Source organism: Megascapheus bottae, chromosome 10 (assembly GCF_031878675.1).
Source record: "Megascapheus bottae isolate mThoBot1 chromosome 10, mThoBot2.hap1, whole genome shotgun sequence".
Taxonomy (NCBI): domain Eukaryota; kingdom Metazoa; phylum Chordata; class Mammalia; order Rodentia; family Geomyidae; genus Megascapheus; species Megascapheus bottae.
Window position 1 is genome coordinate 10,325,182 of NC_143518.1, and position 144,179 is coordinate 10,469,360.

The 144,179-nt window shown below is 36.8% G+C and overlaps 8 protein-coding genes and 1 pseudogene across 10 annotated transcripts; 3 read left to right on the forward strand and 6 right to left on the reverse strand.

The window, feature by feature from the left end:
• Positions 1 to 632: 632 nt before the first annotated feature.
• Positions 633 to 1,607, reverse strand: LOC150057576 (olfactory receptor 14A16-like). Its single transcript, XM_090341593.1, has one exon. The coding sequence runs from the start codon at positions 1,605 to 1,607 to the stop codon at positions 633 to 635; it is 975 nt and encodes a 324-aa protein (XP_090197719.1).
• A 10,387-nt stretch (positions 1,608 to 11,994) lies between these two features.
• Positions 11,995 to 12,822, reverse strand: LOC150057577 (olfactory receptor 14K1-like). Its single transcript, XM_090341594.1, has one exon. The coding sequence runs from the start codon at positions 12,820 to 12,822 to the stop codon at positions 11,995 to 11,997; it is 828 nt and encodes a 275-aa protein (XP_090197720.1).
• A 7,653-nt stretch (positions 12,823 to 20,475) lies between these two features.
• LOC150057578 (olfactory receptor 2G6-like) lies at positions 20,476 to 21,432 on the reverse strand. Its single transcript, XM_090341595.1, is given in 3 exon segments — positions 20,476 to 20,838; positions 20,840 to 21,337; positions 21,340 to 21,432. Coding segments are annotated over 3 exon segments (954 nt in total).
• A 9,167-nt stretch (positions 21,433 to 30,599) lies between these two features.
• LOC150057579 (olfactory receptor 14C36-like) lies at positions 30,600 to 31,538 on the reverse strand. Its single transcript, XM_090339752.1, has one exon. The coding sequence runs from the start codon at positions 31,536 to 31,538 to the stop codon at positions 30,600 to 30,602; it is 939 nt and encodes a 312-aa protein (XP_090195878.1).
• An 11,268-nt stretch (positions 31,539 to 42,806) lies between these two features.
• LOC150057580 (olfactory receptor 14C36-like) lies at positions 42,807 to 43,745 on the forward strand. The gene has a single exon (XM_090339753.1). The coding sequence runs from the start codon at positions 42,807 to 42,809 to the stop codon at positions 43,743 to 43,745; it is 939 nt and encodes a 312-aa protein (XP_090195879.1).
• Positions 43,746 to 51,308: 7,563 nt separating this feature from the next.
• On the forward strand, positions 51,309 to 75,805 carry LOC150057581 (olfactory receptor 14L1-like). Of its 3 annotated transcripts, XM_090339755.1 has the most exons (6): positions 51,309 to 51,798; positions 69,023 to 69,074; positions 71,501 to 71,549; positions 71,800 to 71,919; positions 74,101 to 74,173; positions 75,547 to 75,805. In XM_090339755.1, the coding sequence occupies exons 1-2, from the start codon at positions 51,309 to 51,311 to the stop codon at positions 69,040 to 69,042; spliced, it is 510 nt and encodes a 169-aa protein (XP_090195881.1). In that variant the 3' UTR covers positions 69,043 to 69,074; positions 71,501 to 71,549; positions 71,800 to 71,919; positions 74,101 to 74,173; positions 75,547 to 75,805. The 3 variants fall into 3 exon arrangements, with proteins under 3 accessions (XP_090195881.1, XP_090195882.1, XP_090195883.1); XM_090339756.1 differs by lacking the exon at positions 71,800 to 71,919; XM_090339757.1 differs by lacking the exon at positions 71,501 to 71,549.
• Positions 75,806 to 76,882: 1,077 nt separating this feature from the next.
• Positions 76,883 to 77,854, forward strand: LOC150057582 (olfactory receptor 14A2-like). Its single transcript, XM_090341596.1, has one exon. It carries the CDS (start codon positions 76,883 to 76,885, stop codon positions 77,852 to 77,854), a length of 972 nt encoding a protein of 323 aa, XP_090197722.1.
• A 24,310-nt stretch (positions 77,855 to 102,164) lies between these two features.
• Positions 102,165 to 103,091, reverse strand: LOC150057583 (olfactory receptor OR9H1). The gene has a single exon (XM_090339758.1). It carries the CDS (start codon positions 103,089 to 103,091, stop codon positions 102,165 to 102,167), a length of 927 nt encoding a protein of 308 aa, XP_090195884.1.
• Positions 103,092 to 119,444: 16,353 nt separating this feature from the next.
• LOC150057584 (pre-mRNA-splicing regulator WTAP-like) lies at positions 119,445 to 120,199 on the reverse strand (annotated as a pseudogene).
• Positions 120,200 to 144,179: the final 23,980 nt, after the last annotated feature.

Below are 144,179 nucleotides of genomic sequence, written 5' to 3' on the forward strand. Positions count from 1 at the left end.
CAATTATTCTCCTTTCAATATCACCAATATTGAACTGTCCTCTTATAGACACCTCTCCCTCTCTCTCTCTCTTTCTTTCTCTCTCTCTCTCTCTCTCTCTCTCTCTCTTTCTCTCTCTCTCTCTCTCTCTTTCTCTCTTTCTCTGCATGGTCTTTGGTCTTAAACTTTTTTCAACTTTTAACAGCTACTTTGATTGCATTTTGATTACTTGCAATCACAAATGTAACCTTTTAAAATATTAAGTAATGTGTTCCCAGGTTTTAATGATCATGACATGGTTTCCCTCTGGTTAAGCCTGTCATAAAGCCTGTGAAGAGATTATATAGGTCCTGAGATGACAATTGTTTCAATCTAGCCTTATTCTCAAAATTTTAAAAGTTTTATTGTTATCATAAAGATAATATATTGAATAATTACAGTTATATAAGTCAGAAAATATTTCCTCATTGACAAATTCCTCCTTTCCTTCACTCATTTTATTCTTAGAACATTTTTCCCTCCCATCCCCCTTTCCCCAATCATATAGTTCATTTTCAAATAGTTGCTTTAAGTAACACATTGAACTATTTATATCATAACACAAAGGACCTATGAGTATATAAACAAGTGCCTAAAATAATAAAATAAACATATCAGTCATCGTTTCTGTATATTAGTCTATTGTTTTCCCCATAACACTCACAAAGATTCAGCTTCTGCAGAACTTTCCACACTGATGCTTTGATTTCCTTATTTTTCAGACTGTATATTATTGGGTTCAAAGATGGAGGCATCACAGAGTAGAAAACAGACACTACAAAGTCTACAATATGTGGAGAATCAGGGACTGGCTTCAAATAGGCAGTGACACTTGTCACCAAAAATGTAATCACAACTATGAGATGGGGCACGCAGGTAGAGAAGGCTTTGGACCGGCCTTGTAATGATGGCATTCTTATCACTGCCCTGAAGACATAAACATATGAAATACCAATGCACAGCCAACAGAGAAATCCCCATATAAGACCCATGGTCACAGTAACATCAATAGTGACATGATTCTTAGAACAAGAGATTTTTAGTAGAGAGGGGACATCACAGAAAAACTGCGGGACTTTTCTGGAGCCACAGAAAGATAAAGAGAAAGTTCCAGCTGAGTATAAAACCCCAAAGAGATTCCCAAACATCCAAGATACAGCTACCATCTGAACACAGACTCCCCTGTTCATAATGACATCATAGTGTAGGGGGTGACAGATGGCCACATAGCGGTCATAGGACATGGCTGTCAAGGTGCAAAATTCACAACTAGCAAAATGAATCACCAAAAAAAACTGACACATGCATCCTGGAAAAGAGATGATGCTCCTGTGTGTGAAAGAGTTCAGAATGAGGTTTGGGACAGTGGCTGAAATGAGACCTGCATCAAACAAGGACAAGTTCTTCAGGAAGAAGTACATGGGGGTGTGAAGACACCTGTCCACAGTGACAAGAACGAAGATGAGAAGATTCCCCATGAGAGCCTCCAGGTAGATCAGCAGGAAGAAAAAACCATGGAAGACCTGGAGCTGCTGGCTGTCAGAGAACTGGGTGAGGAAGAAGTCCATCTCCATGGTGAAGTTGTCCATGGTGTCCACTGCATTTATCTCACATGACACCAAGCAAGTGCAGACAAATTCTTCCTGTCTATCAGAACATCTTCACTCCTGTAAGAACTCAACTATGTTCTATTTATTTATTTATTTATTTATTTATTTATTTATTTATTTATTTGCTAGTCGTGGGCTTTAGCTCAGGGCCTGAGCACTGTCCTTGGACTTTCTCAAGGTTACAGCTCTACCACTTCAGCCTCAGCACCACTTCCAGCTTTTTTCTATGCATGTGATAGCAAGGAATCGAACCCGGGTCTTCATGCATGCTAAGCAAGCACTCTACCACTAGGCCAAACTCCCGGCCTACTATGTTCTATTTATAAAACACAATTGCTTTTACTTTCGTAAATTCATTTTCAGATTCTGTGACAATGAAGTGTCATTGTCAATATGTGTTAGAACAATATATGGTGGGAGAATCAATTAGACACAGTTCACGTGAAAAAATAGTTTTTCATTGATCCTGGTAATAATTATGTCTGCATATCAACTTTACCCTAAATTATTAACTAATTTTTTTCAAAAATAAAATAATGACTGTAGCATACTGAATTTATAAATCAAGTTCAGTCTTTTTTTACCAAGAAGAAAAGTATTGTCTTTCATACTTAGTTATTGGTGGTGAGACCTACAGTCCAGCCACTATCATTGTTAATAGGGAGGTCCCTTAAAGGAATGTGGGACCCCCGTATGATCTATCCATACCCATTCTGGATGTATACACAAACTCATCAGAGTCAGCATACTATAGATACTCTTTTTTATATTATTGTAGAGTTTATATTGTGCATTGTATATATATATATTATTTTATTGTTAGGGGGATGTATATAGTAGTTACAGTTACATACATCAGGTAGTGGGTACATTACTTCTTCCACACTGATACTCTTCCTTCCCATGTTTTTCTCACACTTTCCGTCCTACTCTCCCTACCCCTCTAGATATTTGTATATATCCATGTATATTACACGAGCATCACAATGGAAAGTTTATATAATCAGTCTAGGTCTACAAATAGGAATATGATGAACAGATAAGGGAAATGTGAGATATACCCATATATATTCCCAGATACAATAGTTTTACATATATATGAATAAATATGAGCATATATTCATATATTTATGCGTATATACGAATATTCATATATATAATCATAAGAATTAATCTTCATATGAATATTATATAATTTTCAGGAGACTATTATGAACTTGAAATCAACATGTTAATGAAACAAGACATTCCGACAAAGACAGGCATCACTTATTTTCTCTCCTCTATATAACCTGGGGTAACAATCACTCGATATATGGCTTTTGTTTCTATATCCTGGTGGTCCTGAAATTTAGTATCATAGTATATGGCCTTATGTATCTCAGATTTCTCTCATCTCTTTTTCTGTCCCTTGGTTATCTCATATTTTTACAGTGTTTCACCTTGTTATCTGATATATTGGATATATGCATATTTGGTTATTTGAATTCAGATAGGGAAGGGGGAAAACAAGATGAGGGGAGGGGTCGGAGGAGGGAAATGGGGACCAAGACATAAGAAATGGTATCAACGTATGTGAAGTAATGCACCTTCTATCTGATGAATATAATGTAACCCTTCTATTAATTATAATAATAATACATGAATAAAAGAAAACTGAAGAGAATTAATCTATTGGGTAATCAGAAAACATACTCAGTTTTTGTTGGAGAAATAGTATTGAATTTCCCATTTAGATGTCCAAATTTCATTTTTCCCATCATGCTTATATCTGTGCTCATATATAATAACCTTGAGAAAGTTCAAGGACAGTGATCAACCCTGAGCTCAAACCCAGGACTGGCAAAAAAAAGGTTTTTTAAAAGCTAATATATAAAAATTCTTAAAATGAGATTTATGGTTATGTGGATATTGGTGTAATAACATTTATGGATGATGAGCAGTATATAAATATGCACCCAATATGCACCATACTAACTATTCCCCACCAGAAGTTTGTTTATAAATGTATTAATGTACATTCTCTATTCTTTTCTCTGTCTCTCTCTGTCTCTTTGTGTTTCTGTTTCTCTTTTCCTCTGGCCCCTCTCCCTCCTTCATAATCACAACATTGGTATCACTTATTATTAGTATTAACATGAAATCACATAATATAAAATCCTAACTGCTAAAACAATGTTACCGATAGTCAACAAAATTCCCAATTATTTATACAAAGTAGAATTACAAAACTAAAGAGCTGCTTCCCTGACGAAACCTTCAGCCTTGAATAGGGATGAATAATTTAATGAGAAAAAATGGCATATAAGAATTCTTTCATGTAGATAATAAAGGATAATTTTAGTTGAAAAAGTTTTTCAAATAATAAATTAGACTTAAAAATGTTTTTTGCTACTTACCTCATCTGATATCTATTGAAGTTGCCAAGCTTTATTAGATGTGGGAGAGAGGAATTCACAGTGGCCTGGGTGAAATAGCAGAATTTTCAGAAGACTTGAAGGAGTGGGGCCCATATATTAAGGTGAGAAAATTACTTTAACCAGAAGTAGAATCCAGCAAGAAAATTAATAGCATATGTAATAATTGAAAGGCTCATCAAGTGGACATCTTGAATAGATGATTTTCTGAAGGATAACATAGTGTAACTGTGTGCTTATGGATCACACTGGAAATTGTAGCTATTCATAGGGTTGAGAACTGAGGATCACGATTCAAATGCAGCCCTGGCAGGAAACTCCATGAGACTCTTATCTACAATAAACAATCAAACCTGAAAGTGGATCTGTAGCTCAAGTGTTCTAGCATTAGCCTTGAGCAAAACAAAATGAAAAGAAAAAAAAAAGCAAAACAAAAAAAAAAAAAAAGAAAGGAAAAAAACACCTCAAGGGCAGTGCATAGGCAGTGAGTTCCAGCTGAAGGATCAGCATACACACACACACACACACACACACACACACACACACACACACACACACAGAGTTAAATGTGAAAGGCCATTCCCTTAGAGGAGCCCTGGTCCAAACAGTTAAGAAGTCCTGACATTCCTACAGATTGTACAGTAAGTTATAATGCATTATCATAAAAAAGGATCACTACTACACTGTTGGTGGGAGTGCAAACTCATTCAACCACTATGGAAAGCAGTGCCTCAAAAGGCTAAACATAGAACTCCCCTATGACCCAGCAATTCCACTACTTGGCATTTACCCAACCATCCAGAAACTAGGGCATACTAAATCCACTAGCACAACAATGTTCATTGCAGCACTATTCACCATAGCAAAGATATGGAACCAACCTAGATGTCCCTCAGTTGATGAATGGATCAACAAGATGTGGTATTTGTACACAATGGAATTCTATGCTGCTGTCAGAAAAAAAACGACATGGTCCCATTTGTTAGGAAATGGAAAGACTTAGAAAAACCCATATTAATTAAAGTAAGCCAGACTCAAAGGAACTTAGGCTCAATGGTTTCCCTCATTTGTCATAATCAGTAGAAACCTTGGGCTCTACTAGCAGAGATTTGCAATACAGCAAAACCTTGATACATAAGGCCATATAGTATGAAGCTAATTGAAAGGACCTCTAGGATATTGAAACAAAAGCCATATAAAGAATGATTGTTGTCCTTAATGTACTGTTACCTCTCATCTCTTTTGCTGTCCCTTGGTTATCTCACATTTTAACAGTATCTCACTTTGTTATCTGATATATTGGATATATTTGTATTCGGTTATTTGAAATTGGATAGGGAAGGGGGGAAACCAAGAAGGGGGTTGTGGGGGGGCCGGTAATGGGTACCAAGACATGTGAAAGGATATCAATGTATGTGAATTAATGCACCTTCTATCTGGCAAATATCATGTAAACCTTTTATTAATTACAACATAAAAATATTAAACAATAAAAATAAAAAACATGTTAGTATATATTAGGTGTATTAGGTGAATTCAGTATTATTTTCAAACTTAATACATGACCCAATCAACTCATCTCCTCTACCTCTCTCCTTTATCCCCTATCCTCTGTGTGTGTGTGTGTGTGTGTGTGTGTGTGTGTGTGTGTGTGCGCGCGCGTGTGTGTGTGTGTATGTGTGTGTGTGTTGGTCCTGGGGTTTGAACTCACAATCTAAGCTCGATCCCTGAGATTTTTGTTCAGGACAAGTGTAGCAGCACCATTCCTGGCTGTTCCTGAGTAGTTAATTAGAGGTAGTCGAATAAATAACTCTTACACACTTGACTACTAGGGATGGTTTCAAATGGCAATCCTCAGATCTCAGCCTCCTGAGTAGGATTACAGGAGTGAGCCACCAGCACCTGGCTTCTCTACATTAATAAAGAAAAACTTTCATCAGGTTTATTAATGTACTGAAATGATTTTGATCATATTCACTTTCTTTCACCCTCTCCTTTGGCTCTCCTCGCTTCACAGGTACCTGAATCCTAATTGAACCTGTTATTCTGTATTTATTCAATTCTTGCTTAATTTACCAAGTTCAGTGTCTATAAAAGACACTTTCATACGTAATTTTTATATTGTATTTCATTTCCTTTAAAACCTCATAACAATCATATCACAAATACTGGAATTATCCCTATATCATGCATGGTGAATGTGGTTTAGTCATCTTAAAAGTAACCTTTCGGCACACAGGTAAACAGTGAGTAAAGACAGCTCTCAGCTATCTTCAATTATTTTTTGTATAAAGTTATTCTCTGTGAAAGCAAACTGATTAATATTAAATCTAATTTTAGTAAAGAATTATGATGTGCAAGTGACTTTTATTTTCCTTCTTTTAAATATAAATTTAGGTTCAGGTCATATTAAAACACAACATACACCAACATTCCTACAGAATTAATCTTCCATCATGGCTACCAGTTTCAGTGTGGCAAACTCCAGAAAGGAGTCTGAGTAGTTCTTACACAAAGAAATGACAGGGCTGGGAATGTGGTTAGTGGTAGAGTGTTGGCCTAGCATTCATGAAGCCCTGGGCTCAATTCCTGAGTACCATATACACAGAAAAAGCCAGCAGTGGCATTGTGGCTGAAGTGGTAGAGTGCTAGCTCCCGGGCACTGAGTTCAAGCACCAGGACTGTCAGAAAAAAAGAAAAAAGAAAAAAGAAAGTGGGGCAGGAAGGAAGGAAGGAAAGAAGGAAGGAAAACACCTATTTTCTAAGTAGCAATGCCAGATATCCCGAAATCATCATTCAACCTTTTATAAATACATAAATTGTCTACATAATACACAATATATACTGATGTAATGCATAAGAAAAGTATATATATATATATATATATTATTTTTTTGCCTGTCCTGGGGCTTGAAATCAGGGCCTGAGCACTGTCCTTGGGCTTTCCTCAAGACCAGCTTGAATAAGTGAATAATAAACTCAGCTAAGCTATATAAAATATATGTGTTTGTGTTTATATATTAGGTACAGAGTTTATATGTATTATATATTATAGATGTACAAATATGTTTGCATATTTGTAAAACCATATTTATTACATATTTGTACATATTTACTACATAATAATAATGAATTAAGTTATCTAGATAGATATAGTTGTTCATTTATGGGAGACAGAGACAATTATGTATTCTTTTTACAAAGAAATACAAAGTACAAGGCAATATGATTTCTCCAAAATATTCACCAATTATTAAATGTCAAGTAATCCAAGACTACTGCGTTTAGCAATTTCTTAGATTATTTACATATAGCACCTATGCTATGTTTTACATGATATAAAAATTAAGCAAAATAATACTGAAATAACTTTTTAAACAAATAAAAGAAACATTAAAAGAAGTATTTACCAAATTTTATTAATATTGTACTTTACTCACAGTTCTTACTATAGCTATTTTGGGAGGGGCAGTAATGGGTTAGAACTCGGGCTTTGCATATGTTAGATAAAGTGCTCTATCACTTGAGCCATGGTTCTTTGTTTTTTAATCTGATTATTTTGGTGATGAGGCTTAGGCTTATGCCAAGACTTGCATGGACTGTGATTTCCTATTAAGAGTTTCTGTATAGCTGATGTCACAAGCTTATACCATCATTCCCAGTTGTTTTCATTGAGTCTCATGATCTTTCGTGTTTGTGCTTACCTGTAAGAACAATTCTTCCAATCATATCCTCCCATGTAATTCTGGGATAACTAGCATGTACCATGTCATCCAGCAAGTGAAATTATACCATACTCCACAGGACATTTGAAATTCAGTAAACTCTATACAAGAAGTAATGTGATTTTCTGTAATTTGCTATTTTCCTTCAAGTAATTATTAGTTTTTGTCTGAATTATTCTTTTTACAAAACAACTGATTTCACATACATAAACATATGGACTTCTGAATTGATAGTCTTGTTAGTTTGACTATAGTTTCCTTTCTATTAAAAAAAATCATAGATCATTGTGAAATTCTAATGTGAATAAGAAGGAGGACAAAAACACAGGAGTTATCACTGCATACTCACAGTTAAGGATTCATCTTAACCTAAAGAAGAGAGCAAAGCTTTCTCATTAATTTTTCCAAATAAAAGCCTAAAGATGACATAACTTCAGGTAGATAAAATCCTCCATATATTTTTTAAATGGCTCATTTGTATTCTCTTGTCTACAGTGTGGGCCTTTTCTTGCATCACAAGCAAAGTCTCTGGGAACTCATTTCTTTATGGCCCAGGGGAAATTTCTGTCAGGTAATAATCTATAGAGGACAGGAAACAGGACCCAATTAAAATCCAAAAATTCACACAGCATTGAAGAATAGAATTAGTGTTAGCTATTAATGCTTAGAGTTGATAACTCATTTATAGGACTGGTAAGCTTAGGGAACATAAGTAAATCTTAATAATTTGAAGACTGTTTTGGAATCATCTGTGCAAACCTACCTTAAGACAACATTCTGTATTTTAATCATTCCAGATAAATTGACCTCAGTCATCCTCTATATAGAATACAGGCACTCAAAACATACACACACACACACACAGACATACACACCCTCACAGAGAGAGCAACAGAGAGAGAGAGAGAAAGACATACAGATACAAAGAAATTATAGAGTGATTTAGTCATGAGAAAAATTTGAAGAATGAAATGGAAACTATTTAATTTACAATGTCAAAATAGGGTTTGGCCTAGTTGATTAGTGGAAATGTACCTGTGTAGTAAGTCCAAGGTCCTGGAGAAAATGCAAAGTTTAACTCCTCCAAAAATGTCAAAATATTTATGAAAATACAGGATTTGGGAAGTGGTGCTGTGGCTCAAGTGGTAGGGCAGTAGCCTTGAGCAGAAGAGCTCAGGGACAGCAACCGGGCCCCAGAGTTCAACTCCACAACAGAAAAAGGACTTTTCTGCCTAGGCTGGCTTTCAGCCACAATCCTCAAATCTCAGTCCTCCTGAGTAATTAGGATTAGAAGCATGAGCCACTGATGCCCAGCTAATTTTCAGGGTTTTTTTCCCCCTTTTCTTTTCTTCTTTTTTTTTTTTCAGTTATAGGACTTGAACTCTTCGCTTGGGCTTTTCAGGTCAAGGATACTGCCCTAGCCCTTGAGCCACAGCACCACATCCAGTTTACTAGTGGTTAACTGGAGTTAAGGGTCTCATGGACTTCAGTGCCCGGGCTGGCTTTGAATTGCAATCATCACATTTCAGCTTCCTGAATAGCTAGGATTACAGGTATGAGGCACTTCTCCCAATATCCCACTTTCTAAAACAACTTACTCGATTTTTTTTCACCAGCATTTCCCCGCCATCCCCATTTCCCCATTGAATTCTTTTTTGGGGCGACCTGCAAAGTCCTTCATTTTTTTCATATGTTTTATTGTAATTACTAGAAAGGTTACATTACATTCACCAGATAGAAGGTGCATTACTTCACATACATTGATACCCTTTCTCATGTCTTGGCCCCAATTTCCCTCTGCCCATGCCTGCTGCTGAACTAGTTTTCCTCCTTTCCCTAACCCACTTCAAATTACCAAATATACATACATACAATATATCAGATAACCAGGTGAAATGCTGTAAAAATATGAAATAAACAAGGGATAGCAAAAGAGAGGAGAGATAACATAGTACATTAAAGACAACAATCACTCATTATATGGCTTTTTTTTCTATATCCTGATGTCCTTGCATTTAGCGTCATACTACATAGCCTTATGCATCTAGATTTTGTTCTATTGTGAATCTCTGCTAGGAGAGCCCAAGGTTTCTATTGCTTATGACAAATCAGGAAAACCATTGAGCTTATGTTTCTTTGAGTCTGGCTTACTTCACTTAATATGATGTTTTTCCTAAGTCTTTCATTTCCTTACAAACGGGGCAATTTTATTCTTTGTGACAGCAGCATAGAATTCCATTGTGTATAAATACATCCTGTTGATCCACTCATCAACTGAGGGACATCTGAGTTGGTTCCATATCTCTGCTATGGTAAATAGTGCTGCAATGAACTAGTGCCAGTGGATTTAGTATGTCCTTGTTTCTGCACGAGTGGGTAATTGCCAAGTAGTGGAATTGCTGGGTCATAGGGGAGCTCTATGTTTAGTCTTTTGAGGAACTGCCATACTGCTTTCCAAAGTGGTTGAAAGAGTTTGCACTCCTACCAACAGTGTAGTAGTGATGCCTCCTGGCCACATACCCTCCAGCATCTGTTGTTATTAGATTTCTTGATCCTGGCCATTCTAACTGGAGTGACATGGAATGTTACAGTTGTTTTGATTTGCATTTCTTTTCTGGCCAGGATAAGTCGAGCATTTCTTCCTGTGTCTATAGGCCAATCTTATTTCTTCCTCAGTGAAGATTCTCTTTATGTCTTTGGCCCATCCTTTAATGGGATGGTATTTTCTTTGGAGATTAGTTTGGGAGTGATTCAATTTTTTGAGCTGTTGATATATTTAGATATGAGGCCTTTGTCCATTGTATGGTTAGTGAAGATCTTCTCCCACTCTGTAGGCTTTCTAGTTAATTTGCTAGCTATGACCTTTGTCATTCAGAAACTCTGCAGTTTAGTGCAGTCCCACTTATCCAGCCTTTCTCTGATTTGTTGTGTTTCTTGGTCCATATTAAGAAAGTTTTTACCTGTGCCAAGGAGACATAATGTATCTCCTATTCGTTCTTATAAATTTTTTGGTGTATCTTCTTTTACCTCCATATCTTTGATCCATTTGGAGGTAAACCAGTTCTGCCAGCACCACTTGTTGAAGATGCTGCCTTTCTGCCATTTTATATTTTTGCTCCTTTATCAAAGATTAGGTGGCCATAGGTCTGGGTCCTTAGTTCTATTCCATTGGTCTTCAGGCCTGTTCTTGTACCAGTACCAAGCTGTTTTGGTCACTATAACTTGGATAATAGAGTCTAAAGTTTGTTATTGAAATTCCTCCTGCGCTGTTCTTTCTGCTGAGAATTGTTTTTGCTATACAGGGTCTTTTATTATTCATTATAAAATGTTAGATTGCCTCTTATATTTCCTTAAAGAATGACACTGGGGTATGGATGGGTATTGCATTGAATTTTTAGATAGCCCTCGACAGGATTGCCATTTTCACAATGTTAATTCTTCTGATCCAGGAGCATGGGAGGTTTTTCCATTTCCTTAGTTCTGTTTTAATTTCCTTTTTCAGGGTTTTAAAGTTTTCCTCAAAAATGTCCCTTACATTCCTAGTTAAGTTAATACCTAGATACTTTATTTTCTTTGAGGCTATTGCAAAAGGAGTTGCTTTACTGATTGTTGCCTCATTCCTCTAAGAAGGCAGATGTTTTTTGAGGGTTAGTTTTATACTCTGCTTCCTTGACAAAGTTTTGAATCAGCTCACGAAGCTTGAGATTGAAGTCTACAGTGGTCTTTAAATACAGAATCATGTCATTTGCAAAGAAGGAAAGTTTCCCTTCCCTATTTGGATCCCCTGTATGCTTGCTTTTTGCCTCATTGCTTGGGCTAGGAATTCTAATACTATGTTAAAGAGGAATGGAGACAGTGGGCATCCTGAGTTTAGAGAGAATGGCTTTAGCTTTTCACCATTAAGTATAATGCTAACTGTGGTTTTGTCATACACAGCCTTTATTATACTGTACTCTCCCCAGTTATGTAGTTCTTTTTCAAATAGTTGCATTAAATAACACATTCAACTATTTACATCATAACACAAAGATCCTATGAGTGTTTAAACCCGTGTCTAGCAATAATGAACTAAACATATCAGTCAGGCTTTCTGTATATTAGTCTATTTTTTTCCCCATAACAATTGTAAAGTATTAGCTTCTGCAGAACTTTCCATGCAGATGCTTTGATTTCCTTATTTTTCAGACTGTATATTATCGGGTTCAAAGATGGAGGCATCACAGATTAGAAAACAGACAGTAAAAAATCTACAATATGTGGAGAATCAGGGACTGGCCTCAAATAGGCAGCAGCACCTGTCACCAAAAATGTAATCACAGCTATGAGATGGGGCACGCAGGTAGAGAAGGCTTTGGACCGGCTTTGAAATGATGACAATCTCACCACTGTCTTGAAGACATAAACATATGAAATACCAATGCCCACCAAGCAGAGAAATCCCCATATAAGCCCTATGGTCACACTAACATCGATAGTGACATGAGTCTTAGAACAAGAGATCTTCAGTAGGGAGGGGACATCACAGAAAAACTGTGGAACTTTTTTGGAGCCACAGAAAGATGAAGAGAAAGTTCCAGCTGAGTATAAAACCGCTAAGAGGCTCCCAAACATCCAAGATATAGCTACCATCTGAACACAGACTCCCCTGTTTATGATGACATCATAGCGTAGGGGGTGACAGATGGCCACATAACGGTCATAGGACATGATTGTCAAGGTGCAATACTCAGAACTAGCAAAATGAATCACCAAAAAAACCTGACATACACATCCTGGGAAAGAGATGATGCTCCTGTGTGTGAAAGAGTTCAGAATGAGGTTTGGGACTGTGGCTGAAATGAGACCTGCATCAAACAAGGACAAGTTCTTCAGGAAGAAGTACATGGGGGTGTGAAGACACCTGTCCACAGTGACAAGGACGAAGATGAGAAGATTCCCCATGAGAGCCTCCAGGTAGATCAGCAGGAAGAGAAAGCCATGGAAGACCTGGAGCAGCTGGCTGTCAGAGAACTGGGTGAGGAAGAAGTCCATGTCCACAGTGAAGTTGTCCATGGCGTCCACTGCATTTATCTCACATGAGACCAAGCAAGTGCAGACAACTTCTTCCTGTCTATCAGAACATCTTCACTCCTGTACGAAATCAACTACGTTGTACTTATAAAACTCAATCATTTTTTCTTGTGTAAATGCATGTTTAGGTTCTGTCATACAGAAGTATCATTGTCAATATGTGTTTGAGCAACATATGGTGGGAGCGTCAATTACACAGAGTACAAATATGCAGCTCATATGAACCATACTAACTATTCCCCACCAGAAGTTTGTTTATAAATGTATTAATGTACATTCTCTATTCTCTGCTCTGTCTCTCTCTGTCTCTGTGTCTCTGTTTCCTCTTCCTCCTCTCCCTTCTTCATAATCACAACATGGTTATCACATGCTAGTATTATTGAGGTGAAATCAGATAATATAAAATCCTAAGTGCAAAAACAATGTTACTAATAGTCAACAAAATTACAAATTATTTATGCAAAGTAGAATTATAGAACTGATGAGCTACTTCCTTGACTAAACATTCATCCTTAGGTAGAGATGAATAATTTAGTGGAAAAAATGGCATATAGGAATTCTTTCATGCAGATAATAAAGGATAATTTTAGTTTTTAAAATAATAAAAATTCTTTACTTCTTACCTCATCTAGTATCTATTAAGTGGCCAAGCCTTCTCAAATGTGGAAGAGAGGAATTCACAGTGGCCTGGGTAACATAGCAGAAGTTTCAGAAGACTTTAAAGGGCAGGGCACATATATTAAGGTGAGAAAAATAGCTTTTAACCATAAATAGAATCCAGCAAGGAAATTGATAGCATATCTCATTATTGAAAGGCTCAGGAAGTGGACATCTTGAAAAGATGATTTTTCTGAAGGATAAAATTGTGTAGCTGTTTGCTCATGAATCTCATGTGTAATTTTAACTATTCATTAAGTTGAGAACTGAGGGTCAGGATTCAAATGCAGCCCTGACAGGAAACTCCATGAGACTCTTATCTACAATAAACAATCAAACCCGAAAGTGGATCTATAGCTCAAGTGTTAGAACTTTAGCCGTGAGCAAAACAAAATGAAACAAAACAAATGCAAAACAAAACAAAACAAAATTCCAGGATATATGAATTGAGTTCAAGCTGAAGGATCAGCATACACACACACACACACACACACACACACACACACACTCACACTTGAATTTGAGAGGCCTGAGGGAATTAATTGCTGAACCAACCTTCTCTTAGAGGAGCAACCCTGGTCCAGACAGTTAAGAAATCCTGATATTTCTATAGAATGTACAGTAACATATGATGCATTGTATTAAAAAACATATTAGTATATATTACTTATATTAGGGGAATTTAGTGTTAGTTTCATATTTAATACACAACCCAGTCAACTCATCTCCATCTCTCTCCTTTATCCCCTGTGTGTGTGTGTGTGTGTGTGTGTGCGTGTGTGTGTGTGTGTGTTGGTCCTGGGGCTTGAACCCATAATCTAAGCTCAGTCCCTGAGCTTTTTTATTCAGGGCAACTGGAGCAGCACCACTTCTGGCTGTCTGATAGACTTGACTACTAGGGATGGTTTCAAATGGCAATCCTCAGATCTCAGCCTCCTGAGTAGGATTACAGGAGTGAGCCACCAGCACCTGGCTTCGCTACATTAATAAAGAAAAACTTTCATCAGGTTTATTTATGTACTGAAATGATTTTGATCATATTCACTTTCTTTCACCCTCTCATTTGGCTCTCCTCGCTTCACAGGTACCTGAATCCTAATTGAACCTGTTATTCTGTATTTATTCAATTCGCTTTTAATTTACCAAGTTCAGTGTCTATAAAAGACACTTTCATATGTGATTTTTATATTGCATTTCATTTCCTTTAAAACCTCATAACAATCATATCACAAATACTGGAATTACCATTATATTATGCATGGAGAATGAGGTTTAGTTGTCTTAAAAGTAACCTTCCTGCACACAAGTAAACAGTGAGTAAGACAGCTCTCAGCTATCTTCAATTATTTTTTGTATAAAGTTATTCTCTGTGAAATCAAATTGATTAATATTAAATCTAATTTTAGTAAGAATTAAGATGTGCAAGTGGCTTTTATTTTCCTTCTTTTAAATACAAATTTAGCTTCAGGTCATATTAAAACACAACATACACCAACATTCCTACAGAATTAATCTTCCATCATGGCTACCAGTTTTAGTGTGGCAAACTCCAGGAAAAACAAAGGAGTCTGAGTAGCTTCTTGCACAAAGAAATGACAGGGCTGGGAATGTGGCTTAGTGGTACAGTGTTTGCCTAGCATTCTTGAAGGCCTGGGTTCAATTCCTGAGTACCATATACTTAGAAAAAGCCAGAAGTGGCATTGTGGCTCAAGTGGTAGGCCCTGAGTTCAAGCTCCAGGACTGTCAAAAAAATGGAAATAATGAAAAAAGAAAGAAAGTGAGGAAGGAAGGAAGGAAGGAAGGAAGGACGGAAGGAAGGAAGGAAGAAAGGAAGAAAAACAACTATTTTTCTAAGTAGCAATGCCAGATGTCTTGAAATCATAATTAAATATTTTATAAAGGCATAAATTGTCCTCATGATACCTCATGATATACTGATGTATAAGAAAAGTTTATATATATTTTTTTATTTTTTTGTCAGTCCTTGGGCTTGAGCTCAGAGCCTGAGCACTGTCCTTGGTTTTCCTCAAGTACAGCACTCTGCTGCTCAAGCCATAGCACTGCTTCCAGCTTTTTTTTCAGTGTATGTGGTACAGAGGAATCAAATCCAGAGTATCATGCATCCTAGGCAAGCACTCTTCCATTAGGCCAAACTCTTGGCCCCAAGAAAATGTTTTTTAAGTTTCTTAAAATGAACACTGGAAAGAAATTCAGATTTTACCTGGATTAACTTCATGCTGCAATGCTCTTACATGTAAAACAGAATTTTTTGCATGTTCATAAGATCATAATGTCCTACAATCTTATGAAGTATCAGTATTCAAATACATCCAACAATTCTAAATGCTAAGATGTCCCTTTTTTGTAGAGATCTTGTATTACCCATTAGGTGGAAGAGAAAGTCAGGGAGTTTTAAGTGGACTGAAGTCATTTCACTCTTTCTAATGAGGTTGAAGAAGCTTTCACTTCACTCTGCATCATCCTCTGGGAAACAATGGACTGAATAGAGAGTTCTTCTGGGACCATGATGCAGTTATTCATGTAACCTCCAGGGTTCCACTAGAGGAAGTTGTGTGTGCCCAGGAGCCCTGACCCTCTCACCTCCCACTTTATTAGCTCTTACTATGGCTTTGCCCATAGGGTCACTGAGTGTTCAACTGACTCCAGATGAGAAAAACACCATGCAGTGCCAGTATATTCTGATTTCTACTGTATGTTTTAACTTTGTTCATTTATATTTGATATATCAAGAAATTTTGATAGAGCCCTGTGCCAATGGCTCACCACTGTAATGATAGCTATTCGGGAGGCTGAGAAATGGGCATGAAAGTCAATGAGACTCTTATCTCCAGTTTACCACTAGAAAACTGGAAGTGGAATGCTATGTCCCAGATGGTAAAGAGTTAGCCTTGAGCTGAAGAGCATAGGGAAAGAACCCAGGCTTTGAATTCAAGCACCATGACCAACAATCAACAAAAAAAAAGGAAAGAAAGAAAGAGGAAAAAGAAAGAGTGAGAGAAAACGAAAGGAAAGGAAGAAAGAAAGAAAAAAGAAAGAAGCAAAGAAAGGAAAGGAAAGAATAGAGAAAGAAGGAAAGAAAATAAAACCAGGATGAAGTTTATACTGTTAAAAAAATAACTACTAATGTTGTAGAGAGTAAAACTTAGGGACAGTGCCCATGTGCAGAATTCAAGCTCCATGACCAACAAAGAAGAGGACGAGGAGGAGGAGAAGGGAGGGGGGGAAGAGGAGAAAAAGTGATCAGATTAGACATCAATATTTACAGCCAACTTTACAAATATATTTATTTCCATATTTGTTAATGTATAATTACATATAACATATATAATATGATCTCGATTAATTTATAACACATATAATGCAAACTTTAATACATTATCCAAAGAAAGAAGTAGGAAATGGATATACACAGGAGTCAAGTTTCTGTCTTGCGCTTGAATTAAGCTAGTGCAGATATGAAGAATATCATGATAGATAATTTTTTATAATACATGAGTTTAATAACCTCCTTAGCAAATTTGGGGTAGGAGGAATGCACATTATAGAAGTGAAGAATTCCATTGCTAACTTAACAGTTAATGTCAGAAATTCGATTATTATCCTAAAAGTACCACATACAGAGAAAAAAAACTTGGAACTGGTGCTGAGGTTGAAATGCTAGAGCTCTAGCCTTGAAAAAGCCCAAGTACAGTGCCCACAATCTGGGCTCAAACCCAGGACTGGCAAAAAAAAAAAAAGAATGTGGTTCTGTGGCTCAAAGGGGTACAGTGTTAGCCTTGAGCTGAAGAGCTCAAGGACAGTGCCCAGGACCAGAATTCAAGCCCCACAACCAACAAAAAATGATTATAGTAAACTATAAAGACATATATTTGATATACAGATGTCAACTATTTTTCAAGTTAAAATGAAAATAAAAATAAGATATTAGTGCACAGACTGAAAAATGCTAATCACATAAAGAACACACTTAAAAATTAGGAAAATATTAAAATTTCTTCAACTAGATAACAAATATCTGTGAAAGTTCCATTGTGTGCCATACCAGAAATGAACACATAGATGGGGATTATAGTGCTGTAATATGCAAATAAGTCTAGATATCAGTATATGTAATTATTGAAAGTCTTTAAGATATATACTGACAAGGGACATGGCCAGGAGCGATCGCTACTACATTGTTGGTGAGAGTGTAAACTCCTTCTGTCACTCTGGAAAATAGTATGGCATTTTCTCAAAAGACTAAACATAGAACTCCCCTATGACCCAGCAATTCCACTACTTGGCATTTACCCAATCCTCCAGAAACAAAGACATACTAAAGCCACTAGCACAGTAATGTTCATTGCAGCACTATTTGCCATAGCAAAGATATGGAACCAACCCAAATGCCCCTCAGTAGATGATTGGATCAAGAAAATGTGATACTTATACACAATGGAATTCTTTGCTGCCATCAGAAAGAATGACATTGCCCCATTTGTTAGGAAATGGAAAGACTTGGAAAAAATCATATTAAGTGAAGAAAGCTAGACCCAAAGGAACATAGGCTCAATGGTTTTCCTCATTTGTAATAATTAGTACATATCTAGGACTCTCCTAACAAAGGATTATAATAGAACAAAACCTAGATACATAAGGCCATGTGAGATGAGACTAAATGAAGGAATCTCTAGAATATGGAAACAACAGCTTTATCTTGAATGATTGTTATTCTTAATGTACTGTTATTTTTCTTCTCTTTTGTTGCCCTTTGGTTAATCTCATATTGTTATTGTATCTGACTTTGTTATCTAGTATATTGTATATATGTTTATTTTATTATTTTAAGTAGGAAAGGGATGGGAGGAAAACAAGATGACTGGGAGGGGGTGAAGGAGGGAACTGGTGACAAAAACAGAAGGGGTATCACTGTGTGAGAAATAATACACCTACTATCTGGCTAATGTAACTGTAATGCCTCTATTCATTACCTCAATAATAAAAAATGAAATGAGAAAAACATAAGATAAAATAAAGAATACACATACATTTTAAAAAAAGGTATATATTTATAAGTATATATACTCACTTACAATAACATATATGGACCTAGAGTATATTATACAGAGTGACATGTCCATACCTCAAACACATAGTAGAACATATATCCATTTATATGAGGAATACCACTATTTAATTTACTGAAATAAATGGAAAAGAGACATTTACTAAAGGCTATGCTTTGGGGGCCAATGGAAGAATGTTCATCAGGGAAATTTTACAATAAAAAATTAAATACAGGCCTGCGAGTTTGGACTGTTGGTAGAGTGTTTGCCTAGCATGCACGAAGACCTCGATTTGATTCCTCAGTAACACATACATAGAAAAAAAAGGCAGAAATGGTGCTGAGGCTCAAGTGGTAGAGCTCTAGCCTTGAGAAAGTCCAAGGACAGTGCTCAAGAACTGATCTCAAGCCCAGGACTATATAAAAAACATTAGCTACAATTTAAATAAAAAATTAAAATAGAAATCAATTACAAAATGATTTCTATAGTATTGTGTATGTTACAAATGTATACACTTATATACACATTGCTGTATACCTATACACATTGTTATATACATATAGAATATACATATTTACATGAATATACAATTACATGTAATTCCATAGTATTCAATAATCATATATACAAAATATATAAAATTAAATTCACTTATTTTTATTTTTTAAGAGATAAACACATTAACTTTATTACTGATAAAGTTGATATCAGGGAATGTGGCTTAGGTATACGGGACAATAATACGTTTTCTAATACTAAACCTTCAAAATAGATACTCAATTTAAGGTAGATTCACATAAATTCAGTTATTTTTAATTGCATATGTACATCAAAAGTTCAACATATACCTCATAAATATTTAAATTATGAGTTAAATATAGAAAACCCAACTTGACAAAATTTAATGTACAATTATTCATGTGTGAAGTTGTTGGGGGCTGACTGTGAGGTCAGTGACTTTGACTGTGGAGTCAGTGACCTTGAACCTGCACAATTGTGTACACAAGGAAGTGGCTCTTATCAGGATAACTTTAAGCAATGTTAATCACTTATTATCAGGATAACTTTAGGCAATGTCAGTCACTTCTTATTAGGATAACTTTAGGCAATGTCAATCACTTCTTATCAGGATGACTGGGCAATGTCAATGCTTCTTATCAAGATGACTTTGGGCAATGTTAATCCCTTCTCATTTATCCTATTTACGACTTGATTACAGTAGCCCCTGGCAGTTCCCTAATTTTAAGAAGAGTATTTAAAGTTGGAACTTGAAATAAACTGGGCTACAGTCCTAAGCGACAATCTTAAGCTCATGGCCCTACTGTCTTAGGCTAGAGTCTTGGGCTGTTGATTTAGGCTGTAGTCCTCCAGAACCCCATCTGTTTGTCTGTTTTCTATTTTCTTAGTCCCTACCCCCTATTTCAGGAATCCCGATTCACTGCTGGCTGGCTTTGGCATGATGTATATGATATTTAAATATAAATATAAACGAACACAATTTAAAAGAATAATTTAAAATATTCTAGTATATAATGTGTCTATTAATATATTTAACTTGTAGCAAAATATTGAACCAAAACAGACAAATCTAGCATCATAAATATATTAACAATGTATTTTGAAAAATACATACTTCTCCAGTAATTGACGGGAAGTTTTTCAAATGGGCCAATGCATCAATAGTAATACCAGAACATAAAAGTCAATGGCTTTGTTGAGAAAGAGAAAAAGGATATCTGTAGGTACAGAATAAATTCTAGAGAATGAAGAGAAGAATGTTTGGGAACAAAGAAACATCATTTTCCTTCAGTGGTTTAGAAAACACAGTTCTTTTTAACAAACAATACTATTGTACAAAATAAGCAGACAGTGCACATAACCCAAGATTGCTGTTAAAAGGTACAGCAACAGCTTACAAATTTTGGGGCCCCCAAACATTTCCTTTTACTATTGCCCTTAAAGCTCCTTTCACGTCTTTGTTTCTCAGAGTATAAATAAGAGGGTTTAAAAGTGGAGTGACTACGGTGTAGAAAAGAGAAACAAACTTTCCCTGGTTTTTAGACCTACTGTTGGCTGGTTGAAGGTACATGAAGATGATGGTCCCATAGAAAATAATGACAACCACCAGATGAGACGAGCACATGCCAAAGGCCTTTTTGTGCCCTGCAGCTGATTTGATCCCCAGCACAGCTAGAGTTATGAAGCCATAGGAGGCAAGGATGAGTGACACCCTGACAATCAGGAAGACCACACTGGCCACAAAGAGCTCTGCCTCAATTGAAAATCGTGTCCACACAGGCCAGTTTGATGAGCACTGGCACATCACAGAAAATATGACCCAGTTGGCAGTGACCACAAAGAGGCAGCTGCACTGTGAGGGAGCATTGAATCAGGGAGGTTACCAGGCCACTGAGCCAGGCTGTGCCTGCCAGGGATGTACAGAGCTTGGGGTGCATAATGGCTGTGTAGCGCAATGGTTGACAAACTGCAGCATAGCAGTCAAAAGCCATCACTGCCAAGAGAACACATTCAGGTGAACCCAATCTCCTAGCTACATAGAGCTGGGCTCCACAGCCACCATAACTCATGGTCTTGTCTTTTCTGTTCATGGAAACCAGCAGCTGGGGAGCCACACTAGTGGTAAAATAGATGTCAAAAGGGGAGAGATTACTGAGAAAGAAATACATACGAATGTGAAGCTTAGGGTCCAGGAGAGACATTAATATCATGGCAGAATTTCCCAGGATGTTCAGGATGTAAAAATGCAAAATGATTTAAAAAAAAAAAAAAGGAAACTCTCAAGCAGAGGCTGATTTGAAAATCCCAGGAGAAGAAATCCTTTCTCGGAGTTGTTATTGCCTTCTTCCATTTTCTGCAGCTTTGTTCACCATACAACTAATATTTCTGACAAAGAAGGTAATGAGCGAAACATTGATAATCTGCGATATTGTCTACTGAGGCTCTTCTAATTAAATATCCCATTGGTAGTATTAAATGATCTATAATACCTTCCATATTCATGAACTCCTCCCCATCTATTTTACCTAATAAGATCTCAAAACTGAAATCTTTAACTTCTCTCCCTCCCCTCCCCCCACCAAGTCTTAGGACTTGAACTCAGCCTGGGCACTGTTGCTGAGCCTCTTTGTGCTGGAGACTAGTACCCTCCCACTTGACCCACAGTGCCACTTCTGGCTTTTTGGATTTATATATTGGAGCTAAGAAGTTCACGGACTACTCTGCCTATGCTGGTTTAAAACCAGGATCCTCAGATCTCAGCCTCTTGAGAAGCTAGGATTATAGGCATGAGGCACTGGCACCAGGCTTTTTAAATCTTTTAAAATATCTATTATATTTAGTTATTCTTCACCTATTTTTGTATGTTTTTCATTTATGTATTTATACATAAATGTTATGCATTTGTGTATTAAAGCAGTAGATGAGTGTTCTTTGTGATGCAAAAGTTTTATTTTATAATTATAAAAATTTTTACCAAGATGACTTGAACAAAACATTTCTTACCAAATTAAAATATGATGCAATCTGTGTATAATGGAAAGTAACCATATATGTATAAAAGAAAATTCTATGAAAAGCCAAATATAAATTAAATTAGATAATTATAATGTATACTACTAGAAATATATAATATGTAGTACAATTTTGTTAAGTACATATAAGACATATTGTTAAATGAGGTGGACAAGGACAATTACACATACAGAGCCTTTATTCAATGTGAGTCAGGAGTATGGCACATATTAAATGCTTCCTTAGCCTGAAAGAAAAGATGATAGAAGGAACAGTACTGAATAAGATGCATTGTTCTCATAAGCTGACATGTCAAATTGAAACTCCTTTTTATAACTACTAAAAGGTAGATACAAGGATAAAAAGAAAAGACTATTAAACTGATGTAAACATTACAATTTGTTATAGCCAATGTTACTGTTTAAAAAAATCTCAAATGCTTCCTGGGTACTGGTGATTCCTACCTATAATTCTAGGGATTCATGAAGCTAACATCTCAGGGTTGTGGGTTTCTTTTATGTGTTTGCCAGTCCTGGGCTTGAGCTCAGGACCTGAGCACTGTCCTTGGACTTTCTCAAGGCTAGACAGAGCTCTAACACTTGACCCTCAGCACCACTTCCAGCTTTTTTCTGTATATATGGTACCAAAGAATCGAACCCAGGGTTTCATGCATGCTAGGCAAGCACTCTACTATTAGGCTATATTCCTGGCCTTTGTGTAGTTGCTACAAGAAATATACTTTTATAAATAAAAAAAAATCCATCATGGTTAGGTGCTTGTGGCGAATGTCTACAATCCTAGCTACTCTGGAGACTCAGATCAGAAACTGAGATCTGAGGATCCCAGTTCCAACCCACCCTAGGTGGGAAAGCCTATGAGAAATTTATCTCCAATTAACCCCAAAAGACCAGTAGTGGAGTTATGGCACAATTGGTATAGTACAAGCCTTGAGCACAAAAGCAGAGAGAGAGAGAGAGAGAGAGAGAGAGAGAGAGAGAGAGAGAGAGAGAGAGAGAGAGAGAGAGAGAGAGAGTGCCAGCCCAGAAAATGAGGTCTAACCAGAAATGGCAAAAAAATCTAAATCTCTCATGACCTACTGAAATAAGTAGTATTATATACTACTTATTATATAAATTATTAAAAATGAGAAAATCCTGGGAACTGGCTGCTCAGATCAGCAAATCCTAGCTATTCAGAAATCTGAGATCTGAGGTGATTCAAAGCCATCAGGGGAAGAAAAGTCTTTGAGACTCTCCAACTAACCACCAAAGAACCTGAAATGGTGCTGTGGATCAATGTAGTAAAGGACTAGTCTTGAGCAAAAGAGCTCATGAACAGGGCCTATGTCCTGAGTTCAAGCCCCAGAACAAGCATCAACGACAGGAACATAAGGACAAAAGAGCCAGTGAAATTAAAAAGTGTTTCATTATATCTTGTAATTAGATAATATGTGAAACCTGCCTTTACCATATAAAAGCAAGTTAAGGTTCGTGTTTCCTTCCTTGTCATTTTGAGACTACAACTAGTGAAATCCATCAGTTCAACAAAAGCACGTTCATTTCTGCCATCAGTGACAAAGATTCAGTTAATCCTATTTGACATAACCACAGTTATTCAGGTCACCTAACTAATATTTGAAAAAGCAGAATGTGACTTTGTTCTTCCCAAATCTATATAATGAGGGTTGTGGAAATTTTTTAGATTACAGATGGATCAAGTCTGGGGACATGCTTAAATTTTTGGTTGTAAACTATCAGTACATTTACTATTATAGTCCTCACAGAATTTAATGTAACTATGTATATTTCCATGACTAGAACTTGTGTTTTCAATTTTAAATACACTAAAATTCAAATCAAAATGTTTGAGAGTACCAGATAGTATTGATGAGGTGAGTTTTTGTTCTCTGTCTGATTAAGCACTTTTGGGGGAAATCGGTGATAAATCTTAGACAATGTAAATTTAAAAACTTAATAATACTACAAAATCCAGTCAAACTTCTAATGAGGGAGAAAAGGAAGCAGATACTTGCTTAGTGAATGAAGTTCAGGAGGCAGGGTGAATGGCCAGATCCTTGATTATGGGAAATTAGAAAAGCAAAATCCACTGAAAATCCATATGCACATTTTTTAGACTCTGTCACAGAGAAAGTTTAAAATAATTAGTTCTGAGAACAGACGGAGAACAAATCCTTCATACAGAGGTAAAAGTCCTACATTTAGAGTGTGATTTACTTATAATCCTCAGGGATTATAATCCCAACTCACCAATTAAACTTTTAAAGATACAATAGAGATTTATGGTCCTAGAATACGTATTTTTTGGAAATAAGTCTTCTAATTGACTTGATGGCTCACAGAAGAAATAGAATAAATATAAAATATGTTGTTAAATATAATATGTAATATATGCCTAATAATTGGCACATTGTTAATCATTTTTAAACAAGTTTGACATGGGAAATTAAAAAATTGAAATATTTTTACAGATAAATTAAAATGTAAATGGAGAGGAAGTGTGAAAACTAAAATGAGTATAAAGAAGAAAGAAGAACTATTAAAAAAAACTGATGCCAGGTCAGAATTTAAAAAATAATTAATTTACCAAGAATTGAAATGTATTGTAATTTTTTCCCAAGTCAACAAAATATCTAAAAGCCATCTATATCTTTACTGAATTCCTATGCACTCACAATAATAGTTCTATTGTGACTTTATATAATGTAAAACATTTAATGTCCAATCATGGAGATCTTTATTCAAGATTACCATGGATTCCGACCACCTGTATTGTGATCTTATTTTAATATGAGACTATAAAAGTCAAACTTCTGTGAGTAGGAAAAGTATATGCCACATTCATACTGACTATATCTCAGCCTATATTATACTCTAGAGATTAAGATTTATATTTCTGTTTCATACCATTCATATGCAAAGCTAAGTTGCTAATAAACAAAGAAAAATGCACAAATAAATAGTGTGGCTATGTGAGAAAACAGTGAAATTTAGAGCAATTTAGAGCTTGCCTAGCATGCATGAAGACTCGGGTTCAATTCCTCGGTACCACATATATAGAAAAAAGCCAGTAGTGGTGCTTAGGCTCAAGTGGTAGAGCTCTAGCCTTGAGAAAGTCCAAGGACAGGGCTCAGGCCCTGAGATCAAGCCCAGGACTGGCAAAAAAAAGCATGCCCTTATTAAATGATATTAAGGTAGGATGCATAGTATTATACTAATTAGATTTAATCCAAAGTGCATCTTCAATTTATTTCTAATTTTCACTAACAAATTATCTTCTTTTATACCATAATTATATATTCATAATATCTGAAAATGTTTGGTAAAGTCATTATTTGTTGTTATCAAATAACATTAATTTTCAACAATATATATGATTTCATAGCTAAATTCAATATGTAAATATATTAAGTATTTTGTTCAGTATTTAGCATTGCTATAGGTTAGAGCTGGTATATCTAGGACCATCCATATGTGATTTGATCCTGATTTCATGTTATTGGATATAATGGAATCTTTTATTTTCTTTTTCTGAACTAAAGGCTTGGGTCATTTTGTTTTTCCTCACTGAAAGCTAATAGTCTGCCACTTAAGCCATGCCTCTGCCTCTGGCTTCTGCTGGTTAATCGGAAATAAGAATCTCATGGACTCTCCTGCTGACTTCAGATATGATCTTCCCATCTCAGCCTCTCCAGTAGCTAGAATTTATAGGTATAAACCACTGCCTCCCAGCAGTAAGACTTAGTGTGACATTCTAAGTAACTGAAGGTATGTCTTTAAAGGGAATTGTGGGATCTGGCCTCATCCATTTTTTTTCTTCAACCAGATACAAGTATCATAGGATTCCCATGTTATGTTCTTCATAATAATGTACTGGGCCACAACTGGCCCTAAGCAATAAAGGCATTTCCTTATAGATTAAAATCTCTAAAGCTGTGATCCAAATGAATCCTTTTTCCTTGACTAATTGATTTATCTCTATTTCAGCTACAACCAGGAACATCACAGGGAAGGGAATACAGAATCCTTTGGAATGATGGTGTTGTGTTGGATGCTATATGATTTCATGTTTGCTGCACTGGGTCCAATATTGCTCTGGTCTGAAACTTGGTTATTTTCCTGTTCCTCTTTTTTAGAGTAGAAATATTTAACTCATGACATTATATCTTGAAAATATATAACTTTACCTTATTTTCTTTTTTTATACTTTTTACTGTGATTAATAGAAGGGTTACATTATATTTACCAGATAGAAGGTACATTACTTCACAAACATTGATACCCTTTCTCATGACATGGTCCCCATTTCCCTCCCACCCTCCACCCGTGCATTTTGTTTTCCCCCCTTTCGTATCCAATTTCAAATAGCCAATTAAGCACATATAAGGTATATCAGATAACAAGGTGAAATATTATAACAATATGAGATAACCAAGGGACGGCAAAAGAGATGAGAGATAACATAATACACTAAAGACAACAGTCACTCATCATATGGCCTTTGGCCTTACATTCAGTGTCATACTATTTGGTCTAATGTCTCTGGATTTTGTTCTATTGTAAATCTCTGCTAGGAGAGCCCAAGGTTTCCACTGATTATGACAAATGAAGGAAACCATTGAGCCTATGTTCCTTTGAGTCTGGCTCACTCCACTTAATATGATTTTTTTTTCTAAGTCCTTTCCTTACAAATAGGGCGATGTCATTCTTTCTGACAGCAGCATAGAATTCCATTGTGTGTAAATACCACATATTGTTGATCTACTCATCAACTGAGGGACATCTGGGTTGGTTCCATATCTTTGCTATGGTAAATAGTGCTGCAAGGAACAACATTGTTCTAGTGGATTTAGTATGCCCTTGTTTCTGGATGGTTGGGTAAATGCCAAGTAGTGGAATTGCTGGGTCATAGGGGAGTTCTATATTTAGTCTTTTGAGGAACTGCTATACTGCTTTCCATAGTGGTTGAACGAGTTTGCACTTCCACCAACAGTGTAGTAGTGATCCCTCCTGGCCACATCCCCTCCAGCATCTGTTGTAGATGCTTGATCAAAGATCTAGAGGTAAAAGCAGATACAATGTAAACTTTACAAGAAGGAATAGGAGATACACTAGGCCTCCTTTGCACAAGTCGAAACTTTCTCAATAAGGACCAAGACACACAACAAATCAGAGAAAGGCTGGATAAGTGGGACTGCATTAAACTGCAGAGCTTCTGTATGGCAAAGGACATAGCTAGTAAATTAAATAGGAAGACTACAGAATGGGAGATTTTTCACTAACCATACAACGGACAAAGGCCTCATATCTAAAATATATCAACAGTTCAAAAAATTGAATCACTCCAAAACTACTCTCCAAAGTAACAACCAAAGACTTAAAGAGAGTCTTCTCTGAAGAAGAAATAAAAATGGCCTATAGACACATGAAGAAATGCTCGACATCTCTGGTCATAAAAGAAATGCAAATCAAAACAACTCTAAGATTCCACCTCACTCCAGTTAGAATGGCCAGGATCAAGAAAACTAATACTTTGTTTTCTATAGAGGCTCACAGCTGATATTCTCAAGTCTTAATGAAAACATTATATTTGATCTCTTAATTTATCCTGTAAGAACTTAGAAACAATGGAGATAGATTTATTATTCTGAGATGAACGTAAGATTTTCGAGGCCCATGGCAGAATACCATAGTTTGGATATGAAACACCTACTTTTTTTCCATCTTTGTGCTCCTGAGAGTTGGTGGAACTTTTAGAAATAAAGTCTCATAGAGGACCTTAGGTCATTCAAGGGAGTATGCTAGAAGGTAGTTTGTGAGACCATGCAATGAATGAGCTATCTCTATCATGTCAATTTCTCATGATATATTGTGATATCACAGACCATAAAGTGATGGCAATTGAACATGGACTGAAACTGTAAGGTAAGGTTAAGGAGTTGAATTTTCTCAGGTATTTTAATTAACTGAAAGCTAACTAACACAGCACCCTACCAATTCTTCCAGTCTCCAAAGGCACCCAGTGAGAAGAGAGGAGTAATGGGCCCTGCTAGAAGTTACATAGAGGGCAGGAAAGAGATGAAACCTGTCCACAGTTATTCACACCACAAACACACCACTGTTAATTTCTTGCCCCCATAGATACATAGCTAATTAATAAGATTTAAAATTTGTAAACTACATGTTTCCTCACCCATCTTTCAAGACTTTTTCTTTTTGTCCATGTTTGGGCTTCAACTATAGGCTTGGGTGCTATCCCTGAGCTTTTTTGTTTGAGGCTAGAGCTCTATATCTATGAGACACAGTTCTACTTACAGTTTTTTCATGGTTAATTGGAGATAAGAATCTTACTGACTTTCCTACGCAGGCTAGTTTTGAATCCTGATCCTCAAGTCTCAGCCTCCTGTGTAGCTAGGATTACAGAAATGAGCCACCAGCACTCGGCCAGCCAATAGAAGAAGCCAACTTGAAAATGAGTGCCCCTGAAATTTTCCTCAAGAAAAAGGTGGAAATGCAGAAAAAATTGTAAATGAAATACGTATGCATTCTATTATATGTCAGACATATGTTTTTCAAACTATATATATAATTATGAGAATATATATGATGTATGCTTATATCTAAGGAATTATCTATATTTGTATATAACACATGTAAACATGTGTGTGATGTATATATGCATATATAAGTTCAATAAGCATCACAGTTTATTGTTTTTTGTCAGGGAGAATGGGATCTGGCTTCAAAATTGTGATCTACTTTTTCAGCTTCTAGAATTCTAGGATTACAAACATGTACCACTATACCTGGCACTTTATTATCTTTAAGCATTCTTCCTGAAAAGGACTCTAGGTTGTTGACACATTTGTTGTATATGTTGACTACTGTGAATAATGAGACAATGAACTAGGACTGGAAATATCTTTTTATTTATTTATCTTTTTTGCTTTAGGTACATATACCTGAATCAGGATTGTGAATAATAGTTTAGAATTTCTGACCTTGTGGGGAGATCAAAGAATGGTAAAGTTTCAAGGTTTGATCTATGAAAATTATATAACTAAATACATATAACTAAAACAATGACTTGTTTTAATAAATCTTTATTCTGTTCTTTTATGACAAACGGAAATGTTGATAGAAAATAATCATAGGATTGATTACTTAAAACCCTATGAACTATTTCTGGGAATGAAAATCTGTTCAACCACTCTGGAAAGCAATTAAACATAGAACTTCCCTATTATCCAGTAATCCACTCCTGGAATTTACCCAAATGACTACAAGCAAGCTCACACTAAAGCCACCAACATAACCACATCCATTGCAAATTTACCATAGCTAAGATATGGAATCCATTCAGATGTCCCTCAGTAGATGACTGAATCAAGAAAACGTGATATATATATATACAATGGAATACTATGCTTTCGTCAGAAAGCATAAGGAAATGGAAATGGAAAGACTCGGAAAAAACATATTAAGTGAAATAAGCCAAAGCCAATGAAACGTAGGTTGCATGGTTTCCCTCATTTGTAATAACTAGGATATGTTTAGTATATTCTTAGGAGAGAACCACAATAGCTATAGCTATGTGTATATGGCCATATAAAATGACACATATTGAAATGAACTCCAAGAACTGGAAATGATTTTTTATTGTACTGTCTGAAGTTATTTCTTATTTCTTTTTCGCCCTTGGGTTTTATTCCATGTGTCACTGTTTTTTATTTCTATACCCTTTGTCTTGTATATAAGTTTGTCTGTTTTAGGGAGGAAAAAAGAGTATCACAGAAATGGTAGAAAAAGGGGTAAATCAATTCAGCAGTGATACTCACTAGATACCATTTTGGAAATGAACTTTCCATCTTAGGGAGGAGGCATTGGTAGGAGGAGAAAAAGTGAGAGCAAATAAGGGAGGCAGTAACACTGTTCAAAAGAAAATGTATCATTACCTTACTTACATAACTGTAACCCCTCTATGCAACACCTTTACAATAGAATTATACCTAAGAAAAACAAAAATGCACCAGGTGCGGTAGCTCAAGCCTGTAATCCTAGCTACTCAAGAGGCTGAGATCTGAGGATCAAGGTTCAAAGCCAGCCTGGGCACAAAAGGACCTTAGACTCTTATCTCCAATTAACCTCTAGAAAACTGGATGTGGAGCTGTGGCTCAAGAATAGGGTGGTACCCTTGAGCTGAAGAGCTCAGGGACAGTGCTAAGGCTGAGTTCAAGCCCCATGCCCCACACAAAAATAAAATAAAATATAAAAGGAAAAGGAAAATGCATACAAGATTTGAATGGGGGAGGAGGTCTTATACATAGACTTACGTTCTATAATAAAATAGTCATCCCCATCACCCCAAAAAAAGAACAATCTGTAGAGTGATTTACATGTGGACTGTAATACATACAGCCCAGAGAGAGGAAATATTTTTTATTTGAATCTCATTCAGTTGCAGCACAGGATAAATGTAAAGTAGATTTTAAAATTTTCCTAAATAAAATTTTCTTAAAACTATTTTCCTTGTAGCTTCCTTCACTTGTTTGTTCCTAAGACTATAGATAATAGGATTTAAGAATGGTGGAACAAATGTATACAATATGGAAAAAATCAAGTCCTCAATTGTTGCAGAAACTTTGGAAGGTCTTAAGTAAACAATAGAACCAGACCCCAAAAACACAACCACCACAATTATGTGAGGGATACAGGTGGAAAAGGCCTTTCCTCTCTCTTCTTGGACTGGAAACTTCAGCACAGTTGAAAATATGCGAACATATGATGTAAATATGAAGATAAGTGAGCCCCCACCTACCACCATGGATAAAACAAGAATTAAGAGTTGGTTGCTAAAGGTGTCTGAGCAGGACAGCCTCAGGAGAGAAGGGACATCACAGAAGAACTGAGGCACCACGTTAGACTGACAGAAGGACAGCCGGAATGTGTTGCCAGTGTGAACAGCTGCATAGAGGAGACCACTGAGTAAGGAAGCCAGTGTGGTCCGGACACAAAATGTGTGGTTTATTATGACAGGGTAGTGGAGAGGCTGGCAGATGGCCACATAGCGGTCCTGAGCCATTATGCTAAGGAATATGAACTCGACATATGCAAAATAAAGGACCAAGAATATCTGAGTTGCACAGCCAGCCACAGAAATGACCTGGTTGTCAATGAGAGAATTGATACAAGCATTAGGGACAGTAACAGAAATGTAGCCCATGTCCACAAAGGACAGGTTCCTGAGGAAGAAGTACATGGGCGTGTGCAGGTTCTGATCAAGGGTGGTGACAGTGACGATGATCAGATTCCCTAGCAGAGTGGCCAGGTACATGAGCAGGAGCAGCATGGAGAGCAGGAGCCTGAGCTTCCCCAAATCAGTGAATCCCTGGAGGAAAAACACAGTTACCATGCTGGCATTGGCCATCTTCTGAAAAAACTGGCTCACCTGGTGAATGAAAGAATGGAAGAGCAATGATGAGTAAAATGACCTTGCACTGTTTTCTCTAATGGCATTTACTTCTATTTCATAAAATCAATTTCTATGTATCCAAATTGATTTTATTCTTCTGATATGTATGGTGCAGTGCATTCTAATTTTATTATGTGAAGCCTGATGAATATTTACGGAAAACATATCCAGCTCATGAATTTTATTAAGATATTGGAGACTAAACTTATTATTAAGTTCCTTTTATGTCTCCTACATCTTGAATTAGCTGTTTCAATTTAGAGTATCTAGAGAAATGATTTAGTAGAAAATGTAAAAAGCAGGACTGGAAGTTTGGCCTCGTGGTGTAGGTACAGTGCTTGCCTAACATGCACGAAGACCGGGGTTGATTTCCTCGATACCACATACATAGAAAAAAAAGCTGGAAAGTGGCCCTGTGGCTCAAGTGGTAGAGCACTAGACTTGAGATAGTCCAAAGATAGTGCCCAGGACCTGAGTTCAAGGCCCAGGATTGGCAAAATAAGCATGTAATCATACTAATATATACATATCACAGTATATATGCATTCATATTTATATAAATATATACATTTTACAATGCCAATATTATACAAACATGGATACATATGCATATATATAAACCTCATATATATATATATATATATATATATATATATATATATATATGAGAGAAATGAAGATGGAAGATGGTACGACACCTGGAAAGAGCTCAGGAATAAATTCCAAGCCTTGAATTCAAGTCCAAGGACTAGCAAATTAATTAAGTAAGTAATTAGAAAATAGTCTACTCATATGTAAACTCCTACACCCACATTCATCTCATTTTTTACACAGGAGCCAAAAATAGAGGAAAAACCTTAACACTGGCCTTATGACAACCATCTGTAGAAGAGTGAAATTCAATCCCTAGCTCTCATCCTACATGAAAACTGGATCTAAAATTTTAGTGTAAAAACTTAACCTTTGTATTTGGATGCTAGTGACTCACACCTATAATCCTGAAACTTGGCATCTGTGAGACATTTTTCTCCAATTAACCAAAAAAAAAAAAAAAGCAAGAAGTGGAGCTGGGCACAAGTAGTAGAGAGCTAGCTTTGAACAAAATAGCTCCGAGATAGTGTCTAGGCCCCGAGTTCAAACCCCAGGAAAAACATACATATACTTACTCATACACACACACACACACACACACACACACACTGACACAATTCTTAATCTTTGAAACCAATACTATAAATTTGCCTTAAATACTGCGTGTAAATGCATAGGCAAGAAAATCCAGAGTAGGACTCCAGCTATCCAAAAACTAAATACAGGATAACAAAAATGACTTGGACCAAATTAAAAAACCTCTACACATTACAGGAAATACTTTTCAGAAGAAAGGTACAACTCTAAAAATTGGAGAAAAGTCTTATGTACTTGGGGATAAAAGAGTAGTGTCCAGCTAGGCACAGGTGGAGCACACCTATAATCCAGCTACTTAGGAGGCTGAAATCGGGGACTGTGGTTTACAGTCAGCCTAGGAACGAATGTCTGTGAGATTCTTGTCTTAAAATAACTACCAACGTGGTAGAACTCTAGCCTTGAATAAAGTTCAGATTTAGTGTCCTGGCACTAATTTCAGGTTCCAGGCACACACACACACACACACACACACACACACACAGGAGAGAGAGAGAGAGAGAGAGAGAGAGAGAGAGAGAGAGAGAGAGAGAGAGAGAGAGAGAGAGAGAGAGAGAGAGAGAGAGAGAGAGAAGGGGGAAGGGAGAGAGACAGAGACAGAGAGACAGAGAGAGACAATAACATGCCAAAAATTAAACACCAAAAAGGTAGAGGTAGGAAAGTGGGAGAAAAATATGAGTGGGAAGGGGTAACAGTGTTCAAGAAGTAATGCATCCACTACATTACGGATGAATGTAACTGTAACCCCTCTGTATATCCCTACAATAAAATAAGAAAAGTAAGGGAAGGGGTGGGTAGTGTCAGGAAAAGATGGAAAGGTTGAAAGGGGTAGTGACACTGACCAAAATGGATTCTATTCATAAACTGCTTTATAAAATATCAATGCCCTCATAGAACTATTTAAAGATAATTTAAAAAATCATCGAAATAGGGCCGGGAGTTTGGTCTAGTGGTAGAGTGTTTGCCTAGCATGCACGAAGACCCAGGTTCGATTCCTCGGTACCACATACATAGAAAAAAAGCTGGAAGTGGTGTTGAGGCTCAAGTGGTAGAGCTCTAGTCTTGAGAAAATCCAAGGACAGTGCTCAGGCCCTGAGCTTAAGCCCAGGACTGGCAAAAAAAAAAATCATCGAAATAATAGGCAACTAGATTAAACAGTTTTCAGACAAAAACTAAGAACATATGATTTAAAAGTGCATGAAGTGTTCAACATCCTTTTTTCCCATTTATTTGCTTTGTTCTTGTTTGGTTTCTTTGTTCAACATCCTAATCTACCAAAAATGTATATGAAAACAGCACTAATTCCATTTTATCCAAGCAAGAATGACAATTATCAAGGAGAAATGAACAAATATTAGCAAAGAAGAAAAAAAGAACTTTCATATGTTGTTAATAGAACTGTAAATCAGTCCTATTAATATCAGTATGAAGTTTCACTAAAAATTTAAAGTAGACCTACTTTATTACCGTGCTTTGAACATAGATAAAATGGAATGTGAGTCTGATTCAAGCCAGTAATCCTAGCTACTCAGGAGGCTAAGATCTGAGGATCACAGTTCAAAGCCAGCCTGGACACACAAGTCTGTGAGACTTTTGTCTCCAATTAACCCCAGAGACCCAGAAGTGGTGCTGTGGCTCAAGTGGTAGAGTGATAGCCTCAAGCTCTGGGATGGCACCCAAGCCCAGAGTTCAAGACCCACAACCAGCAACTACAACAAAAACAGAGTAATACTTTCAACTGGTTGTAAATGGTTTGCTTATTAATCCTAGGTATTCAGAAGACTGAAACTGAAAGATCATAATTCAAAGCCACCCTGGGCAGAAAAAAGCCCATTAGACCTTTATCTCTCATACACCTCTAAAAATCTGTAAGTGGAGCTCTGGCTCAAGTGATAGAGCATTAACTTGGAATATAAAATCTCAAGGGCAGTGCCCAGGCCCTGACTTAGAAGTGAACAACAAAAACAAAAATAAAAGCAAGCAAGAAACACTTGCATATGCATAATTACCAAAGCAATATTCCTGATAGGCAAGCATTTGAAATAGCTTAGGTACTCAATAAATTATGAATAAGGAAAATATGACATATGCACACACTTACGGTCCTGCAGAGTACTATAATACTGCATTATAGACATTAATTTCTTGTCACATAAGTAGTTTGCAAAGATTATCTCCCATTTTGGAGACCCTTTCAGCACTCTAATATTTTTATTGTACTGCAGTCACTTAATTTGATGTTTTCATCTGCCCATCCTTTTGAGCTTTGAAGTCCTCTCCAAAAGTCATTTCACAAACCTATATCTTCATGTATTTCCCCAATGTTTTCTTCTAATAGTTTCAAACTTCTTTACACATTCCAATATTAACAAAATACTAGAAGAATATTTAGCAACAAATGGACATCCAAATTTGTGTAGTCAGGAAGCACAGTGGCAATGATTTGCTTTCCATTCATTTATCATGTTGGGTTTGGAGTTGTGTCTATTGAAAAGGTTGACATTTTCATGGACATTTAAAAATCACTGAAACTACCCTATACTGATTTTTAACAATTCAATTTGATGAATTTTTCCTTGAAATTAGTTAACTAATATATGACTGTCTTCATTTATTCTATTAATAACTGTTTTACAAGCAAAAAGAAATCTTTTGCACTGATAGTCCCTATTTTTACCTGAAATTCCTTCCCCATTTCAAGCCTGTATTCCTAAAATCACTGAAAAGCCTATTATGACAGAGAGGAAGGCCTAGAGAGTAAAAGTAATCACAGTATACTCACTGTTCTTAACCCAGAAATGATGACACAGATTTTACTTCTAATTTCCTCTACATAAGGACTTAAAAGATATTTTAACCTAATGTTCTATGCTTGCATTCACAAAAACAAAACACCATTCATACATTTGACAAATGGGTCGATCATGTTCTCTATCTCTGACATATATACCTGCTCATAAGTTACTTGCAAATACTCTGGGAAAAAAGTCCCAGTTAAAGCAGGTCGCCCAAGGGTATTTTCATCCAGGTAGAAATCCCTAGAGTATAGCAGAAAAAGGACTCAATTAAAATTCAGGAATGGACAGAGATGATGTTTGACTTAGTAAATTAATGAGATGATAGTCATGAGTAACAAACATTTGCAGACACCATGAAGCCTCTGCTTGGATCTGCAATATAGCATCATTTACCTATGTGTGTGTATGTATGTATATATGTTCATATGTATGTACTATGTATCTATCTATCTATGTATCTGCTTGTCTGTCAATTTATCAATCATATGTCTCTATCTATCTATCTATCCATGAATCACCTATGATGTGTGCCAGTCCTGGGACTTGAACTCAGGGCCTCGAGATTGTCCCTGATCTCATTTGTTCAAGGCTAATTCTCCACTACTTGGGCCACAACTGCACTTCCAGCTTTCTGGTAGTTTATTCTAGAAATGGGTCTCACAGACTCCAGCTGGTTTCGAACCTTGATCCTCAGATATCAACATCCTGAGTAGCTAGGATTACAGGCATGAGTCACCAGTGCCCACTTTCACAGCATTTATTTTGGTTAGCATCTTTTATTTTTAACAGCTCAAATCATATTACCCCAATTGTTCTATTAATAGAACACATACATATTGCTCTCTGCAGTTCTTGGACAAATTGAGAGAATTGAATGGCAATAATCCTCCTTAAAACCTTCAAATGTGGGGGAAATACCTATGATATTTAATGCTTACAGTTGAACAGATGATCTTGCATAGGTAACGCAAGAGTTCTATCAACAAGTTCCATCCCAGGCCCAAAACAAAGAGTTATGATCGTTGATATAATTAAATGCCATTAAATTTCAAAGGCCAGCCTAGTACAGAGATGAATAGTAGCAAACTTTGTGCCCTGTGACCATTATCTGTTGCAGCTGCAGACCTAGAATTTTTTTGTCTTTGCGGGTGATTGCTATTGTTATTATTATTTCTATGCCTTCTCTTTTATTTTTTTTAAGTCAAAGACTAGACTTCAACTCAATAGCTGCTGCTTTTGCTCATTGCCTAGTACTCTACCAACTGAGTCATGCCTCACCTTACTTTACACATCACTTTTGCCAGTTTTAGTGTTGAACTCAGAGTTTAGGCACTGTCTTTGATCTTTCTCAAGACTAGCACTCTACTACTTGAGCCACAGCACCACTTTTGTCTTTTTCTGTGTATGTGGTAACCAAGGAATCGTACCTAGAGCTTCGTGAATGCTAGGTAAGCACTCTACCACTAGGCCACGCTCCTGGACTCCTACTCTTATTTGCTATAGGTGTTAGGAAAATTATGCAGGTATATTTACATATAACTTACATATGTATATATTATGAATCACAATCATGTTTAAAGTGAATTGCATTTACTATTATGTATTGTAATGCAACCACAATTTTACAAGGTGGGTGTATTTGGGAACTGAAGATAAACACACAAAGCCAGAAATGGAGCTGTGCTCAATGGTAGAGTATAGCCTGAGCAAAATAGCTAAAAGACAAGTTCAAGCCCCAGGACTCAGAATTCTCCCTCTCTCTCTCTCTCCCTCTCTCTCTCTCCCTCCCTCTCTCTCTCTCTCTCTCTCTCTCTCTCTCTCTCTCTCTCTCTCTCTCTCTCTCTCTCTCTCTCTCTCTCTCTCTCTCTCTCTCTTCCTCTCCCTCTCTCTCTCTCTCTTCCTCTCTCTCTTCCTCTCTCTCTTCTCTCTCTCTCTCTCTCCTTCTCTCCCCACCTACATTTCCATTTACTTCAAGTCAGAACCAAACAAAACCAAGAAATTCTGCTGAGTAAATAGTTAAAAGGAACTTCCATATACTTATAGTGGATAATAAACTAATTCAATCACTGTGGAAATATCACATTCTTCAACTGACTAAATGGAGATCTTACAACTATCTGCAATACCATTATTGGGCACATATCCAAAGGAGAGTATATTAATATGCCAGAAATACAATTATTTAACTCTGCTTACTGTAGCTAAATGATAGAATCAATCCAGTTATTCAACAGAAGATGAATGGATAAAAAAGCAACAGCATTTGACAATACTTGTAAATTGGGAAATAACTAGAAGCTAGTCTATAGTCAATCTGAAAGTGTGTCTCAGCAAATGTATGCAGAATCCCATGCTGCAGGGATTTTGTGCTCTTATTGAATTATAGGACTGTCCTTTTTACAAATAACTGTATGTATGACCCTTGTTGTACATGAGAATATAAATCTGTCATTCCTTTTCTCAAACTAAAACACATGTTTTATTTATGAATTGGCACTGAGTCCTGTAAACCAAATTTCTGATATCATATACCACAAGAGAATACAATTCAAATACAAAAATAATAAAATTCTGTACATGGCTCAACAGGAATGAATTTTGGGAAAATTATAAAATTGAAGTTAGTCACAAAAAAACTATTATTTCAATGGCTTGAAATACCTAAAATTGGGAAATTCTTATACAAATTATATACTTGCCATTTTCAAGAAGCAAGTTTGGAGTTATGGACTAATGATTACACTTTCTTTGTGGATGTTAATTTTTAAACTCTACTATTGATGGAATAAAATTATGAAGACCAGGAGTGGGCCAAGTGGTTAGAGTGCTTGCATAGCATGCATGAAGACTTGGTTCAATTACTTGGTACCACAAACACAGAAAAAGCCTAAAGTGGTGCTGTGGCTCAAGTGGTATAGGTCTAGCCTCAAAAAAAGCCCAAGGGGCAGGGAGTTTGGTCTAGTGGTAGAGTGCTTGCCTAGCATGCACTAAGACCCGGGTTCAATTCCTTGGTACCACATACATATAAAAAAGCCAGAAATGGTGCTGAGGCTCAAGTGGTAGAGCTTCTAGCCTTGAGAAAGTCCAAGGATAGTGCTCAGGCCCTGAGCTCAAGCCCAGGACTGGCAAAAAAATAAAAAAAAAGCCCAAGGACAGTGCTCAGACCATGAGTTCAAGCCCCAAGACTGGCAAAAAATATGAAGACCATAAATATTTATACTCTGAATTATTAAAATCAGATTTTATTATAGAGTACTGTAAAAGTTTTAAAGTAATATTAATATTATATCTAATTTTTGGAGCAATAAAATTTTGTTTGGTTAAAATTAAGTTGACTTTTCAACTCTACAATTCTACCTCACTCCAGTTAGAATAGCCATGATCAAGAAACCTAATAACAACAGATGCTGGAGGGGATGGGCCAGGAGGGATCACTACTACACTCTTGGTGGGAGTGCAAATTTGTTCAACCACTATGGAAAGCAGTATGGCAGTTCCTCAAAGGACTAAACATAGAGCTCTCCTATGACCCAGCAATTTCACTACCTGGCATTTACCCAATCGTTCAAAAACAAGGACATATTAAATCCTCTAGCACAATGATGTTCATTGCAGCACTACTTACCATAATAAAGATATGGAACCAACCCAGATGTCCCTCAGTTGATGATACTTAGGAAAAAAAATTATATTAAGTGAAGTAAGCCAGACTCAAAGGAACACAGGCTCAATGGTTTCCCTCATTTGTCATAATCAGTAGAAACCATGGGCTCTCCTAGCAGAGATTTACAATAGAACAAAACCTAGATACATAGGGCCATATAGTATGATGCTAAATGAAAGGACCTCTGGATATAGAAACAAAAGCCATACAATGAGTGGCTGTAGCCCTTAAGGTACTATGTTATCTCTCATCCCTTTTGCTGTCCCTTTGTTATCTCATATTGCTACAGTATTTCACCTTGTTATCTGATATATTGCACATATTCTTATTTGGTTATTTGAAATTGGATAGGGAAGGGGGGAAAACAAGATGAGAGGCTGGTTGTGGGGAGGGAAATGGGGACCAAGACATAAGAAAGGGTATCAATGTTTGTGAAGTAATGCACCTTCTATCTGATGAATATAATGTAACCCTTCTATTAATTACAATAAAAATAAATGGAAAAAATTAAGTTGATTTCTAAGAATTATGTAAAACATAGTATAGACGTTGCTATTGTATATTTTGGTATCAGAAAGATGGGCTTTTTAAGTCTATCATTTCTCTTTCTCCAATCTCTGCTCTTTAACTAGATAGTTCTTCACTTCATAGAACATAAAAGAAATAAATACCCCTGTATAATTTTATATGCTTCACTAGAGTGGACTATATATATATATATATATATATATATATATATATATATATATCTCCAAACAATTTTTTCATGGTATTTTTGTGAGTGCATATGAGTGACAGTAGAATTTAATTGGATGGACTGAGTAAAGCACATCAACTGCTTACTGTGTGTCCTACACGGCAAGGCCTATGTAACACAAAATTCTCATCCTTCCCTCTGGTGACTGGCAGATTCAGTCATGCAATAACTGCTCTTCATGACTGTAGAGTATCCTCTCTGTTTCAGATACAGAGGTGACATCAAGTCTGCAGATTTTAGATATGCCAAACACCAGAGGGCATGAATCAATAGATAGACATATGTTACTTGGAGAATCTTAATATGCCCATCTGTTAAAATTTTATTTGTGTTAAAAGCACAATAAGTGAAAATAATTCATTTATTCAGGGAAATCACTTATTAGATGAAAGTAACTGAGTGTTACTCATAAAATGTGCATACAGCAATTATACCTATACATATAATATATATGGGAAAAGATTAAAATATAGATTTATTTAAAACTCTACGTCAAATGGCACATTATTTATTCATCTGTGTGATAGCCTAACCTATGTTATGTAATGATTGTTTATAACTCTGTCCCTTGGGATAGGATTGTACCTCGATGGTAAAACTTTTGTATTGCTTATGCAAGTTCCTGGGTTCAACTCCAACGACCATACAAGAAACATATATCAATATGCTTTCAAAGGAATTGTTGCCATTTAGTTCTGTCATTTTTAAAGAGCTAAATATATCAGCATGTACTATTTTATTCAGAGGTTGAATGAGGTTATCTGATCTGAGCTGCTTAAAATATAAGATGCTGTATTTGAGGTCCAAATAGACGCCCTTGTAGTCTATAAATAAAGTTCACCCATGCCCCCGATATCACTCATTCACTAAGTTAATCATTATCTGTACTCCCATAGTTGATATTGTTTCTACTTTTATGAACCCTGTCCATTCTGGATTTTAATTGGGCACTTTTCTACTGTACTCTAGAGATCATTATCTGTATAGAAACATCCCATGGGCAACCTGTTATTACTGAGTTAAAAGGATTTTGTTTCCAGAGTATTTGCTGATGATTCATGAGGAGACATATATTTCAGATAAAATGAATGACTACTTGAAAAATTCAGCAATGGACTTTTATGTTTCTAAGGGCCATTTTAAATCTTGTATGCATAGGAAATTAGGTTAAAATGTCTTTAGATCCTTAATGGAAGTTGGAAGAAAATACTGTGTTCTTACCTTAGAATCAAGAACAGTGTTTAAGAGTGAGTACACTTTCAGTTTCTCCCTGACCTGTGGTTTACATCAGGATTTAATGGTGATATTTTAGTTGACATTGAAATCTTGTTAGGAAATGGAAAAATAATTCTAGTCAAAATATACATGGAGATTATCAGAAGAAAATATAATATTTTTTGTAATGCCACTAGGAGAGTATGTGAAGAGAGTAACAGTATTGTAAGGAAAAAATCATCAGAGAATTTTAAAAATATTTTACAGTAGTTTTGGAATTTCAAATGTCCCACAATAACATAAAAATTGTCATAGAAAGTCTGGGAGTTTGGCCTAATAGTGGAGTACTTGCTTAGAATACATAAAGCCCTCGGTTCAAATCCTTTATACCTCATACACAGAAGAAGTCAGAAGTGATGCTGTGGCTCAAGTGGTAGAGCTCTAGCCTTGAGAAACTTAAAGGACACTGCCCAAGCCCTGAGTCCAAACTCCAGGACTGACAAACAAAGTTGTCATAGACTCATCTTCAATGTATAAAACTAAAGTTGATCATTATCTCTTTAACTGATCTGGAATGTTTATACTGTATGTATATAATATAACTTTCCTCAGCTATCATCATTTTCTTAGTTTTTTTTTTTTTTTGCCTGTCCTGGGCTTGAACTCAGGGCCTGAACACTGTCCTTGGACATTCTCAAGGCTAGAGCTCTACCACTTGAGCCTCAGCACCACTTCTGTCTTTTTTCTATGTATGTGGTACTGAGGAATTGAACCCGGGTCTTCATGCATGCTACGCAAGCACTCTACCACTAGACTAAATTCGAAATCATACAGGATGAGACTAAATGAAATGAATTCTAGGTTACAGAAACACAAGGTCGATTTTTGTGATTGTTGTTCCTTATGTATTGGGTGAAGTTATTTTTTTCCCACTTATGGTTAATCTCAGTGGCTACTATATCTGACTTTGTTACCTAGTATATTGGATATATGTTTATTTGTTTATTTTAAATAGGGGAAAATAAGGTGATTGGGAGGGGATAGGGAGAGGGAAAAGGGGACAAAAACATGAGGTTTATTAAGGTTCAAGAAGTAATGAAGCCATTGCAGGATAATATTCATTATCCTGAAAATAAAATACAATAATAAAGAAATAAAGTAATTAATCTAGGTAAACTAGAAAAAATGCTTTTAACCCTAGTATATATAAAGAAACATAGACAAGTCGAAATGGTTCATCTGTATAATTTGAATTACTCGAGTGCTAAGATTTGGAGCATTGTAGTTGGAGGCTAATCTGGGCAGAACAGTCCTCTACACTGTATCCTTAAAATAATTAGCCAAATTCAGGCTGCAAGTATAGCTCAAGTGGTAGAACCCTAGCTGAACATGCAAGCAGAGTAAGCACAAGGCCTTGAGTTCAAACCCTGATGTCACTGAAGCAATAAATAAAAGTCTAGATCAACTCTATCAGCTTAAATCTGAACTAAAACTATATTAGATGTAAGGTAGTAAATAATGGAAAGGACCATTTTCAGTCCATTAGCACATGTTTTATTTTTCTCCATCCTTCTGTCTTACAGATGACACAGAATTTTCAGAGCATGGTCAATGTCAGCACCGTGACTGAGTTTCTCCTGGAGGGCTTTGCTGAGGCGTGGGAGCTCAGGCTCCTGCTCTCCACGCTGTTTCTGCTCATGTACCTGGCCACCCTGCTAGGGAATCTCATCATCGTTACTATCACCACCCTTGACCAGAACCTGCACACACCCATGTACTTCTTCCTCAGGAATCTATCCATCACAGACATGTGCTACATTTCTATCACTGCCCCCAGTGCCTGTGTGAATACTCTCACTGACAACAGGGCCATTTCTATGGTGGGCTGTGCAACTCAGATCTTTCTGGTCATATTTTGTGCATGTGTGGAGACTCTGTTCCTCACTATCATGGCTCATGACCGCTGTGTAGCCATCTGTCAGCCTCTCCGCTACCCTGTCATCCTGAGTCACAAATTTTGTGTTAAATCCACACTGGTTTCTCTAGTCTGCAGTGTCATATATGCGACTCTTCACACTGGAATCACATTCCGGCTGTCCTTCTGTGGATCTAATGTGGTTCACCAATATTTCTGTGATATTCCCTCCCTGCTGAAACTGTCCTGCTCAGACACCTTTAGCAACAAACTTTTCAATCTCCTGTGTGCCATGGGGGTGGGTGGAAGTAATTTTGTCTTCATTGTCACATCGTATGTTCGCATATTTTCAACTGTGTTGAAGTTCCCAGTTAAAGAAGAGCATGGGAAAGCCTTTTCCACCTGTGTGCCTCACATTCTTGTGGTGTCTGTTTTCTTTAGTTCTGGTGCTATTGTGTACCTAAGACCGCCAGTAAAATCTGGAATGATTCAGGACAAGATTTTCTCTGTATTTTATACAATTGTTCCACCCTTTTTAAATCCTGTTATCTACAGCTTAAGAAACAAACAAGTAAAGGAAGCTGCAAGAAAAGTCATATTAGGAAAGCTGTATTTAGGAAAATTATAATGATCTATTTTAGATTTATCTTGCGATGTAATTGAGTAAGGTATATTTTAATATACTTTTTTTTCCCTCTGAATGTCTTCTACTCCTCATCCCCAAATTACTATAATAATTTCTGTACTATCAACCATATGATTATTTTCTACCAAGCTTTCCACAAAGGAACAAAAGGTGCATGGTATCCTTAATATGTAGATATTAGTTACAAACAATACAAAAGTGATGACTCAATGTTTGGGTACCCAAGGCTCTGGAAATGGTCTTGGAGATATAAACATAACTACATAAAAGTCTATGATGGGCTACATACTCTATAGACATAATATCTTATTACATGGATTAATATGTATTTTAATTTTAATTATGCTCTAAAATCTATGTGCCAGTGATTGTATATAGAAATTCCTTTCTTGAATATTTGTTTGTTGACCATGACATTTGAAATAAAATGTAAAAATACAATGAAAAAGAATTATTTGTGTGTTTTAAGTCATCTAATATAACAATTTGATACATTATATATTGTAATGGTACAATTAAATGAATTCAGTTTCTATTTGATAAACTAAAAACTAAGTTTTAAGGATTTTACCCTATTTACATCCTTTCATGAAAGGGAATGACTATATGACATTTAAATAATTATGTGATAAATATGCTTATGATTCATCCCATATTTAACTATTGAATTCATAGACATTCAAAGATCATTCCCTGAAACTTTATGTTATTTTTTTGTCTAGTTAGAAATTGTCATTATGGGGCCGGGAGTTTGGCCTAGTGGTTAAAGTGCTTGCCTAGCATGCATGGAGACCCGGGTTCGATTCCTCAGTACCACATACATAGAAAAAAGCTGGAAGTGGTGCTGAGGCTCAAGTGGCAGAGCTCTAGCCTTGAGAAAGTCCAAGGACAGTGCTCAGGCCCTGAGCTCAAGCCCAGGACTGGCAAAAAAAAAAAAATTGTCATTATGTGTAGCGATCACTGCAGGTACTTCTAGACAAAAGATACATTAATCTACCTACATTGCTTTGTTTTCTATTTGCTAGCTGACAATTCTTAGATATAAAAACGATACACTTAGATATGCTCCCTCAATGTGGCTTATGAACACAACATACATTATTGTTTCAGAAAAATGACTAAAAATCAATTCAAATTATGTTCCTTGTCCGAAAACACTTGGAGTTGGAACAATTGGGATGGGGGCAGCCTGAACAAAGCTTAGTATTTGACCCTGTTTATGATTGCTTCATTCTATTTGAAATCATATATTGCAAACAGTGTATGATCGTTGGCCTGCATTATAACAAACAGGTTTCCAAAATTAGTTTGAACCAGTAATAATAACACTTGCAATTATTGAGGAACCATTCTCAAAATTACATTTCAAGCAGAAACTTCTTCCTAATGCTTCATACATATAAACAGCATATGATGTATCTATTTTAAACCCTGGGAAATGAGGCCAGGAGTTTGGCCTAGTGGTAGAGTGCTTGCCTAGCATGCATGAAGACCCGGGTTTGATTCCTTGGTACCATATACATAGAAAAAGCTAGAAGTGGTGCTGTGGCTCAAGTGGTAGAGCTCTAGCCTTGAGAAAAGCCCAAGAACAGGACTCAGGCTCTGAGTTCAAATTTCAGGACTGGCAAAAAAAACACACATGGGAAATGGCATTTAGTTCAAACACCAATATCAGAAAAGAGTCTTCATGTAAATCGAGTCACTCCGAATTCTGGTTTGCCTCACCTATCCACATATACCTAATTTTTGCCTAAATATAGCCCTCATCAAAGGCAACATCAAAATTTATTCAGTCATTTAAGACATCAAATCATCTTGCTCAGGAAATCTCTTGCTTTGATGCAATGTATCCTACTTTCATTTCGATAAACTCATATACTTTGCCACTAGCCTTTTGTGTCCTTCTCAGTCTTTTGTATGACACATAAAGAGCCCAGACCCATCTCACGGAAAAGATAGCTTTCATTTCTTGAAACCACTACTCTGCCCATATCACCAAATCTCATAAGTACTTGACCCATATTTATTACTTTCATAATTTCATGAACTTTCAACCAGTCAAAACTCCAAAAGTAACATGTTTATCTCTCTTTTCTACCAAAATATACTCCTCCATCTATATGTTAAGACAAAAATGTGAAAAATACATTGAAGGCAAGGCTAATAGGAAATATTTGGAGGTGCAAATTAATGAGCTGTAGCAGTCCCATTAGATATTATTAGCCCCATGGATTAAATAATCTATGCTTGCTAAGTCTGTTTATCTTGTACAATGTCATGAAATTTAGCACAAAGTGGATATTTGCGAGAAGTTGGGGTCAAGAAAAGAGATGTAGAAGAATGAAGGAGGAAAGAGGGAGAATGCGAGCAAAAATATCATTATATATTATACCACAGAATTGAGAAATACAAGGGATAAGGTGGGCTGGAGGGGGAGGGTGAAGATGATGAAATAATGACTCAGATCAAGATGCATTGTGCGCATAAACTGCCTTGTCAAAAGACGATAATAATCCAAAATTTGGGGCTGAGAGTTTGGCCTAGTGGTAGCGTGCTTGCCTAGCATGCATGAAAGCCTGGGTTCAATTCCTGGGTACCACATACATAGAGAAAAGCCAGAGGTGGTGCTGAGGCTCAAGTGGTAGAGCTCTAGCCTTGAGAAAGTCCAAGGACAGCGCTCAGGCCCTGAGCTCAAGCCTAGGACTGGCAAAAAAAATAAAATAATAATAATAATCCAAAATTAGGATAAGTAAAAGAAGGCTTTAGTTGGGAAGGGTGGGTAAGAATGTTGAAAGGATGACAGTGATCAAGATATACTGCTTTCATAAACTTGTTCAATTAGTGGCAACTCCTTTATATAATTACTTATATAAAATATTTTTAAAATTGTATAATCTAAACTACTGAAGTCATAATGATGTTGCCTTGTTCCCAGAATTTAGATGCATCTCAAGATTCTATGTTCTATCTACAGAAATCTTGCTGCTTTATTCTCAACAATGGCATTAATATTGTTGTCCCTGTTGTTTCTGTAGAATGTTCTGGTCCCCTTGATAAACTTCTGCTTATTCTTATAAGTGTAGATGAAAGGTTGCCTGCATCGCTTTCTAAGTTGAACATAGATTCATCTCCACAGAGGGAACTTGAGGATGTTTGTATCTCAATTCCATATGGCAAGCTAAAGTCACAACTGGGGGAAAATATAAAACATTGGTGCAAGGAGGGGTACTGGGACAGAAAGTACATGGTCAAAGCACACATGGTTGCTTGGTGCTACATGCTTTGAACTATTCACGCCTATGAGTTGTTCTCATTGTTTGCTAAATTGCTGGAGGGACAAAGAAGATTGGTGAATGATTCCTTTCAATTTTCAACAGAAAATCCTCTGACAAAATGCCTTTGGTGCCAGGGACTACCCAGCTGGGAGCACTCAGATTCAGCCATTGGGGAAACCACAATAATACCGACTCTTGCAAACTTGAATACTGAAAAACAAGTAGGTATTCAACCCAACAACAGGAGCAGTACATATACACAATTTGCCCAATGACAGGAAAAGAAAGGCTGGGATGAGCCTTCAACTATCAATATAATCCTATCAAATATCCATTTGGGATGTAACTTACTGAGGCTGTAAACAAAAACAATTCAATTCACTAATCTTCCTTCCCCCAAACACACACAAAACCCAAACTGCAACAGAGCAGTAGGATTAGCTGATGGGGACTGAGTATAAGGTATCTCCAGCCACAGTCCTTTTAGCAATGACACTACTTTTTTTATTGGTTGATCTTTCTCTGTATTTGTTTATTACTAATTACACCATAGTGATTTATAATATAATTAACACATTGAATCTCATGTATTTTTTCTTCCAAATTGTACCTCTTTTTGAACTTCTCCCAATTTTCATCATTGTATGCTTTATCCTTCATTTTATCATTTGATGTTTTAATTACTAGTGACTTTAGTGTATATGTACATATATATGTATATGTATATGTATATGTATATGTATTTTTTTTGCCAGTACTGGCGTATGAACTCAGGGCCTCAGCAGTGTCCTTGGGTCTTCTCAAGGCTAGAACTACCACTTGAGCCACAGCGCCACTTCTGGCTTTTTCTATGTATGTAGTATTGAGGAATCAAAAACAGAGCTTTGTGCATGCTAGGCAAGCACTCTACCATTAGGCCAAATTCCCAGTGCCAGTTTTAATATTTTTATAAAATGTATTATGTAATTATTTTATAACTAATTTGGAAACCTAAATTCTACAAAAATATTGATAAAAAAGCATTGCATTTCTAGATTCACTTTCTTTACCAAAAATTCATTTAAGAGGGTATAAATGGATCACTAATAATAGTGACATTGAAATAATAATAGCATTCCCAAACAAAAAAATTCAGGAACAGACAATTTCACAATAAAATTTTCCCGCCTCTTTAAAGAAGCTTGAATATAAATGCTTATCAAACTATTCCATGAAACAGAAAGGAAATCACGTTTTAGTTGTTTGTGTTTATATTAGTTATTATCTGGGGCTTGTACGCAGGGCCTGGGCAATGCAACCCTGAGCCTTTTGGGGCTCAAGGCTAGAGCTCTGCCACTTGAGCCACAGCACCACTTCTGGTTTTTGAATGGTTAATTGGGGGTAAGAGTCTCATGGGAACTTTTCTGTACTGTCTGGTTTCAAACTTCAATCCTCATATCTCAGCTTCCTGAGTTGCTAGGATTTCTAGCATGAGATACCTGCCCCCAATACATACATTTATCATTGCACATCATTTTGATGGTATTAACAATAATTTGCTTGATCAACTGTTTACCTTCACAGATTTTTTTAGGTGTGTCATGGGGCTTGAAATCTTGGCCTGGGTGCTGTCCCTGAGCTCTTTAGCCTCAAGACTACCACCCTACCCTGGAACCACAGCCCTACTTCCCATTTTCTAGTGATTAACTGGTGATAAGAATCTCACATTCTTTAGTGCCCAGACTGGCTTTGAACAGAGATCCTCAGATCTCAGCCTCCTGAGTAGCTAAGATTACAGGCATGAGCCATCATGCCTGGCTCTTCACATATTTTTTGAAAGAATATTTACACATACATAAAATTGTGTGCATAATTTTGTTATTCACAGTTTGGGTGCAATATTAATATGTGCTTTCATTATTCTTATCTATATTCTGAAACATATAAATATTAAATCCTCAGGCAAAACATTTGTATCTTTTTTTAAGTTTTTGTAGAACATCTTAAAATAAACAGGGAAGATAAATGACAAGGTTTCAGTCATGTTGGCATATACTTTCTTGCATTTGCATATTAAAATTTTACAGACTAATATAAAAATTAAATTCAGTAATCCTTTTAGTAGTTTACCCCTGTTAAAAATACATTCAAAACCAGAAAAAATACTGTTTTTCTCCTTTCTCATACCTTGGATATATTGTCTGCTAGGAGGAATTATATGTTCCTCATGATCATATGTCAGAATATTAAAATAAACTTAAAATGGTAATAATTTTGCCCAAGTGTGAGATCATAAATTTCAGTTATTCAGAAAGAATGACATCGCCCCATTTGTTAGGAAATGGAAAGACTTAGAAAAAAATCATATTAAGTGAAATAAGCCAGACTAAAGGAACTTAGGCTCAATGGTTTCCCTCATTTGTCATAATCAGTAGAAACCTTGGGCTCTCCTAGCAGAGATTTGCAATAGAGCAAAACCTTGATACAAAAGGCCATATAGTATGAAGCTAAATGAAAGGACATCTAGGATATAGAAACAAAAGTCATATAAAGAACAATGTTGTCCTTAATGTACTATGTTATCTCTCATCTCTTTTGCTGTCCCTTGGTTATCTCATATTGTTACAGTATCTCACTTTGTTATCTGATATATCGGATATATTTGTATTTGGTTATTAGAAATTGGATAGATAGGGAAGGGGGGAAAACAAGATGAGGGGTGGGGGTGGGGGGGAGGGAAATGGGGACCAAGACATGCGAAAGGATATCAATGTATGTGAATTAATGCACCGTCTATCTGGCAAATATCATGTAACCCTTCTATTAATTAAATAAAAACTATATGAAAAAACAATTATAAAGTTTCACAATTTCTACTAACTCTAGCACTATAATTAATCAACTAAGTCTCAGGACAAGAAGTCCATTGGGTATAATATCTCTCTAAAGTTAAATCGAAATATTTGCACTTCTACATCTGTGTCTGATAACAATACTATTTTTTCCATATTCAATATACTTAATTCGAACCCATACTAATTAGGTAATTGCTTCAATCCTCATAAATATGTGGCCTATATAAGTAGCTGTTGAAATTTTACTTGTTAGTACAGGGAATATTGGAACTCAGTAAATTCAGAAAAAAAAGACTAATACACATTCCTTTTTATGATAGAGAAATAGGTCAGTGGGTGTTCTAACAAGCAGAACCCCAGAGACATTCAAACAAGCATGTAAACCCAGCTGGATAAGCACTTGAGGAAATTTCCTTTACCACCTTCATTCTTGTCTTTCAAATTCACATTATTTCAAAGAATGAAGTCCAGACATTGGACATAGTATAGGTAAGTATATTCCCTCTTATTTATGTGCATCTAGGATAAACCTCTTGGTATCATTTTAACTCTGCTCATATCTTAAGTAGTTTCTTACTTAAAATGATGGTAAGCATAACAGTAAACCTTAGCTATATGAAAGATGTAGATAATTCTCAATAAATTCTGTGATTGTTTCAGATAAATGCAATAAACAATCATTTAACTTTTACTTCATATCTATGGTAGAATAAGGTGGGGAAAAGTAGAAAAGGGAATGCCTGAAATCCTTTATTCTATCTCTTCAGCTGTGAAACATATGTCAGGAATTAAAGCAGATTGCCAGTATCATTAATAAGTAATTATTTATCCTACTGAAACATTTTACACTACTTTTAGCTTATTATGGCAGTCATAGGAAATCTTCATTACTGGTGTCACATTTTTAATATTCACAAGACCCCTATTCTCTTAGTAGACTCACCAGAGTCCTAGCTCTTAGTTCTAAGTTATTAAGGACTGAAGTCAATGTACATATGTGAAAATTAAATGGATGGGAGAATTGAGATAGTTGGGTGATGGAGAAGTGATAATGGAAGGTATGGTATTTATTAAGATGCACTGAATCCATAAATTGGCATGTTAAATTGATACCCACTTGTAAAACTACTTAAAGATAATAAGAAATAATTGAATAAAGTTTAAATAAAATGAAAAAAAGAAAATCTTCATTGGTGGAAACCTTAGCCAACCTGTTTATTTCATAAAGTGAATGCTATCAGTTCATAAGAGTCTAGAGTGCTTTAAATGACTCACAATTATATTAAAATATAATTTGAAAGATGTGGTATAATCTCTTATTTCATAGAGATATACTTGATATGTCCTTAGAATAAATCAATAGTACCAAGAAAAAAACTCACGCTTTAAATGAAACAATGCTAATTTTCCTTGTATTCTCACAGGCAAGAATCATAATGATGGAGACATCAACCAACATGACCACCATAACTGAATTCCTGCTCATGGGATTCCCAGATGATCAAGTACTGCAGAGACTCTGTGCCACACTCTTCTGCCTTGTTTACCTGGTTGCCCTATCGGGAAACCTACTCATCATCACCCTCGTGTCCATAGACCAGCATCTCCAATCCCCCATGTACTTCTTCTTGAAGAACTTGTCCTTGATCGACATCTGCTATATCTCTGTCACTGTCCCTAAGTTTATTACAAACTCTCTGTTCAATACTCATTCAATTTCCTTTGGGGGATGTGCCTTACAAATCTTCCTTGTTATATTTTTGGCGGGTACTGAGTTTGCCCTTCTCCTAGTGATGTCCTATGACCGTTATGCTGCCATCTGTCACCCCCTGCACTATGAGGTCATCATGAACAGAGGCTCCTGCATGCAAATGCTAATGGCTGCCTGGCTCAGTGGGTTTCTGTATGGATCCCTTCATACTGCAGGTACTTTCTCTGTCCACTTCTGTGGTCCCAACGTAGTGCATCAGTTTTTCTGTGATATTCCTTCACTACTTATACTTTCTTGTCCTAGGGAGCAAATTCTAGAATACATATTTATCATTGTTAGCTGTTGTTTCGCTTTCATATGCTTTGTTTTAATGGTTTTTTCCTATAGCCACATTTTTGCCATCATTTTAAAAATTCCTTCTGCCCAAGGTAAGCTCAAAACTTTTTCCACCTGTGTTCCCCATCTCACTGTGGTAACATTGTTTCTTTCTTCTGGGTTTATTTCATATTTAGGTTCAACCTCTCAATCCTCGTCATCATTGAACCTCTTCATTTCTGTCTTCTATTCTCTGTTACCTCCTGCCCTCAATCCGGTCATTTACAGTCTGAGAAACCAGGACATGAAGGTGGCTTTGGACAATATTCTTGGTGGCAAAAAGACCACAAGCATGTAAATGTACAGTAAATACATGACATTGTTACTTAAAGTATGTCAAATCATTTGGGTTACAGGATTATTCTTACAAGTATCAGATGCCTGCTATTCCATTTTGTTGCTCATAAACAACCAGAAATAATTGTGTGAAAGTAAATGTAAATGGGATCCTGGAAGTTTCCAAATTAATAAAAATGCTATAGCTTTATATCTATATTTAAATTTAGAAAATTATTTTTCATTTTCTAGTCAAGTTGACTAATGACAGATGCAATTTGTTCAATAGTTGTAGTGTAATTTAATATTTCTAATTTTAATGCAACTTAATATTTCATTCCAATTTTGCTAAGTCATGCCATTTTTGAGGGAAGAGAGACAATATGTACCATTTAATGTTAATAAAATAATCCATCAGCATATTTTCATTTTTATTTTCTTTAAATAGTTTTACCAAGCTGTTACCATTCAACAATGGATCAGAATAATTTTTATAAAATCCTTTTTTATATTTTCTTGCTTGAATTCCTTTATTTCCAGAAACACTATACAAAATTTTCTTATTTTAAAGGCTGATTTGATTTTAAAAATCATATTGATGAAGCCGGGTGTGGTGGCTCACGCCTATAATCTTACGTACTCAGGAGGCTGAGATCTGAGGATCAGCGTTCAAAGCCAGCCTGGACACAAAATGACCTGAAACTCTTATCTCCAATTAACATCTAGAAAATGGGAAGTGGGGCTTGGCTCAAGGGTAGGGTGGTAGCCTTGAGCAGAGGAGCTCAGGGACAGCATCCAGGCCAAGTTCAAGCCCATAACCCACCAAAAATCTTTTATATATATATATATATATATATATATATATATATATATATTTATTTATTTACGCGCGCGCGCGTGTGTGTGTGTGTGTGTGTGTGTGTGTGTGTGTTTGATACAAGAAAAATTTGGCTCTATTCTCGCTATATATAATGTTTCCCCATTTAAATATCCATTATTATTATTCCCATTTAGTATTTAGCTTGGATTATTCTTAAGAAGTTACAAATATTTAAAATTGCATTGATGTGTTTTGCTTGATTGTTTCTTTATTTTTGTGGGTCATCGGGCTTGAACTCAGCCTGCTGGCTGTCCCTGAGGTCTTCAGATCAAGGCTACTGTCCTACCCCTGAGTTCTTCAGCTCAAGGCAAACGACCTAAACTTGAGCCAAGGCCCATTTCTTGTTTTTTACAGGTTAATTGGAGATAAAAGTCTCAGATCCCTTTTGTGCCAAGCTGGTTTTGAACCTTGATCCTCAGATCTCAGCCTGTTGAGTAGCTAGGATTACAGGCGTGAGCCACCGCACCCTGCTGCCTTCTACGTCAGTAATTACCTGGATCCTGTATTTGAGTATGCTTCCTTTCACTCCAGAACAATGCATATTATTTTTTGTGATATCTTTTTGAGTGCTTGGTTTATAGAAAAAGTACTTCAATTCTACTGAAGACAGATGATAGATATATATGAATATGTACATACATGATGCATATATACATACATAAATATATATATATATATATATATATACAAGTTCATGCCTACATAATGCCTTTATTAGTTTGATTTCCCTAAATTATTATAGGTGCTCCTAAGAGTAGGATGAAGAGTACTCAGTAAAGTAAATGTAGAACATCAATAATATTCATGCCCTCACTTTTTGGTGTATAGCTAAGCAATATTATTTTGACACATCAAAATGAAGCCTGAATTGCACATTTATTGTAGTGTTCTCTTAAACAGCTCATATATATATCATCATCTTGATAACCAGCAAGATGTGAATAGACAAAGAAAATGGAATTTGAGTGTGTCCTTAGAAGAATGGCTTCCTAACATTCTACAGAAAACAGATGGAATTAGAGAACAATAGTTGTGTTTAGTGAAATAAGCCAAAGAAAGAAAGAGAAATCCAGGCACCAGGGGCTCACATCTGGAATCCTACCAGCTTAGAATACTGATATCTGAGGATTGTGGTTTGAAGAAGTCAGCCCAGCAGGAAACTCCCATGAGACTCTTCTCTCCATTTAACCACTGAATAACACGAAATGGTGTTGTGGTTCAGCATGGCAGAACATTAGCCATGGTTTGAAAGCCCCACAAGTGACAAGAAAAAAAAAAGAAAGAAAGAACATATTTTCTTTAACATTCCAATTATTTTCTTGCCAGTCCTGGGGCTTGAACTCAGGGCTGGAGCACAATCCTTGAGCTTTCTCAAGGCTAACACTCTACCACTTAGCCACAGAACCACTTTTGACTTTTCTGTGTATGTGGTACAGAGGAATTGCACCCAGGGCTTCATGTATGCTAGGCTAGCTCTCTAATACTGGGCCATACTCCCAGCACACCATTTTCTATGTCTATCTAAATTTATTTCTGTGACCACTAGGATTTAAGAAGGATGTCGACTAACATAGTACAGGAGCTTGCACCCTATGTATAAGAACGTAGCTATAGTTATATAGATGTAGAAATTTTGATAGAATAAGGATGTGACTATAGCTCAAGATCATCGAATACATACACACATACATACACACACACAAACCAAACATATGAAATAACTTAAATATTAGAAATCTCCAATGGTAAAGTAATAAGTGGAAACCTCAATTATCTTGACAAATACATACGGCATACACATAGTGAAATAAATCATATTTTATATGGTACATATGTAGTAATTACATATATAAGGACACATTTAAGTCCATAAATATATATATATATAGTTATCAGGCTATCCAATAATAAAATAAAAGTATTTAGGAGATGGAAATGTTATATAACTTGACATGACCATTACATTCTGCAAGATTGTAATCAATTTATTACATGGCACTCCATAATTTTGTATAATTTGAAAAATGTAAATGATTAAATGTTTCATTGCTTAAATTTTGTTTGTATTTTTCAGGCAGTGAATAAATTGGGAACTTGGGGACAGTTAAATTCATTTTAGGAGACATTGTGGGAAAGTATATTGATCTACTAATATTTAGATTTTTGTTCTGTTAAACTTTAACTTAATGAGAATTAGAGTTCTGTGTCCAGTTTTCTAACCCTGTTATTGCACATATGTGTATATATGTTTATACTCAAGTGGTTAATTTTTCTAACTTCTTCAAATCATATATATGAGTTTTTATAACAATGTTGGTTAAGAAAAACCTTTGGCTCAAATTTGGATAAAATCGTTAACCAAAGAAGCATTTTTCCCAGTAATGATTTTTTTTCCCATTCTCTTTGGAAAAGTTTTAAGTACACTTGCTATTTCAATAATTTTGTTTAAGATGAATACTGAATTTATACTAGAGGAATTTTTATTTCATTGCAATGATAATTTCTCTTAAAATAAGTTATTTCGCAGGGGGTTTGGCCTAGTTGGTAGAGTGCTTGCCTAGCATGCACAAAGACCCAGGTTTGATTCCTCAGTCCCACATACCTAGGAAAAAGCCGGAAGTGGTACTGAGGCTCAAGTGGTAGAGCTCTAGCCTTGAGGAAGTCCAAGGACAGTGTTCAAACCCTGAGCTCAATCCCAGGACTGGGAAAAAAAAAAAAAAAAAAAAAGAACCTTCAGGGAAATGGGTACTAAGACATGTGAAAGGGTATCAATGTACGTGAATTAATGCATCTTCTATCTGGCAAATATCATGTAACCCTTTTACTAATTACAATAAAAAAGGCAAAAAAAATTAAAAAGTTATTTCATAGAATTTCATTATTTGCCTGTTGTAATGCAGAACAATCCCAGCTCATTCTGTATAAAGTAGACATACGGATTTATGACCTTTTTATTTGCACTTTTTATTTTTTGTGTATATGCTCATTAGCTAGTTTGTCTTAATTCAGTAAATGCATGTACACACGCATGTGTACATGCACATACATATATAGAATTTTCTCATTCTGAAACAAGGATGTAAGCATATTGATATACTGAATATGAATATGGAAAGTAGCACTTACTGAAGTTTAACAGATTGCATTACAGGAGATAATCACTTAAAAACTTGCACCAAGTTTTAGACACATTATTTAAGGAAGCAAAAGTATTGTGGCCAGTAGCATAGGCTAGTGGTAAAGTACTTGCCTAGCATGAATAAAGTCCTGGGTTTGATTCGTTCGTACCATATACTCAGAAAAATCTAGAAGAGGTGCTGTGGCTCAAGTAGCAGAGTGCTAGCCTTGATCAAAAAGTGTCCAAGGACAAAACTCAGTCCCTGAGTTCAAGCCCCAGCACTACCAAAAATAAAAATTGAAACCCTATCATATTCTTATATCCAAATCTACATAGCTTTTTCTTAAATTTGGATAGTCAACATATATATATGTACATATATTACTATTATATATGACATTTGTCATTCTGTTGTTTGCTTAAAATTTAAGTAACATTTGACTAAATGTCTCTAAATGTTTTGTTGATTTAGATAACTTTAACTATTTCCATATTGTACTTAGTAGCTTAACACATAGTTTACAGGGATTATATATTTATTTTATGAACTTGAGTTTGTTTTATAATACATATCAAGCATAATAAATGCAGATAACCTATATGCATAGTACCACTTCATAATTTTAGTATCTCAGATTATTATTTAGAAAATCCCAAGAATTCCTCCACTTACCAAGCATATTTAACTATTTTTTTCTCATAAATATGAAATTCTGACTGTTTTTACAAATTTCTAAAATTTCTTTACTATAATAAAGTACCATAGACTTGGCAATTTAAAGAACAAAAATTTATTTTGTCAAAGTTCTAAAGATCATGGAAAGCTGCTATCAGAGCATAATAGGAAGATTTCTGCTGACAGCATTCTTCTTCCTTGTTCATCATGAACACTTTCTGTGTCGTCACATCACACGAAGAGAGGGACCAACCTATTTCCTCTTGTTAGTACATAGTCTTCTTACTAAAGACTCCACTCTTGCAACCTTTTTTATACTTACTTTCTAAACATTTTTATGGACAAACACAGGAGTAGTTGTTTTAGGATGTGTTATGCAAATTTGGAAGACTTTTCTATAAGAACCTTTCCTACTTGGCTTCATATTGTGTTTACAAGAAATATTCTTCAAGCCATTTACAGCTTTCTATACATTTTAGTTCATTTTAAAGTAACTCCTTTCCTAACATTAATTATTCACTGGTGGCTATTGTAATTATCAAATTTAAGTTATTTCAGATTTTTACAATGATATATAGAATTTAAATTACAGTTCTTAAAGTTATAACTGAAAGTCATGCATTCATGAATTTTTTCTCTAGGTTTCATAAGGAGAAATGAGATTCTTACACTATAGCACAGAGATTCTTATACTATAACGCTAACATTTGTTCTAAAAGAAACCATGATAATATACATGATATTATTTTTTTAATGTAATTGAAATATGTCAAACACCCAGAAATGCAAATAAGCTAAAACTTGGTGAAAGAATTCAGAACATGAGACTAGACCCCTGGGACTGCAGTAATGCCCTGGGCACCATCTAATGAGTCTCTGGTCAGGATTCAGGCCAGGTTCTTTGGCCCTAGCAGAACAGCCACAGAAGGATTCCAAAATGAGAGTCACGTGGGCCAGGGCCAGGCTCTCTACACTGATCTTGGTAGAGAATGAGGCTCCACCAGCCCCGTATTGCCCCTGAGGACTGTCTTCAGGACTTTGTGCTTCCAGATGGTGATGCAATTAAAAAGGGACACCATAAAGCTCACTGACATTCTCCGCCACACCATGGATAATGGAAGAACTCTAATATTGGTGCTCTGAATCTTACTGGGTGAGTCTGAATAGTAGGGCTGCATATGTTTATTGAAAAGCAAGTGGGAAGAGATATCTCCTGGTCAATGTGTAACCAAGCACATGGAAAAAACAAATAAGCTTCTTTCTGTATGTACAAACTGTCAATCAAGGAACTGGTCTATGTAAAAACCTAAATATCCTTTGATATTAGTTTCATTTAGATAATACAAGGTTTTTAAATTAAATGTGCGCATTATAGTTCATACATGTGGGTATAGTTTGATAATTTCATGATTATATAATGTGAAACAAAGTGTCATAGAACATTAATCACTTCTTTATATTATGAATTTTTCAAACTCCTATTTCCCCTGTGTTCTCCTAAGGCTCAATGCCATGTTATTAAATATGTCTACTTTTAATATAACCTTTAATGTATAAAAGCTGATCAGAGTGACTTTAAGAATGATAGAGTGCATTAAGTATTAATATAACATGGAGGTAAAATAATTTATTGACAAAGAACAGAAAAATTCATTAAATATCCTTACCATTTTTGTGTACAATAACTTCATAACTAAATAAAATGGAAACAAATGACAGTGCCATGTTTTCATATTATTTAATCTGGCTAAGCTTCATTTACCATATAAAATAGGCCAAAGATTTTATTTGCTATGGTTTTTAAAGGTACTAAAGCACAATAACTCAAGAAAGTGCTTTGTATAAGCATTAAATATGATCAATATTATAATGTATATGAAACAATGAGCCTTCTTAGAGATAAAAGTATCATGGAAATGATAGAATCTAAAGCTGTTCATTTCATTAGAATCAAAGAATGAAAGAAAAACAATGTTAGAAAATATTGTTTCTGAAAGATAGTATTAAATGTGCAACATTTTGGATCCATATTTGCCTTTAACTATTATGTGTGGATTTATTTCTTAAGTATTTCAACATTTGTAAAAGGGAAAGCATTAGAAGAAGCAAAATAGGTCCTTGACTGAATAAAAGCTGGTTATTCAATGTAGAGATCAGGAACTGGGAAAGCACAGGGAAAAAATGAGGCCCCCATCTCAACAAATTTCAGATAGGCAAGAGGTATAAAAAGCTGGACCTGGGGAAATTTGCAAAACTCTGAAGTGACAAATGGCTTAAAGGAGTGTGAAGGCATGGCTCAAGATCTTGAGTTCAATCTACATTCCTGTAAAGAAAAAGAAAAGGAAAAGATTATTTGGATTTATCTTAAAATATTGCCACACTTAATTTCCAGGTAGAAATAGTTCCTAGGGAGGGTATACTTAAAGATAGAGTCAAAATCCTGAAGCCATATTAAATCACAGTAGGGTATAACAATCTCTGTTAAGGGACATGTATCGTTAGAAAGGATTCAACCAACAGAGAGTGAATGAGGATAAATATAATCAGAATATGTCATATACATGTATGAATATAAAACAATGAAACTTTTTGTAAAAAAATCTGTTTCTGGGCCGGGAGTTTGGCCTAGTGGTAGAGTGCTTGCCTAGCATGCACGAAGACCCGGGTTCGATTCCTCCGTACCACATACATAGGAAAAAGCCAGAGTGGTGCTGAGGCTCAAGTGGTAGAGCTGTAGCCTTGAGAAAAATCCAAGGGCAGTGCTCAGGACTTGAGCTTAAGCCCAGGACTGGCAAAAAAAAAAAAAAGAAAAAAAACTGTTTCTATTTATTGGAGTTCATTTTGATAAACATCATTTTATACAATCATATGCACATAGTTATTGAACCCTTGTGATCCTCTTCTAAGAATATTTGGTCTCACTGTGTGAATGTTTAATTAATCATGTCCAAGAGGAATTATTTGTCCTTTACTATCCATTGGGTTAATTTCACTTGTATAGGTGCATTTCTCTTGCAAACAAGAGAAAACATGTAGCTTATGTTTCTTTTGTTATGACTTACTTCACTTAGTGTATTTTTTCCAAGTTTTTCCATTCCTTTCTGATGGAAGCATCAAATTAAACAATGGAACTTTTTGAAGGTCAGAGAGTGGATGGGGGAGTTTGATTAGTTCATTCTATGTATGAATGGAGGAAATACTGAAACTCCCTTTTACCACAAATACATGCTGAAACAATCTTTGAAAAAAAAGTGCTGTAACTTATGAACTCTTCTGCAGAAATGTAAAGAATTCATTCTATGAATGGAGTATGCTACACAAACTACCTACTGCTCACTACAATTGCATCAGCATCAAATTGATTAGTCCTCATAAGGTTCAATCCAGAGATGCTGTGCTTTAGGTTGGAAAAGAGAAGCTTACTGCCATTCACCTGTATACCATATTTGAAATCTAGGACTCATGGAGGATCTCTCATCTCACCTAGAATCAGGAATTTGACAAATTGGAAAGATACCCATTAATTTAATTAGCATATTGCCACTTCAGGATGTTTTAGGAGGAAAATAAATGGTGTAGACTAAATATTTGTTTTATTATAAATGTTGGGTTTTGTTCAATGGATTGCAACTAAAATTGTCCTGCTTTCCCTACCTAAAATTTTTCAGACATGACTTTCTGACACACTAAAAGTGTTCATTTGAAGGGAGAATTTCTACTCAGAGATGCTTCGGCCATCACTGAGCTGCTACTTTTTATAGCTACTTTTTTTTAGCACCTTGTAATGTTTATAATACATGCTTCCATCTTCATAATAATAAAACTATATATAGTATGGTTTATCAGTGTATCACTATGTGTATATGAAAGAGAAATAGCATGTACATTAGTACATTTAAAAACCAGGTTTGGGTTGAGGGTAGCTAGTATGATTCATAATTTCAACATATAAAACTAATGTTAACACTAAAATTCAAATAATCGTATATCTTTATATATGTACATATATGGAGAGAGATAGGAGACAATTTTCCAATTTTCACCATTAGCCTTTTTGTGCATTTGTATACAAAATATGAAATTACTTTTTAAAAAGTTTTTTGCTTTTACATACTTTTTTAATTAAGGAATTTATTAACATTGATTTTTACATCATATTTCAAATGAGACTTTTATCTCCAATTAACCTCTAGAAAACGGGAAGTGGGGCTTGGCTCAAGCGTGGGGCAGTAGCCTTGATCTGAAGAGCTCAGGGACCGTACTCAGGCCCAGGGGTAGGGCAGTAGCCTTGAGCTGAAGAGCTCAGGAACAGCACCCTGGCTCAGTTCATGCCCCATGACCAAATAAATAAATAAATAAATAATGAAACAATATTCCCCTCTCTAGAAAGGTTGAACGACATGTCTGCATTGCACTTGTGGGCATTGCTTATAGTTACCTAGATTTTCTGGTATTAGAAGGGAATTTCTATATATAATCACTGGCACTTAGATTTTAGAACATAAACAAAATTAGGCTGAGGGTTTGTATGTCATAGATACATAATAATCTATGTATATATGAAACATTAGGTCTATAGAGTCATAAGTTTTTATGATTATGTAGTTGTGTTTATAGTTCCAATACATGTCCATAGCATTGGGTATGCAACTTTGAGTCCTCGCTCTTGTACTGTGTGGCTATTAGATCCAAACAATACAAGTGCTTTTACATACTTTTTGTACTATCTTTAAGTAGTTGTACAAAAGAGACATCATATAACAAACAGTTTATGAATACAATGCATTTCAATCAGAGAAGGGGTGATTCAAATGGGGGTGAGAGGCTGAGGATGTGACACTGCTAAAGAAAATAAAAACTTGATTCTCTGTAAAATTGTTGCTAAGTATTAGGACTAAGTGGCCAATGATTTTACTCAGAAAGTAAACTAATTCAGAATAAACTTAAGGGCCGGGAATTTGGCCTAGTGGTAGAGTGCTTGCCTAGCATGCACAAAGGCCGGGGTTCGATTCCTAGGTATCACATACATAGAAAAGAAAAAGCCGGAATGGTGCTGAGGCTCAAGTGGTCTAGCCTTGAGAAAGTCCAAGGACAGTGCTCAGGCCCTGAGTTCATGGCCCAGGACTGGCAAAAAAAAAAAAGAATAAACTTAAGATTTATGAAGAATCATCAAATATAAAGATGTCAGGTCCAATGTAAGATAATTTTCAAATATTCTAACTGGCACATTCTAACACATGTGGAAATGGCACCTTAGTAATTTTTAAGGGTGCAAATACTTAAAAAATATGGCAGTTTTATAAACACCATGTGCCTGGTCCATTGCAGGAAGAATACTCTGCTAAAGAGAAGGAATATTTATCATCGGCCCAAGGGTGTGAACCTCTTCTGTTGCTTACAAAAAACACAGTGAGTGTCATGTTCAACTACTCAATGGAAGTCAACTTCCTTCTCACCCAGTTCTCTGACAGCCAGCAGCTCCAGGTCTTCCATGGCTTTCTCTTCCTGCTGATCTACCTGGAGGCTCTCATGGGAAATCTTCTCATCTTCACCCTTGTCACTGTGGACCCGTGTCTTCACACCCCCATGTACTTCTTCTTGAAGAACTTGTCCTTGCTTGATGCAGGTCTCATTTCAGTCACTGTCCCAAACCATATTCTGAACTCTTTTACTCACAGGAGCCTCATCTCTTTCCCAGGGTGTGTGTGTCAGGTCTTGTTGGTAATTCACTTTGTTGGGTCTGAGCTTTTCATACTGACAGCCATGTCCTATGACCGCTATGTGGCCATCTGCCACCCTCTGCACTATGATGTTGTCATGAATAAGGGGCTATGTGTGCAGATGGTAGCCACCTCTTGGATGTTTGGAAGCATCTTTGGGGTCCTTTACTCAGCTGGGACCTTTTCTTTATCTTTCTGTGGCTCCAGAAAAGTCCCACAGTTTTTCTGTGATGTCCCCTTTCTACTGAAGATCTCTTGCTCTAAGAAACATGTCACTATTGATGTTAGTGTGACCATAGGGATCCTCTGGGGACTTCTCTGCTTGGTGTGCATTGGGATTTCATATGTTTACATCTTTGCCACAGTGCTGAGAATGCCATCATTACAAGGCAGGTCCAAAGCCTTCTCCACCTGCGTGCCCCATCTCATAGTAGTCACTACATTTTTGGTGACAGGTGCCACTGCCTATTTGAAGCCAGTCCCTGATTCTCCACATATTGTAGACTTTTTAGTGTCTGTTTTTTATTCGGTGATGCCTCCATCTTTAAATCCTATAATATATAGTCTGAGAAACAAAGAAATCAAAGCTTCTCTATGGAAGCTTCTGTGGAAACTACATTATCCATAATATTAAATGTTGTGGATAAAACAATATTCTCCTCTCTTGCTGGACAGTGTCTCATGCCTGTCATCCTAGCTACTCAGGAGGCTGAGATCTGAGGATCAAGGTTCAAAGCCAGCCTGGGCACATAAAGACCTGAGACTTTTATCTCCAATTAACCTCTAGAAAACGGGAAGTGAGGCTTGGCTCAAGCGTGGGGCAGTAGCCTTGATCTGAAGAGCTCAGGGACCGTACTCAGGCCCAGGGGTAGGGCAGTAGCCTTGAGCCGAAGAGCTCAGGGACAGCACCCTGGCTCAGTTCATGCCCCATGACCAAATAAATAAATAAATAATGAAACAATATTCTCCTCTCTAGAAAGGTTGAACGACATGTCTGCGTTGCACTTGTGGGCATTGCTTATAGTTACCTAGATTTTCTGGCATGGTGTAAATTTTTCTTTGTTTTAAGCCAATATTTTATTTTAAAAAACTGGAATCAGATTTACAGGCACATCACTATGAAACAATTACAATATTAGGACCTACATGAGTGTCATGAGTGATCCATATAATTCAGACTTCAGGAGCCATATAGAAGTTTCTCATGCAAAAAAAAAATCTGTTTAAATTCTTGGAACCTAGGAATACATTGCTTCTCTTTCAAAGGGAACTTAGAAGTGCAATTATAGTGAAGCGTTTGTAATATGTTGATTATCCAAGTGATCACAATCCATAGTCTACAATGCTAACTCTTAAAGAATGAAAAGACTGCTCAGAGTGTGGACCAGCCCCGCTGTCACTGAAGGGTAATAGTCATCATGGGCTAGAGAGGAAGGCTAATCTGTAGGCCTAGAAGATACAAGAAATACTCTTCACTGGAAACTCCTAAAAGGATGCAACCTTGCCAGCCTTCCAGGACTTAAGTACAGTATGTGCTATATTTCCAATTTGAGAACTGGAAAATATTATATATTTTAAGACAAAGAATAGATCATGACAACAGCAGTGTAGACAATTAAATAAAAAGCTTAAAATAGACTACAAGTGCTTTTCAAGTCCGAATTTCTGATGTGAGCAAGTACACAGATAATAAAGTTGATAAAATGTCAAAAGTGTAAGAAAGAACAAATACAATGCTTAGACTCAAAAATTCCCTCAATATAGTAACAAAAATTCTATAACGTGTGTTAATTTCATAATGCATTAACTAATATTAAATATTAAATAAATGATGTAGTGTAATATATTTGCTTCATATTCTGTCACTTTAGCTTTATTATTATGAAGTCAGAATTCCAAGCTATAAATTCAAAAAATGGATTTTTGATGTGTCAAACTTCTTAATTATGTTTCTGAGTTTTTCTTTTTAGTGTTCTTTTTATTGAGAATAGTATTTTGGGCCACCAGCCATTTTACTTAATCCTAACAATTTATAAATATCTTTTTTTGATATTTTTATTGTAATTAATAAAAGGGTTACATGATTTTGCCAGATAGAAGATGCATTAATTCACATACACTGATACCCTTTCACATGTCTTGGTCCCCATTTCCCTCCCCCCACCCCCCATCTTGTTTTCCCCCTTCCCTATCCAATTTCAAATAACCAAATACAAATATATCTGATATATCAGATAACAAAGTGAGATACTGTAACAATATGAGATAACCAAGGGACAGCAAAAGAGCTGAGAAATAACATAGTACCTTAAGGACAACAATCTTTCATTATATGGCTTTTGTTTCTATATCCTAGAGATCCTTTTTTAGCATTGTTTGTACTGTTTCCTTCAGATATGTAAGATTATAAACTAGAAGAGTTTATAGTGTGGAAGAATAATAAGTGAAAGTGAACAGGAAGTCTTTAACTCCTGAATTGAAGCATTAAAACTGTGGTCAGCATGAGAAGGGGGTATCAATGTGTGAGGAGTAATGCACCTAATATCTGGCAAATGTAACTGCAACTCCTCTATACAATACAATAAAAATAAACAAATAAAATGATGGTCAGCTCTTAAAGGGGTGTATGTAGAGAAAAAAGCAATGCCTAAAATATATTTCAGAACAGGACAAAGAGAAATTGTGTCAACCTCATTAAAGATTTATGGTTCAAAACATTCTACAACATAAGGAAACAAATTTGATCATTTTAAGATCAGGATGAAGGAACAGTGAGGCTAGTGGCATTGCTTGTTCCGTTTTTGATAACAATTTTGAATAGATTATGGCAGCTTAGAACCAGGAGCATGTTTCCCCAATCTGGATGGAAGACATCTGATACTGGTCCAGGGGAAGTATGAGCTGATGATGGGGAGGACACTTTTGTTTTGCAGACAGTTGAAACTTTGTCACATCTCTCATACAGGACAGTGGGATAATTTGGGGGATTTTGTGGAGGCATCCATGAGAAATGTGCCCATGAGATCTAATGTAAGAAGGGATCTACCACATTCTATCCTTATAAGAATGCAGTAAGAGTTAATATTCTTTGAGGGGACAATGACCAACAGATTAGTCTGTAAGAATTTTATAAAGCATCCACAATGCTTCAAGAATGGAAGCCTAGCATAGGGAGAGGGCCACCTGTGAGAGTGTGATGACCTGAGATGCAGCCTCAAACAGATATCAAGATTTAAAGAGAAAGTCTACAAATTAGAGTATTCAGATGAACAAACAAAACTTAAGTATGAATGGAACACATATGACCATGTGACATCATTTAAAGACTAAGCCTATTATTAATCACGCATATATATATACACATATATATAATAGAAGCTAAAGTCATATAAATCATTCAAAAGATTAAGAAAGATAGGTTTTGAAGAATACTCTACTATACAAAGCAGAAAAATATGTCATAATTTCTTGAATTATGCATGTAAACATCATAATGTTGAAAGCTGCAAGAGAGAAGAAAAAAGTCCCAAATCGAAAAACCTTATCAAAGAAAAACACTTTTTGAAGTTATATTCCTTGTAATAAAATAACCGCTAACCTATATTACAGTATCCATTAATGCTAGCAGTCATAGAAAAAGGAGATAATAAAACTTAACATGAAAAACATTCCTAGACTGGGCTTACAAGAAACATATCTCCCTATCAAAGACAAACATAGGGTTACAATGAAAGGTTAAAGAATGCTTTCCAAGAATACAGAGCCCTAAATTAAGAGGGATTATCTCTCCTTATATCTTGATGAAGTAGACTTCAAGTCAAAATTTGTTACAAAGAAGTCGATTTCAACTGACAAACATTCCATATGATATATAACACTTACAAGCACACACCAAACACTGGTGGATCTAGTCTCATAAAGTGAGTACTGATGGAAATAACAATGGAAGGCCCAATGTGAAGTTACTGGGTGACATTAATAAGAGTCCATACTCACTAATATCACTTAGGACTAAAATTCAACAAGGGAACTTCACAAATAACATTATAGCTGAAATGGAGTTAATTGTTGTCCACAGAATATTTAACATAAATAAATTCCAGGGAAAATTCTCCTAAGATCATATCTTATGACATAAAACATACCTTAATTGAAGGAAACCAATAATTATTTCCTGGATTTTAGGAGAACATAGTAAAATAAAATGAAAAGTAATGCACCTGCTACCTGGTGATTGTAACTGCAACCCCTCTATACATTACTCTGACAATTAAAAAAAAAAGACTACTGACAAGCTCAGTTCCTTGTCTTGATGTATTACCTTCTTTTTCACACTAACAAATAAAATATGTGACTCTGGGTACACTGGTGATCCCCTTCAGAAGGGTTGCTTGGATGGTACATTTAAGAAAAGTTTGAGCTACAGGGGACCAGTCAAAATATAAGTTTAAAATCGTAAAATTGTTACAGTATTGTTACAGTACTGTTACAGTGTTTCACCTTGTTATATGATATATTGTATATATGTGTATTTGGTTATTTGAAATCTGATAGGGAAGGGGGTTAAACAAAATGAGGGGTGGGGGTGGTGGGAGGGAAATGGAGACCAAGACATAAAAAAGAGTGTCAATGTATGTGAAATAATGCACCTTCTATCTGGTGAATATAATGTAACCCTTCTATTAATTACAATACAAATATATAAAAAATATAAATACAAAATAAAAAAAATAAAATTTTATTTTTAAAAATCTAAACATATTTTACACTAGAAATTTCATTGATAAATGATCATTGAAGAAATAAAACAATCCTAAATTCGATTGAAATGATAAATTTAGTAAACCCATCTAAACACAGCCAAATTAGTACTAAGAGGAAGTATAATTATGCTATTAAAAAATGAGAAACTCCAAGCACTTAGAAAAATAAGAATATGTAAAATTTTATATAGTTGGAAAGAAAAATATTAAAAGCATTAAAATTTGGCAATGAAGACTAAACAACTGTTTTTTTTAATTGAGACAAAACGTTGATTCTTTGAAAACATAAACAAAATTGACTAACTCTTAGATAAAGTAAAGGAAGAAAGATTATCCAAGCCAATAAGATTAAAGGTTGTTTAAAAATGATCTCTCTTGTGGCCATATTTGTCTTCGCAGACAAATTAAAATATTGAAGCAATTTTAAGTTGGAGGAAGACGTTGCACACACAGGGTATCTTGGACTGAGAGTGTGAAAGAAAATGTGCATGTAGCCTAACTCAGGAAACCTCAGATGATCATTCAAAGATCAAGATGAGGCCCACTCCGCTCTTGTCCTTAGTATGCACACTGAGTATCTAGTATCACCCCCTCTACGTGGCGTTGTGGGTACTCTTGGGTGGTGGCTGGCAGGGACAGCAAGGAGACAAACATGGCGGAGGCTTTCAGGGGCTGGAGGACAGATTTATCAAGGTGGCCAGCATTCTAGGCCGTGATGCCCACCCGATCCAGGGCCTGGGGTCACCTTCCTGTCCCACTGGAGGAGACCTAGCCCTGCCACACAAACAGACACCAGCCCTAACAGGGGCTCTAGACGGCGAGCTGAGCCCTGGAGGATGAGCAGTGGATCCTAGAAGGAATGGTGAGCAATGCTCACACGGACCCACCAAAAGCATTGGCCTGTGTCTATAATAAATATAATATAAGCTTCTGTTCAGTCAAAAGATTATTTCATTCCACCCAGACATTTCAGATGTGAAGAAGTTGGGGACATATGATAAATTAGACAGAGAAAGTCACACCGTTGCTGTCCATTCGTTTAGAAGAACCATAGGCCTCTTCTGGAGATGACTTTGAGTAGCCAGCCTCATCCACCTGTGTTCTGTGGATGGATGACAGGGAACAGAAAACCTGGGAGAGGGAAGAGGGAACCCACAAAGACAGACGTTTTCCAATGACAGCCATTGACCTGTGGCATCAACCCCCTTGCAAGGCATGGAGTTGACTGTGCTATTGTTGATTTTCTGAAGTAACTGATGTATATTTAAAGTAGGGGTAAGAAAACCACACATTTTGTAGATGCCTTTTTGTTAAAATTCCTATGAAATGTATTTTTGTGTGTGTGTGAAGGGAAGGTCAGAAGTCAACCCCTTAAGTTGTAGGCATGGTGCTTGTGCCCTGGTTCTCAGGAGAAAGAAATGCAAAGAGGGCCACACCAGTGCTTCCAGGGAAGAGTAACACATGATATTCATAACATTCATCTAAATGAAATCTTAAGTATCTAGTTAAAGAATCATAAAGAAAATGAGAGTTCCTAACCTCAACTTTTTGTCATCTTACCATTATTCTACACAATAGCTAATGTTCCACAGGACTTTACCTACAGCTAATTTAAAATCCTTATTTCTCAGGTTCAAAGAAGGAGTACTAAAGTAAGACACAGTCTCAAGTCTAGAAGACAAGGTATGCCCGAGATTGACTTTAAATGTGTCCGTGTCATAGCTTACTTATTGCCTTATGCACTTCTGTTGAGTTCTCCTCATCTAACACAATCTTTCCAACTCAGACAGGCTCTGGGTTAATATTTATTAATGTTTCACATGATGGAAGTCACCTTTAGAGAGTTCTTTTGTCCCTATTTCATGTTCTACAGTTACACATGTAAACATTATAGACTCCATGGGTTTGTCTCAGGGGGTTACATTCTGCCTTGCCTTAATTTTCCTTTCTGGGCCCTTACATGTCCTTCTCACATCTGATTGTTGAATACGCCATCTTTCCCTCAAGAAACACCAACAAGGATATCACTATGGGATTAATTACAAGAAACTCTCCCCTATTGAGCCCTAAAATAGTCATGCAACAACTTAAGTCTGCATCATAGAATTTTTGAGAACGATAATCTTTCAACAGAAAGCTGCACTGTGAGGCAGTCCTCTAAGTCTGGGCTCCTTCACCTGGACTGTAGGTATTTTAATCACCACTTTAAGAACTTTCATCCAGTCTCTTCCTGGATTTAAGTCAGAACACAGTGAAGGAAACTTCCTTCTATATCTTCACTATCTACAGAGATGACTAAGTTGAAAGTTCCCTAGAAATTGCCTAATTAGGGAGAACTGAACTCCCAGTAGATAGCATGCTTGTGAGCAGCCTGAGAGTAAAAGTTTAAAATTCTACCAGTAATAAGTTGCTGTTAGTATAAATGGTCCTGGTGTATTATGTAATTGGATTCTGTACAACATATTACATACTCCATGTCTCAAAAAATATAGCAAAGGAAATTAAATAACTTCACCTTGAAGAAATGATGACCTAGAACTTGCTGCTTTCATTTAAATATTTTATAATATAGTCATTTACTGAAATATTCTGGGTATCTCAGCCATGTGTACAATTTTTGTCTTAAAATTCTGTTTTAAGAGTAATTTTTCCTGTAATATACTTGAATTCAGGGTGTATACACTGTCCCTGAGCTCTTTTGTTCAAGGCTAACATTCTAATACTTTGAGTAACAGTGCCACTTTCGGTTTTCTGGGCTGGCTTTGAGCCATGGTACTCAGTTCTCAACCCCATAATACAGTAATGATGTAACAGTGTCCAGCTGAAATCTCTTTAAGGATAAATAAAAACTCTTTAAGAAGCATCATAATAAAACTCAACAGGGGTATCTATATTCTAGAACACATATGCCTCTTCCTCTGTTCATTAGTTTTCTTCAAAATCCATCTCCAAGTGGTATGTGACATTTCTCTCATTTATCCTGTTTTAGCATCTGCATCCCTCTTGTTGATACCTCACATTGGTTATGGAATTCGTTATTAGATTATACCTCTTTCTCTTTAGTTCCTCAAAGTCTCATAGTAGTTTGTAATAATCACCATCCCTGTAACAATCTTATAGGAACTTCATTATCACCTTATCAGGGTTGATCTGAGACTAATGCAGACAACACTACAATAGTAACGGTGCATGCTTTGATCAATGAAGTTAAATGCTGTGTTCTATATTTCCATATATAAGTAATAAGCATATTTTGTTACATTCTTCACTAAATATGTCATGATTTTGGACCAAAAATATACTAGCTTATTTGACTCCTACGTAAATCATACAGACTAGGTATTTTACTCCGTAGGCACTCATTTTCTCACAGTTTTGAAGATATTCATCTATGTCCAAGGTCCTTGAAGGTTTGATTTCATCCAAGTCTTCTTGAGTCATTCCTTTGTATATGTGAATCCCAGCTGTGCCTGTATATACTGATTGGCTCTTCTTATCATCTTTAATTATGCAGATGGGTTTATTGCAACAGGTCATTTTTCATGAGGACAATGCTCTTGTTCAATGTTACCTCTTTTATCACTCTTCTTTCCTCCCACTTATAGCTTACACCAGTATTCTAGTAATTCCCAGAATTTAATAGATAGCCAAATGTAAGATAGTATACATGGTGTTTGACATAAACAATAAATCTAATTGGTTTATGGTAGGTATTGAACAATAATAGGAAAGAAGACATGAGAGTTCGTTTTGTTTGGAGAGTTTCTGTTCTTTATTTTAGAAAAGCAAATTAAAATGTTGAAAATGTATGCTTATTCAATAATGATATCATTTGGGCAGTTTGAAAATGTTATGATTGTGCAAAATAAATGTTTTAATGTTACTAAGATCTCAAGTTTCCAATCTTGAAAGTCTGAGAAATAAAAGTAAAGAAATACTCAGTGAGGATAATACAAACTCTGCTTGAAGTATGTGGACTTAATAAAATTTCAGCAACAAATGATCAAAGTTGCAGCTAATATGTGTTTCTAGATATTTCTTTTCCTTCGCCTTTCATCAAAGTTTAAACTGTTCAAAAAACTTGTAATGTGCTATTCCTTCTTCTACAGAATATTAAAGTAAGAACAAAGTTTCTCATCAATACAGCACTTAATAAAGGTTAGTTGTCTGGTTTATCTCTGAGGATTCTTTTCATTTAGTGCTCTAACAAGGAATAGGATTGTAAATGCTATTGTGAAGAAAGACTGGATAATTTCAAATAAATATTTTCTTAAATAATTTCTTACATTATTTAAGATTACTAATGGCACAAATGGCAAAATATAACTGACGATCAAATTCAAGTTAGAAACTAAATGGACATGACAACTAGCACTATCTGATTTTAGATTTTGTTCTGTTCTAAAAGAATGAAATGTTATACACAATAATATGTATTGCTGCAAATGTACAAGAAAAGCAATATGGGACTGAACAGGAGAGATGAATGATACCATGCTAATTGTGCTGTTTCAAGGTCATTATTAAGGTAAAGTCACTCCAGAGTTCTCTACAATATTATTGCAATGATTCTGTAAATTTGAAATATTTTCAAAATTAATGACTAGTAGGAGTAATAGTATAGACACTGTCAAAAGAAGAATTAAAAGTCAGGAGTTGTTGGCTCTCATCTATAATCCTACCTATTCAGGTGGCTGAGGTTTTAGGATTTCAGTGTGAAGTAGTGTGAGTATCTGTGATACTCCTATCTTCAATTAACCACCAAAAAGCTGGAAGTGGAGCTGTGGCTCAACTGGAAAAGCCTTATCCTTGAGCAAATAAAACTCACCGGAAGAGGGAAGAGGTAATGAGGAGGAGCTGGAGAAGGAGGAGGAATGCTACAGCTATCCATAAATATGGGGGAAAATGTCCAATATAACTTGTGATCAGGGCTAAAATAGAAACCATAATGCAATATACTAACATCTCAAGAATTTTATCAAACAATAAATGTTTTTCTAGCATACGAACCAAGTATCAGTAGAGTAAAACAAAGTTAATACAAACTGCATATACTATGCAATAGTTGAAAATTATATTTTGTGTCGTATTACATATGAAATCAAGTCACAAATAACTACTTTTTAAATGAAAAGCTTTTATTGATTCAACATATTAAAAATCAGTTTCTTTTAACAAAAACTACTTGATTTTCATTATTCTTCTCTATTTGGAAAAATCCATTTGACTAATATTTTAGGAAAAGTATCCAATATTTCTTGAATAGTAGTAGGAAATTATGACACATCTATAATCATAACTTAAAATATATAAATTTCCATAACTCAATATATACTATGAGAAAGATATTTTTGTGGTACTGGGTCTTAAACTCAGGGACTAGTGACTCACTGTCCTTGAGCTTTCTCAGGTCTAGAGCTACCACCTGAGCCATGGCTCCACTTACCACCTTTTCTGTGTATGTAGTACTGAGGAATCACACCTAGGGTTTCATGCGTGCTAGTGCATGCTAGTGCATGCTAGGCAAGCACTCTACCACTAGGCCACATTCCAGGCACAATAATCATTTTTAACAATTTTTCATAATGTTAGAAGATAAATGTCATTTGGGGTAGCTATGTTGCTATGAGCAAAAACTTTTACTGATATAGCTATAAGGTTTTTTTGTTTGTTTTTGCCAGTCCTGAGGCTTGAATTCAGGGCCTGAGCACAGTTATTGGGCTTTCTCAAAGCTAGTGGTCTGCCTCTTGAGCCACAGCACCACTTCCGGCTTTTTCTTTGTTATGTGGAACCAAGGATTCAAATCTGGGTCTTTGTACATGCTAGGAGAGCACTCCTGGCCCCAGCTATCAGTTTTTAACCAATGACATTAAGATCTACCAGCAGCCAGATAAAAAAAGAAACATAAACAAAATATGTAATTTTCAAATTCTCATAGTTTTACTTTCTAAAAATAAATTTCTCTTTCCTTCAAGGAAGAGATTTACCAAGTGACTTACCAATTTATTTTACCTTACCTGCTAGTTGATTTTTGTAGTATTGTATTTTCAGAGTATTAAGTAAAGCTACATTACTAGGTTGATAGACTAAATACATATTTGAACTTTCATAAGAGACCCTCTAAGTCAAAGCCACTAGAATTTTGAAAAATATCCTTAGGAATATTTGACAGTAGTCATCCCTTTTACAAAGTCTCTTAATGATTATTACATATTGTAATTTTTGCTTACAACTGTTGCCTAATCCATAAATCTGTAGTGAAAGAATTGAAGAAATATATAAGCAGTGTAGTATAGTTCTAGTGAAAGTATGAGCCATGATCTTTATGACCTATGCCACAGAGTTGTGTGCAATCTGAGCAATATGTCTACTGAGAACAGCAAGGATCACATTAATTGTATTAAGACAGAATCACTTAATAAGGCAATTCATAAACAGTTCCTTCCTTGGGGGAAATCCGGAGGTGTTATCCAAATGCTTTAAAAAGACCTGTTGTATATCTTTTGTCTCCAGAAAATTTCAAATGCCTTATTCGTTAACCTTTTATATTCAGAAGCTACACAGAGTTAGAAAGATCACTGACTTATCAAAGCTTAGAGATTTGCATGAAGAGGGTTTTCGAAAAGAAGATCTTTGTTCTGTTTTACTTTCAAGTCCTCAATGGCAAAATTGATTTCTTTGAGGTTAAAATTTTTCCTCTCTCTTGTAGACCTGTTGGAATGCTCTCTTTAAGTATGAGTACATCTTTGTCCAAGTGATTTAAAGATCTAACTTATTTTCAGGTATGGATTTCATACTTTTATGGTAAAAACATTAAGGTTCTCTCTATTCTGAAACAAAATATTTTCAATGTTGTAGGTACTATAAACAATTCAATACAAACAATACAAGACACTAAAAACAATACAACTATTTTTTCCATGGAAATCAACAGTCTTTTTAATCCATATTTTTCCTGTTTGCCTTTCTTAATGTATTTTTCCTGACTGGCTATTGAAATAGGCAGATGTCTTCAGAATTATTCACTACACATTCTCTCAGTTTACTACATAATGTTTCTCATCACCTTCATTTTTGAGCTGACCTTTCTAATTTGTTTTCTCCCCATTTCATTTGCAAACTGAAATCTTCCTACCTTCAACTTTCAGCCCTTTTTGGTTAAACTAACATACTTTATTGCCTGAAAACTAGCTACAAAATTTTATCTCCTTTACTAGTTTATTTTGGTGAGTTTTTGTTTGTATTTTACATTTTAATTGGTTATATCAGTTATATAAATGGATTTAATTGTGTTTTTCCATGTGTGTTCAGTTTACTTTGATCATATTCATACTTTTTTCTTCCTTCTCCAATAGACAAGCTTACAGAAATAAGTCATTTTGACACTATCATTTAGCTCAATGTCTCATATATATTTTTTCAATGAAGAACAAGTAACTGAACACATAAAAACATTGAAACATAAAGTGATATGCAGGCAATGTGACATGATAAAAGAAACTATTTATGCAAATGAGAAAGTATTTTGTCATGATAAGCTCTAGACTCCTTCACAAACAAATCAAACAAAAGAAACTGACAAGTTGGCTCTATTACACATGTATGTATTTGAAAGACAAAGTTTTCTAAATTCACATTTACTTCTACTAGTAAGATATCCAATACACTAGGACTGCATGGACTGAAAGTAATATAAACATTATATAAAATATTTGTTTATCCTTGTTTGTATCTATGAATATAGTGAAAAATATTAGCAAAGTTCATTCTTGCAACAAAATGAAATATTTTTCTTTGGATAGATTTCTAGAGATAGTAATGTTCCCTAAGAACAGGAAACTGCATTGCTTCATTACTCTCAGGCCATATACAGCCTGGCTTCAAGGTCTGAACAAATCAGGTGTGGTAACTTATGCAAAATTCAAACCCAAAATTTAATAGTTAAAGTCATGATAAGGATTTAGTCAATTGAGTTTTACTGGAAAGACAAAAAGATTCAAGCCATCTATTCTATTTTTAGGGGTATTAACAAGATCTCCAAAATTACACAGGGAAAGAGAACAAGAATTATGCATAATCAAGTAGGTTTCATGAAATTATGATATGATTGATCACTCTCTCAGTTCTATTCTCCTCATGTCTTATTAATCTGAAGGTAATTGCCACTACTCCAAAGGACGAGGTAGAGAAATGCCATGTACTATGGAGAGAATTGCATAGCTCAGAAGACAATCTCCATTTGCTTTTCAAGATGTTCTCTACAAATGTGAAAGTGAAGAGAAATCTGGTCTCATGAACTAACTGCTCCTACTCACAGGGTGGCAAACTCTTGGAATGATCTGCCTGCCAGGCTCCCTGATTCCAGAAAGGTTGAGGAAAATAAATGAAGTCTTCTAGGCACCAGGACAGGTTTCTGAAGTAGAACTTCATAATACCTGATATTTCCAATGTGTTGAAATTATCTTAGTTACCCTCACCTCATTGTCTGCAGTCCTATACGGAGAAAATTATCAGCTTCACAGGAACATTCTGCACATGTAAGGAGTCCATCAGGAATTTAACTCAAAATTTTAGGCTATGAATACAACTACAAAATAGAAGCACAGATGCCATGCTTTCCTTTTGCTTATAGTTGTCTTCTGGGCATCCTGAAAGTCTAGATGAAAAGTCAATAATTTTACAAAAGCACTCTCTCATTGCCTGCTACAATTTTCCTATAGAATCACATTTATCTCGGAACAAAATGTAACAGCAAATTGATGTAACAACCCAGTCATCTGAGGCAACTTCTATGAGAGAAGTCTTAACCTTCTTTTATGAAGATAAGGTTGAAGATACAAGGTCAGAGGAAATTGTAACAGACTATTTCATGTCTTTTTATTTTCCTTTTTTATTTTATTTACTTTTATTCATACATTATAAACATACTAAATGATTGGGACAGCGTTGTGCTTCCAAATATGTATGATGTTTAGTGATCACTTCAGCTTATCAGTTAAACCATTTATCATTTCATTGCTGCAAGAACACGAAGAATACAATTTTATCTATATAAAATAAACTTAGTATTCAGACTAAACAATATTTACAGCTTAAGAGTAAACTAGAAAATCATCAAATCCTGAAACAAAAATCTCAGACCTACTGTGTCAAAATTATAAAAAGAAAATGAGACTAATTAACTTCACATATTAGTCATAATCAATTACTATGCACTAAAATATAATGAGTGAAATTTGGGATTGTAGCTCAAAATTGTCACCTTAGTATGTGCTATGCCCTAGGTTGAAGCCCCATTTCCTATTGATTGAAATAGGAAATAGACAAAGAAAGAGAAATGGGAAGACAAGGAATTAGAAAGGAATTGCAGAGGAAGTTAACATAGTTACATTATTCCTTTCAATCTAATAATTGTATATAGTCTACTCTGTAAAGACTTTGTAAGCAGTTGTCATGTCTTCCTACTTGTCAGGCAGTGAAGAGAATCCAGCATGGCCAATGTCTCCTTGGTGACAGGATTCTTCCTCTTGGGGTTTTCTGATGTGCCAGAGCTGCAGATCTTCCATGGAGTGCTCTTCCTGCTAATGTACCTGGCAGCCCTGATGAGTAATCTTCTCATCACCACTCTTACCACCCTTGACCTGAAGCTCCAAACACCCATGTACTTCTTCCTGAAGAACTTGTCTCTGTTGGATGTCTCCATTGTATCTGTGCCAATCCCAAACTTTATCGTCAACAGCCTCACTCACGACAATTCCATTTCCATTCTGGGGTGTGCCTTCCAGATACTCTTCATGACTTCCTTCTCTGCAGGAGAGATATTTGTCCTCACTGCCATGTCCTATGACCGCTATGTGGCCATCTGTCATCCCCTGCACTATGAGGCCATTATGAATGGCAGGGCCTGTGCACTGATGGCAGGTGCTTCCTGGGCTCTTGGTGGTCTCTTTGGAGCTGTGTATACAGCTGGCACATTCTCCATGCCTTTCTGTGGCTCCAGTGTGATCCCTGAGTTTTTCTGTGATATTCCCTCACTGCTAAAGATTTTGTGCTCTCAAACACCCATGGTAGTATATATAAGTATTGGAATTGGTACTTGTCTGAGCATGTCTTGCTTCATCTGCATTGTGATCTCCTATGTTTATATTTTCTCCACTGTGCTGAAGATTCCTACCACTAAAGGTCAGTCCAAAGCTTTCTCCACCTGCCTTCCCCATCTCCTTGTTTTCACCATATTTATTGTAACTGCATATTTTGTTTATCTCAAACCACCTTCAAATGCACCATCAGTTCTTGACAGGCTGCTTTCTGTGCTTTATACTGTTCTGCCTCCAGCATTTAATCCTATGATCTACAGCCTTAGAAACAGTGACATGAAATGGGCTCTGATTAGGTTACTACAAAAACTCAAAGTCCAGAGGCTCTCTCCCTTAAACAAGTCCAAGTGTCTGTCAAGGACATAGTACCTCACAGGTATTAGGACTATTTTTTTTTATCTTTGGAAGGACATCATGAAAGAATAAAAATAATGCTGACATACTAGCTCTAAAGAAATACATTTTCATGAGGCCAAAAAAAAAGAAAGGAAAAAGATGACTTAGACACACTCAGTATTCTCTTTTAGCTCCATGAATCTGAAATACTACAAACTTGTGACTCCAGGAAGGGACCAGTGATGTGGAAAGGAAAGAAGAAAAATTCATAAATAAAGAACTATAAGCTATAATAATGAACTATGAACATCGGGCCAAAGTATAATATTGGAGCAAAATTGTGGGTTAAAGGGGAAGTTCCTCCTATCAGCACTACAGGCAAAAGAGAAAACGCCCCTCTGGGGACCTCAAGGATTCAAGGGAAATACAGACATACTGGTTCTGCAAAGCCTAAAGGGATGGAAGAGATGCATCCTATAAGCCAATAGCTATCAGAGAAGAGACCTTGACACTTCTGTGCGTGTTCATTGACTACCATTAGAAGTTTGAAAGACCTCTTAAGAATCATGAGCACAAGACCCTGCTGTTTTATGTCTCCAAACTCACAAACCCACTCTGGCACTGAAGAAGCAAACAAACTCCCTGCTAATATGTGTGGAGCCAGAACACTAACTGAGCCTGGGATTCAACTTCCTGAATAGAACACTACCTTGAGGACTTGGAATGTGGCTTACTTGTAGAATGATTGATTGCCTGGTATGCATGAAGCCAAGCAATGGTCTTTCCTCATTACCAGATAAAAAGAAAAGGCTAAAAGTGTTACTGCGGCTCAAGTGATAGAAACACTAGCCTTGAGCAAAACAAGCTCAAGAACAGTACCCAGACACTAAGTTCATGTCCCAGGACTGGAAAAAAATTACCCAGATGGAGAGGGTAAAGCCCAAGTCAGAGACGCCTCTTTGTTACTGGATGCTAGTGTCTCCATGAGCCTCCAAGTTCTCCTTGTTATAAAGTGAGAGTGAGCTGAGGGAGTTGGGAATCACTACAAGGTTGAGTGAACTGAGAATCTAGAGTCCCATGAAGTGTGAGTTGTTAGTTGGCCTGTGTCTGAACATATTTGGAATCCTGTAAATGTGGGAATTAAGTTCGGACTTGTTGCAAACCTAGGAATCAGAATGAGATAATCATAGAGCAACTTGGAAGTTGGTGCAAGCCTGTGAAAACTGGAAGGTACATCAGATTGAGTTGGAAATCAGTCAGAAATTGAGAGGTAATAGGTAAAAAGCAAGGAGATGGCTGGAAATCTAGAAGTCACTACCAGCTGATACAACCCACGGTCAATTTGAAAACATGTCTTTTGTCTTCTTGTGATAACAGGGGGATGTGTTCAGGGCCCTCTGTATGCTTGGTGGATGTTCTGCTACCACTGGGATACCACTCCAATCTTTTGGTTTAATGAATTTAGATTTCAAAAAATAGAACTACTGGGCCAGGAGTTTGTCCTAGTGGTAGAGTACTTGCCTGGCCTTCACAAAGACCCGGGTGCAATTTCTTGGTACCACATACATAGAAAAAAGCCAGAAGTAGTGTTGTGACTCAAGAAGTAGAGCTCTAGCATTGAGAAAGTCTGGACAGTGCACAGACCCTGGGTTAAAGCCTCAGGACTGGCATGTAATTAAATAAATAAACAAAAAATCAAATCAAACTTCTGTGGATGAAGGAGGACTCAATCTACTCTTCAACCAGAAAGAAATAGTAACTGAATTGTTGCTTTATTTCTGTTTCATTTTAGGCAATGTTATTTTTGTGTTTTGCTTCTTTCCCCTTTATTACTTAACTACTAATATCTTATATTGTTCAAACATGCTAAATTATTACCTTATCCATAAATATCATAATCCCTTTCATTTCTAAACGTATTGGGGTATTAATTAATGGTTACAACTTTTTAATGTAATTAAATAGTTAATGTGCTTTTTAAATTATTGGTTTTGATATTTCTGCTTTCTCTCCTCTGAATGGCAAGGAAAAACATATCCAGTTTGACAGATATACAAACTGTAAACTAGGAAAACTCAGAACATTTCCAAAACTTAAGCAGAAAACTACTGTAATGCCAGGTTCGGCTATATCATGCAAGTAATCCTAGATTCATTGGAGACTAAAATTCACAGGTTCTTGGGTTAAAGCCAGACAAGTTATAAAGTCCATTTGCTGTTATAGCCAAAGTAACTGGGAAAATGCCAGGCACAAGACATGGTGCAAGTGGTAGAGTGCCAACCTAGTAAGTGCAAGACTCTTAAGTTCAAATCATTGTACTGGCAAAATAGGTACCAAAGTGACTGAGGGAACTTCAAAGTTTATATTTAAAAATGACAAATGAGCTCAAGGATGATTCTAACAGGTGAAGAAAAAAATGAATTCAACACCTAACAAAGAAAGTCAATAGTACAAATGAGAACTTCAACATGAAAATGAAAATGGTGGAAAACAACCAATTAGAAATGTTGGCTACTTGTATGGAAGAATAAAAACAAGCTTCTCAGAAAAAGAAAGGAAAAGAAAAGAAAAGAAAAAAAAGAAGAAGAAGAAGAAGAAGAAGAAGAAGAAGAAGAAGGAGGAGGAGGAGGAGGAGGAGGAGGAGGAGGAGGAGGAGGAGGAGGAGGAGGAGGAGGAGGAGGAGGAGGAGGAGAAGGAGGAGGAGAGGAGGAAGAGGAGGAGGAGGAGGAGGAGGAGGAGGTAGAGGAGGAAGAAAGAAGCAGAAAAAGAAATGTTGGCTAAGAGGTAGCCATGGCTTATGATTATTATCCTAGCTACTCAGGAGTCTGAGATCTGAACATTTCTGTTCATAGAGAGCCCAGGCACAACAGAGCACAAGACTCTTATCTCCAGTTAATCACTAAAAATCTGGAAGCAGTGCTGTGGCTCAAGGGGTAGGGTGGTAGCCTTGATCTGAAGAGCTCAGGGACAGTGCTCAGGCCCAGAGTTCAAGCTCTATGAACCACAAAAAAAGGAAGAAATGTTAGTTAGAAAAAGCTCAATAAACTAATTTTTTAAAAAAGCAGTATAGGGCAGTAGCCTTGATCTGAAGAGCTCAAGGACAGTGCCCAGCCCAGAGTTCAAGCCCCATGACCCACAAAAAAATATATAAATAAAAAAATCCACAAATAAGCAGTATTAACTAGAAGAAAAGGGATTTGAAAACACAAAAGTGGAAATAACATATTTAGACATTAGAAGTAAAATAAACATCAAGAACTCGCTGCGATGATTGAGAAATCAAATGTATAATCCATAGGGTGAAAGAAGCTAGTATATGTGAAAAAAAAGAAAGACACATCCAATAAAAATTATTGCAAATTTCTTCTCAAAATTTGAGAAAGACATGGAAACACCTTTACAGGGAGGTAATTTAGAATGCCACAGAGTCACATTTTAAAACATCTCTCCATTACATGTAATAAAATGTAACAACTTTAGACCAAAGAATATTGAAACATGCAAATGAAAAATGCCAATTTACATATAAAAGTAAACATAACATACTTATCTCACAATTGCTAAATGCTAGGAATTACATTAATTACATTATGTCATTTTGGAAGCACTAAGAGAAAATAATAGCCAAACACGAATTCTAAAATCCAGCAAAATTGTCATTCAGAATTAATGAAGAAATAAAGACCTTTCAAGATAAACCACTGAAGCTCATAACTACTAAGCCAGCACTGGAAGCGATACTTAAAGCGATGTTACACAACTAGAAGAATGATAGACATAAAAACAAAATCTCAGGAAACAATTACTTTAATGATAGAAATAAATGAACACTAGCAGTGTCAATGATTCAAACACAGTCAATAAAACATACCAGCAAAATATTAAAATAAACAAGAGAACAAGAATTTTAATATAAACAGTATTTAAATTAACTAGGAATAAATATCAAAAAATTATTTCTCAATCAGTAACACAGCAATATCCACAAATGGAAATAACCATACATCTTCAATTACATAGATGAATCTTTTCTTTCAAATTTTTTATTGTAATTAATAGAAGGGTTACACGCTATTTGCCCGATAGGAGGTACATTAATTCACATGCATTGATACCCTTTCACATGACTTGATACCCATTTCCCTCCCCCTACCCACACCCCTCATCATGTTTTCCCCCTTCCCTATCCAATTTCAAATAACCAAATAAAAATATATCCAATATATCAGGTAACAAAGTGAGATACTGTAACAATATGAGATAACCAAGGGACAGCAAAAGAGATGAGAGATAACATAGTACCTTAAGAACAACAATCATTCATTATATGGCTTATGTTTCTATATCCTAGAGATCCTTTCATTTAGGGTCCTACTATATGGCCTTTTGAATTAAGGTTTTGCTCTATTGCAAATCTCTGTTAGGAGAGCCCAAGGTTTCTACTGATTATGACAAATGAGGAAAACCATTGAGCCTAAGTTCCTTTGAGTCTGACTTACTTCACTTAATATGATTTTTTTCTAAGTCTTTCCATTTCCTAACAAATGGGACCATCTCGGTCTTTCTGACAGCAGCATAGAATTCCATTGTGTACAAATACTACATCTTGTTGATCCATTCATCAACTGAGGGACATCTGGGTTGGTACCATATCTTTGCTATGATAAATAGTGCTGCAATGAACATCATTATGCTAGTGGATTTAGTATGTCCTCGTTTCAGGATGATTGGGTAAATGCCTTGTAGTGGAATTGCTGGGTCATAGGGGAGCTCTATGTTTAGTCTTTTGAGGAACTGACATACACCTTTCCATGGTGGTTGAAGGAGTTTGCACTCGCACCAACAGTGTAGTAGTGGTCTCTCCTGGTCACATCCCCTCCAGCATCTGTTGTTATCAGTTTTCTTGATTCTGGCCATTCTAACTGGAGTGAGGTGGAATCTTAGAGTTGTTTTGATTTGCATTTCTTTTATGACCAGAGATTTTGAGCATTTCTTCATGTGTCTAGAGGCCATTTTTGTTTCTTCTTCAGAGAAGACTCTCTTTAAATCTTTGGCCCATCTTTTAATGGGATGGTTGTTACTTTGGAGATTAGTTTTGGAGTGATTCAATTTTTTGAGCTGTTGATACATTTTAGATATGAGACCTTTGTCCGTTGTATGGTTGGTGAAGATCTTCTCCCACTCTGTAGGCTTCCTGATTAGTTTACTAGCTATGTCCTTTGCCATACAAAAGCTCTGCAGTTTAATGCATTCCCACTTATCTAGCCTTTCTCTGATGTGTTATGATTCTTGGTCCTTATTAAGAAAGTTTCGACCTGTGCCAAGGAGGCCTAGTGTATCTCCTATTCCTTTTGTGAAGTTTTCAGTGTGTTGGCTTTTACCTCCAGGTCTTTGATCCATGTAGAGTTAATTCTAGTGCAGGGTGACAAAGAAGGATCCAACTTTAGTTTTCTGCAGGTGCTTAACCAGTTCTGCCAACACCACTTGTTGAAGAGGCTATCTTTCTTCCATTCTATTTTTTTTTTGGCTCCCTTGTCAAAGATTAGGTGGCCATAGGACTGTGGGTTAATATCTGGGTCCTCATTTCTATTCCATTGATCTTCATGCCTGTTCTTCTGCCAGTACCAAGCTGTTTTGGTAATTATAGCTCTGTAGTAGAGTCTAAAATTTGGTATTGAAATTCCTCCTGCGCTGTTCTTTCTGCTAAGAAGTGTGTTTGCTATACGGGGTCTTTTATTATTCCATATGAAATTTTGTATTGCTTCTTCTATTTCTTTAAAGAATGCCATTGGGATATTGATGGGTATTGCGTTGAATTGGATTTATCACAGGGAGGTAAAGCTGGTTCAACATACGCAAATCAATTAATATAATTCAACACATCAACAGGAGCAGGGACAAAAATCACATGATTGTCTCAATAGATGCAGAAAAGGTATTTGACAAGACCAACACCCCTTTATGCTAAAAGCTCTGGAGAAACCAGTAATCCATGGAACATTCCTCAATATAATAAAGGCTGTGTATGACAAACCCACAGCTAGTATTATACTTAATGGCGAAAAGCTAAAGCCATTCCCTATAAAATCAGGAATGAGACAAGGATGCCCACTCTCTCCACTCCTCTTACTCCTCTTTAACGTAGTATTAGAATTCCTGGCCAGGGCAATAAGGAAAGAAGCAAGCATACAGGGGATACAAATAGGGAAAGAGGAAGTAAAACTTTCCCTCTTTGCAGATGACATAATTCTGAATTTAAAGAATCCTATAGACTCTACTCCCAATCTCCTTGAGCTGATTCAAAACTTTGGAAGAGTAACAGAGTATAAAATTAACCCTCAAAAATCAACTGCCTTCCTATATGCCAACAGTGAGAGGAACGAGGCAAAAATCAGGAAAGCAACTCCTTTTGCAGTAGCCTCAAAGGAAATAAAGTACCTAGGAATTACCTTAACTAAGAATGTAAAGGACTTTTTCGATGAAAACTTGAAAACCTTGAAAAAGGAAATTAAAGCACAACTGAGGAAATGGAAAAACCTCTTATGCTCCTGGATTGGAAGAATCAACATTGTGAAAATGCCAAATTTACATGGCTGAATCTTTCCACTTCCTATTCCTGTCTTTCCAGGTCCTACCATTCAGCTAGGGACACATTGGCAGGGAAGACTCCTCAGTTACTAAAACTGACAAGAAACCTCTGTAAACCCAGTGGTTCAGAACTTTATTGAGCATGTCCATGACCCAAGTTGACCTTGCCAAAAATGGTCACAAAATATTAATTCCATTAAGCCTAACACTCCCTGAAAATCAGTTCAAATATTAATTTAGGCACCATTAATGAAATATCTACTATGTAATGGATGTTTTACATACATGACCTCATTTATTGTAACAAATTTGAAATATGTTATTCATTCCCTTTCAGGAACTCAGGCAAATAAGTTCAGAGAAATGATGTTGCAAGGTCATATATTATTCCTTAGGATGGTGTGCTCTACCAAGCCAACACAGGAAACAAGTAAATTTGAAGGGAAGTAAATATAAAGTTCCAAAAGATGTAGAGTACACCTGGGAAGTTGGCAATCAGGAGACTTTAAGGGATTAAGGCAGGACTGACCAATGAATGTACTGGAAAAATAAAACTTCATACTACATCAGATACACTAAACTCATTGGGAAAGCACACCTTGGAAGCAAGATCCTTGGTCTCTTGGCCCTCTATCCTGACTTTGAGGGTGACTGGATGTAAGAAAAGTTTTGTTCCTATCAAAGTGTGTCACTTCCTTTCAACCTTGTGTAAATTGTCTCCTCCTGCTTAGTGACCCACCCTGCCAAACCTGCTGAGGTAACAGCCAGTAACAACTTATTTGCCTAATTGCCCCACACCCTGAAGTCAACCCTGTCTCTAGGTAGGCCTCAGACCCCTGCTGAGGTCTCACCTCCACCAGCACAGCATCCAGTTCCTGTCCTACCAGGACCCTGCTGGACTGGGAGGATGGTCCTTTGGGGTGAACTAACAAAAAGGGACTGTGTTGTCATCCCTAGAAACAGGGCCCAGAAAAAGGAAAAATGCAGTCCCTAAGTAAAACTGCCCTGGTTGCCTCAAAAAATAAATTGAATTCTTACTGGAATAAGGTGGATCTCTATGTTTTGATATGAATTTCTTTTATGGCCAGAGATGTTGGGCATTTCTTCATGTATATATTGGCCATTATTATTCCTCTTCAGAGAAGTCTGAGTCTTTAGCCCATTTGGCCCATTTGTTAATGGGATGATTGTTTCTTTGAGGATTTGTTTTGGGAGATGTGATTTTTTGAGCTTTAAGTACATTTTAGAAATGAGGGTCTGTCCATTGTATAGCTAGTGAAGATCTTGTCCCGTTCTGTGGGCTTTCTATCTTTTTAGCTATGTCCTTTGCCATGCAGAAAGTCTGCTTTTTTAATGCAATCCCATTTATGCACTCTTTCTTTGGTTTGCTGTGTTTCTGGGTCTTTATTAAGAAAGTTTCAGCTTGTGCTAAGGAACCCTAGCTTTTTCCCTGCTCCTTTTGATATGTTCAGGGTATGTTCTTTTACCTCTGTGTCTTTGGGCCATTATCAACAAATCTAATAACATCCTATGCTGTTGGGGTGTGGCCAAAACGGAATGCTACTACACTGTTGGAATGCAATCTGGTTCAACCACTCTGCAAAGCAGCATGGAGGTTCCTAAACACAGAGCTCCTCTATTAACTAGCAATCCCTTTTTAGAGGGGTATTTAGTCAAAGGACCACAATCAAGACCACCAAAAAACTACCACTACAACCATGTTCATCGCAGCATTATTTTCCATATCTAAAGTAAGAATCAACCCAGAGGACCCTCAGTAGATGCATGGACCGAGAAAATATGGTATGTATACACAGTGGAGTTCTACACAACCACCAAAAATGACATTACCTCATTTATAAAGAAATTGAAAGATCTCAAAAAAAAATTATACTAAGTGAAGCAAGCCAGGCCTAAAGAAATGTAGATTTCATGGTTTCCTCATTTTTCACAGCTAGAATATGTCAATGATAATTCTTAACCCAATAGCTAAATGCACAGGATCATAAATATATATATATATATGAAATGTATCAAAATGAACTCCAAGAGTTGGAAGCAATAGCATCTTATGTACTGTTTGCAGATACTTCTATTTTTTTTTAGTTGTCTGTACCCTTTGTCCTTTGTATAAGTTTATCTGATCCTTGGAAGTAAAAGGAAATCACAGAAATAGAAGAACAGAGCATGAACTAATGCAACAATGATACTCACTAGACACTATTGAAAATGAAATTTGCAACTTGAGGGGGATGGGAGAAGGAAAGTGAAAGTGGGATAAAATGAGGAAAGGGGTAATAGTGTTTAAAAAACTTTACTCATTACCTTACCTTACTCATGTAACTCCCCATTCAAAACCTTTACAATAAAAAAATAACTGAAATAAGGAGCAAATAAGGACCAAAATTAATAAAACTAGAGATAAAAAGGTTTTCACAATAAATATCAATAAAATAGAGACATCAGATGAAGAGAGAATGCGTAGGGAAGGGACATACTCCATGCCATTGTAACCAAGCCCCAATAATAACAGGACATAGACCAGCTACACAGACAAGTGCTCCAGTAAGTATTGAGACAGTTATGTTTATTGATCTAATTAGAATAGAAACACCTGCCCAGATAGTTACTTATCAGTTGATCACCAGTAACTGCTTATACAGCATTGGTCAATTGAAGCATAGTGGTCTTCAAAAGAGATGTGCTGTGTCAGTTGGATTGTGGGACAGTTGACACTGGTCATCATCAGAATCACACAAGAGACAGTTAATGAAACTTTCTAGAGAGCCATGGCTCCATGTATGAGCTTGCCCTAGACCTTCACAGGGGCTTCAATCATCACCTTTTGGTTGTGGGTTGAATCACAGAAGTCTGGATTGTCTGGGCTCAATTGCTTCTCAAGACATCAGCTGTCAACACACAGAAGTCTCAGTCAAACTGTGTAAATGGGATGTGTATATCTAGTATAAGAGTTTCAGCAATTAGAATTCAAAACAAATATAAACTTTACAAAATTGTTTCATTAATCAATTTAACTGACTGTACAAATTTATTCTTAATGAATTTCTACTTCCTTCTCTTTTTACAGAGCTACCTAACATTTCCACAACAATGGCTTAAATAACTTTATTATCATAACATTAAATATGACTGTTTTACTGCATATTTTTGTGCATTAGTTTTTTTGTATTGGCTAATAATACCATATGGTGCATGAGGAAATTGAACTACTTACTGGTTTGAACTTATTATCACTATTCTACATCTTTATTCCCTATTTCCCTAACGGACAACTACTTTCTTTAGGTAGAAGTAGATTTTACATTTCTAAATGGTCCCGACAGTGTCACACTTACATTTTTCTCTCCCAGGAGACTTAAGAGATATTCTGACATTATTGTTTCATTTCCAGAATCATATAGACAGCTTTTGCACTCAGCGTATACATCTCCTGTTCTCCACTGGGCATACTGAAAGCACCACACATATTAGTGGTTTGATAATGAGGGGAGAAAATGAAGAGAAATTAAAGGCTAATTAATGAGTTGTAGTTCTTGCAGAACTTTTTGAAAGTGAAGTACTTGAACAATAGTCATGGGGCTCATTAAGCTAATCAGATGACTGATAATCTGTTGGAGCTCATCTTCAAAGTTCTGTCTCCTGGGCATCTCTTTCCACATTAATCATGTTGAGTCTTGTTGCACCCAGAAGACAAACAATTGATAAGTAATCTCTTGAAAGTTGACAGTAATCTCTAGTGTGTTACCAGGCAAAGTATGAGACTCAGATTTGAAAAACAATAGTGATTCTCAAGAACCTCTAATAGGACTGTTGCAAGAAAGAAGGAAAGGAAACTGAGAATGTGGATGTGGGGTGCATTGTAAGACCAAAGGTAGAGACTGGATCATGTTGGATTAGGTACAATTTCTAATCCTCTGATTTAATTATACTACTTGCCTTTCCATATGACAGCATTTCAAATAATATGAAAACAAAACAAAGTCTACTTTTTAAAGGCTTATTGGGAAATGTTCACTTCTAAATATTAGGATTCATTATGATTTCACTAGAGAATTACATGAAGTGTTTTTTCATATTTTTCTGAAGACTTGAAGTTATCAAACTCCAAAACTCATTTCACAATGCCAGTCATGGCAACAAACCAGAAGTAAAGAGAAAGAATAAAGAATATTCTATAAATGAATAGTAAACTAGTATTAGAAAATTGATTTGACATTACATTTTAAAAGTTGTTGTCATGATCAAGTATTATATCTCAAACCATGAAATGTAAGCCTGAGTCAGTCTCTGAAATTGAATCAATGTTACATCACATTAACAAAATAAAGAAAATCATGACAAGTGCAGAACCAGGTTGACAGAATTCAACACTCATACAAGATAAAAACACTGAAAAAATCACTAATAGAAGGGATCTATTACTACATAATAAAAAGTTTCTAAGATTCCACCTCACTCCAGTTAGAATGGCCAGGATCAAGAAAACTAATAACAACAGATGCTGGAGGGGATGTGGCCAGGGGGGGATTACTACTACACTGTTGGTGGGAGTGCAAACTCATTCAACCACTATGGAAAGCAGTATGGCAGTTCCTCAAAAGACTAAACATAGAGCTCCCCTATGACCCAGCAATTCCACTACTAGGCATTTACCCACTCGTGCAGAAACAAGGACATACTAAATCCACTAGCACAACTATGTTCATTGTAGCACTATTTACCATAGCAAAGATATGGAACCAACCCAGATGCCCCTTAGTTGATGAGTGGATCAAAAAAATGTGGTATTTACACACAATGGAATTCTATGCAGCTGTCAGAAAGAATGACATCACCCCATTTGTTGGGAAATGGAAAGACTTAGAAAAAATCATCTTAAGTGAAGAAAGCTAGAGCCAAAGGAACATAGGCTCAATGGTTTCCCTCATTTGTAATAACCAGTAGAAAGCTTGGGCTCTCCTAGCAGTGATTTGCAATAGAGCAAAACCTAGATACATAAGCCATATAGTATGGCGCTAAATGAAAGGACTTCCAGGATATAGAAACAAAAGCCATATAATGAGTGATTGTTGTCCTTAATGTATTATGTTATCTCTCATCTCCTTTGCTATCCCTTGGTTATCTCATATTGTTACAGTATCTCACTTTGTTATCTGATATATTGGATATATTTGTATTTGTTTATTTGAAATTGGATAGGGAAGGGGGAAAACAAGATGAGGGGTGGGGATGGGGGAGGGAAATGGAGACCAAGACTTGAGAAAGGGTATCAATGTATGTGAATTAATGCACCGCCTATCTGGCAAACCCTTCTTTTAGTGTAACCCTTCTTTTAATTACAATAAAAAATACATGAAAAAAATGTTTATAAAAAGCCCACAGGGGGGCAAAAGTTTGGTCTAGTGGTAGAGTACTTGCCTAGCACACACAAAGACCCAGGTTTTCTTGGTACCACATACAAAGAAAAAAGCTGGAAGTGGTGCTGTGGCTCTAGTGGTAGAGCATTAGCCTTGAGAAAGCCCAAAGACAATGCTTAGGCCCTGAGTTCAAGCCCCAGGACTGGGAAAAAAAAGCCCACGGCTGTCATCATACTCAGCAAAGAAATAATTGTGTTAATCTAAGATCAGGAAAATATATGATACTAGAAATTCTATCCAGAACAATTATGCATTAAAATAAATTATGGGTCTACATATTCATTAACATAGTCACTTCATAACTGGTATTTGTCACTACAGTTCCAGCATTTAAAGATCTATATTCACCAACTTTTAAGTACATAATGCAGTAAGTATATATGATAATTTTGTTATATCATTGTGCTGTTCTAGTCAATAGAGATCAAGATTATACAATGGAGAAATAAGTCATTCACTGTATGGAAGATTACAGACTACAAAAGAAAATTTTTTCATATATTTTAATTGTAATTAATAGAAAGGTTACATGATATTTGCCACATAGAAGGTACATTAATTCACATACATTGATACCCTTTCATATGTCTTGATCTTATACCAATCTTTTTTCCCATTTTGCCAAAACTTTTCCATTATGCCTCAATAAAAATGAGAGAATAATAAAATATGTATCAACCTAATTATCCTCTTTTACAATGTAACATTAAAATAATTTAATTCATATTTCTCATGCTCATTACATTCAGCAAAGTTATGTAACCACTGAATAAACACTTCTATTTATCATCTAACCTCTCTCTCTCTCTCTCTCTCATATTTCAATCTGGAAATAAATCAATTATGAAGTCTTGAGTGTAATTCTCATGCTTCAGCCTCCCAAGTACTAAGATTATAGACACATAGCACAAAACCCATTTCAAAAACATTTTTTTAGGCCGGGAGTTTGGCCTAGTGGTTAAAGTGCTTGCCTAGCATGCATGAAGACCCGGGTTCAATTCCTCGGTACCACATATAGAAAAAAGCCGGAAGTGGTGCTGAGGCTCAAGTGCCTTGAGAAAGTCCAAGGACAGTGCTCAGGCCCTGAGCTCAAGCCCAGGAATGGCAAAAAAAAAAAAAAAAAAAAAAAAAACAAACATTTTTTTAGGAAATGCAGAATTGAGTCAATTAAAGCTCCTCCTGGTCATGGTCTATTCATCATCTGATGAATAACTATAACTAGATAGATAGATAGATAGATAGATAGATAGATATGTTTCTAATTGAAGAAATGTTGTATAATTCATATTTTCATATTGTGAATCATTAACATTGAGCTCCATGATCCATGTCCATTATAATTTATCTCAGAAAAATATTTATCACACTCATGCATATTCTTCATTACACTAGACCTATTTGAACCCTATATTTGGGGGACATTTTAAATAGCACAATCACCAAAAGAAAACAAAGATTTTTAATGACCCTATGCTGCCAGGTAAGCAACCACACACAGAGAAAATTGTGTAGGAGACTTTGAGAACAGTGATAAATCAGTTTGCAGAAATGTTAAGGATGGCGGCGAGTGTAGCCCATAGTTAGAGTGTTTGCCAACATGCATAACACCCCCTGGGATCAATTCAGAGATAGCACATACACAGAAAAAGGCACAAACAGTTCTGCGGCTCAACTGATAGAGCAGCACTTGAAAAAGCTGAAGGACAGTGCCAAGACCCAGAGTTCAAACCCAGTAGTGGCCAAAAACAAAAAGTTTATTATAAATGTAGAAATTCCTAAAAGTTAAACTCTTTTAGAAATAATATTAATAGTAAATTCATTGTAGCGGAAATATTTTTAAATGTGTTTCTTCTGGAACTGACTCCAGATGAAACATAAAGCCAAATTGTTACATCATACTATACAAATCAAACCAAAACAAAAATATTTTGGTAGTATTAGAGTTTTGAACTCAAGACTTCGAACTTTCTAGGATGGTACTCTGCACTCTGAGTCACACCTCCAGCTTTATAAACATCTCATGTTTTTTTTCTAGCTGTATGATAAAGATTAATGAATATAAATTTCATTAAATCTGTAAAATTTTTGGATATCGTGGATGGGTCAGTAATATTTTTACTCTATGAATTTAAGTGGCATTTTTATTATATCTTCTTGAATTATTTTTTTCACCAATGATTTGAAGTTTTTATTACAGAGGTCATTCATCTCCTTGGTTATTCTTATTCCTAAGTAATTTACTTTTGTAGCTATTTTAAATAGGGATATCTTTATGATTTCTTTCTTAACAGGCTTATTGCTTTTTGTTTATTTTTATTTTATTGTCAGGGCAGAGGGATTACAGTTAAATTTTGCAGGTAGTGGGTGCATTACTTCTCGCATATTGATACCCCTTCTCATGTTTTTGTACTGTTCCCCTTCCATGCCCCCTCCTAATCATCTTGTTTCCCCCCCTTTCCTTTCCTATTTCAAATAAACAGATAAATGTATATACAATATGCCAAGTAACAAAGTCAGATACAGTAACCACATGAGATTAACCATAAGGAGGAAAAAAGAAAAGAAATAACATAATACATTAAGAACAACAATCACACAAGATAAAGCTCTTGTTTTCATATCTTAGAGATCCTTTCATTTAGTCTCATCCTATATGACCTTAGGTACCTAGGTTTTGAGCTATTGTGATCCTCTGATAGGAGAGTCCTAGATGTGTACTAATTATTACAAATGGGGGAAACCATTATGCCTATGTTCCTTTGGGTCTGGCTTACTTCACTTAATATATTTTTTTCTAAGTCTTTCCATTTCTTTACAAATGGGGCACCAATTTTTATGTACAGTTTGTTTCCTGTCCTGCAACATTACTAAATTTCTTTTTCTGTATTAATACCCTTTTGCTGGTGCCTTTATGTTTTTCTGTTAGGGGAATTAAATTATCCTCAAATAGGGAACAACTTGACCACCTCTGTTTCTGTTTCTGAACTTTTATTTGCTTTCGTTCCTAATGGCTCTAGATAAAATTTTCCATGCTACATTGACTAAGAGGGGAATAAATATAAACATGCAACTTTCTCAGAGTTTGTTTTTTGACTGTGTCCCCTCTGAACTGATCCTTTTGTCACATCTGCTGCTTTAATAATAAGTGGTGGCTCCAGGTCTTAGTTTGCATTAAGCCTGCTGTGGATGAATTGTACATGGAGCAGAAGCTTGCTAGAGAGGGTTTTGGCAACTTTGGGTCAAAGTACCTTTCTATAGTCTTCTACCACTCTGTCCGCAAGCCCTAGAAGCTCACTTATGATGTATGAGTCATTATTTGGACTGTCAGTATCATCTGGTTCATAGACTTGTTTTTATCCTCATCCCAGGAAATGTACCCAGCAATGGACATTCTAGGTACCCACATGGGTGACAGTCATGTCATCTGTGCTGGGGTCCTCCCATCAGCCTACCTTACGATGGAAGTGGTGAAAATACTGAGCATGGCTATTTTTCCTCCAGAGGGGCAACATACAAATCAGATGAAGCAATGTCTCTAATCACTAGGGTCTCCACATCTGTGGCAGTGAGAAGAAATTGCTTATGAAATGTATACCAGGCCCCCCATGACTGGGGTTGATTTAGCATCTCAGATCAATTAAGATAGAATCTCAGAAAGTAGCAGATTAATCTGATTATGGAGGCAGCTTGTCATGATTAGAGTTTAGCAGTGGTGGCTGATGAGACTTGAGGTTGTAGCTCTGGCCAACTAGAGACTACGGGTCAGTTTGCTCTCCCTCCCCCTCTCTTTCTGTCACTCTCTCTTATATATATATATATGTACATATGTATACATGTGTATATTTGTATGTATACATGTGTGTATTTGTATATACATGCATATGAGAGCATATACATATTATAGCACATATTAATATACACACATAGATGTAACTATACATATATAACCCCTTTCTCCTCCATACCCATATGAATTCGCATAACTTTATTATACACATTTATCATAATTTAGTGGTAATAATGCCATTCTTTTGTCAGTCATGTGGCTTGAACTCCATGCCTGGGCACTGTTCCTGAACTCTTTAGCTTCCATAGTGCTGTAGCACTCTGAACCAAGGCACCACTTCTTGTTTTCTGGTGACTAATTGGAGATGAGAGTCTTATGGACTTTCCTGCCCTGGCTGGATATGAACCACGATCATCAGATAACAGCCAGGATTACAATCATGAGCCTAATGCTTTATTTATAACACTAATTTACCACATCTGAATTTTGTAGAAAAAGAATGCACCGGATTTTGTAATGGGTTAAACAAGAACTTGAAATTTTATATTTCATCATAGTTCTTAAAATTGTGTTATATGATAATAAAAGAAATTAATATTTTTAATTGGTGGTATTTCAATTTGAACTCAGAGCTTCACATTTGTTAGGCAGGTGCTTTTTGGTTCCAGCCCTGTATCCAGCCCTGCTTTTTGCTGGTTGTTTTAGAAACGGCCATCTCAAGCCTCACACTGGTACATGCCCTGCCACAGCCCACCTACATTCGATTTTCTGCCAAGCTAAGAAACACAGAACAGCCACATAGAGATTTGTGGGGTCCTAAATTTCCAGAGCAACTGTCCATGAACATCTTGACCCCAGACTCCATCTACCGCCCCCCCATTTCATCCCCTTCCAAGAAGGAAGAAGAAAAGTGATTAACTCTGCCCCTTTTCCCTATAAAATAAGAAGTCTGAAGTGATAGGAACCGCAAGCAACTTCCGCCATTAGTCCTCCCCATCCTATGTCCAATGGGGATCCTTGTCATAGCCGCAGCAACTAGGTTTCAGTCTCCTGTAACTGACGTCCAGACAAGCCAATCAGAACAGCCTTCACCTTCTCCAATAGTCTCTTCCCCTCCCCTTAAAAGAAGCGATCTGTCCCAGATTCTTCTCTCAGCCTACTCTTCTTTCATGAGTCTGAAAGGCCGCTTAGGTTTTCTCTAATGAAAGCTGCCTGCTGTAAATGTAAATCAAACAAACAAATAACAAAAACACAAAACAAAAACAAAAAACAAAACAAGAAGAGGTTTCAAAAACTTTTCTGCCAGGACTAGCCTGACGTGATTCTCCCAATCACAGTCTTCCAAGTAGCTAATCTTACAAGAATAGGCCAACAGAATGCAGCACTATAATTTAAAATGTTTACTACCATTAATTGCATAAAGTTTTTTTTTTTAACTTATAAGGCACTTCCATCAAATACACCTGGTTTGTGTTACTCCTTAACTACCCTCTGCCTTCCTATTAACCAAATTTTGTTATGTATCATAGTGCTATTTCATACATATATATAATAAGCTTCTACAGTATTTACCCCTCACACACACCCTTTCCTTTCTACTATTTCTCACCAGTTGATCACCCCAAGCAATCCCCATTTTACAATCATGTCATTTTGGGGGGTTGGGATTCCATACTTGAGTGAATATGTCAGATAGATAGATAGATAGATAGATAGATAGATAGATAGATAGATAGATAGATAGATAGATAGATAGATGGATGATAGATAGATAGATAGATAGATGATATGATGTGTATATCTGTATGTGTATATAGATATTTCTGCCTTCTCATTTCATTTAATATGTTGACCTATTTTATCCTTTTTTCCATAAATAGAAGAGTGTGTATGTGTGTGTGTGTGTGTGTGTGTGTGTGTGTGTGTGTGTGTGTGCCAGTACTGGGGCATATGATTCACTTTTACTTCTTAATAATGATCCATTATTATACATGTATGTATACATGTATATATGCACGTATATGTGTGTGTGCTTCATTATGCACTCTTCAATTGTTTGGCACCTCTGCTGTTTCTGTTACTTGTCTGTTGTAAATAGTGCTGCTATAAATAGGGATTTGCAAGTATCACTTGTATACTGATTTAAATTTCCTTGGGTATAGGTCCAAAAGTAATACAGCAGGATTATATGGTAGGCTAGTTTTAGTGATTTCCATAGCAGCTATACTAATTTACATTTCCACCTTAAAGAACAGAAATGTGTTTCAAGTTTTAGAAACTTGGAAGTGCCAGGTCAAGAGCCAGCCAAGTTAGATTTGTAATAAAGGCTTTTCTCTTCTTGCGTATGTACAGACAGCTGCCCTGTCACTATGCCTTCATACTGTGCTTCAAGATGTTGACTGGAGACAGCCACAAACCCTAGGCTATAACACTAAGAGAAAAAAGAACATTTTGAAGCACTGAGTAGTCACCAGTGAAGTCACAAATCTGAAGTTCTTCTTACCGTTTCTGTCTTATTTATATATGCCCAGAATCGTTGACACACTCATTGACCCCTGGGAAATAATCTAGCTTAGAATACTTTACCTAGAAATTTCAAACTAATTGAATCAGCTAATGAATATTGCCAGCATCACACCTACTATGAGAACTCTGGAAAGTGTTGACTTAGGCTTTGGCTAGCAGGGAGACATATGAAAAATCAGTTGAGTGTAGGTTATATAATACCCATAAATCTTCAGTCTAGTTGTGTTTGGGTTTTATGGCCTTCACTGAAACAATGTATTTATTTATATTCTAAGTACTGATTTTGGTCTAAGTACTGGGCTTGAACTAATGAATGGGAACTATGAGATGTCCCTGCTATCATATTGTTAATATATTCCCATGATAGAGAAAGGAAATGCATACTTTATTATAAGAAGGTAGGGGATTACAGGGCCAAGGAGGATGATACTTAGGTCAATAAAAAAAAAACTAATATAGCCCCATTTGACACCATCCTGTAATACATTTAAGACTTAATGAACCTTAGGTAAAACTCTTTTCAGAATTCAAAACAGCCAAAGAAATTCCAATCCTGCAGGCACATGTGGGGTTTTTTTCTCTTAATTTTTTTGTCTTTCAAAGTGATTATTATAGCATGTGTGAACTAATAAGACTGTGTTGCTGTAAATCTAGTACGACAAAGTCACATTTCTAATATTCAGTATTGAATAAAATGTCTCTGAATGAAATAAATGAGTAGATTGATGAAGCAAAATGAATAGACACAAAATGCAACTGATACCACTTCATTAATACTATCATTCCTGTCAAGTAGCAAAAAAAGTCTACTGAAGTATTATGTTCAGACAGTGATTTGTTCTTAGTGATTCAAAGAATGGACTTATGATATAATTTTTTTGACAATTAAGGAATTTTGAGGTTAGGCCAGAGTATGGCCTAAATGCTAGAGTGCTTACCTGTCACGCATGAAGACCGGGGTTCCATTACTTGGTACCACATACAGAGGAAAAAATGGAACTGTGACTCAACTGGTAGAGCGCTTACAGTGCTCAGGGCTTGAGTTCAAGCCCCAGGACTGGCAAAGGAAAGGGGGAAGAAATTCTGACGTTATGTCCCAACCAAGGCATACCCACTAAGCAAATGGAAACAAACCTGGAAATACTTTAGCAGCATTAAGTTAAAATAATTGAATGAGAGGCTATCATGTGAATGTTGGTGTATAATATATCTCAACAGTTCACAAACGTATTTTGTAAATGGCCTTTAAGTATAGGCCTATTCAAGGAAAAGCATAGGTAGAGGATTTTATTTGTATTCTCTTGGCTTTTATTTGCTTCTTATAAGATATTTTAGCCATCATATATAGTATGAAGCTAATTGAAAGGACCTCCAGGATATTGAAACAAAAGCCATATAATGAATGATTGTTGTCCTTAATGTACTATGTTGTCTCTCATCTCCTTTGCTGTCCCTTGGTTATCTCATATTGTTATAGTATCTCACTTTGTTATCTGATATATTGAATTTATTTGTATTTGGTTATTTGAAATTTGATAGGGAAGGGGGGAAAACCAAGATGGGTGGGGGGTGTGGGGGAGGGTAATGGGTACAAAAAAATTTAAAAAAAGAAAAAAAAAGAAATTAAATGATTAAAATTTTATAATAGACAGGAAATGAAAAAAGAATTAAGCAATGGGTAATCATTTACCAGTTAGAGAAATATTATACTATATTTTTAGATTTCATAATTATGAATCACCTAATGTGATTTATAAGAAGTTACAGAAAACTTAACTGTTTTAAAAGTAGAACATGAATATATAAAAAAAATCATTTCATGGTAACCGCTCTGTACAGCACCTTAATAGTAAGAAAAATTATATTTTTAAAAAAGAAAAAAATCATTTCAATATTTACTTGTCTCAATGAAGAATCAGAAATTGAAAGTAGGAAATAATAGTTACAATATGCCAAAACATGAACATTTATAAATTAGTCTGAAATGTAACAACAATTTCTATAGTCAAAATTTAAAAGTATGTTATTGATGCAAACCATAGATTTTTAAAGCAATAAAAAGTCAAGGAAAAACAACTATCATGCATACAAGCAAATGATTCTTATATAAATACAAAAATAATTCAGTGAGACAAGGCAGCATCTTATAGATACAGTGTTGATGATAACTATATTGCAACAATGAGTGTTTGAACTAAGTTTTATACAGATAGAATAATATTTGGGGGCTACATACAAACTAAAAATACAAAAATCATAGAAAAGTGAACCATACAAGGAAACTCATCATTGGTTTAACAAAGATCTTTTAAATAAATCATGAATATGTAAATTTAAATTAACATTCTTCTAGAATAAAATTCAATATATATCTTACAAAATTAAGAAAATTAAGGGAATGAGTAATGTTGGGTGTAATGGGAGAAAATAGTGATCAAAATGCATTGCGCTCATAAACTGTTTTATTTAATTGCAGTTCCTTTGTATATCTACTTAAAGATAAACAAATTTTGACAATGATGACACTTATCCATAAACTGCTTCATTAAATGGCAACTCTTTAGTACAGCTACATTCAAATAGTAATAAAAAACTAAAATTCAGATTAGGAATGAACATTATATGACATTTTTTCAAAATAATGTGACATATTAAACTTGAAAAACAGCAAAACCATGATAAGGGGAATGAAGTTTCCAGAAGCAACATACCCATTACCTGATGAATGTAACTGTAACCCCTCTATAGGTCATCCTGACAATAAAATACAATTAAGAAAAGAAAAAAACAAAAGGACTGAAAATTTTTAGAAATGTAAAAAATTTGGAATATTTTGTGGTAAAATCTATCTGTAACTGAGGTCTTAAAAGAAGAGGAGATAGGGACTGGGAGTTTGGCCTAGTGGTAGAGTTCTTGCCTAGCATGCACGAAGACCAGAGTTCAATTCCTTAGTACCACATAAATAGAAAAAAGCCGGAAGTGGTGCTGAGGCTCAAGTGGTAGAGCTCTAGCCTTGAGAAAGTCCAAGGACAGTGCTCAGGCCCTGAGCTCAAGCCCAGGACTGGCAAAAAAAAAAAAAAAAGAGGAGATAAATGTCCAGGAAAATATTTCAAGAGGAAAAATGATTGCTTTAAATTTAACTGAATTTGGAGAAACTAAACCTCCCCTGGCTTCAAGAAAATTACTAAATATCAAGCATGAGGAACACTGAGTAAAATCATAATCAAACTGATAAAATTTTAAAATAAGGAAGAAATCCTAATATTATCTTTGAAGTATTTTGAATTACAAAGCCAAAAATGATGAAAAAATGATGATTAGTCCTCATTACTCACATCAGAATCTTATAGGCTATGAAGTACATGTGAACCAGAGAAACCAGTTATAAAACAAAGCAATAAATACACAATTTTATAGAGAAGGACAAATATACTTCTACAATGAAGCTAGAATAAGAACCCTTTCCAAATAGGTTTAAAGGGATAATCACATATCACAGAGAAAAAAATTATGAGGGTAAATGTTCAAAATGCAGAAGACTGGTATGAAAATTGAGAAATGGTCTACAGAGAATCAAATGTCTTATTTTAAAAGTATTTGAAATAGTGACTACATATAACAAAATATATAATAATTAGTATACTTAAAATGCTATACATGTATTGTTGTAAATACATGTTTCATTCACATTTTATGTAAAAATCATACCACAAAATATAAATGGGCTCTTGTAAATCATTCAATATTTCCTTATTTATTGTGTTGTTAAAGATCAACCCTAGAGTCTTCATGTGCTGGGTATTGGCTCAACCCTAGAGAGACATGCCAGATATTTATTTTTGTTTGTTGTTTGTTTTTGTACATGGACTCTTATGCAGCCTCCTGTCTTGAAATCAGAATTTTGCCTTTGCCCCCTGAATTACAGAAGAGTAATTCCATTCCAGCTGTGTAAAGATAATAAAATTTTAAAAAATATTCTCAGGCCCCCAAAAAGAATGAAATGTTAAGCCTATTGTGTGAGAAAATATTTTAGATCATCCATCTTACAGTGAGTATTTAAAAAAAAAATCTCGTATTTTTCAATAAGAAAAGTAACTACCCAATAGGGAAAAAATAGCCAAATGAATTTCAGATACTTCATATAAAACAAAATATACAGAAGGAAAATAAGCACATGAAGCAATGTTCAACATCACTGGCCATTCAGCAAAGGAAAATTAAATTAAAATGACATATAACTATAAATTTGCTAAAATAGTTTTCATTAAAAAGACAGATAACAGCCCGGTATTGCGGTCTCAGGCCTGTAATCCTTGCTAGTCTGAGGATCACAGTTCAAAACAAGACTGAGCAAGAAAGCCCTTAAGACTCTTACCTCCAAACAAGGATCAAAAACCTGCAAGTGGAGCTGTGACTCAAGTGGTAGAATGCTATCCTTGAGAAAAAGGACCTTAGGGACAGGGTTGAGGCTCACAGTTCAAGAGTAGGACTAGGAAAAAAGAAAAAAGAAAAAGAAAAAAAAGACACTATAATGAAGATGTTAAAGATCTGAAACTCTCAACATGACTGTGAAAATTTAAAATAGTACATGCTCTTTGGAAAGGTGTTTGACAGCTTTTAAAACATTGAGTATGCACAAACTTTAGTCATTCCACTCCATATATTTATTTAGGGAAAACTAAAGCACATGATTTGTGTAGAGATATGATTTGTGTAGAGATAATGATATTTTAGTGATAGTCTCAAACCCAACACAACTCAAATATGTTCAACACATGAATGACATATACAAAAATATAACATATCAATATGCTAGAAGCCAAATAAGTATCAAAATAATTACATTGAGTCAGAATCAGAACCTTATTATGCCCCAAACAGAAGATAATATTGTGTGAAAGTCAATTCATATGAGATTAGAACACAGTAGCCTAGCCTATACTGACAGAAGGTATCTCAATGGTTGTCAGGTTTGACTCAGAAAAAAATGAGAGGAGCCTTAAATGGGTGCTTAAGGGGGGAGGAGTAACATAATTCATGTTTATTTTTTTTCTGGTGCTGGTTCTAGGGCTTCCAATCACATTCTAGGTTCTATTCCTGAGCTTTTCTGCTCAAGGCTAACACTCTACCATTTGAGTCACATCTCCACGAACATCCACCTTTTTCTTGGTGCATGATTGGAGGTAAGAGTCTCAAGAACATTTCTGCTCAGGCTGTCTTTGAACTGTAATTCTCACATCCTTACATATCAGCCTCTTGAATATCTAAGGATTATAGGTATGAATCAACAGTGAAGTGCGATGATTTCACAGTTTATATGAATGTTAAAAACACAGAAGCTTAATGGAATGCACTTACTGATGCCAACTATCTTTTCATCAATCAATTTAATAGATAATTCATCCCTAAAGCTTATATACCATTAATTTTTATATGAAAATACCACTTCCTAATTTATATATTCCTAAATATTTTAAGTGGAATATTGAGGCACTTTACTTTTGGGGAGATCTTTATTTATACTTGGTGAGCTTATTTCAAGACAAATTAGTGATTTTAGGAAAGCATTCAATTTTGCAGTTACTTTATGATGAAACTTAAGGAAGAAGCCAGCAAGTGATTCTGCTTATCCAAACATGTATATGCAGCTTTAGATAAAGCTGGTGATAGTGCCATGACAATAACAAATTTAAATACTTGTAAGACCTCAATAGTATAAATTGTGCTAGGAATTGAAATGAAACTTCATTAATAAATTGCAAAAAAAAGAAATTTAAGGAAGATAATCTAAAATGTATGAGGTAAAAGACACTCATTATTCTCCCAGTTTTCAAGATTTTATTTACTGAAGGCCTTGATTTTTATCAACAGCACTGGAATATACTGCATCTCCTAAAACATAAATTTCGGTAGCATTCTTCAAGCATAGCCCAAATGTGTGGCAGTGAGTCAGAGTAAACACCAGATTGGTTTATGAAGTCCACATCCCAAAAAAAAGAAGTCACAAAGAAAACTTCTGTTTACTCCTCCTCAGAGCTTGCTTGACGTCCTTATTCCTCAAGCTGTATATGAGAGGATTCAACATGGGAATGACGATTGTGTAAAATATGGACACTATTTTACTCTGTTCCATGGAGGAGGCAGCACTTGGCTGTGCATACATGAAGAAAACAGTACCAAAGAACAGGCACACTCCAGTTAGGTGAGAAGCACACGTGGAGAAGGCTTTCTGACGACCCTGCACTGTGCGAATCTTCAAGATGGTTGAGATGATGTAGATGTAGGAAACCAAAACAATCAGGAAGGTACTGACAATAATGGAGCCACATAACCCAAGAAGAACCAACTGGTTTATAAATGTGTCTGAACATGAGAGGGACAAGAGTGGAGGAACATCACAGAAAAAGTCATTGATCTCATTGGACCCACAGAAGGACAACTTGAAGGTCATGGTTGTTTGAGTGACAGCATTCACTATACCCCATGAATAGGACCCTGACACTAACAGTCCACAGACACGGTGAGACATGTTCACAGAGTAGAGAAGAGGGTTACAGATTGCAACAAAGCGGTCATAGGCCATGGCGGCCAGGAGGAAAGCCTCTGTGGTACCAAAAAGAGACAAGAAAAAGAACTGAGCAGCACACTCACCAAAGGACACTGTATGGTCCTGCTTCAGGCAGTTCACCAAAGCCCTCGGTGCAATTGTGGAAGAATAGCAAATGTCCAAAAAGGAGAGGCTCTGGAGGAAAGCATACATTGGAGTGTGGAGGTATACATCTGCCCTTATAATTACAATCATGCCAAAATTTCCCACTACAGCAATAATGTACAACACCAAAAAAATCAGGAAGAGAATCATCTGCATTTCTGGACTTCCTCTAAATCCAAGTAGTACAAACTCTGAGATATGTGTAAAATTTGCCATGGTACTTATAAGTGAAGCAGGAGAGATAAGACAGAAGGAATAGATACGTAAAAAATTTGCAGGCCTAAAATAATAAAATTAAAATTGAGACCCTAATGAGTCATTAAGAATGTTCTGTTGATGATCTTACCATTATGGCTTGGTCTACAGTTTTCCATGAAAAGAGCATACCATGAAAAGAGCAAAGGTTCTGCTGTTGGGGAAGGGAATAAAAAAATACACATTAACATACAGTCAGCATCTATGAACACATTAACATATTAATCAATTCATCTTATCAATATTACATGGTTTTCTGTAATCCCAGCTCTTTGGGAGGTTGGAAGGTAGAGATAGGAAGATCACAGCTGAAAACTAGCCCAGGCAAAGATAATTACTAAACTCTACCTCAAGGAACAAACCATGGTGGCACATATTTATAATTATAGCTACACAGGAGATGTAGTAGGAGATCATGATCACAGACTTTCGCAGATAGAACACAGGATTCTATCTGAAAATAACTGAAAAATCAGACTGGAAGATCACACAAGAGGTAGAACAATAGAGCCAAGCAAAAAGAAAACCCTGAATTTAATTCCCAGTACTTTCAATATTCATAATTATCACTGTATATTTAGAAATTTATTTCTGATCCATTTCAAGTCATTTCTATATTTACATCACCAATTTTTAATACTAAATTATCAAAGCAAAAAGACCCAGCATTGTGGTTCAGTGGTATTTGTCTCATATATTCACAGCCATGGAATCAATCTTTATTGCCACAAAAGCACAAAATTAGACATGAAGATAATATGAAGTATAACTATTGAGTCAATTTTGTTATTGTATGAACGGTGAATATTATATGAACAAAGGTAAGAATGATGGCAAGTGACACTGTATCTATAAAATCAAGTCATTAATCCCGAGCCAAAACTCTCTGTAAATGTCCTGTTCTAACCAATTATCTCAAATGTAAAAAATTATCTTTAGACTTAAAATAAACATTGGTTATATTATAGTTCTATAGAACATAAATGCAAAGTAAATCTTTGTGGAACACAATTTAGTGGCAATTTCCTTTTTGATGTGTTTAATTGAGAATTCCTTTGCTTTTTAAACTTCTAAATGCCACTTGCATGCTTTGGCCTATGTTTCCTCTCTTTTTAAAGCCAGCAGCTTGCAATCTTCCCTTTTGGTTTTAGTCTCTCTGATTCTTCTCTCCAAACATCTTACCTTCCACTTAGACTCATGCGATGACATTGGATCTTTGCAGAAAAATCACAATAATCTCATCTCCTCATACATAATGATCTTGTCCACAGATTCTTCTTCAAAATGTAAAAATAAATTAATACATGCATACATACATGCATAAACGGGGAACTGGTGGCACATGCCTATACTCCTATCTCCTCAGGAGACTGAGGATTTCATTTCAAACACAGCCAGGGCAGGAAAGTTCATGAGCTTCATTTACAATTAACCATCAGAAATCCAGAAGTAGTACTGTGGCTCAACCTAGTTGAGCACTAGCCTTGAGTTGAAGAGGTCAGGGACAGCACTCAGGCCCCATGACTGACAAAAATAAAAAGGAAATAGATGCAAAAGTTTCATAAATTAGTGTATGAACACATTGCAGTCAGTATTCATCCTACCACATGTCTATTGGACTTATTTTTAACAAGTTGATAGAATATTGTTAAAATATAAAAGGAACACTATAATATAGAATAAGGTTGTAAAGCAAATTAGAAATTCTACTCCTTGAACCTATCAAACTATCATCAAAGTATTATACACAAAACAACCAAGATATAATGAAGCAGACCATCCTAAAACTAGTTGAAGTTGTGTAAGATAGGATGTTGTTGTAGGTTAGACGTCTACTTATGGGCTATAAAATATAGGATATATAAATATAAAATATAAATATATATGTATATAAACATATAAATATTAATATAAATAAATGGTATAAAAATATATAAAATATAAGTATAGTCACAGTGCATATATGTATGTGCAAATATGTCAATGTGCATTGTATGGGTATATGTGCATGGGTGTACATGCAGATATGTCTAAATTTTGTGCACATGAATTATTGCCATTTGAAAAATTTCTCAAAAAAAAAAAGAAAAATTTCTCACCTAGTTCTGTAATATATACAAGCTAGAAATAAACACACCTGCTGTGGGAAATGTAAATGTCATTTTACATGTCATTCTTTATTTAGAATAAATGAAAACTAACATGGATATTTTATTAACTATACCATGTTAATTATAAATCATATTACCAGTTCAATGGTTCTTCTTTTATTTTCTCACAGAATAAGTGTAAATACAGAAGTTGAAGTCATGGAATTTTCAGACTATATGGTCAGACCTCCCTGCTGCCAAATGTACTCTGTTATAATTGAATAGATTATTCCTGATGTACATGACATTTTTTGTCTTAAAAGTAGAGAGTAGACAAGATGTAGATAACTCCCACACAAGCAATAAATGCCCCTATTTTATCAAAAAGCCATTTTTTTCCTGGAAGAGTTAATGTCACAAAATCTCACAAAAAAGACAATGTTACCAACAATAAAGGTAATTATGCACCTCATTTTTGATAGACTGAGGAGGTGACATTCATGGAAACAGAGTTCAGTTTTAAGTGCTTTTAAGATACTTACAATTGTGCTATAGAAATTTATTTTTAAATGCAGATCATAGAATTCTGAAATAAACCTAGTATTTACTGGACAATTGTTGTTTAATCAGTAAGGGCCATCTTCTAATAATAGTGATTTTCACAAATGAGTTTGAGAGCAGCATGTCTATTGCTCATGATTATAATTCTAGCTATTCAGGAAGCAGAAATCTGAACATCAGTGTTTGAAGCCAATGAAGACAACCTGGTAAGTCTGACAGAATCATATCTCCAATTAACCAGTATAAAGCTGGAATTGGAGCTGTGGCTCAAATGAGAAAGTACAAGCTGAAACAAAGCAACAAATAAATAAATGTGAGTGATGAGAATACCAGGCCCAGTACCAGCAATACAAAGGACATTTAGAAATGTGCAAAATTCCTGTGGGAAAGAAAGTAAAAGGAATAAAAGGAAAATTACTGAGTTTTTACCTAATTCCTAATATGTTCTCTTCGCTCTAACTTTCAATTTGTCATTATTTTTAATATACTGAGCTTTAGATCAGTAACACTAATATTGCTTTATGCTTTTATGTATTATTTTTTTAGATTGTTGTTTTGTTTTGAAACATTCACCTCACTTGTTAGAATTTTACTGTCTTAGTGGTAAAGCACTGCAAAAGAAGCTCAAGGACAGTATCCAGGCCCAGAGTTCAAATTTCAGTCTGATTTTTGATGTTGTTTGTTAAAGTATTTACTTTGTTCTTAAGGTGACTATGTGTATTTTGCTGTAAGTTCTAACTTTAACACTGTAAGTACTTGGGAATTTTTTTAATGTGAATGTAATTTTAATGTGAATTTATAATCTGAATATAATTTATAATGTGAATATAAAAAAGAATTTCACTGTCTTAGGAGATAACAAATGTAGAAACTGCTCAAAATGTGATAGGTGAGTTTTGTAACAGAAAACACATGCATATTACTTTATAAAAACAAACACTGAGAATCTTCATATGCATAAATAAGCCAAGAAATATTCATTGTTAACAGAATTACCTTTATTCAGTGTGTCTATTCTATTTCTTCTATTTGTGGAGATAAGGGAAAAAAAATCCAATAACACATTATTCTCAGATATGACAATACTTGTAAGTGTTTTTAGATGAATAACACAAAAACATACTCTTCAATTGATGGTGTGAAAAGTTAATGTAATATTGCAAAACGTGCACTGGATTCTAAATCAAGAAAATTATTTCTAGTCCTATTCTGAGAATAGGCCAATGAGAAATTTGAACAGTGTGCTTGTGATTCCATATTTTAGACTGATATGTCTCATGCTAGGCAAGATTCAAAGTGCTGCATAAATTTGGTCTCATTTGAACTCTATGCAAACTATGCAATGTATGTGTTGTAATGAGTCACATTTTATAGAAAGCACACTTAGGAGAGTTAGATATTTTGTCAAAATACACACTACTGAGCATTTGTAGCCTGAGAATTAAGCTCCAAAATTCAAAGTGACTATGTAGACCAGAAAATAAAATATTCATACTTCTAAATTCTGCTTTTATTTTCAGAAATAAAATATTCTGCTTGGAGGTTTACAAAACCAAAGCATTTTTTATTTTAATGGCAGTTGTTAATTTTGCATCAGTGACTAGAGCTAAATAGTCATGTAGATATTATTGAGTGCCCAAAGATAGCCAATGTCATAGAACTATGATATTGACTCATGTCAGTAATAAGACACAGTGAGTACACTCTAGAGCTTACCACTGGGAACTCGACTGTGAGAAGCCTGAGATCAAATACTTTGTAGCTATACACTCTCAAACCAATGGTTCAATTTCCCATATTTTAGAAGGCTGATCTGTCAAACATGGGTGATTATAGAGTGTGAGTTTTGAGGACTAACACATTTCACAGAAAAAAAATATTTAGAAAAGTACTGGCATATAATAACACTGAAAACACTGCTTATTAATACTATGATTGGGAATCCCTATTGCCCAATGCTTTTTCTTTCTTTCTCTCATAACAAGGGCCTCATGTTCAGCTTGCTTGCCCAACTGGCATTCTACCACTTGATCCACACAACCAATCCAGCTTTTTGCTAGTTATTCCTGGAATTGATGGAGTCTCCTAGACTTTTCTACCCAGACTACAATCCTCTCTACCTCAGCTAAGAAGCTAGGATTATGTCTGCCAGTGCTATTTTACTTGAACTTTGCCATGCTCAGAGATACATGGAGAGTTCTTCAGATTGGTATTTCTTCCTGCTTTAATAGAAGTTATATTAAGTTTATCAAATTGTCTACAGGGTCTTGGAAGATACAAAAGGAACCCTCACCTATGTGTTTTGTGCACTTTCCTTTCCTTCCAGCAGACTCTCGGGTGCTTCCCCAACTCTGTGGACTCACACCCAGAGTCTCCACAGCACAATTTTGTAAGAGACAATAGTGAGAATTATAGCAGTTCCTTTAGCGTTGGTCATCTGAGATTTATTCCCCAAGGTTCTGCTTTAACAAAAGTGGTTTGAGTCAGTTAATACTGCAAATTGGTCAGGAGACACAAGGAAGTCCCAGAGAAAATATTTGCTAGCAAAACAAAACTAAATTCAAAATTGTAATACCTACTCTGAAAAAAATAAGTCGATACTAATTGTACATTTTTGAGGCTACAGATTATAATGTAATTTAGTAGCATCCACTATAGGCCCATGATCATTGATCACAAATAGATCTGACAGATAACAATCAAATCTAACCACTATTGATCAGGTTAACTTCTCCGGTGACAATAAGTCCAAGGGAAGAAATAAATGCACACATACATTTTGTAATACAATTTACATTATGTTTTTATAAGCCAGTGTAACAATTACACAAGTGATGCTGTGACTCAGTGGGTAGGATGGCAGCTTTGAGTTGAAGAGCTAAGGGACAGTGCCCAGGCCCAGAGTTCAAGCCTCACGATTGAAAAAAAAAAAATTAATTCCACAGAGTACTTTCAAAGTGCTCCATCAGGGCTAACATATTTTGCATATCTTTGCTGTTTTATAAAATTGGGTGTAATAAAATTTGTTGCATATAAATGAGCGTTACTACAACTTTTATATCATTGTGATGTGTTTATGTCTATATAATTAAGATTGCCTTTGTCTCTTTAATTTTGAAATCTGGTTTTTCAGCTAAGAGAACTGATATACCTGCTTGCTTTAGGGCTTTATTTTTATTTATTTATTGTTTTTTTTTTCCAGTCCAGGGCAATGAAATTCAGAGCTTGAGCACTATCTTGGGCTTTCCTTAAGGCTAGTACTCTATCACTTCAGCCACAGCACCAGTTCCAGCTTTTCTATTTATGTGGTACTGAGGAATCAAACCTGGGTCTTTGTGCATGTTAGGCAAGCACTCTACCACTAGGCTAAACTCCTAGCCCCTGGGACTTTATTTTCTTGAAAAAAAAAATTTCCCCTTTTCATTTCACATTGTGCTTGTCTTTGTAAGATTTCGCCTGAACTCAGGGCTTGGGCATTGACCTTAGGCTTTCTCAAGGCTAGAGCTCTACCACTTAAGCCACAGAATCATTTCTGGCTTTTTTCTATGTATGTGGTACCAAGAAATTAAATCCAGGTCTTCAGCCTGGATTTTGAATTTTGTCTTTTTGGTAATGAATTTAACATTGATTTTACATCATATTTCAAATGCCATGTTTAACAAACAAGTAATCAAGAAGGGAATCTCTATATACAATTACCAGCACTTAGTTTTTAGAACATAATCAAAATTAGGCTAAGGGTTTGTATATCATAGATACATATTAAACAATGTAATAAAACATTATATCTATAGAGTCATAGGTTTTTATGTCTACGTAGTTGTGTTGATCTCCAATACCATGTCCATAGCATTGGGTATACAACTATTGAGTCCTCACTCTTGTATTGTTTGGATCTAATAGCCACATATTAAGGATACCATGTGCCTTTTGTTCCTTTGGTCTTGACTTGTCTCACTCAACATGATTCATTCTAGCTTCATCTACTTCCCTGCAAATGCCATTATTTTATCTTGTCTGTTGGTATGTAGAATTCCATTATATATATATATATATATAATCTCACATTTTCTATACCCATTCATCTGCAGTAGGGCATCTGGATTGTTTCCATCACCTGGCTATTGTGAATAGTGCAGAGATAAACATAGCTGAGCAGGTGTCTTTATCATATCTTGGATTATGATGATCAGGACAGATGCCTAGAAGTGGTATGGTGGGATCGTAGAGAAGGTCAATTTTTAGTTCTTTAAGAAACCTCCACACTGCTTTCCAGAGTGGCTGAACTAGTTTACAATCCCACCAGCAGTGCAGTAGGGTTCCATTTTCTCCACAACCCCGCCAGCAACTGTCATTGTCTGAGTTCAAAATCTTGGCCATTCTTGTTGGGGTAAGGTGGTATCTTAAGGTTGTTTTTATTTGCATTTCCTTTATGACCATGGATGATGCACATTTTTTCATATACTTTTCTGCCATTTTAATCTCTTCTTTTGATAAGTTCCCTTGCCCATTCAGTGAATGGTTTGTTGGGTTTGGGGGGGATTCGTTTCTTGAGTTCCCTGTAGATACTGGATATTAAACATTTGTCAGATGTATTACTGGTAAATATCTTTTCCCAGTTGGTTGGCTGTCTCTCTACTTTTTGGCTATGATTTTTTCTGTGCAGGAAGTTTTTATTTTTAGGTAGTCCCATTTATCGAGTCTCTCTCCAATCTGTTGTGACCCTGGGATTCTGTTCAGGAATCTTTTGCCTGTGCCTATGAGTTCCAATGTCTCTCCTACTCTGTCATGAAGCAGTTTCACAGTTTCCGGTCTGACATTGAGGTCTTTGATCCATGTTGAGTTAAAGCTTGTGCATGGTGAAAGGCTAGGGTCAATTTTTAGTTTTCTGCATGTGGCTGCCCAGTTTTGCCAGCACCAATAATTGAATAGACTATGTTTGTTCTACTGTATATCTTTGGCTCCTTTGTCAAATACAAGTTGACCAGTCAATGTCTTTTGAATGGATTGAGAACATCAAAACTTGGAATAATTGTTTACTTAAGGTTTGATAATAACTCCTTGCATTTTGTTCTTGGAGCGGTTTACTTTTCTCTTTCTCTTCTTTGTGTATCTGCTCATACAGTGAGATCTATTTTTTCTTGCATTTTCATGGTCATGTTAATCTCTCTTATTTTTCAGACTTATTTATCTTCTGTGGTGTTGATTAAATGGAAATGGTTAGGAATTCTTTATTTGTCTTATGGGGAATTTTTATTTTTCTTCAGTTATAAAAAATAACTTTGCTGAATAAAGTAATGTAGAGGTCCCCCCTTCCAGGGTTTAAAATACATTATTTTAACCTTCTTTATTTTCAGGGTTTCTACTGAGAAATCTGTATTCTGATTATTTTGCCTTTATAAGTGACTTGGTGCTTCAATGTAATATCATGTATTTTATGCCTAATGATTTCATTTCTAATAATCCCTATGTTTTTCTAGTCTTAACTGTTTTGAGTACTTAAAGCCTCTAATAGCTAGAGGAGTATTTCAGAAAATCTGACAGTTATTCATGGTAACTTCAAATTCAGACAATATTCTTAAAATCATTCTTTTTATTTCTTTTGTGTTTTATTCACTTGACTCCTGCTCATGCCACACTGATGTGTGAAATTGTTGTCATGTAGATTTTATTTCTGTATTTCTTGTGTTTCTGTGCTGAGATTTGGACATCTGAAACAAAGAATGGTTATGCATTTAACCACCAGGATAGTAGTTTGTTCCTTAACCTAGAGAGAGATATATAGCCAAATATTTGCAAATACAGTGTCTGTACACTGTAGCTATTCAGTAGGTCTGAAAATCTAGTTTAAATCAAAGAAAACTAGAGTTTCTTGTAGAAAGAAAAATCAGGTATTTGCCTCCAGATGCTTTATTACAGAAGCTTCCCTTTTCTGTGCACTGGTAACTGCAGCTGGAGAGAGTGATCTTTACAGCCTGTGCTTCATGCTGATTTCTCTTGTTCCACAATAATGTGCCCCAATAATAGGTTCTCAGGGACAACAAATACCCAAGCTTCAGGGTGTCACCAAGTGTACTGACGATTAAATGACATAGAAAAAAATCGAGTTAAACACTGGCAGAGAGAGAAATGGGAAACTAAGACTTCCTGCTGATCTCAGGGCTGTCAGATCCTTCTCCCAAGTTAACTTCCCTATAGAGAGGAGAAGACTGTACAATAAAATAACAAGAAATAAATCAATAAGTACTTAGAAGGAAAAATGATCACATGGATCTGGGAATGTTGGCTCAGAACTCTCACTCCAGCTAAACAACAAAAGAATGTTGAGATTCAGAGTCCCATATTAATCAATGCTTTCATATTGGTCCAGTAGTTTATCTCCCTCCAACAGAAAGGAATCTGGACATCATAGGATTTGAGAGGGTTGGTATTTAGGTAGATCCACCTGGTACCCAACACATAGTGCCAGGAGGTGGGTCTAGAATATTCTTGCTGGCTACAGGCTAGGTACAATTTCTATCTCCTATGATCCTCCACCAATGGGACACATTCCTTTCTAAGTAGGGCTGGGTCTCTATTCAGTATGCCTTTCATTGCTGGAGCTCTCTGGTACTTATTTCTCAACCAAACCCTGCAGGATCGTCTTCATGACCTTCTCTCATGGCTATCTCCACCCCAAAGCCCCAAAGGATGTGGTAAAACTTCTAGAAACTTAATTGTTCCTTGATTTCAAGTCTCCAGACTAGTGTAGTCCTAATTGGTTTGTCTGTTTTTTTTCTTCTTTGGTGGTGGGGCTTGAACTCTTGGCCTGGACTCTGTCCCTGTTCCTGAACTCTTCAGCTCAAGGCTGGTGCTCTACCACCAAAGCCACAGTGCCAGTTTCAGTTTCTGGTGGTTAAGTGGAAATAAGAATATCACAAACTTTTGTGCCTGGTTGGCTTCAGATCCTCAGATCTGAACCTTCTGAAGTAGCTAGGATTATAGGCATGAGCCACTGATACCTGGGTAGATTAGTCTTAATCAGCATATCTATAACCTTTCTATCATATGACTAAAATGTCTTTTATCACCGATGTTAGCCTTCTACACCAGAGAACACTCACAAAATCCTACACTTGTTTATGGCTTTAAGAAAGTGTAGGATTATTCTGTAGTAGAATTACCAGTCTTTCACCAGGGCTACCTAGTTTACCTTGTAATTGTGTCTTTAGTTTACCCATACCCTTAGAGTTTAGGGTTTTTTTTTCAACTTTTACTCTTTAAACTTTTTGTTTCTCCAAGCTTTAGTAATCCTTTTACCTCCCTCGGGATTCCTGATATTTCTTTTCTCTTGCATTTTTTTCCTCCATTACCTGTCTCTTTTCATTCAAGAGGTCAACGTGGAGGATACTTCTATTCCACCCTTTTATCCTGACCATCCCCTTGGTGAGCTGAGACAGAGATGGAAAAATGTCACAGACTTTATCTGTTGAATACAGTTTACTTTATTGGGACGTAATTCGAACTGAAATTGAATAACAGGTTGGCTTCTGTGAATGATTGAAGTTTGTTGCTTAGCAATAAGGGCATAGTCAAGACAGGGTACAATTTACTTGCAGACAAACTTGGTTGCACCTCACATTTCAGTAAAAATGTGTCCTATTGTCTTATTTATCCTAGTCAAACAACCAATTCCTTTGGCTCATCCTCTAATAATTCCTTTGGCTCATCATCAATCTAATTTTAATTATACTCTAAAATCTAAGTGCCAGTGATTGCATATAGGGATTCCCTTCTTGAGTACTTGTTTGTTAAATACATCATTTGAAATATGGTGTAATAAATTTTTTAAATAAAAAAATACACGGAAAAAAAACTATGGATCGAGCAGTGACATAACTTTTCAGCCACCATCATGGAGAATCTGCTTGATTATACAGAATGTGTAATTTCTCAATGGCAATTCAATTTAATGATTCATGTTCATATTTATTATTTTGCTTAAGTTAAATTACAGTACTAAAACAACTAGAATATATGATATCAGTGGATAAAAATGGAGTCTTCATGAAATCAGACAAATCAATCAATTCAGATTTCAGGCATCAGAGATAGTTCCACACACAACAAATTGTTGAGGGAGAAATGAATCACTGAAGAAATAAAAGAAATCTAAAAGGTTTTAAAAATGAAAACATAACCTATCAGGAGTGTGCTCTCAAACAGGATTAAGGATTATTTTTAACTGCCTCTACAGTATTGTATTTTGTATCTTGCAGTATTTTGTATTTTGCTTCTCTCACATCTTCAAGATTGTCCTATATTGTTTTGTGGCATTTGACCATTGAATATTTATATATTAAATACCACATCACATTATCATTATTATTCTTTTATCCCATTGTATGGATGTAATACAACTTACTTAGCCACTCACCGGTTGAAGACATCATGGTTGCTCCCAGTTTCAAGCAAGTATGCATAAACTGACATAAATTCTCTTGCAGCATTTTGTGTGAATACATTTTGTGTGTGTGTTTGTTGTCAAACACATTGAGTCAAGTGCTGGGTTATGTGTCCAAACAAATGTCCACAAGTTCTGCGTTCCTGTCAACACTGATGGAGGAACCTGTGGCTTGGCTTTGTCGTGTCAGCTTTTGATGCTGGCAGTGTTATGGATATCACCATCCTGACTGGTATGCTTTCGATTTGCATTTCCCTCATAAATAATGGTGAAAAGTATCTTGCCAAGATGTCTATCCAGATTTTGGTTTTCAGTTTAATTTCCTATGTTTAAATTGGGCTATTGTCTCATTTTGTTTAAAGAAAGTCTTTAATAAAAGCCAAGCGCTGTGGCTAGCACCTGTAATCCTAGCTGCTTAGGAGACTGAGATCTGAGGATAGAGGTTTAAAGCCATCCTGGGCACTGAAGTCCATGAGACTCTTATCTCCAGTTAACCACCAGAAACCAGAAGTGGTGCTGTGGCTTCAGCAGTAGGTAGGGTGGTAGCCTTGAGCTGAAGAGCTCAGGGACCATGCCCAGGCCCAGAGTTCAAGTCCCACGATCAACAACAACAATAAAAAGAAGAAGCCACATAAAGCCAGAGGCAGGTTTTGGCCTAGATGCTGAATCATTTGTGAACCTGTTAATTATTTTTAAAGATTTTATTAACATTGATTTCTACATCATATTTCAAATGTCATGTTTAACAAACAAGTATTCAAGAAGGAAATCTCTATACATAATCACTGGCACATAAATTTTAGAACATAATTAAAATTAAGCTGAGAGATTGTATGTCATAGATACATAATAACATATGTAACAAAACATGTCTATAGAATATCTAGCCCATCATAGATTTTATATCTATGTAGCTATGTTTATATCTCCAAGACCATATCCATAACCTTGGGTACCCAAATACTGAGTCATCGCTCTTGTACTCTTTGGATCTAATATCCACATATTAAGGATATCACGCACCTTTTTTCCTTTGGTCTTGACTTATCTCACTTTAGGCTGACATCCAAAATAGTTATCATCATATAGGGAGAAATTATAAACACAAGGGAGTAGAGGAACCTGATATTTCCTATGTTGTATATTTTTTTCTTTTATTTCCCTCTACTGTGACACCAAAAATATTTCCAGACAATGTCAAATGTCCCTGGAGAGTAAAATCTTCACCCATTAATGATAAAGAGAAAATGCAAATGCGAGTTCTAGGTGCTGGTGGGAGAAAGCAAGGAGAGAAACTGCAGGGTAGGAGAGATAAGTGGATGTAAGAGATATTAAAAATATAAGAAATAGAAAAGTTTCTAGGTAAGCAATGGGGACTGAAGGAGAGGAAGGAAAAATAACCACTGCTTGGGCAACTGGAGTGACGGTGAATCTTTCATGTAAAGAAAATTCAGCAAGAAGAAATGTAAGAGAAAAAAAAATAAGTTCCACAGGTCTTAGATCTTACTGGGTACAGTATGACTTCTAGTAAATAGATCTAGGAATAAAGTCAAAATGTGAGGTAGACCTGGAAGACAACTGTACCAAACCAGAAAAGGTGTCACTGATTAGGCTACATCAATCATTTAGAACAGCAGTCCAAGCCAGACTAGCACCACCTCGGGCAAAAACGAAAAGCTCATTAGGCTCTAATTCAAATAATGGCTGGGAGCAGTGGTACGAAGCTGTGATCCCAGCTATTTAGGAGAGCACAAATAGGAGAATTGCACACTAGATTAGCCCAGGCATGAAACGATAATCTTGAAACTAACCAATGCAGAAACATACCCTCCACTAGCAGAGTGATTCAAGCGCTGTAGTGCCCGACACCTGCTTAGCAAGCACTTGGTAATGACAGAGGAAAGAAAGATAGCACAAGAAAATGTGTGCACTAACCAGACATGAAAAATCACACAAACCATATAGCTTTATTATATAACATTGTCATTTCAAATAAGACATAAGAAAATCTCAAACCTTATGCTATTTCTTCTTGACATAAGAATCTCAAACGGTTCTTAGGATGTCTTAGTTTCTTGATTGTAATTACTAGTCATCATTCATCTAGGCAGCAGTTCTGAATAAAAATGAAGAGGCAACAAATCTCTGGGATGGAAACCCAAGGAGGTGAGAGAGACAACATGTAGGATTCCAGGGGTTTGTGGAAGAGGTAAAAGAGTTCTGTCATTCTGTCGTTTGTCTCATTCATTCTCAGTATCCATAGTCAGTGAGACGAAAGGCCACGGGACAATATACATTTTCTCTAGAGAAGATGCCTCACATCTATGCTTACCTCCTTTCATTCCTTAAATTTGTTCCCTGGCTGTGTCTAACCAATGTGAATAGATATAGAAACGGAAATTACCTTCCTCGGAGCTAGGGTGCATATTCCTCAAGATGAGACTCGTATTCTAGTCTCCAGCAGCAGGGACCACTCCAGGCCTGGGCTGGGATTGCGGGGGCACCAGGGCTCCCCGTGGCAGCCTCAGCAGCATGGGGCTTATTGAGATCTTGCAGTACATGCATCTCCCATCTAGGGAAAAAAAACCAAGGCACAGGCTTCTAACTCAAACTGTCTTCAAACTATCAACAGGGAAAAATCAGCTCACTACACAGGTGGATATGTAAGATGGAGCAGGCTCATAAAACTCAGATTTTGATTTGTATTGCCTAAAACTCCCCCTACTTCATTTTATTCAATTTGAAGCTGGATATAGGAGAACATCATTCCCTGGGGACCAAATTAGTGTTTACAGGAAGAGGCAACAGGTCTTACCCACAACACTGACAGGAGACATCTTAGTAAGAAAAATATGTCTTCTTTTTTCCAGTCCTAGGGCTTGAACTCAGGGCCTGGGCACTGTCCTTGGACACTTTTTGCTCAAGGTTAACACTCTGCCACCTGAGCCACAGCACCACTACTGGAATTTACTCTATATGTGGTATTGAGGAATCAAACCCAGGGCTTCATGCATGCTAGGTGAGCACTCTACCACTAGACTACCTTCCTGGTCCCGAGACATGTTTTCATTAGAATTAAATGTGTTTTTGTTGTTGTTGTTTTGATTTGGGGAGTATTTTTGGTCAGTAGTGGGGATTGAACTCAGAGCCTGTGCAATGTTCTTGGGTTTTTTTGATCAAGGCTAGCTCTCTACCATAATTCCACTTACAGTTTTCTGGTAGTTAATTAGAAATACAAGTCTCACAGACTTGCTTGTCAGGAGTGGATGTTCGTATGTTTTCATATCTAGTGAGACAATATGGGTATTAATATTTTCAACCCCTACATGCACTTTGGCAACTTTGTGCAGTTACTTTAGGCAGGGAATCTAAGCATAAAGAGCAAGTGATGGCATGCACCCACTACATCTAAAAATAACACACTTACCATCCATGCATGCAATGTAGGATTTGTGATTCTAATCCCAATTCCTCTAAAACAGAAATGGACTGAGTGAGGAAATTGGCAATGATATACTCACACTTGGAGTCGAAAGCTGAGAGCAGAAATTTTTGGTGAGTTGGGAACTATGCTGTTTGGATTTCCTGGGAAGGCCTGAAGAGCAGCATGCTTCCAAACTTCAGTGACACTCTGAAAAATGACCCACACAAACTCAGTTTGTTAGGGTAAAAATGAATTTTGATTAGAGTGGCTTACCGAACCGTGGATAATATGTACAGTCACCAATCCCTGTAAACCAAGTTTTTTCATTCAGTGCTATAGCAGAAATCTTGTCTTTGAGCGCCACCTAGTGTATCTCAGAAGTAACCACAGTCTAAACAGGGCCCAAAAGGGACCCTTAGGCTATGTGCTTAAATGCACTCTTTCCCCATAACAAGGATTCTCCTGGACTTGGCTAAAACTATCCAACCGTGCTAAACATAATGTTTTGTACTCTTTCCTAGCACAAAGATTAGTGAAATGTCAATTTGCTTCAAATCTGAGTTACTCTGGCTAGGATTTGAAGGAATACTCTATCCAGGAAGCTTTTTCAGATTTGTTTCACACTATGTTCTTTACCTATTTTTCTGCAGTTTTCTGGATTCCCAGCCTAAATGAAACAACCTCAGCCAATCTTTTCCATCTCACAGGAAAATTCGCTCAAGTTATTTCCCTGTATGCTTTTGGAAGAGTTCAGGGTGGCTGTGAGTTATGAGATCTCTGTAGTAGGATAGAGAAAGGCTATGGTATGATGGTAGTTTTACACAGAACTAAAGCTACTTTACTGGGAAGATTCTTATGTGCTGATAAGGGCTCCATCCACTGACTATGTTCTAGATCACATACTAATGACCTGTTTCTGCCTGGGCCTCTCAAAAGCCACCTGGAAGACTTGCTATCCTTCCCAGCAGTCCGCAGTGCCAGGTAACACTGAGCCTCAAGAGAAGGGATGGCTGAGCACTTATCAGAGGGAACAGTTGTCTCCACCCTTGTGTGGAAAGAGCTTGAAGGCTCCTCACTCTTTTGTCAGCTCCTCTGAGGCGCACTAACATCTTCCCACATTTTTGGAATATAAAATTATTTATTGACCACTGTTCACCATTATTTACAATAAAGTAAACAATATACAGTTGGGTAACATCTGATTACTACAAAGTTGTTTTTCTGGCTTTTGTGGAACCAGTAACCCAATACTGAAAACAATTGAGCCTGCATGTTAGGAATGAGTTAGGGTAACGAAAAAGCATGCAGGTCAACAATTATAAAATTGTGTCAACTCATTTAAGCCAGCAGGTCCTAAATAGTCAAACTCTCTAACCAGTTGATTTTACATTTCCATGAGCAGAGTCTTAGATAGCTCCTCACTATATTTCTTCTGTAACGCCAACTCTGCTTCAAGCTGCGCAATGCGGCCCTGGGACAGCTGCCTTCCAAGCTCCTGGTTCTCCTGGATAAGCATTTGTCACTTCGCCATTAACTTTTTGCCTGTTTGGCTAATTTTAGTTTTAACCCGTAGTTCAACAACAATCATGAAGTCCACAGTCTTATCAGTACAACTGATATACAGTGTCTCTAAGTCACTGTGCTCAAGGTTAAGAGCGATGAATATTCCAGTTTTTACATTTTACGAGAATTTTACATGTTCAGTTCACGATTTAAAAATCTCTAGGTTTTCAATCCTCCAAATTGTCTGAAGACACAGTGTGCCACAGACTTAAGACTTCTTTTTGTCCCTCTATTTTCTTCAAACAGAAACATTTCTCAAGTGTCTACATGTTCTAGAAGGGGAATTTTTCGGAGGTGGCCTCTTCTTCGGAATAGTCCGATGGCAAATCAGGCCTCTGAAGCAAGGGGAAGGAGAAGAGAGAAAAGCTGAAACATAAGGTTCATTAACCGTTACAAGCTGGATAGTCTAAGAATGTGGCTTTTTTTTTTTGCTCAAAAAGTCTGAGTCTTGGTGTGGAAAAAGTCTGAGTACTTGGCTGACCCACCACAGAGTTCTCACAGTGGGACTGTCAGGGAAGTCTTGACTGGGGTGTATGATTTGTTTACCTATCCGGTGTAAACTTCCAGGCACTCAGTTCATTTGGGGCTTGTTCCAGTTTGTCTTTAGTCTGTTCCAGTTCACCTTTCATTTTGAGGAAAAACAAGTTGATCGCTGGGTCTACCATTGTAGATCTCAGTCGGGCAACATTTGGCTGTTGGACTTGCTTGAGGTAGTGGATTTGAGCAGTACACTCTTGCATCTCTTGTTCCTTAGTTGCTAGCCGCATTACAAGGATGTTTTCTCTTCGTGCAGATTCCTGCTATGACTGCTTTAGTTTTTCTTCAGACTCCCTTAAGCCAGTTACATCATTTGAGTTAAGACCTGTGTACTTGCCCTCCAAAGCATGGACATATGCTACATACTGTTTCCATCTTCATCTCGTGCCATAACTTTGAAGTCTGTTTCACTCAGACAAACCTTTTTAGGAAACGGTTCTTCGTTGGTCATCTTGAATCCTCTCCGGCCCCGGGCCGCACCGCCAGTCACTCAGGCCGAGGCCTCGCCGAACTCTGGCCATTGCTCCCTTTTATTTGTGGGTCTCGATGCCACCTAGTGACCCTGTCTTAAACAACAACAAAATAAAACAGGGGCCAGGGATGTAACACAGTGATATATCATTTGCCTACATATGCAAGGCTCTGGGTCTGATGCCCAACACCTCTAAACAAGCAAAATCTCCGAAACAAAAAACTACCTATGTAAGTATTTTTTTTACACACACACAAACACAAAAAAATTCAAGTGGGTCCTTCAACATAGAAGTTAAAGACAAGTTGTTCTGATTATTTAATGGCCAGAAAAAGTTGCCTTATTAAAAAAAATCTGTTCCTGAATACAGAGGAAATATACCATGGTATTAAATATTCTTTTCTGATAAAGAAAGCAACTACAGAAAGCCTTAATTATATTTGTTCAAAGTAACCAATGCCATTGAGGGGAAAAATACAAACTCAACAACTTCCAATACTACTTTTAAAACCAACATATTAAACTTGATTTTCATTAGAATGTAGTTGTTTCAAACCATTAATTCAAAAAACAAGACTCAGACTTTATATGTGTGTGTGTGTGTGTGTGTGTGTGTGTGTGTATAAATATATATAAAAACAATGCAAACAATTATTGAGCTTCATCTTCTGGACAAGAATGCAAAGTTAGTCTCTCTTCATAAAAAGCAATTGCAATCTTAGGACGCTTCATATTTGCCTCTTTTGCCAGCACCAAGTCAGCTTCATCTTTCCATTTCATGAGAAACATCAATTCTCCACTACTGTCTGCGGCACCAATTATTCGTTCAGGATCTAGACCTCTAGCAAAGCCCCTTGGTTTGTCCACAGTATCTCTTTTTTTCTTTGATTTGCTGTCATCAGATTCACTGCCTGATAAAGATTTTCTTTTTGTACCATCCTTTTCTTTACCACTTTGGGAATTAGGAAATGCTTCGATTAATTCTGAACAATCTAAATTTTCTTCAGGTTCCCAAGTATGATCAGCATCTGCAAATCCCTTCCACTTCAGGAAATATTCCACCTTCCCGTTCACCACACATCAGTCCAGTACTTTTTCCACAACAAACTCTTCAGGCTCTGCTTCTTCAACTTTTTTACACTTTCTTTCCCATTTTTTGCAAAGTATTTTTGTTAGAGGCCATTTTTTCATTGTAGACCTGATGAGCTATTACTCAGATGCTCCCGGTCGCCATCGTGCAACAGCAGAGTCTCTGGCCCTCGGGCTCCTAGCTCCAGTCACATCCGAGGGGCTATGTTCCAGGCATTTTGGGGAAGAGGAGTGTGAGTCCACAGCCTGTTCTACCTTCATTCCCTTATGGGCCCAGCGGATACAAGTGACATGCCACAGTCAGTTACAGTGTTCTTGCTCTGTGCCCTGCCTGAGCTCTACTGAAATTAAGACAAATACTGCAGCTGGGTGCCAGCAGTTGAGGCCCATAATCCTAGCTACTCAGGAGGATGAGATCTAGCTAAGGATTCTGGTTTGAAGCCTGCCAGGGAAGGGTAGTCAATGAGACTCTTATCCCCAATCAGCCACAAAGAAATGAACAGCAATAATAAATATATATTAATAACAAATTTTAAAAGGCTAATGGACAATGCCCAGTCTCTTAGTTCAAGTCCCAGTACCAAAAAATAAAAAATAAATTAAACACTGTGACTCTTTCAATCCTACTATGTCAGAAAGAGAGCCAAGGGAGATTCACTCTTCAAGATACGCACACAGCAATTGGAAGTTCACCATCCAACCCCAGAAACTCGTGCCTCTTGCCCTTCCTTTGTTTTCTTCCACCTACTGACTCCAGGAGGTTGACAGCTGAGGCCAAAGAGGTCAAAATCTGGAAGAGACCACTCAGCAGAAGCTCTGCTTCTGAACCACGCTGCTTCCAAGCCACCTTCTTGTTGGGTGGTTTTGGACAGGCACTGGCAGTCAGGAGAAAGTCATGTAAGCAGAGCATGTCCTGGAACTGGTTTAGGTTTTCAGTTGTTTTTGTTTGGAGTAAGACATGTTTGAATATCTGCTCCTTTGTGGGTTCTCTGAGCTTTGATGCTTCCATAATTGTTCTGTAGTGATTTGTGAAATTAACTTTTCTCTTGCCATTGAATTGCCCTCATGTCCTTTGACAAAATGAGTGACTGCGTTTGGTCTCTGGTTCTGCTCCATTTACCTATTCATTTATTCCTTCCCTCCCCCCACCCGCCATGCTATACTGGCTTTGCCCTGTGTGGAATGCTCAGAACTGGATGTCAGGTTTCCTGAAGGGTTTTCCTTCCATCTGCAGCTATGTATTCTAGATAGATAATCGGCCAAGCTGTGTGTTTGTCAGGAATTAGATTAGCAGTAAATCCCTAGTCAAATTAGATGTGTCACCTTAACAATGTTTATATTGCTGAAGAACCTGGAACAGCTCCCCTTTTATTTACACTTCTTTGTATTTCTCTTATCCTTGCTTCAAAGGTTTCTGCTTTGGAAGGTTTGCTAACCTACTTGTTTGGGTTCCATATTTAATTTCCTCTGACAGTATCACATGGATACTCATTCATACTTTGGAGTTGATGGTAGCCAAGTGAGTATTTCTTCTAGTTCTGTGAAAGTTCATAAGGAATTATTCTTCAGTCTCTCTTATTACACCTTGGCTAATCAAGCCAGACCAATGTTTTACCTGGAAATTATCACTACTGTGGCTCAAATTACTTCTATTTTATTGTTATTATGAAGGTGTGTACACAGGGTTTTACAGTTACATAAGTCAGGAAATGGTACATATCTTGCTGAATTGTGTCACCTCTTTCCTCATTTTCTCCCAGTTTTTCACTCTTGACACTGCTCCCCCATAAACTGCATAGTTCATTTTCAACAGTATCTAGAGAGTAGCACTGCAGCATTTGTTCAGTTTTTGTCCCACCATTTCTGTGTCCCCTTTCAACTTACACACAAAAGTTATGCAATAAAATAGGGCTTTATGATCATATAAATTGATTTTTATCAGTAGGCACTGGTAGCTCGTGCCTATAATCCTAGCTATTCTGGAGACTGAGATCATGGAATCACAGTTTGAAACCTGCTAGAGCAGAAAAGTCCCTAAGACTCTTATCACTAATAAACTACTCCAATGAAGCTGGAAGTGGTGCTGTGGCTCAAGTGGTAGAGTTCTTGCCTTAAGCAAAAGAAGCTCAGCCACAGCACCCAAGCCCAGACTTCAAGCCCCAGGACTGGAAAAAAATAAAGAAAAGTGTTGTTTATCGAAATGAATGCCAAGAAATGGAAACAAAAGGTTTTATAGTATTTTGCTTCTTGGATTACTTCTTTAATTTCTCTTTTGTCACTCAGGTTATTTTTGACCTCACAGTTTATCACACTATCAGTATTAAGTCATATTTCTGGTCTCAGCGTCCCTACTGGGTCTGAATTCTCACCTGAATTCTGGAATTTTATAGCTGCCCATTATAAGTTCTGAAAAGGACAGGAAACTCTCAATAAGTCTCTAAATTTGAGTTACCTCAATTGGGAGCACCCAGAGTTCTGGGAAAAGCCTTCCAAATACTATGTAAAGGAATGGACACATATTTCCCGTCATGATGGTTATGTAATCAAAATTAGTTTTGACTTGCTCATAATTAAAAAGGATTTAGCCTATTATAATTGAAGCTGAATTTTAAAAAATCAAGAATGTGTATTATGTTTCTTGAAACTTCATTTTAAGAGTTCACTCTGTTGGATCTATACACTGACTGATTACACTCAAAGATAAAGGAAAGTTGGATGAAATTCAGAATCATTTGCCTGGTAAAGGTGCTCAAAACCAGGAGTGTAGAACTTCCATTTCTTATATAAAGAGCAAAAAAATGTTTCTCTTTCTTCTTCATCTCTAGTTTCACCTGTTAGACTAAAATAATTTCTTGCAAAGACTTTATTAAGATATCTTAAGAAGTAATACTTAGGTATGTTACGTGATTCTTGAACTTAGCTTGCACCCCTTATTTTACCAGTGTCCCAGGGCAGCTTAGCCAAAGCACATACCCAAATGGAGCTTGGAATCCTGGGAAACACTTGGCTACCCTGTGGTGGTAAGAGTAGGAGGCTAGCAGGGGAATACACCTTGGGACCAGGGGATACCCTAATAAACAAAAAATCCTAAGCCCCTTGGATCTAGGGCAGGTACCAGGGAAAGTATGTGAGTGTAGACTGCTGTCCAAGACAGGGACGAAGAGCACAAAGGACCGAGAACATGGCACCTGTGTCCAGAGGCCACTTGCTCAAGCTCCCATGCCAACATCCAGGCTGGCAGGGAGTTGACCTCACCAACTCTCACCAGGCCTCTCCCAACCACCAGAGAGGGAGGAAGAAGAACTGAGAAGCTGACAAATAAACTCCTCAGTGGAGCAGATCAAGAGAGATTTATGAGACTCATGTTGTTAAGAAATGGAAGATGATAACATGGGTAGAAACACATCTTATGTGGGGGCACTATTGTTCCCCTATTTCCTCCTCTACTTTGGCTTATAAGACACTGATAGCCACACACTCTCAGTCATCTCCAGTGAAAATCAGGCTCATCCCTTACCTCAAATACACACCGTTTTCCAAGCCTAAGTGTCTGTGAACTTTCTTATTGTCCTTTTCTTGCTCTCTAGGCCATTCTGTTATCTGGATCCTGCCAACTGCCTTGAGAAGGGGAAACAGGGACTTGAGTGGATTCCTGAGGTTATAAGGTCAGTGAAACCCTTTGTCCCTCTACATGAAGTTCATCCTAAACTGAAAATAGCTCCAGCCAGCCACAAACTGTCCTTGAACTGGCCACTCTAGCCCCTGATGGAGCTGGGCCCTGGCTGTGAAAGTTACACTCCAGTCTTTCCCATTGGCTTCCCACTGGATCTCTTTGAGAGCTTCAGATATGACAACAAAGAGAAGGAGGTGACAGCATTTCCCACGTTGGTCTCAGTAATACCTGCTATGTGAGCAAGCCTGGGTTCTGATGTTAGGCTTTACAAAGTCAGGGATCATCTTTCCCAAGGGCCCCAATCTGTCTCCAAAGGCTAGATTCTCAGTAGCCAAAATCATAATGACTAGATTTCTAGCCCCAGCCCTATTTTGTCAACACACCACAAGAAGCATCCCAAGCAGGGTCCCTAGAAGGAGAAGGGATGAGAGCAGCCACTGTCTCTGTCCCATCTTTTGGCATCTGTGAATGCATGTGACTAGTCCTCTCTTCAATCTGGCAGACTGCAAGCTGGTAAGCTGTCACACTCTGTGCCTGGCACAGGCCATAGCTTGCTGCAGGGCAGGTCCCATTCCAGGTCATTTCATGTTCATCTCACTTTAGTTCCTTGATAAAATTAAACAGTGACACTCAAGACTTAAAAGGAGTGTTTTGGGCAAAACCTCCTTTAAAGAAAACATGTAGAATGGGTCAACATCAAGTTTTCCTGTCACCTCTAATGAGATCTCAAGTCCTTCTGCAAGGACAAAGACCGAGAGTGAAACCGTAGTAGTATCTCTCTGCACTCTGACTTCCACTCTGTAAACCAGCAACAGAAATAATTAATTCTACAGGTTGTTGAAAGATTAGCTATGAGGTGGTGGGCAAAGAAAAGCTCCTGATCAACTAGCCAGCACACAGAAGATCAGAACAGGTATAGACACAGAGGAAGTAAGTGCCTTCTACAAGAGCTGAATTCACTTCTCTTAGATTTATCCAGGGGCAATTTCTGACCTTGTCACCAAAGTCTGAGAGGCTATCCCTTTGGATCAGAAGTGATGATATCAGGGCCAACTTCAGTTGGCTTTCTATTCCTGCCTACCATCTTCTTTTCTCTGCGTGCAAGGGGAGGAGTCAAGCCCCTGTGCTCTGGGCCAAAGATCATAGGAGAGGAAACCTCTCCAAAAGGGAACCTTGTAAAGCAAGCTGACAGTCACAGCCTTTGCTCTGAAGGGCCTTCGGGTGACCTAGCCTGGAGTATCCACTAGGTGGCAGAGGAGGTCCAAGGATGCGGCCAGCTCCACCCACTTCCTCCAAAGGCAGTGTCTGCAACCTCTTTGCTCTTTGTGGTAATCCTTTGAATCAGGTGGAAACTCAAGGACAAGCCTCCAAAAACTGCCATGACCGCTGCCAGTAGCTTCTCTCAGAAGTGGGACTCCAACTCACCTTGTAAATCAGGAATTCCTGAGCCTGTTGTCATGATCTCTCTCCCTGCATACTCCAGCCATCCAAAAGCTTAGCTGGTGTGCAGGACTGGACTGGAGAGGGTCCAGCTCAGAGGCCCTGCCTTGGGGAGAGCCATCACACCCCTCTGCGGGGTCTCCAGCCTGCATAGAGTTCGCTAGCCTGTCACATGGCTACACAGCAGAAGACCAGTCAGGACTGGAGGAGCTGTCCCCACTGCCACCCCTGTCTCTGACCTGTTCTGTGGGTTTCAGCAAACCCCTGAAAGTGGGGGGAAGATGAGGAGTGGGAGAGGATGCCAGGTCCTGCCCAGGCAGTGAGGCCGCATGCCCCACTTGACTGCACACGGCACAAATTCCAAGCTCCTTATCCAGTAGTTAAATATTACCTTTGTGGTTTAAACACCAGACCATCTGATGCCTAGAAGAAAGCCATTTCCCTCTCCTGCAGCCCTTCCATCCCATCAGGGTCTGGGAGAGTGTGGGAGCTGCAGAACTGGGCCCCAAGGCACAGTGAGGGTTCACAGACTGGGAATGTCAGTCTCTCCACAGAGAGCTGCTGCCAGGCTTTATTCCCAGGGAGCCCCTCCCCCCTCCTCCATTCCCCCACTGCAGCTTCCATCCCCTATCTGCACCATCACTGGCCAATCTCAAAGATCCACAGACAGAAACCACTTTGCTCATTTATAAGTCAAGTGTTTATCTCTGTCTTACTAAGTTACTAGAAGTATTTATGTATTCTTGCCCTAACTCCTTTGTGAGATAAGATTTTTTTTTTTAACTTTTCAACCATTCTCTCCACTGTCTTTTGACTTTCTTGGTTTTATTCTGTATTGTCTTGTTCCTTGTTCTGAAACAAGGTCTTTCTCTGTATTCCAATCTAATCTCAAATTTATTGTATTTTACTCTCAGTCTACAGAGTGCTGGGATTATGGACACACATCATTATGCTTGGCTTGTATTACTTTCTTCAAGAAATTCTTTGAAACACAATTGTTTTTATTTTGATGAGCTTCCATGTATATTTTCCTTTTTCTGTTAGTTTATTCCATTTCTGCAATAAGGAATTTCTTCAACTACAGATCCCACTACATTTGGGAAAAATGAAATTATACCTGTTCTGAACATACTTAGGCAATATTGTATGTTGCTATTCTATAATATACCACACCCATTTAACTAATATTTACATTGGACTAGTTAATATAAATAGATCCGGGCAACAGGCATAGGTTATATGACAATACTGCAGCGTGTGTGTGTGTGTGTGTGTGTGTGTGTGTGTGTGTGTGTGTGTGCCAACAAATTTGATACCCAAAGGGGAACTGGAAGTAATTCCCTTTACATACTATATGGTAATTACGCTTTAAAGTTTTTTACACTCAAGGTTATAAAGATCAATGCCTATATTTTCTCCTAAATGCTTGTTTTCAGCTGTCACATCACATCTACAGTCTATTTTGAGCTGATGTTTATATAGGGTGTGAGTGAGTCCAGCCTAAGTCCATTGCAGGTTAATGTACAGATGTCTTAACTGTTTGTTGAAAAAAAATACACAATATTTTCTCCATTGAAGTGTCTGGATATCCTTGTGAAATTTGTTGTTTATAAGTTGAAGCTCTATTTCTGGACTCACAGTTCTGTTCTGTTGAGTTATTGTCCATCCTTCTACTCCACTATCTTAGCTAACATAGCTTCATAGTAAGTTTTGAAGTTGAAGTTGGGTCTTCTGACTTTATCCTTCCTATAATTTGGGCTGTTTTGGGTCTCTTGCATCTTCCTAGGAATTTTAGGATCAACTTTTCAATATCTTTAAAGAAGCAGGAGTTTGATAAGCATTGGGTTAAGTCTGTGCTTGCTTGCTTGCTTGCTTGCTTGCTTTCTTTCTTTCTTTCTTTCTTTCTTTCTTTCTTTCTTTCTTTCTTTCTTTTCTTCTGTCAGTCATAGGGCTCAGCACTATCCCTGAGCTCTTCAGCTCAAGGCTGCTACTTTAACACTTGAGTCACAGTGTCATTTTCAGTTTTCTGAGGGTTCATTCAAGATAAGAATCTCATGGCCTTTTGCTGCTGGGCTGACTTTGAACTGCAATCCTCAGATATCAGCCTCCTGGGTAGCTAGGATCACAGGCATGAGCATTGCTAAATTAACAGTATTTTCTCTTCCTATCCCTGGGCATGGCACATTTTTCTTTTTTTTTTTTTTTTTAGACTTTTCAAAAACTGAAAATCCAGGTTCAGTGATTCACTTCTATAAGTTTAGCTATAGCAGGCAGAGATCAGTAGGATCATAGTTCAAGGCAAAAAAGACTGTATATGAAACATAAAGCAAAAGAAAAAGGCTGGAGGTATGTCTCACATGGAACAACAACTGCCTAATATGCACAACCCTGAGTTAAAATTCTTATCTATCCAAAAGTAAAAGCTGGGCCCAACTAACTCATGCCTGCAAGACTAGATACTAGAAAACTGATGTCTCTGAATCATGATTTGAAGCCATCATGGGAAGAATAGCCCATAATAACGGCCCACAAAACTCTCTGTCCAACTGAACAGTAAGAAAACTTGATTAGAGTCATGGCTCACATAGTATAGTTCAAGCATGAATGGAAAAACATTGTGAGAAGAAGAGGCCTGCAATAATGGTGCCACACACACACACACACACACACACACACACACACACACACACACAGCCTTGTAGCTGTCTGTAAATAAAAGGTTGAAACTTTGCAGGCTCATGCCTGTAATCCTAGCTACTTATAAGGCAGAGATCTGATGATAGCACTTCAAAGCCAGACTGGGCAGGAAAAACTCATCTCCAATTAACCATGAGAAAACCAGACATGGTGCTGTGGCTCAACATGATAGAACACTAGCTCTGTCAGTGCCCAAGCCTAGAGTTCAAGTCCCATGACTAACAAAAGGGAAAAATGCCTTTTGTGTAACTATCTTATATCCTGAAACATTGATGCACTCATTGATGAGTTGTACTGTTAGTTTTTCAACTGTAAAAATGTCATTTATAGAGTAAAAAGTCCAAAGAGCACACAAGGGTCTATAAGGAACAGTGAATCGCCCTTCTGCCTTGCTCCTACTTCCCAGAGATATGGGCCATCAACAATTGATCACATTGCAGTTTTCCTCCAGCTGTGTCAAGCTGCAGGAATGCAGTGGGCTATGAAAAAACAGTACTCCACTGTGAGCTGAAACTTCTGTGACCTTTGACCTTATGTTCATTCTTTTTGATTCTTGAAAGATGACATATAATGTCATCTGACCACTCTAGGTTTAGGGAGTTTTGCTTGATTGGTTGATTATTATTGTTTTTGTTGTTGTTGTTTGTTTATTTGGAAACAAGCTCTCAACTTAGCTCCATCGTGCCTGGAATTCCTATTGTGGCCCAGGTGAATCTCAAGCTTGTTGTCTTTAATGCTTTAGCTTCCAGCATGCAGGGATTATAGGATTAAATAACTACATTTGGTCTAGTTCAATCTCTATACTTATACTTCCTTTTTTATTATTTATTGTTCTGGGGCTGGAACTGTAGGGCCTCAAGAATGGTTAGGAGGCACTCTATCGTTAAGCTTTCTCTGGCCCTACATCTAGCTTTCTAATAACAAGAGGCCCTAATTGTGATGTAGTTTTTATTGTTATCAGATTCTTAACTCCAGGGATGGAAAGGAAGATCCTATAAGTGTACAGTGCTCTTAACCTGAAGAGACTTGCTTTTGTGCACTACCCGGATGTGAACTCAGAACCTTCAGTTGGCTAGCCAAGCAAACAAATTAGCTACTCTGAAGGTCTATTTTTGCACTGGTTATTTGTGCAATAGGGTCTCTATGTTCACAGCAACCCTGTGTGAGCACATAAATGTTCAGATAGACACTAGGGAATTTGAGAAAAATCAAGTGAGTTCTACATGCTATTTGGGAATCTGAAGGCTAAAGGTGACACAGTTAACAGTTGGGGACTAGTGCCTCACATCTGTCATTCTAGCAGCTTAGGAGGCATCCTGAAGACCTGAAATTTGAAGCCAGACTAGGCAGGGAAGTTTGTAAGACAAAAACAAATGAAGCCAGACTCAGAGGCTCACACTTGTAATCCTAGCTACTCAGGAGTTTGAGATCTGAGGATTGCGCTTCAAAGCCAGAAGAGGCAGTAAAGATCATGAGACTCTTATCTCCAATTAATCACTAGAAAATGAGAATTGGCACAGTGGCTCAAGGGATAGGGCAGTAGTCTTGAGCTAGAGCTAAAGAGCTCAGGGACAGTGCTCAGGCCCAGAGTTCAAGCCCCATGACTGACAAAAAAAAAAAAAACAAAGAGAAAAAAAGAAAAAGAAAGAAGAGAAAAAAAGGAATGGAACGTGTGATTGTGTGTGTGTGTGTGTGTGTGTGTGTGTGTGTGTAAGAAAAGGTGGTACTGGGGTTTGAATTGAGGCCTTATGTTTGCTAGGTGGATACTCTACTGTTCTATGGTTTGGTCATCATTTTTAAGTTAAGATGGGCCACAATTATGTACAGGTCTCTGATGGTGATGCTGTGGGCCTGGTGTCCCCTCTGTCATAGCCCAGCATGCTTGTTCCCTGAGCAACACTAGACCCCTTCGGTATAATTAGCTACTACTCCCTTGGCTTAGGACAGCCCCATAGGGCTGAGCTATCACCATGCAGGCTAGCAAGGCTCCCCTACACCTTACAGTCCTATAGATCACCAGAGGTGATCAGGCCATGAGCATATAAGGTAGTAGGGTTTCCCATTCCCTACATGTTATATAGGTCACCCCAACAATAACCTGTGATTCTTCCCACGTGCTCAACTATGTGGAAGGGGCTCTGGTGGTCCCTTTCCCAGCATCAAACTTCTTCCTTTGTTCCCTCTACCTGGATGTCTGCGTGGATTTTTGGCAAAGTCTCCTACCATCCCAGTCCTACATATTGGGAAAGAAAGATGTGAGCCACATCCCCAACATACTAATTGAAAAGGGTCTCACCAACTTCCTCAGGCCACGCTTGTGTTGTGATCCTCCCGACTTCCACATTTCAACTAGTACAGGTGGGATCCACTGCCTCAGACCTTGAAGAGAAGAAATCATAATAATTAGTAAATGGAGATGATCAATCACATGGATGAAAGAAAGGCTACTGTGTTTGAAAATGCAGGTTCAGCTTTTGCTCAGAACAGTGAATGAGGCAGAGGTTATGAATGAACAGCACCCATAGGATGGGCTGTAACTCTGAGGGATCCTGGAGACCAACTGAGAGGGTCCCTGCCTATGACTGAGCCATTGCTAACTCTTCATTAGACAGAGCAAGGTTCACAAAAGATTCTGTGCTATGAGTAGATTCTGAGTTCTGAATGTGCCTGAAATTCTTCATATGTGGACTGGAAATGGAAGTATCATTTCCAGTTAAATGGTTTTTATGATAGTAAAATTCTGTCTAGTAACAGTACAATATAGTGGCTTTGTTTCTGAAAAGAAATTAGCTGGCAGCAACCATGAGATACTTTTGAAGATACTCTATAAGCTCTCCATGTTTGTCCCCATGCCTGAAAACTTTAAAACCATTTGAAATCAATCCCAATAACAGTAGATGTATTGTTTTCTAAATAATCATTTTTTTCAGATCTCCTTCGATTATAACCAAAAACAGAGAGTGAGAGAGAAAGAAATCGTGATTCCAAAATTTTCCAGGAAGTGCTTCTGGGCTCCAAGTGGCAGAGCACTAGCCTTGAGCAAAAGAACTAAGGGACAGAGCCCTGGCCACAAGTCCCCATGACAGACTCCCCCCCCCCAAAAAAAAATAAATCCATTCACTCTCACACTTTGTAACTTATCTTCCATTATCCCTTTTTTAAGAGAACCAGGGCATTCTCAGCTTCTGTCGAGTTGTTTCCAAATCCCAGCCATTCTCAGCCAGAGTGGATTTGTGCTGACATTCACTGGGATCTGGGCTCACATAGCATGGAGCCTGCTCGCAAGCATAGGTGTGGTGCTCAGGTTGAGCCTGGCTGGCCTCTATTGGCAGCATTTCATATGAGGAAGCACTAATTCCCCTTTTCCCATCATCTTTTCTCCATTTCTATTATCCAGCCTGACATTTCAGAAATGTAAAAGGGAAGGAGGGGAGCGATAGATGACTAAAGCTGGTTATCCTGGCCTGAAGCAAATGTCAGGAAACATAGACCTATCCATTTCGATCCTAATTGAGCCTTTTACTTATCACATTCTGTGCTTCCCAGTTGGAATTTGATGGAAACCTCCTTTAGTTTAGTTCATTTCCTATTGCCATAACAAATTACTTAAGGCTGAAAAGTTTCTAAAAACAGCTTTATCTAGCTCAGCGTTATAGAGAGTCAGGAGAAAAGTGTTCACATCCCCTGCTCATGTCTGGAGAGGGCCCCAGGTAGACAGCATCACAACACCAGGTGTCATCAAATGCCAGATGTCATCACAATAGCAAGTGTCAATAAAATGCCAGATGTCATTTCAATGCCTGATGTCACCATAATACCATTTGCCATCACAACACCAGATGTCATCAAATGCCAGGTGTCATCAAATGCCTGATGTCATCCCCAGGCCTGCAGCACGTGCAGAAGAGGGATCAGGGATGCTGTCAGGCTCGTCTATAATAACACATTTTCACAGGAACTAAGCCTGTCCCATGAGGCCTGACCCAGGCCTGGAAGCCCAATCTCTTCCTGAGAGCCCTGTGACACAATCCCTACCTATTATGCAAATCCCATTGCTTGAAGCTTCCAGCACTTCAGGAATGCCATGAAGAGAGCCAAACTCAAACAATACATGGCTCAAACAAACCACAGTCTCCCTGAGCATCTGCAATCCTGGCCTTTGGGATTCTGCTAGACATTTCTAGACAAGTTTCCTCATTCCCACTTGGCTCCTTTTCCTTGTTTTGTTATGGCACTGAGTTTGGGTCCCTTAGGTTTAGAATGCGCCCTGTATACGACATCTTGAGTTACATTTCCACTTCTGACTTTTCTTAGTGACTTTGTTACCTGGTATATTATATATACATTTATTTGTTTATTCGAAATAGGAAAGGGAAGGGGGGAACAAGATGATTGGGAGAGGGAGGGAAATGGGGACAAAAACATGAGAAGGGGGTATCAATGTGTGAGAAGTAATGCACCTACTATCTGGTGAATGTAACTGCAACCCCTCTATACATTGCTCCAACAATAAAAAAAATTAAATTAAAGAGGAAGAGAGAGAGAGAGAGAGACAGAGACAGAGACAGAGACAGAGACAGAGACAGAGAGGAAGAGAGAGAGAATTCCCATGGACTTTCTTGTCCCAGGTAATCTCAGCCTCCTCCCAGTCTTGAGTTAGCTGAATGTTTCCTTTTCATCTTTGAAGGCTTGCAGCCATCTCCCATCTAGCTACCTTATCCAGTGACCAGCAATGTCAAATCCTCCAGCGTCTTTGCAGACACCTACTCTTACAGCTTGTCCAGAAAAAGTATACTCCATCTCTTTGCTGCCTAAGTAAAATGGGATTTATGGGAATGGAATACAAAGGGGAATAGGATATGAATGTCACAGAGCCCAGGAGGTTGCTTTCACAGGCATCATTCAGTCATTCATCCTGTGTCTTAGCACTCAACTCCAGAGCTGTAACATTAGAGCCAGAGGGGAGGAAGAATATGACAGGTTCCCTCTTCAAGTCCAATGGAGAGAGGAGAGTGAGTGGGAGAATGAGATGGACAAAACTTAAATGAGTGAGAAGGTTGAATTTAGTTAGGTGGCCAGAGAGATGTAGTCTGAATCATACTGGAAATGAAGAAGGAAAGGTGAAACAAAGAAAACACTTCTTAAAAAAATATTCTGTACAAACAAGAGCCATATAATGTGTGATTAATGTTCTTAATGTACATGTTATTTCTCAAGTCTTTTGTTGTCCCATGGTTATCTTATATTGTTACAGTATCTTACCTTGTTATCTGATATATTGTATATATGTTTATTTGAAATAGGATAGAGAAGGGGGGAAAACAAGATGAGGGGAGGGAATGGGGGAGAGGGAAATGGGGACAAAAACATGTCAAAGAATATCAATGTTTGTAAAGTAATGCATCTTCTATTCGATGAATATAATATAACCCTTATAGTAATTACAATAAAAATATATTAAAACTATTCTGTACAAATAATCTTCTAGGTTTCTCTCTTTTATTCTTCAAGAGTTCTGGTCTCTTGTATCTGAATCCTCTCTACTGTAATCCTCAAGACAAGGAATAGCTGTTTCCAATACCTGTTTCTAAAGGAAACAGAGATTCATTCTAAACAAAAGCAAAAGGTGGAGCCAACCCTAAACCAGGGGCTCCTATTGGTTACCACCAAGGGTGGAACCTCTCTATGTGCCTCTGTTACAACCTCTCTGCCCAGCCAATGGTTTTGGAAGATTTCCTCATGCTTTGAGATTCATACTCCCACCCTACCAACCCATGCACCCATTTGATTCAGATATATGGCCTTCCACATGGGCACATTCTCCATTTAGAAGAAAAGCTAAGGGACATGAAAAGCTTAGAAAAACTTTGCCAAGATGCAGAAGGATTAGGCACAGGATCGCAAGTTTGAAACAAAGCTAAGCATGAGCATTTAACGAACTCTGTCCATCTGCCTGTCTGCCTCTCTAATATATATTGTGTATATATACATACATATATACATAATAGATTAGGCATAATTTATATCTATTACATATTCCATATTATAGCATATAGTATATATTACATATATAATACCATTTGCCAAGTGATGTATAAGCTACTCCCTTCATATTGAGGAGATGTTACTGGTGTGTCTTTAACTACTAAAATCAGATCCTGTTTATCAAGCCCATTTCTTACGCAGTTCACATTAGCTTTAAATACTACTATAAGAACAACTCTGAAACCAGGCAGCCATAAGGCAGCTAATATGCTACAATCTTGCTAATGCAACACAGCTTGCTTTCCTTGAAAGAAATTTGAAAATGAGACATCTTTCAACTACTATGATCATATTCTGCTTTTTAGCCACATCCTGTCTATGGCTCACAAGAAACCTAAACACACTGCATTAAGTACTTGTAAGAACAACTCTGCCAACCACATTGCTCTAAGACTGCTAACACATCAGGGCCTGGAAGGAACTTGGGAGGGATGCTTCATTTAGCTCCTATGAACAGCTTCAGCTGTGTAGCCGCTTTCATTTCATGTCTTAAAGTAAGCCTAAAAGCACAATACTAAGATGTGTCTAAAATATGCTGTAACAGAAGGTAATAATCATACAAGCTTGCTTTTCAATGAATGAAACTTAGGAATAATGTATCTTTCAATTGCTATGAAATTGCTATGTGTGTGTGTGCCAGTGTTGGACTTGAACTCAGGGCCTGGGTGCTCTTCCCTAAGCTTTTTTCTCTGAAGGCTGTCATCTACCATAGCCACACCTCCACTTCCTGCTTTTTGGGTAGCAGATTGGATCTAAGAGTTTCACTGACTTCTCTACCAAGGCTGGCAATGAACCACAGTTTTCAGATCTCAGCCTCATGAATAGCTAGGTAACAGGTGTGAGCCACTGGCACCTGACCAACAGATTTGGCTTTTCTTCCATTTTCAAGATATGGTTCATAAGAAGCGTGAATGAAATATGATGAAGAATGAAGTTTGAGTAAGCAAAGCTCTGAATTGAAGTTTTCTAACACTCTGCTGACTTGGCACAAACTTGTATTCTTTGAACTTCTCTTGGGAATGACTTATCTTCCAAACTCTATGAAGAGACGCTGTTCTGCAGCCACTCTATGCACGTTGATGATGGTGGGCCCTAGAGGTAAGAAATCTTCAAATATAACTTGTCTACAAAAGGCAGGTAGCCAGAGACTGCTAGTATACTTCACTCAGACATTCACAAAACTCACTTTGGGAGTGATGCAGCTTCCAAGTGTAATGGACAGATGACTGTTTGCGTCAAATCTTAGAAGAACCTGACTTAAGGGAAGGCCTCCAGAGGCAGCTAAGGTGACCCAGATGTACTTAGAGGAAGAAATTTGAGAAATTTCCATTCGCTCTACACAGACTACTTTTCAATCTCTTCCTGTATGTTTTTCTCAAGGGGCCAGAAAATGGTATAGATTGCATTGATATCCAATGACATTTTTCCATTTGATCTCCAATTTTATTAATGTAGGACTTTCTCTTTCTCTCTTTTATTTATTATTTTCGATGCTAGGCTTCAGCTTGAAATCAAGGCCTGGCATTGTCATTCACTTTTGTGCTCAAGGTTAGTGCACCAACACTTTGAGACACAACTCCATTCCAGCCTTTTGGTAGTTAGTGGAAGATCAGAGTTTCATAGAGTTTCGTGTCCAAGCTAGCTTTAAACCACGATCCTCAGATTTCAGACCCCTGAGTAGCTAGGATTACAGGCATGAGCCACCTGAGCACTTTTTTTTCCTCTGATTAGTTTTTCTCATGATAAAAATAGCAAGACTACAAAGACTACTGCAATAAAAAAAAGAAAGAGGAAAAGTATTGTGAAAATTCTTTGAATACAAAATGAAAATTCAGGAAGCATTGGATACTTACATATTAAATTGTAACCCTTTGCACAACCTTTTAAAGGTCAGAACAATTATCTTAAATTAAAAAATACATACATGTACCAAACAGTACATATAAATAAGAGGGTGCTAAACAAAAATGAAAGGCATTTTATCACCTGACATTGCCAGATGTGCAGGGAAGAGAGAATATTCACTATCATTCCCATCACCCTTCTTTGACTGTGTCAAACACTGAGGGGTTCTTCATCCATTATCTATTTTCTCTTGCGTCATCAGGGCACCAGTAGGATTATTTTGGGACAAGAGTAAATTAGAATCACCTTCCTCTTCCCAGCCAGGGCTATGCAGGGTTCCATTCCTCCTGTAGAAATCTATTACAGAGATGATTGCTCAACTCACTCCCAGGCCAGGAATATCTCATCAACCACCCAGGACCCAGGCATTTCACTGCTCACCTTCAGTAATAATCAGGCACATCTGCTCAGATCTTCAGTTCCTCAACTTCCATAGTCTTTAAAAGGGTAGCAATGTGCACTTCTTCTTTAGCTTACCACTGAACCAAGGCTCTAAGGGAGAAAGTGAATTCTGTTCCATTCTGTTGCCATAGCCACTCTTTTTATTTTTATTTTTTGCCCTTGTTTCCATATCCTGGAGGTCCTTTCATTTTATTTATTTTTAGTTTTTTTTTTCAAATGAAGAAATGTTTTTAATCATGCTTCTGAAAATCAACAATTGTTCATACTTTTTTCTTTTTTATTGTAATTAATAGAAGGGTTACATTATATTCACCAGATAGAAAGTGTGTTACTTTACCTTGCTACCCTTTCTCATGTATTTGTCCCCATTTTTCTCCCCCCACCTCTCCCCTCATCTTGTTTTCCCCCTTCCTTATCCTATTTCAAATAAACAAACTTATATACAACATATCAGATAACAAGGCAAGATACTGTAAGAATATGAGATAACCAAGGAACAACACAAGAGATGAGAAATAACATAGTACATTAAGGACAACAAGCACTCATTATATGGCTTTTGTTTCTACATCCTGAAGGTCCTTTCATTTAGCCTCATCCTATATGGCCTTGTATCTAGGTTTTGCCCTATTGTAAACCTCTACTAGGAGAGTCCAAGGTTTATACTAATTATGACAAATGAGGGAAACCATTGAGCCTATGTTCCTTTGGGTCTGGCTTACTTCACTTAATATGATTTTTTCCAAGTCTTTCCATTTCCTTACAGATGGGGAGATGTTGTTCTTTCTGATGCCATAGCCACTCTTAACGGGAATATCACTAAGCAGCCATCGTTCACATAGAGGATTTTCAGCTGGATTGTTTCAGTGGCAATCCTCCTGAGACAAACTAGGTTGCAAATAACTCACAGAGACTGTGGCAGAGATTTCTGTGGATTTTCAAAGACAGGAAAATGCAAATGTGGTTTTCCAGATCAAACCAAACCTTCTCAATCTAGGTCCTATTGCAGCACAATGAGTATTTGTAGAGACTGGTGGAATTGCCTTTCTCTGCTGTGCCTCATTCTGCTCATCTTTGCTCTTACTGGTCTCTCCCTGTTTCTCTGCTTCTCCTTCTCAGCTGAGCTGATTCATACTCAGAGCTGAGCTCCCCCTCTCCTTTTCTGCAACATTTTTTCCAAGCGTCTGGATTTCTTCCAATCTCAGCCTGTCCACTAGTCCACACATTCCTGCAGACACATACCATGCTGAGCTGCTGCTCTCCAGCTGTTGCAGTTGCAACTTATAAACAAGAAAGATGAGAGTTGGTTGATCATTCCTGCCATCTTGGCCTTCCCCCCTCTGTAGCCCTTTTGGAATTAAAGTGAAATAGTTTTGCTTCCTTGTGATGCTGCCCCATCTGGAAAGTGATAGGAGATCTCACCAAACAAGTCTGCTGTATATCTCTCTTAATCTCCTGTGTCCAACTGAGGGAAGAAAATTAAGAATCAAAAATAGAATAGGGACTAGAGTCTCACTGGTAGGAAATTTTATTTAGCATATGTGCAAACCCCCACAAAGAGTTGGGGGTCTTAGATTCGTTTCAAATATGTATCTCTAAAGTCAAACCATAGTCTTCCACAAAAGGCTCTTTGAACTATCCGACTAACCTGAGTGCAGTTGCCCAGCCAGCCCCAAAATAAATAACAAAGTTCATAGTGAATCAAATTAATATATATCAACTTGGCCCAGAAAGATCTTTTTTTAGATGTAAAACAATTGCATTTTATTGTTATGGTGATGTATAGAGGGGTTACTGTTACATTCATCAGGTAAAGGGTACATTACTTCTTAAACATTGATACCTTTTCCCATGTTTTGCTCCCAGTTTCCCCAGCAAGATCTTTTACTTCACTGTCAATGGTCTTGAGCATAAAACTGTTCCTTAAGGCAAATAGAAACATCATGTTTTCAGGTTTCTGCATAATCATAGGTCTCATTTGTTTATTAAAAACAAAATAGAGGTGAGAGCATGACTCAAATTGGGCAACACTTGCCCAACAAGTACAAAACCACACCTCATATTTAATCCCCAGGACTGTCAAAAATAATAAACCTGTTTGTAAAGACCATGAACAAAACTAGAACCATAAAATAATAATAATAATAATAATAATAATAATAATAAGAAGAAGAAGAAGAAGAAGAAGAAGAAGAAGAAAATAGCTCTACTCAATTTTAGTCAACCCTTATTTTCTTTTTTGGTGGGGAGGCTGCAAATCATTGATTTCAAGTCCTTTTTTTGGAAACCAAAATCTACCAATGCTCAACTCCCTTATCGATGTAGTTCTTCATATATCTTACACATACCTTCTTGTATAGCTTAAATAATCTCCATGTTATTTCCTTCTTTGGAGGGGAGGGAGTGGGTTGCCAGTCCTGGAACTTGAACTCAGGATCTGGGCACCGTCCTTGAGCTTTCTCAAGGCTAGTGCTCTACCACTTGAACCACAGCACCACTTCTGGCTTTTTCTATGTATGTGGTACCAAGAATCCAACTTAGGGCTTCATGCATGCTAGGTAAGCACTCTACCACTAGGCAACATTCCCATCCCCTCCATGTTACTTCTAACATGTGAACACTAAGTAAGTAGTTGCTATGCTGTATGGTTGAAGGAATGCCAATGAAAGATCTTTGTATACATTCTGTACAGACTTGTCAGTTTTTTTCCCCCAAGCATCTTTGACCCAATGCTGGTTGAATACAAAGATGCAGAACCCCTAGGAGTCAACCAGATTTAACAAGTTGGAAAATAACAAGTGTGGCATTGGATACGAGATATTAGGAATCTACATCCCTTCTCTCTGTGTCAAGCCTCCTTTGGTAAGGGAATGATGTGTTATGATAAATATATGCATGTTGCTGAAGGCGTGGCAGGACTGGAGCTGCAATTTAGAGAAAAATGTTCCAACTTCCTTTCTTGGTACATCAGGCGAGCTGGGCCAAAGTATTAATCAAGGGGTGATACTTGTGTGGATCTTGAAGGAGAGGAGCTGGGTAGAGAACTCTCTCAGAGGAAGTTACAAGCAAAAGATAGAGAAGAAAGTCAGATTCTATGGTCAACTCTACAAATAGCAATCAGAGAGGGTTAACGACAGTGGATGAATAGCAAAGGATCCCAAAGCAGGTTGCTACTCCTATGGTGAAACATCAAAAAGGAGGAAGAAGACAGTGACAGTGGGGGAAATTTTTGGCTCTCTTCAAGTAGGAAGTGGTATAAAAGCTGATTTATTTTCCCTGGAATGCAGAGGTGGAGTTGGCTGTTTTTAGAGGTGCTGGGGATAGAACTCAGGTCCTTGTATACACTGGCCAAGTTCTCAGCCATTGAGCTACATATCCAACTTTGTTTTCTGGCATTGGGGGATTAAATTTTGAATTTCAAGCTTGTCAACTCTATTCTCTACCATTGAACTACATTCAAAAGTTCAAGAAGATTCTTGAAGCAAGGAAAATCAAGAGTACAATTTGGATGGAAACCACAGACACAGTAAGTAACAGGAATACTTTATAATCAGGAAGAGTCCTGTATTCAAATGCAGAATGGAAGACCTGGTACAGCATAGAGAAAAATCAGAGTTAACTTGAAGCCTTCATGTAAAGGACTTTGAGGGGGGACTGCCCCTGGAAAATAGCCTGGAAACTATGGAATATTTATAATTGCTTGAGCTGATGAAACCCTTCTGCATCAAGGTTCTATGACTTAACAGAAACAGATACTCAATAAAAACGACAAATTTGTAGATAAATGTACAAATAGAAAAGCTGTCATAAAAACATGGATATTATGTGAGAGATCATGCATGAGGATGGGAAGCTCAGTGTTTAAAAGCTGAAAAGAAACCCTCTGAAAATCCTGCTCAAGAAAAAAATAATTCACAATGAAGAGTCTGTCTATGGGTTCTGTTTTTGTGAATGGATTAAAGCCATTATCATGCAAGTAAGCTAGCTATCATGAGGTTAATATTCTTATGACAGCAAGTTCTACCCTCTCTGGCAGTAATTCATAAATGTTCTCTTGTCCTACTTCCTTCTGATGTGAGATGACATAGCAAGAAGTCCTGGAACAGATGCTCATCCCTAGTCTTTGAACTTCTTAGCCTTGGAACCTGCAGAAAATATCTTCTTTTCTTTATAATTTACCCAGTATAAGTCTATGGTATTTTGTTATAGTACCACCTGATGGAGTAAAACAACATATGATTTTCAATGAAGTCTGGTCATCACTTAACAAATAAAAATCATATGGATAGACACAGTAATGAGCTATGCTCACTCAAAATAGGTTCTGATCCCAGATCCAGGGTTTCTTCTGTCCCTTTCTTCTTTCCTCCCTCCTTCCCTTCCTTCCTTCCTTCCATTTCTCTCTCTCCTGCCCTCTTTCCTTCTTACTTTTTTCACTACTTCACTCCGAACCACTCACTGCTGCCATCTCTGCCTCCCTTCCTTCTTCTTTTTCTCCTCAATTCTAAGGCTTAATGCATGCTATACAATCACTCCTCTACTGAATCATAACCCCTGCCAGTGTTCCAAGAGTTTTTACCATTTGAAAAAAAAGCTAACTTCTCTATATCTTCAAAATACTGAAAAGAACATCAGTTATCCATACACAGTCCTTAATCTGTAAATGTCAGCAATTGAATTTAAACCATGGTTTTTTGTTAGTGAAACAAAGCAGTGCTGCAAGCTTCATTGTCTTGCTCCTGGGTTTACTCCAGATTTTATTTTTTACTTTTACTTTTAAACAAAGTTTGTAAATTCCAAGTTTAAAGGGTCAGTTCCTGACAACAAGGCCTGAAGAGGCTGGCTGCACCTAATGCCTGTGAGGAAAAGTAATGAATTCAGTGACCTTGGATAAGCCTATTAGCAGTAAGTTTGCCTCAGCATCTGCTTCTGTGTTACAAAGACAGCAGATGTTAAATGGCTGTGCAAAGAGCAAATCACAGGAAGGTAGTGACTCCCTCCCAGCAAAATGCCTCCAGAATTCAGAAGAACATGGGATTTTAATACTTGTATTATTTGAAAAACATGCATATATCTGTCTAAGCCTGTCATCAGTGCAATGCAATGCCTGAAAAAGACAGTTAAATAATGTCAACCAAAATCTGCTTTTTGCATTTCTCAGGTTGGAAAAATTCTGGTTGTTGTTCTCATAGTGTATGTTCTTTACCTAACTTTCATATGAAGTACAGTGAAAATTGAATATTTTAGGCCCCATTCCTCATAAACAAACAAAAGAAGCTGATATTTCTCTCTTTACCCCCTTGGGTGATTATATTGGAGACTTTGAATATGAATTATCTTGTGCAGCCTGTGAGGAATGCTCAGTATGTTATATCTTATAGGAGGACATGAATTAACTACTATGGTACAATGGGCTCTTTGTCTTTTTAAATTTTGATATCAAGTATATTTACTGTTCCCATAATATATGTTTATGCATAGTTGTAGGAGGGGCAAAGGAGAGGATAGGAAGGGAGAAGAGAGAAATGTTTCCACATGCTAAGCACACATGCCATCACTGAACTCTGACTCTAGTTTTACAATATAGTTTTAGAATCTAAATACGTGTTGATATGAAAAATGCAATATTCTGATTAACACATTGTGCATATTGCATAATTGCAGGGCTGAGAGCAATCCAATGTACCCTTAGATTTGGGCCTTAATGACAAACCAACAACAACAACAAAAAAGCCAAAATGGTACCATATCCCACCAGTCAACAAACTTTACTACTTGTTGGTTTAGATATAAAGTCTCAATGAACTTTTCTGTTTGAACTGGCTTTGAACCACAATTTTCAAGGACTGAGTACCTAGAATTTAACAGTGTGTGCCACTGGTACCAGGCTTTTTTGTCTTGCTGTATTGTGGTAACTCAATCTCATCTAAACTATTAATGACAATAAAAATTCTTCCTGTGAATTTTCTTTACAAAGTTGATGGCTTTCCTTCTATATTCTAAATTAGTAAGCTGCACTTCTTACACTGCCATATGTACTCTAAATAATTTCCTATTTTCTATTTAGGAAAGTATTTTCTAAAACTAGACGCATCAATCTTACAAAAATAAAGGTACACACTTCACTGGGGTGTGTTGGAGAGACACTGACATGTTCATTCCCACAGTTAGCTGAGCCCTCTCCCTCGTGAATATTACCTGCACCGTGTTTTCATCCATTCTTATTTGCATATTTTCCCCTGGCTCTCCTTGTTTCCTATAGATTGGACTTTGTTGGCATCTACATGCATTTCTGACCCTCCACTCTCCCACACATGGCTCTCTGGTTACTCTGCCCAAACCCATCAGAATTCTGACTGCACCATTGTCTTTATCACCCACGCCCAAACTCCAGTCCTTGTTTTTTATTTCCCATTCTGTGCAGAACTGCCTCCCACACATTGTGACAGATCTCCTCTCTGCACTTCTTCTAGTCAAATCACCATCAGGGCCTTGTGTCTGCAGGTGATGTTGTTAGCTGTTACTGTTCATGTTAAACATGTTAAAGCAGTTTTCTTCTCTAAAGTGTTTCTCTTGGGATCTTCATTTTTTCTGGGTGATTTTTTTTACAGATGCAATCAAATTGTCTGTAGCAATGCAAGTTAAATAAAACATGATAATTTGTTTATATGTAAACAAATCAAGTATGTGAGCAGGAAAGGTACAGGT

Coding starts and splice junctions, on each gene's coding strand:
- LOC150057577 (XM_090341594.1), bottom strand. CDS start 12,822: ATGGACAACTTCACTGTGGACATGGACTTCTTCCTCACCCAGTTCTCT.
- LOC150057582 (XM_090341596.1), top strand. CDS start 76,883: ATGGCCAATGTCTCCTTGGTGACAGGATTCTTCCTCTTGGGGTTTTCT.
- LOC150057581 (XM_090339755.1), top strand. CDS start 51,309: ATGATGGAGACATCAACCAACATGACCACCATAACTGAATTCCTGCTC. Junction 51,799..69,022: donor TGGATCCCTTCATACTGCAG/GTACTTTCTCTG, acceptor CTTATTTCTCAG/GTTCAAAGAAGGAGTACTAA.
- LOC150057579 (XM_090339752.1), bottom strand. CDS start 31,538: ATGGCCAATGCCAGCATGGTAACTGTGTTTTTCCTCCAGGGATTCACT.
- LOC150057576 (XM_090341593.1), bottom strand. CDS start 1,607: ATGGACAACTTCACCATGGAGATGGACTTCTTCCTCACCCAGTTCTCT.
- LOC150057580 (XM_090339753.1), top strand. CDS start 42,807: ATGGTCAATGTCAGCACCGTGACTGAGTTTCTCCTGGAGGGCTTTGCT.
- LOC150057583 (XM_090339758.1), bottom strand. CDS start 103,091: ATGGCAAATTTTACACATATCTCAGAGTTTGTACTACTTGGATTTAGA.